We start from the raw sequence: 144179 nt of genomic DNA, 5'->3' as shown, positions 1-144179 counted from the left end.
GAATCCCACCAGTTGCTGTGGGGCGGCGTTCTTGGTTTTTGCCATATGCTCCAGTCTGTATAAGCGTGTGTGGCAGATGCCTCCAAAATCATGTCTGAGTGTGGATCATAAGGGCCTAAAGGCAGGGAGAGTGAGACCGCTTTCTGTAATTCAGACATGGCCTGCTGTTGCTCTGGCCCCCGTTCAAATGCAATTTTCTTACAAGTGGTTTTATGGATGGGAGCCAGCAATATTCCCAGATGTGGAATATGCATTCCCCAAAATCCAAGTAGACCAACCAGACATTGGGCCTCCTGGTCAGTCTTGGGGGTAGGTAGCAACAGCAACTTATTTTTGGTTGCCTGTGGGATGTTACAGGTGGTTCCTGCCCAAGTTATTACCAAGTTCACCGTTTGGGTAGAGCCCTGGAGTTTTGCTGGATTTATTATTAACCAGTGCCTCTTGGTCATGTAGGCCACCACTGTACTCAAATCAGCCCATTTTTGTTTGATATTAACATAATATCATCAATGTAATATATCATTACGCTTGCGATCTGCACTAAGTCCAACCCTCTTGTAACCAAACTATGACAGTAACCCGGTAAATTCAAGTAACTGGGTGGCAATACAGTGAAAGTAAATTGGGATCCTTCCCACTTGAAAGCAACATGTGGCTGGCTCTTCTCTGAGACTGGGATTGAGATAAAGGCACCTGCACGATCAGTCACTGAGTACTGGTTTCCTTCAGCCTGCTGTATTTTCTGCACCGTTGATACAACGTCCGGAACAGCTGAAGCCACAAGTTGCTGTTGTTGTTAGGTGCCGTCGAGTTGGTTTCGACTCACAGCAATGCTATGCACAACAGAATGAAACATTGCCCGGTCCTGCACCATCTTCACAGTTGTTGTCATGCTTGAGCCCATTGTTGCAACCATTGTGTCAGTCCATCTCATTGAAGGTCTTCCTCTTTTTCACTGACCCTCTAGTTTACCAAGCATGATGTCCTTCTCCAGGGACTGATCCCTCTTAATAACATGTCCAAAGTGTGTGAGATATACTCTTGTCATCCTTGCTTCTAAGGAGCATTCTGGTTGTACTTCCAAGACAGGGTTTTTCATTCTTTTGGCGGTTCATGGTATATTCAATATTCTTTGCCAACACCACAATTCAAAGGTGTCAATTATTCTTCTGTCTTCCTTATTTATCATCCAGCTTTCACGTGCGTATGAAACAAACAAACAAACAAAAGAAACCCTGGTGGTGTAGTGGTTAAGAGCTATGACTACTAGCCAAAGTGTCAGCAGTTCAAACCCACCAAGTGTCCTTTGGAAACTGTATGGGGCAGTTTTACTCTGTCCTATAGGGTTGCTATGCATATGTCCTATAGGGTTGCATGCATATGAGGTGATTGAAAACATATGGCTTGGGTCAGGCACACCTTAATCTTCAAGGTGACATCTTTGCTTTTTAATACCTTAAAGAGGTCTTTTGTAGCAGATTTGCCCAATGCAGTGCATCTTTGGATTTCTTTACTGCTGCCTCTATGGGTGTTAATTGTGGATCCAGGTAAAAAGAAATCCTTGACAACCTCAATCTTCTCTCCATTATCATGATGTTGCTTACTGGTCCAGTTGTGAGGATTTTTGTTTCCTTTATGTTGAGGTGTAATTCATACTGAAGGCTGTGGTCTTTGTTCTTCATCAGTAAGTGCTTCAAGTCCTCTTCACTTTCAGTAAGCAAGGTTGTGTCATCTGCATATTGCAGACTGTTAATGAGTCTTCCTCCAATCCTGATGCCATGTTCTCCACAAGTAGCACTACTTTATTTAGGCCGGATAGTCTACTGTCAGCCTCCATGATCCATCTGCCTTTTTCACGGGCCATACAGGGCTGTTATACAGGGGATTTCTTGGCATCAACACTCCAGCCTTTAGCATGTCTTTAATCAAAGCAGTACTCCCCATGAATGGATTCGGGCAATTCTAATGGTTCCCATTTAGCATGTCCAATCAATACTGGCCTAAGGGCAGACTTACAAGCCTTCGCTTTTACGATATTAGGTAGAAGGAATGTTCCCCAATCAGACATAATATCCATACCAATAATACATTCAGGTAAGGGAGATGCAACTACTTCATACAAGACCTGTTTAAATCTTCCAATTCTCATCCAAACTTTCACCTTAGTCCCATCAGGCATTACATCCTCATACCCTCCCAGTCTAAACTTAGGCCCCTTCAAGATTTCATTGACAGATTTTGTGATTATAGTATATTGGACTCCTGTGTCCAGGAGCCTCAAGAAGGTCTCTTCCCGATCCATGGGCCGTTTTACCCACACATGTGCATATGGCCTCAGGTCCCCTGCTGAGGGCTGAACTAGAAGACCCTGGCCCCCCTTATTAATCCTTTTCTTAATCAACTAGCTAAGCCTCTGCTTCAAATGGTCTCAGGTGCATTTCCCACCCTTACATTCCTCCTGACTGGGGTGAATAGAATGGACTTGTTCAAGCCTCTTTAACGTTGGGGGACAAGCAGGAGTTTCTGTTGATCTGCTCAAACCTCCAGTATTGCTGCATTATAGCCCATGTCTCAACTCCATCAATGTCTGCTATATTCATCCCATTTCTTAATAACCATCTAAAAATCTCTGACTTGCTGGGGTAAGTTCTTTCCCCGTTGCCTTTTCCCATTTTCCTATGAATCACCCTTGTGTTTCTTGCACCTGTAAGACCCATGTGGGGAAGCTGTGCCAATGGAGCCAACAAGGTTCTCGGATTGTTGCTTTGTCTTGCAGTAGCAAGGTTACATGGGGTGCCCATGTAGAAGGGGCTCCCTTGATTACCATGTCTGCCATGACCTGTGTAAGGGGCATTCCCATTAGTTGAATATCCTGATCACCATAAAGCCATTCAAGCATGGCTTGCATAAGCAGCAGATCAGCTGCTTCCTCTGGAGTGTTCCATTGGGTACTTGGTGGGGGGAGGCAGAGCCAAGATGGCAGAATAGAGGGGGAGAGGGATAGTTTCCCTTCTCAGGGTAAACAAATCTCACTGCAAATTTTATCCAGTCTACCAGGCTAGCTGTCCCCTCTGGGTTAACGTGCTGTGTAGTTGGATTTTGTATCAACATTATTCGTGACTCTTCCATAGTGAGTTATGGGTCTTGCATCAACCCCAAATACTCTTCCATTCTGCAGCATTCAAAACTAAAACACTGCCCCTAAATTAGTTGCTCTCACAATCCATTTTAATAATGGTTCCTGAGGAAATGATGATACCAGCCTACAAATTGAAGCAACTCTTTTTACACTCTAATCTCTGGTTTGAATAGTTTCTTGGTTTTGCCCATTCCCTTCCAGACTAGTTTTTTGGTGACCAGCGGTGGTGTGGGTACTTCCTGTTGTTCTGACATAATTTTTCTCCTTTCTGGGTTTGCCCTAAGACTAGCGGTCATAGCTCTGACCGGACAGGATCTGAGCTTGGTTCAGCGCTATAATCCGCCCCTACATTCTTTTTCCCTGCCATCAAGGCTATTACTGATAACAGAAACCAAGGATTTGTGTGTCTGGCCCTTTCCTTATCACTCTGTAATTACATATGCATCCAACTAGCCAATTCCTCGGGAGTTAGATCCACCGCTCTTAATTCCCATGAATAGTTTTTGCCTTGGGAAATTGATTGCAACATAACAGCTGCTTCAATCCATGGGTGTTTTTAATACTATCCAGAAACCAAAGGTTTCTCATTCTTCCCTTTTTCCCCCTTTTTCCAAAACCACATATTCCAGTGAGTCTGGGCCGTTGCAGCAAACCCCACCATTCTGATGCCAACTAAATGAATAATTTCCTTTGTAACAATCAGCACACAGCTGGTTCCTATGAGGTGAAGGTTAAAGGTATCCCAAATGAACAACTTTTCCAAACTGCTGTACCACTCCATCAGCAGTAGCAATGACTCCCCCTCCCCTCAGTACACTCCCTCCCATCTTCGGCTCCGGTGATGTGCTGTAGCTTCTCACAGAACTCAGGAACCATGCTTAACAGTTAAGTCGTTTATGAGGGAAGTAACAGGGTACAACTTGGGGTAGGGATCAACTTGGAAGTAATATAAACAACAACTCAGAGTTCAGTTCCTCAGTCAGGACAGCTTCTTCTTGTCCTCTGCTGCTGGGCCCTGCTGGGGCCTTATTGCCACTGGGCCCTGTTGGGGACCTTCTTGGGGAAGTGTTATACCACTTAGCTCTGGGTTGGCAGGCCTCACTGCAACTGTCTCAAGCCGGTCTCCTGATTCCTGTCATCTCACACTACCATCTTGGGCTGTTTTCTGTGTTACAGCTCCCCTCTCTCTCTTTGTGTCTCCCTGTAAGCCTAGCAGAATGACAAAATTGACTAATCCTCTTGTTAGAGTTTCATACACCTTATTTGCATGGCCCTACCCCACAAGAGTGTCTTGGACCTTATTTACATTATTAGCAAGCTATCCAATCCCCTTGGTGTGCCACAAGCACCTCATTTGCATAGTTCCACCCAATCATTTTGTGGAAGTTATAAAACCATGGTAAGAAAGGCCATATAAAAGTGGTCTATCACACCACAGAAAGCGAGACTCTGAGGGCCTTCTGGAAGGTTGTCTGGCCAGGCTCTGTCCAGGTTCTTTAGCACCCTCCTCCCTAGCCCAGCCCTTCCCCATCTCTACTTCCAGCTAAGAGCAACCCTTGACTCCAGGCTGACCCTGGATTCCTTCTCCTCCCTCAGCCATGACCCTGACCAGCTTGTTCCCTACACAGGCACACGGGCGCCAGTGCAGATGGGCACCAAGGGGATATGAAGGTGAGTGGGGTCTGCTCCCAGTCTTCATGGTCTAGGAGGGGCTTGTCCCTGGGCAAGGGGGGCACTTGGAACTTGCAGGGCTCAGACTCCATCTCTCTGTCTCCTTCTACCTCATCTCTACCTTCCTTATTACTGTGTCAGCACCTCAAGCTTCCAGAGGCTTCCTAGACTTAAGAAGTTGCGTAAAGGACAACCTGGTGGAACAGAACCCAAACTCTCTCAGGCTCAGCAATAAAGAGGCTTCCAGGAGGAAAAGACCCATCGCCCCATGGCTCTGACTGTGTCTGGGTCCCTCTTTCTTCTTGATTTCTCACTTGGTGATAGCTGGCACCCTTGGTCCTAGAGGTGAACTGAGCCCTCCTTGTTACTCTGACCAAGAACCAGGATTCTTCAAGGCATAGCCAAAACTGACCAGAACTTTCAAATTAGACTTTGCTACATACCAAGGGAAATTAACCAAAGAGTGTTGTTAGCTGCCATCGAGTTGACCCTTGACTCATGGTGACCCTGTACACAATGGAATGAAATGCTACCTGGTTCTGCACCACCCCCGTGATCAGCTGTGGTTCAGACTGTTGTGATCTGTAAGGTTTTCACTGACTGATTTTTGGAAGTAGAAAGGCTAGGCCTTTCTTCCTGGTCTTTCTTAGTCTAGAAGCTCCACTGAAACGTGTTTAACATCATAACAACAGGTGGTAGCTGAGCATGAGGTGCATTGGTTGGGAATCAAATTCAGATCTCCTGCATGTACATCAATGACCAAGAAAACAAACCCACTGCCATCAAGTCGATTACGACTCATTGCGACCTTATGGTCTCCTGCATGGAAGACAAAGAATTCTACCACTAAATCACCGCTGCCTCTATATTCGTTTACTATCATTTATTTTGCTGCTAATTTATCTTAGATTTAGCCAGTGGGAATCCATTCAAGCTGGCTCCTGTGTTCTTTTGACGCGTCCCTGTATTTCTTACACTTCCTTGTTTTCTGGCACAACAAGATGTCCTAGGCTCATCTGTACATTTCTTGTCCCAGGTCTGGAATTAACCATCGCTCCAAGGAGCCTGGCTCCTCTTAGTGGAAAATGGTATTTAGAACCAAGATCTGAAGATCTGTGTACTAGGGGTGCTCATCTGCTTTCAGATCCACTCAGTAGATAGATTTAGGGAGTATGTTTACATTTATATTTATTTTTGTATCTACAGATGTAAATATATATTTACCTATATCTATGTTTGAGGTCTCTAGGTGGTGCGAATTGTTTGCGTTCAACTGCTAACCTAAAGGCCAGCAGTTTGAACTCACCCAGTGATATTGCGGAAGAAAATTCATGGCGATCTGCTTCAGTAAAGATTGTTGCTTGTTACTGTTAGGTGCAGTTGAGCTGGTTCTGACTCACAGCGACCCTATGTACAACCAAAACACCAAACTCATTGCTGTTGAGTTACCTATAGGACAGAGTAGAATTGCCCCATAGGGCTTCCAAGGAGCAGTTGGTGCATTCAAACTGCTGAACTTTTGGTTAGCAGCCTAGCTCTTAACCACAGCACCACTAGCATAAAACTGCGCTATAGAGTTTCCAAGGAACAGCTGGTGGATTTGAATTGCCACCCTTTTGGTTAGCAGCTAAACACTTAACCACTGCCTCACCAGGGCTCCCTATGTACAACAGAAAAATTAAAGCCTAGAAAATCCTATGGAGCAGTTCTATTCTGTGACGTGTGAGGTCGCCGTGAGTCAGAATCGACCCAACGACAACTAACAATAACAACATATCTATATTTATTTCTATATTTATCTATATGTGATAAAACCACGGAGCTTATTCTAGTTTTCCTCCTTTTGCTTATTTGTACCTCCCTCTCCAGCAGTGGGAAACCTGGCTCCTGTTATTCTTGAAGTATGTACTTATTTCATCAATCCCTGTATGTAACCAGTCTCACATCTCTGCCACTCCCTGCCCCAGTAGAGTGGAAGCTGTCTTTCCTTCTCTTGGGCTCCAACACCCAATTTCAGCCTGCCTTCTCATGTGGTTGTTCTCATCTCTCTGGCCTTTGACACTCCACGAAGGGTATTCCTCCCATGGTGATGCCATTCTCATCCTGTTCGGGCTCTGGTACCCTGTACTGGTTGGTAAAACCAGCTATATAATTGGCAGGACCCAGTGTAAAATGATAATGAGGGGCTCTGTGTTCAAAAATTAAAAATTTCGAAACAGTGACAGCAGAGCATTACATCAAGCACAGGGACCTGTATGGCTGCATGGGTTGCAGCCCACCAGTCTGGGTGCACTGAGTGGGCTGTCGCTCAGCTCCTTCCTCACGGATGCCTTCCTTACCCTTCCCTGACTCTGACAGCCCAAGTCACATCCTCTCCTGCCCAGATGTGCTCCTCACCTCGTTCAGGCTTCCGCTTCCACTACCACATGGACACCTACTTTGTTCAACCAACCCAATGGCTTTTGGACTGAATTATTCAGGAAGGGAAAGGGAGAGAAAGAGGAGGAAGGGAAAGAGCTCTGTTATTGTCGTTAGTTGCCATTGAGTTGGCTCCAACTCACGGCGATTTTATATGCAACAGAACAAAAAGTTGCCTGATGCAACCATCTTCATGATCTTTGGTATGTTTGAGTTCATTGTTGTGACTAATGTGTCAATCTATCTCATTGAGGGTTTCCCTCATTTTTGTTGACCCTCTACTTTACCAAATATGATGTCCTTTTCTAGCAATTGGTCTTTCCTGATGACATGTCCCAAGTAGGCAAACCCATCAGCCCCTCTGCTGGAGAAAGATGTGACAGTCTGCTTGCATAAAGATTTACAGCCTTGCAAACCCTATGAGCAGTTCTACTCTGTCCGGCAGTTTTGCTATGGGTGGGAATCTACTCAACGGCAAAGGGTTTTGGGTTTTGCTTCTAAGAAGTATTCTGGTTGTAATTCTTCTAAGGCTGATTTGTTCATTCCATTAGCAGAATACAGTATATTCAACATTCTTCGCCAACACTGCAATTCAAACGCATCAACCCTTCTTCTGTCTTCCTTCTTCGTTATGCAACTTTTGCATGCATATGAGGCGGTTTTAAATCATAATATAATAATTCTGTGTGATATAATAATTATAATGGAAGCTAATTATAATTAACTAATATTTTCCTTTCTTAACAATTGTAAATATGGCATGGGGGCAGCATTTTACCTCCTCTAACTTCATGAGGGAAGAATCACTACCAGCATCAACAGCCCCAGGCTGATTTCTATGAGGCAGATGTCAGACTTGCCTCCACCCTCCAACCTTTTTACCAGTTCTGACACCAGCTGTCCCTCCCACAACACTCTCTACTTCTCTGCTGGGTTCAATGTTTCTTTGCAATGGTCACCCAGAACTCACAGACCATCATTACATTTACGGGGTTCATTGGGGAAGTAACAGGATACAACTTGGGATCGGGATTAATTTGGAAGTAATGGGGACAACAACTCAGGACGCAGTTCCTCAATCAGGACAGCTTCTTCTTGCCCTCTGCCACTGGGCCCTGCTGGGGGCCTTCTTGGACAAGTATTACACCTCTTAGCTCCGGGTCAGCAAGCCCTACTGTAGCTGTCTCAAACTGGTCTCCTGGTTCCTGTCGTCTCATGGCACTGCTGTCACAGCGTGTTACAGCTCCTCCCTGTCTCTCTCCGTGTGTCTCTTTAAGCCTGGCAGGATGGTAAAACTGACCAATCCCCTCATTAGGGTTCCATACACCTTATTTGCATGGTTCCTCCCCCACAAGTGTGCCATGAATCTATTCACATTATTAGCCGCTATCCAACCCTTTGATGGGCCACAAGTACCTCATTTGCATAGTCCCACCCAGTCACTTAGTGGGAGTTACAAAGACTATGGCTAGAAGGCTCATACTAAGTAATTCACTGCACCACAAAAGTATATCCTGGCAGTCACTCCATAGAGGTAGATAGAGAGGTTCTCTCTACCCACTTCTATGGAGTGACTTCCAGGATATATTTGGACAGGAAAGACCAATTGCTAAAAAAAAAAAGGACATCATGTTTGGTAAAATAGAGGGTCAGGGAAAACAAGGGAAGCCCTCAGTGAGATGGATTGACACATTAGTTACAACATTGGACTTTGTTTTTGTTTTTTTTTTAAAGATGCATAGTATTACATTGTGTAAATGTATTATAGTTTATTCAAGGGCTCCTTTTTTGATGGATGTTGGGTTGTTTCTAGTCTTTTGCTATTACAAATAGTTGTCAAGTATCTTTCTGACGTACCTGGAAGCAGTCAGCCTTGTTCTGTGGAAGGCTCTGGGTGCTTCTTCCAGAACAAGCCCTAGATTTCAGAGAAATGCCCCTACCAGACTGTCCATGATCAGTTATACCCAGGGTTGGTGCTTGAGCCAGGTGGTCAACCCCCTGGACTTCAGGGGCACCAGTGGCCTTTGGGGAGCTTGAAGTCAGAATGCCCCATTAGGGCTCTTTCCATACTGGAAGGGGGCAAATGACTAAGTCCAAGCCTCTCTTTTGGGAGTGAGAATTCCTTTAGCACACGTAGGGGAAGGTCAGGTGCTCCGGCTGTATCCCAAATGCCCTGAGATCTGTTCCATGAAAGGAGTCACCATCATATCCCAACTCCTGCAGGCAACCTTGGAGAGCCCACAGATAATTCTCGTCAAACATGACTTTTTCTCAGTCATGCTATTCATTTTACTCAACACATTCTTTGTTTGTTTTGCATACAGGGTGAGAAGGTGCATCTTCTCTTGCCCTTGTTATCACAAATGTCAAGCTAGGAATTAGAGATGTATCCTTGTAGGTGCTCTTGTGATGCTAGGTGGTGTGTGTTGATTTCTTATATTTGGATTTGGTTCAGACCTGGATGAATGATTTCATAAATGAGACTCATCAGGGTGACACCCTGCAACCTGAAGGGGTGGAGGCCTCCCTCTGCCTGAGAAGCAGTGAGATGCTCTTTGGGGGTCTCCCTCCCAAGAGGGGAAGGAATTGGCTGAGAATTTTAAACACAGGGGTTGTCCAGCTCCCCACAGAGGTGGATGGAGAGCAGGTAAGAGCAGGGAGGCTGGCACAGATGTTCCAGAAAGATGAGAAGCGGGATGAGGTCGATGGCTGCCCTGCCAGTCGGGCACAAATTATTCATGCGGGGGCATCCGAGTGCGGTGGCAAGAACCCTGGGCTGGTGATAAGGAGATTGGCCTTGCGACCTTGGACAAGTTCTGTTTGGCCTTGACGGAGCAGCTTCAGCATTCTGGGCCTAAGGACTGGTTACCGCTCATGCAAAGCAGGCTGTGACCTCGCCCTTGGCACCTCCCAGAATGGCGTGGGTTTCTAGGTATGGAACTGTTGCTTCGAGAAAATTTAAAAAGCACTGATGAGACCTTCAGTGCCTGAAGTCCTGTTGGCAGCTAGGCAGGGCATAAGCAGACAGACAGACACACCAATAAAACTGAAAGCATCAAGGATCCAGGGGAGGAAAGTGAGGCCCTGCCCAGGAAAGCCACGCCCAAGGATCCAGGATCACCTAGATTCTGTCTATAGGGAAAGCAAGCTGCGTTCCGTGTTGCCTGGGGTGACCGCGGTGTGCTGGGCACCCTGTCCAGGGAGGAGGCCCTGGCAGGAACGCAGGCCATTTCCCTTGCAAAAATGAAATTCAAATCTGAGAAGATATCAGTGTCCAGGAGACAGCGACACCTCCTGTGAGATGTGTCACAGGAGCTGGGCGGGGCTCTACCCAAGTCTTCCTTTCGGCTTCTCTGAGCAATGAGGCATTGGAGCTGGTGGTTGCCCACCCGGGGCACCGCTGAGACCAGGGCTGGGGTGAATGAAGGCCCCAGGCAACTCCAGACCCCCCTGCAGTCCAGCTGGGGAGGCCAGGGTGGCACTGGGTGCGGCCAGCACATGCATTAGTAACGGCCACCGATCCTGCTGGCCCTGCGCCCTGTTTCCAGAGCCAGTGAAACCAGAGCCTATGCCTGGTCCCCTATGCCCCCCACCATGGGCCATGAGCACCTCCCCTTTCTTCTCTTCCTCAGTCTTTACCTAAAAACAAAGAGAAACGCAAACAAGTGATTTCTCCGCCAGCTTTCTGAAGACTTAGTTGTTTGTGGTATCAGTCCTTCTAGAGGCTTACCTGGTATGACAGTGTAGGAAATGATTCAGGAGTCCTCCAGGGACACCTTGGCTGGGGTGCGCAGCCTTCCTGGGCTGCGCCTCAGACTCCTCAGCGGTAGTTGACAAGATCTGTTCTGAGGCCACCTCTGGCCCTGGTGTGCTGGGACCCTGGGACTGAGTCCCTCCCTTAATGGGGATTACGTGGAGGGTGGGCAGAGAAAGGCCGCAGTCAGACCATGCAGGCCAGGCTGCCTGCCAAGAGCAGCAGGTGTCCATCTGGGGACACCTGAGGGGTGGCCTGGCCAAGTTCGCCTGGGGGATGGTAAGACTCAGAGGGTCGGGGGGGAGGGCAGGGGGAACCACAACTCAGGGTAGGCACAGGATGGGGGCCACTGCTTGCAACTTAACTATCGGGCCAAGGTAGGGGAGGCTGTGGGACCCTCTACTCCCTGGGATTGGAAGAAGCCCCTCTTCTCTCCCTGGGGTAAGGGCTGTGGGCCCTGGGCCTCCCCCTGGACTGGCCTGATGGTTCCTTCACTCCACAGCAGCACTGGGGTGTCCCCTGAGGGACCTGGACTCCATCTTGGTGCCTGTGACCAGGCTTTGGCGGCTGCCTTGGGTGGGAAGGTCCAGACTGCCCCCAAATGCTTCCCCTAGGAGGTCCCGGGGTTCTTCTCAGGAGAGAGATGGCATTGTTACACGGACACTTGTTGCACTGGGGAAAAACCACCCCTGGAATTAGGCCACCATCGGGGGATGGATGGACACATCCTAGGGGAGGAGCAAGTGAGGGCCTTGGGCAGCTGGGGGGCCAAAGGCTACTAAAAGGAGTGGGGTGACCAACTCCTCATGGGAGGGTGGAGCGAGCCCAGGACTGTGGGTAACCAGCTGTGTGACCTCAGAGCGACCACTGACCCCTGGGAGGAGGACAGCTCAGCCACTCCCTGCTTGCCCACTGTGGCCCCAAGTGTGACCCAAGATGGCTCTAAACAGAACTGGCCACACCAGCGGAGGTTGGTGCTTGCACTCAGTCCACGATGGATGGGGCCTCGGGGAGGGTGACCAGAGTGCTACAGACTTTCTTGAGGCCCAACTCCAGGTCAAAGCCTGCTCGGGGACCTCCGGGGGTCAGGACTGGAACCCTGCTTCATCTGGCTGGTCTTGCCCCCCTGCCCAGCATCACCTGGCTCCATTGACCGGAACCAGGGGACCCTATGGTAGGGCTGGTTACAGAGCCGCCAGCAGACAGAGGATGGGAGCTGAGGCCCTGAACCAGGGTGAGGAAGACCCAACCCATCTCCAGAACTTGGTCCTCATTGGCCCACCAAGGGGGCCAGGACTGCCCAAGCAGAACCGGTGGCCCAGGCTTTGGGCCCTCCTGAGGTGGGCAGGAGGGAAGTGTGTTAGGGGGAGCTTGCCTTGGCTCAGCCCAGCTGAGAGGTCCGGGGTGAGAGGGGTAGCTCCCTGGCGCTCATGGGCCCCTGTCCCCTGCTCCTACCTGGCTTCCAGCCGGCAGAGCAGCCCTGAGTCCCCACCACCACCCGCCTTTTACAGTCATAGCTGAGAGGCAGCTGCTGAATAATTCAGCAGAGCTGAGGGTATCTTGACTTCTCCGGGGAGTCCAGCTGCTGGCCCTGCAGCCCTCCACCTGAACAACACAGGAGAGCCTCAGCCTCCCCCAGGATTTCTCTGCACCCAGAATGTCTCACAGTTGTCCCCCATTCACCAGATCCAACCCAGCTCCCCCCCCCACATGCTGCCACCTGTGACCCTGCAGTGCCACCTTTGTCTTCTCCCTCTTCCCTCCCCCCGCCCCCATCCCCAGATCTTTGCAGTTCTGCCTGGTAAACCCCTAAGTCCATCTGCACCACTCCCTCTGCCTGATTTTTCACAAGTAGGTCATCAGGCCTTTCTTCTGAGGCTCCTGTAAGTGGACTCGAACCTCCAACCTTTCTGTTAGCAGCCAAGAACATGAATGGTGGAGGAGACGCTAAATACTGTGTGCTCTGCCACTCGTTGGAGTTTCAGAATTCGGGTGTATTGTAGAATGGAGCGGTGAGAACAATGACATTTAGCCTCTTTCATACTCTAACTACAGGGTCGCTATGAGTCGGAATCAAAAATCAAACCACACGGGTTTGGTTTTTGTTGTTTGTACTCTGACTAGTTGTTTGTACTCTTACTAGTTGTTTATACTCTGACTAGTGTTATTGATCCATGTTTAAATTTAAGAAATTATTTTTAGGTTAGTCTCAGTATTTAAGATAGGCTACTGGGGTTTTTTTTGTTTCTGGGATTAGGAACCATGAAAACCCTGGTGGCTTAGTGGTTAAGAGCTATAGCTGCTAACCAAAAGGTTGGCAGTTTGAATCCACCAGGTGCTCCTTGGAAACTCTATGGGGTAGTTCTACTCTGCCCTCTAGGGTTGGTTGCTCTGCGTTGGAATCAATTTGATGGCGTCGGGTTTTTTTTTTTTTTTTTAATTAGGAAACTAGCGCCCTGGTGGCACAGTGGTTAAGAGCTATGGCTGCTAAACAGAAAGGTCGGCAGTTCAAATCCACCAGCTGCTCCTTAGAAACCCTATGGGGCAGTTCTACTCTGTCCTGTAGGGTCTCTATGAGTCTGAATGGACTCCACGGCAATAGTTTGGTTTTCAGTTTATTAGGAACTTGGTTGGTACAAGCGGTTTTCGATCAGCTGCTAACCCAGAGGTTGGAGGTTTGAACCTACCCAGCTACTCCGTGAAAGAAAGTCCTTGTGATCTGCTTCTGTACAGATTACAGCCGAGAAAACCCTATGGGCCACTTCCACTCTGTAACACATGGGGTCTCCATGAGTCAGGATTGACTCCGTGGGCATGGGTTTAATATTTGGATTATTGGCTGAGAAAAAAATTTCCTTAAAATAATTGAAGCAGTGTAACTTGATGACACTGACTCTTCCAAATGTAATTGCAGTGGTTTGGGGGACTACCACATTTTTTTCAGGACAGAATAGGCAAAACTCATGAATAACAATTATAGTAAAACCTGTGAAAGCCAGAACCTGTGTAAGGTGGAAACCTGTCAGAGAAGGAAAACTCGAATATTTTCCACAAATAGAGAGTGACAGAAAAGTGGTGAGACTGCACCTGTTGAAAGAGGAAACTTCGGAGACCCAGAAAATCAAGGCAGTCCCACTGAGTTCCGGGTCTTACGGGTTTTACTGTATATGTGGTTTTCTCTTTTCAGATGAAATCCATTGCTGTTGAGTCTATTCCGACTCGTAGTGACACCATAGGACAGAGTAGAACTGCCCCTAACGGAGCAGATTGCTACATCTTTCTCCCATGGAGGGACTGGTGGGTTCCAACTGCCAGGCTTTGGGTTAGCAGCCCAGTGCTTAACCACTGTACCACCAGGGCTCCTTTTTTTCAGATTAAGTGTGCTTTATTCAATAAAGCATTTAAAGATCCATGTTATCAAGTCATACCACAAAATATTATTTGAAAATAATGTTCCAATTACAATTAATTCTCATTTTATTTCATCTGATAAAATGTCTAATATTTTCTCCCTCCCATTAGCAAAAATGGTGCCCTGGTGATGCAGTGGCTAAGAGCTATGGCTGCTAACCAAAAAGATGGGAGTTTGAATCCACCAGCTGCTCCTTGGAAACCCTATGGGGCAGCTCTACTCTGTCCTATAAGGTTGCTATGAGTTGGAACCTACTCAGGGGCAATGAGTTTGATTTTTATTAGCAAAAAATAAAACTATAGGCCGGTTGTCAGATTAATTACTTCTTAGCACTCTATGTTTTCTCTTTTATTAAAATTTTCAAAAAAGTTTGATCATAGTGCCTAACAAAATTAGTGGCATTATTTCTGATGTTCTAATACAAGATTCTTGTTAATTATTCCCCAGAGCCAACCATCAGCATTTGAAATACATGCGAATACACGTTTACTGAAGGAATACTGTACCACTTTATCATAGTCCCCAAGCCATAAATAATTTATAATTTTAGTAACATGTTGTTGTGTGCCTTCCAGTCGACACCGACTCATAGTAACCCAAGATGGCAAAGAGCTGCCCCATAGGGTTTCCTAGACTGTAATCTTTACAGCAAGGAGCCTTGGTGGTGCAGTGGTTAAGGACTTGGCTGCTAACTGAAAGGTCAGTGGTAAAAAGTCACCCAGCGACTCTACCAGAGAGAAGACCTGGCGACCTGTTCCCATAGAGATCACAGCCCAGGAAACTCTACTGGGCAGTTGTACTCTGTCATATAGGCTGGTGATGAGTCAGAATAGACTCAAAGGCATACAAATACAATCGTTATGGGAGCAGGTCGCCAAGTCACTCCCCCCCACAGAGCAGCAGATGGGTTTGAACTGCTGACTTTTTGGTCAGCAACAAAGCACTTAACCATTTGCCACCATGGCTCCTTATTAACACATAAGTTGTAATAACGGGTGTAAGGAAAAAATTAACCAAAACATGGAAATAAGGCAAAAGGGTGGCTGCGTGTCCTTTACTGTCACAATGGAGTATTGTGTAATGGGAACACCTGAGAACGATTTCTTTCTCTAGGGGAGTGTATCTGTGTTTGACTGTTGATTAGGAACCAAATAAAATGAGATTAGAAACTCTCTGAAGGTCCTTGTTAAGGTGTAGATTTTTTTCAGGGAAGACGCAAACAATTTCTGTCTGGTAGAGGAGATAACCTCAAAGACTACAGTTTTAAGGCCCTATATGATATTAACTACTTTTGTTTCTAACTCATGTACATATATATTTACACACATGAGTGTGTAGAGACATTAATCCAAACAATCTAAACCCATTGCTGTGGGGTTGATTCTGACTCATGGAGACCCCATGTGTGTCAGAGTAGAACTGTACTCTATAGGGTTTTCAAGGGCTGTATGCTTAGGGAAGAAGATCACCAGGACTTTCTTCCCCGGCACTGCTGGGTGAATTTGAACAACCAACCTTTTGGTTATTAGTCGAGTGCAAATCACTTACATTTACATAAAGTGTGATAAAATAAAATCATTTTATAAAAAGTTATGTTGACAGAAAAAAAGTATACTAAAATTAACAATGTTTTGATTTCCCAAAACTTCTGAATCTATTAAGTTGAACAAGGTTCCTATAAATGAAAAACTACCAGATATAATTAACAACTATTTGGTAAGTCGTAGTAAAACTTGGTAGCCTTGATGAATGGAATGACTTTCAGGAGTAAAAAATATATTTTGCAAGTCAGGTGATTCCCAATTCTGTGCTTTCAACAAATCAGAGGAGGACTGAATTTTGCTGATTTGTCAGCAGGTAGATCACTAAAAATAATTTGTGATGATAGATCACGCTGATTTTGGCTATAATTCAGAAAGAATTCCAAGGGCTGAAATTGTTGTATCAAAATGCTTTCCATTTCTAGCTCCTTAAGTATGTGAACAAGGTTTCTGAGCACTGACATCTCTAAAAATGAAAATAGGACTGAAATTATTCCTGTCCTATGAACCATGAAAAAAATAATTGCAAAACAAAGCACCCATTCATGTAATTAAGAGAGACATTTCTAATAACATTTTTTATAGCAGCTTTATTGTGATATACTTCCCACACCATCACCACTTTCACGGTTTTTAGTATACTCACAAAGTTGTGCAGCTATCACTACTATCTAACTTCCAGAGCATTTCATCACCCTGAAAGAAATCTTTTACCCCTTAGCAGTCACTCCCATTCCCCTCTCCCCCTAGCCCTTAAACTTGTTGCTATGGAGTCCATTCTGATTCATAGAGCTGAGCTGCCCCCACAGGGCTTCCAAGGAGCTACTGGTGGGTTCAAACTGCCAACCTTTTGGTTAGCAGCCAAGATCTTAACCACGGCGCCACCAGGGCTCCCCCTAGCTCTTAAAAAAAAAAAAAAATAGCAATCACTAATTTACTTTCTGTCTGTATAGATTTGCCAACTCAGGACATTGCATATAATTGGAATTATATAACACATGGCCTTTTGTGTCTGACTCCTTTTACTTAGCGTAATATTTTCAAGGCTCATACATGTTGTAGCATACACCAGTGCTTCACTCCTTTTTACAGCTGAATAGTATTCCATTGTATGAATGTACCACGTTTTGTTTATCTGTTTATCAGGTGAAAGACATTTGGGTTCTTTCTACTTTTTGCCTATTATGAATAATGTTGCTATGAAAGTTCGTGTACAAATTTTTTTTTTTTTTTTTTTTGCTGTCAAGTAGATTTATTATGAGTAATACACCTCTGAATTTAAATAGGGAATATTTTCTTTTTTTTTGGAGATTCATGTACAGATTTTTACGTGGACTTTTTTTTTTCAATTCTCTTGGGTATGTACTTGGAGCGGAATTGCTAAATCATATGATAACTCTGTTTAAACTTTCGAAGAACTGCCAAACTGTTTCCAAAGAGGCTGCCATAAGTTAAATTCCCACCAGGAATGTATGAGTTTTCCAATTTCTCCACATCCTTGTCAACACTTGTTATTGTCCATCTTTTTTATTATAGCCATACTCATGGGTGTGAAGTGGCATTTCATTGTGGTTTCAGTTTACATTCTTCTAATGACTAACTTGGAGCCCTGGTGGCACAGTGGTTAAGAGCTGTGGCTGCTAACCAAAAGGTCAGCAGTTTGAATCCACCAGCCACTTCCTTGGAAACCATATGGAACTGTTCTACTCTGCCCTACAGGGTTACTCTGAGTTGGAATCGACTAGAAGGCAACAACAGCAATGACTAACATTGAGCATCTTCTTCTTTTTTTTTTTTTTTAAATAATTTTTATTGTGCTTTAAGTGAAAGTTTACAAATCAAGTCAGTCTGTCACATATAAGCTTATATACACCTTACTACATACTCCCATTTACTCTCCCCCTAATGAGTCAGCCCGCTCCCTTCCAGTCTCTCCTTTCATGACCCTTTTGCCAGTTTCTAATCCTCTCTACCCTCCCATCTCCCCTCCAGACAGGAGATGCCAATACAGTCTCAAGTGTCCACCTGATACAAGTAGCTCACTCTTCATCAGCATCTCTCGCCAACCCATTGTCCAGTCCCTTCCATGTCTGATGAGATGAGTAGTCTTTGGGAATGGTTCCTGTCCTGGGCCAACAGAAGGTTTGGGGACCATGACCGCCGGGATTCCTCTAGTCTCAGTCAGACCATTAAGTATGGTCTTTTTGTGAGAATTTGGGGTCTGCATCCCACTGATCTCCTGCTCCCTCAGGGGTTCTCTGTTGTGCTCCCTGTCAGGGCAGTCATCGGTTGTGGCCGGGCACCAACTAGTTCTTCTGGTCTCAGGATGATGTAGGTCTCTGGTTCATGTGGCCCTCTCTGTCTCGGGCTCATAGTTATCATGTGGCCGTGGTGTTCTTCATTCTCCTTTGATCCAGGTGGGTTGAGACAAATTGATGCATCTTAGATGGCCGCTTGTTAGCATTTAAGACCCCAGATGCCACAGTTCGAAGTGGGATGCAGAATGTTTTCATAATAGAGTTTATTATGCCAATTGACTTAGAAGTCCCCTTAAGCCATAGTCCCCAAACTCCTGCCCTTGCTCCACTGACCTTTGAAGCATTCAGTTTATCCTGGAAACTTCTTTCGTTGAGCATCTTCTTACATGCTCATTGGCATTTGTATATTGTCTTTGAAAAAAATGTCTATTCAAGCCCTTTGTCCGTTTTTAAATGGGGCTATTCGTCTTTTTACTCTTGAGTTTTAAGAGTTTTTATACATCCTTGACACTAGACCTTATCAGATATATGATTTGCAAATATTTTCTCCATTTTTTTTACTTTCTTGATGTTCTTTGAAGCACTAAAGTTTTTAATTTTGATGAAGTCCAATTTATCTATTTCTCATCTTGCTCTTTGTGCTTTTGGTTTCCTGTATAAGAATCCATTCCTAGTCTAAGATCAAGAAGATTTACGCCTATGTTTTCTTCTAAAAGTTTTATAATTTTAGCTCTTAAATTTAGTTCTTTCATCCATTCTGAGTTAGTTTTTGTATATGGTGTGAAGTATAGATCTAACATCATTCTTTTGCATGTGGCTATTCAGTTGTCCCAGCATCATCTGTTGAAAAGACTACCCTTTCCCCATAGAATGGTTTAGGTAACCTTATTCAAAATCAATTGACCACAGATGCATAGGCTGATTTCCGGACTCTCAATTCTATTGCGTTGATGTATATGTCTATGCTTATGGTGGTACCACAGTGCTTGGATTACTGTAGCTTTGCAGTAAGAAGAGTTTTATTTTTTTCAAGATTGTTTGGCTATTCTGGGTCCCTTGGAATTCTATGTGAATTATAGGATCAGCTTGTCCATTTCCACAAAAATGCAGTTGGAATTTTGATAGGGATGGTCTTGAATCTGAAGATCAATTTGGGGACTATTATCATCTTGACAATATTGTCTTCCAATCCATGAACAAGGGCTGTCTTACCTTTTATATCGGTCTTAATTTATTCCTAAGCACTTTATTATTTTTGATGCTATTGTGAATTGAATTGTTTTCTTAATTTCATGTTTGGTTTGTTTACTGCTACTATACAGAAATACACTTAGTTTTTGTGTATTAGTCTTGTGTCCTACACCTGGTGTGGACGTCTCTTTGGGAGACTCCCAATGTTAGTAATTTTGAGTCTTGTGTTGGTCTGAGTGCTCAGACAAGAATCTTTCCATTTCCTGCCTGGATGGTATAAGCCTGGTTGCCAGGCTTCCGGGAGTTGAGTGAGGATTGGAGGTTGAGGTTATAATGTTGAGTATGTTAACTTTCACGTTAACTCCCAGTTTTTAGTACGGTAACTTCCCTTTAGCTGTGCATGTATGTATCCTCCTGGTTTGCTATTTTCCTAGTGAAATCCTTTGGTCTTCTGCTGGGCTGGAAGAGGGGCAGTAGCCTGGCTGCAGAGTTTGGGAGCATATCTAGGTGGCTGATACTTACAAAGCTTTCAGCCTCTCCTGTTACAGCCCTCACTTCACCCCCATGATCGGAGGGACCTGGAACCACTAACCACTGGATCCTTCAGGGAGGTTCTGCAGATGCCTCTTGACTTCTCTCCTTTCTAGCTTAGGCATAGGGTTTTTATGAGAAAACTTTTTGTTTTGTTTTTAATCTGTTATGTCAATTACTACGTGTGTACCTGTTTTCTAGTTCCAACATTGTCTTGTTATTGTTGTTTGTTTGTTTGCTGTTGGCTACTCTCCCTTTCTTTTTGCTCCTGTGGCTTATGCCTCCTGCCCCTTTTTATAACCCTTTACTGTCATCTTAGTGTGGTTTTGGGAAGGAGTGAGGTTAACCAAGGGCCTGGGTGGTGCAAATGTTTAAGTGTACTAACTGAACGGTTGGCAGTTCAACCCACCTGGAGGACCCTCAGAAGAAAGGTCTGGCAACCTGCTTCCAAAAGGTCGTAGCCTTAAAAACTCTGTGGAATGCAACTGGTTTTACTGGGAGGTCAACCACATGGTCAATTAGTCATTTGTAACTGGAGGCCACTGTCTTCTACTTATGGTTTTGGCTTGAGCCTATTCTTCTGTCTCCACTTTTGGAAACCTTTCTTCCTGAAGCCTGGGGTATGGATGGCCTTTCCCACTTTGCCTATTATGGATTCTAAGAGGATGTGGAACCTTGGGCTTGCCCCTGCTCCTCTCCATTTCTTCACCTGAATAATGGAGGTGTGTATTATTTATTTATTGGCAGTTCTACTGTATCTGATAGGGTCACTACGGGTCAGAACTGACTACAGCAACTGGTTTGGGTTTTTTTTTTCTTTTTAAGTAATATTTTATTGCATTTTAAGTGAAAGTTTACACAGCAAATTAGGTTCCCCTTTAAGTCAGAATTGACTCAGTGGCAACGGGTTTGGTTTTTTGGTTAATAATTTTTATACAAATTGTCCCGTGCCATTGGTTACAATTTTTAGACTATGTTAGCATTCCATTATTTTTAAATTTAAAATTATAAATATAATTAATAATTATTCCATTATTATTTAAGTTCTATTTGTTCTGTTTCCATTGATCTATCTTCCCTCCCCCTTCTCATCTTTGCTTTTGGGTAACTGTTGACCTTTTGGTCTCATATAGTTAATTGTTTAAGGGAGCACATTACTCATGAGCGATATGATTTATTTTATAAGCCCGTCTATTATTTGACTGGAAGGTGACCTGCAGAAATATCTTCAGTTCCAAGTTCAAGGGGTATCTTAGAGCGACAGTCTCTATCAGTCCAGTAGGTCCAGCCATTTTTAGGAATTTGAGTTTTGTTCTACATTTTTTTCCCATTCAATCCAGGACTTCTATTGTGAACCTGGTCAGAACGGTTGGTAACGGTAGCCAGGCACCATCTAGTTCTGGTCTCAGGTTAGAAGAGGCTGTGGTTTGTACGGGCTATTAGTCCTGTGGGCTAGTTTCTTCTTCGAGTCTTTGATTTCCTTTATTCTCTTTTGCTCCATACGAGTAAAGACCAAGTTGTATCTTAGATAGCTGTTCGCAAACTTTTCAGACCCCAGATCTACTCACCAAACTAGGACATAGGACATTATCTTTATGAACTATGTTATGCCAATTGACTAAATTGTCCCCCAAGACTGCAGTTCCAAGCCTTTTAACTCAGTAAATCATGCTGTGAGTTGTTTGTATGTCTAGGACACCTCCCTAACTGTGCCCCTTGTGTGCTGTTATATTTGTGGATATATACACGGCACACACAAACATGTGTATACATATGTCTACAGGTACACCTACACACGCAAGCGCGTTTACTTGAATATGCCTTCCTATGTACGTCCATGTCCACCTACGTAACCGCACACATATTTTTTGGTTGTTTTTTTACTGTTGCTGCCAAATAGTACGTTATACAGCATTTACCAAAACTGTCTCTTCTTCTCATGTATTACTTAGTGTCTTTATTTACCTTGGTCAAGTTGTGCTGACCTCACCCATATTTGGGATTGCCTTCCCAAAAGTAACAAATGTCTACTATCTAGAAAGTGATTCCTCCTCCCTTTCCCTCCCATGCCTGGTAACCATCAAAGAAAGTTGCTTTCTGTGTGTATAACTATTCTTGATTTTTTACAAAAGTGAAACCATACAATATTTGTCCTTTTGTGATTAACTTACTTCACTCAGCATAACGCCCTCCAGATTCATTCATGTTATGTTTCATGAACTCAGCATTCTTCATAGTTGCGTAGTATCCCGTTGTGTAGGTACCATAATTTGTTTGTCCATTCATTTGTTGATGGGCCCTTAGGTTGTTTCCATCTTCTGCTGTTCTGAATAATGCTGCAATGAACATAGGTGTGCATATGTCTATTCACATCACTGTTTTTATATCTCTAGGATATATACCTAGGAGGATTGTTCAGTCATAAGTTATTTCTATGTCTTGGTCATCTAGTGCTGCTGTAACAGAAATACCACAAGTGAATGGCTTTTAACACAGAGAAATTTATTCCTTCACAGTAAAGTAGGCTAAAAGTCCAAATTTAGGTCGTCAGCTCCAGGCGAAGGCTTTCTCTCCCCATTGGCCTTCTCATCAATCTTCCCCCAGACTCGGAGCTTCTCTGCACAGGGACCCCAGGCTCAAAGGACGAGCTCTGCTCCCAGCACTGCTTTCTGGGTGGTATGAGGTCCCCAACTCTCTGCTTGCTTTCCTTGCCTTTTATCTCTTATAAGATAAAAGGTTGTGCAGGTCACACTCCAGGGAAACTTCCTTTACATTGGATCAGGAAAGTGACCCTAGTAAGGGTGTTACAATTCCACCCTAATCCCCTTTAACATAAAATGACAATCACAAAATGGAGAACCACCACACAATACTGGGAACCATGGCCCAGCCGATTGGTACACACATTCAATCCGTGACATCCTAGTTCTAGCTTTTTGAGGAAATGCCACACTGTTTTCCATAGTGGTTGTGCTGTTCTATAATCCCACCAGGAATGTATGAGTTCCAATCACCCCACAGCCTCGCCTCATTTGTTGGGTTTTTTTGATTATTGCCATTTTTGCAGGGGTGAGATGGTATTTCATTGTAGTTTTGATCTGCATCTCTTTAATGGCTAATAGGAGCCCTGGTGGTACAGTGGTTAAGTGCTTGGCTGCTAACCAAAAGATTAGAGGTTTGAATCCACCAGCCACTCCATGGTAGAAAAATGTGGCAGTCTGCTTCTGTAAAGATTTATATGCAGTTCTATTCTGTCCTATAGGATCACTATGATTCAGAACTGACTTGATGGCAATGGGTTTGGTTTGGTAATGGCTAATGACTTTAAGTATTTTTTTTTAAACTGTGCTTTAAGTGAGAGTTTACAATTCAAGCCAGTTTCTCATACAAAAATCTATACAAATACTCATTGCTCTGTGACCCTAGTTGCTCTCCCTACAATATGACAGCACACTCCCTGTCTCCACCTTGTATTTCCCATGTGCATTCAACCAGCTTCTGTCCCCCTCAGCCTTCTCATCTTACCTCCAAGCAGGAGCTGCCCACATAGTCTCATGTCTACTTGAACCAGGAAGCTCACTCCTCACCAGTATCAATTTCTGTCTTGTAGTCCAGTCCAAGCCCTGTCTGAAGAGTTGGCTTTGGGAATGGTTCCAGTCTTAGGCTAACAGAGGGTCTGGGGGCCATGACCTCTGGGGTCCCTCCAGTTTCAGACCATTAAGTCTGGTCTTTTTATGAGAATTTGAGGTCTGCATCCCACTGTTCTGCTCCATCAGGGATTCTTTGTTGTGTTGCCTGTCATGGCAGTCATTGGTGGTAGCTGGGCACCATCTAGTTCTTCCAGTCTCAGGTTGATGGAGTCTGGCTTATGTGGCCCTTTCTGTCTCTTGGGCTCATATTTATCTTGTGTCTTTGGTGTTCTTCATTCTCCTTTGCTCCAGGTGGGTTGAGACCAATTGATGAACCTCAGATGGACACTTGATAGTGTTTAAGACCCCAGATGCCACTCACCAAATTGAGCATCTTTTCATGTATTTTCTGGAGCTCCGGTGGTATGGTGGTTAAGTGTTTGGCTGCTAACCAATAGGTTGGCAGTTCAAATCTGTGAGGCGCTCATTGGAAACCCTATGGGGCAGTTCTACTCTGTCCCATAGGGTCACTAGGAGTTGGAATCGACTGGATGGCAACAGGTACGGGTTTCTAGTTTCTGAGGGTCAGCTTAGCTTCCTCCACAGTGCTTCTGGCTCAGGCTCTCTCTTGGGGGCTGTGGTCATTCACAACTTTGCTGGGTCTGGAGGGTGCGGGTCCACACTCAGTCACATGGTTGTTGGCTCCTTGCCAACTTTAACGGTTCAATTCTCTTCATAGAGCTGCTCAAAGCACATCAGCTGGCTTCCCCCAGAGCTAGTGATCCAGGACAGAAAGAGTGAGAGCACTCAAGATGAAGTTGCCTTCCTCCTCCTGTGCTCCAGCTGCCCCTGCCCCACCCACCTCCTGCAGCCTGACCAGTCGCCCTCTCCCCCCTTCTTGCAACTCACAGCCGTCTTGGTTCTGGCCCCTGATCACTTCTCTTCCTCACTTTCTCTGTATCCTAGGTTTGCAACTCTGATGCTTGATTTGGTCCCAAACCACCGTTCAACCTCATTTCTGGCTGTTGATGACCTCCACGCCAGCCAGAACTCTGCTACCCCACCCCGCCCCCAACCAAGGGCACTCCCACCGCCCTGCGGACCCCGGGCTACTCTTCTACCTGGACTGCCCTGCCCCTTTGGCAATTCCTTCCCATCTAAGAGGCCCTGACCAAACCCCATTCTCGTGGCTTGTGGGCTTTCAAGACCCACACCCAGCCTTCTCTGTCCAAAAGCGAAGCAGGGGAGGTGAGATGAGGTGGCTGAGCTCTCTCCTCACCCCTGATGTGCCGGCCCCTGCTGGCAGGGTTGTGGTTAGCACAGTGGTGTAAGCAGGTCCCCTTTGGGCTTCTGCGTTCAATTCCCTCCCTGTTTGGGTGTCCATCCCTTCTCTCAGCGTCCTCGCCCCCCAGGGCAGGGCACTTTTCAACTTTCAGCACTTGAGGCAGAGAGGAAGGCATGGTTAGGACTTCTGCCGGGTGTTGCTCCCGAGGCCAGCTCTCCAGAGCCCCACAGCTCCTCTCATTTCTAAGTCTCGTCGTCAGCCTCCTCGTGGGTCTGGGACCCCTGCCTTGACCTTGCTTAGGCAGTCCCACCCATTGCTGCCCACCAGGAGCCTGGCCGAGGGGACAGGCAGGCTGAGAGGACAGCGAGGACCCTTTGAGCCCGGGGCTGCTCCAGTCTGAGGAGCCTGAGAGATCTGCCTCCTCCGGAGACAGGAGAGGAGGGTCGCGGCCGGGGGAGCCGGGCACGGGGACGACCAGGCACCCACCCCCGAGGCCTCTGGGTGGAGCGGCCTCCCGGGCTCGGTGTGCGGGTAGCCCTGGCCCAGACCCACACGGGCTGTCCCTGGCGGCTGCGGGGCCTGCGGGGCGGCGGAGGGTCGCGTGTGGCGCGGCGCCGGCGGCCCCCCGATTCCCCCGGCCCGAGGCGGTGCCGGGCCGAGGCCCACAGCGAGGCCCGGGCGCCCCCTGGTGTCCGCGGCGGGGAGGCCGCCGGCGCCGCGCGCCAAGATGGCCGGCGGGTGGCAGGCAGCGGTGCTCCGGTCGCCTCGCCGCCTTCCCCCAGCCGGCTCTGGGCGCTTTCGTCTCCGCAGAGGAGACTTGGCCCCCAAAGAACGGACCTTTTAGTCTTAAAAGGCACGGGCGACTCTGAAATAGTGACGTTTCGGGCTCCAGTGGTACCGGCTGGGCGCCCTGGTGGGGGCGGCAGTAACCGGGCCAGGGGACGGTGCTGACCCGGTCGGAGGAGAGGGGTGCCGGGAGCAGACCCCTGGGGGCTGGGCTGCAGCTGCCTCCCTCCGCGCAGGAGTCAGTGGCATCGAGTCGGTGTCACCCCCCCATGCTAATTACCACAATATTGTAGCTAAAACACCAGAACACTTGACAAAATCAGCACTGTAAAAACACCCGCAGCGAGGGAAACAACAGCGTGCTTGCAGCCTGAACAGGAAACTGATTGGAAGCATCGGGGCAATATGACAGCTCTGGCTGAAGGGCATTAAAAACCAACCCATCGGGCGCGAGTAGATTCCGACTCATAGCAACCCTATAAGACAGAATAGAACTGTCCCACAGAGTTTCCCAGGAGTGTCTGGTGGATTCCAACTGCTGGCCTTCTGGTTAGCAGCCATAGATAGCTCTTAACCGCTAAGCCACCAGGGATTAGAAGGTTTAAAGAGTAAATTAGCATAGAGTTTTAGTCTTGTAGGTATATTAATACATGTAAGCTGGGACTACGAAAAATATTTTTGTTGTTATAACTACAGGGATATTTTTATTAAAAAAAAATTTCTGCTCAAACATTGCACAAAAAAATTTATAGACAGTCCTTTTCACCCCCTCGGACAGTGTCACCTGGTGGGGTCCACAACCCCTGCATCCCACTGTCTTGGTCTCCAGTTCCCGCCAGACTCAGGCAGGGATAGGGACAAGTGAGATACGGACTCCTGGTCCTTGGCCTGCAGGGTCCACACCCTCGGACAGAACTGGAAGAGCCTCCCTACTTCCAGACCCTGTTCTCTGGCTCAGTATTGCGCGCAGGGGCCGGGGAGGCACATGGATAGCAGACTGCAGAACATTCTCGGCAGAGTGTGACATCCAGGGTTTTTCTCCAAACCTCCACAAAAGTTGCTCTGCGATTTGCTTTCTTCTCAAAAAGTCCTGCTTCTAGGGCATTGCTATTCAATAGGTAGCTCTTGAGCACTTGAAAGGTTGCGAATGAGGAACTGAATATTTTATTTTTTGTTAAAAATTTAATTCTAGTTAAATTGTAAAATAAACTTAAATTCAAACACAAGCAGGATGAATTTTTTTTTTTCTGTTAAGCAACTTTGTTTTGGTAGGACTACATGTCACTTTAATGTTGACAGTTTAGCATCCAAATTGAGATGCGCTGTATGTGTAAAATATACACTGGATTTCAAAGACTTTGTGCAAAAATAAGCAAAAATCCCATAAATTTTTTATATGGATTACATGCTGAAATAATATTTTGGATATACTGAGTTAAATACAGCATGTTAATTTTACCTGTTTTTGCTTTTACTTTTGTAATGTGGCTCTTAGAAAAGTTTTAAGTTACCTACCTGGATTGCATTCTACATTTCTGCTCTAGGAAGGGGGCTTGGGGTACATCTGAGTTTGTTTGTTTTTTTAAAATAATATTGAGTTTTTGGTGAAAGTTTACACAGCAAATTAGGTTCCTAATTGACAATTTCCACACAAATTGTTCACTGACATTAGTTACATTCATCACAATGTCAGCATTCTCTTTAATTGTGTCCTGTTTCCTTTCCGGTACTCTAGTTTCCCTGCCCCCTTATCTTCTCATCTTTGCTTTTGAGTAATTGTTGACCTTTTGGTCTCATACTGATGATTTTTAAGTAGGGCACCAATCTTACAGGTAATAGCCTTTATCTTATATGCCTCTCTGCTATTTTGCTAAAAGGTAATCTCAGGGGATAGGCCCAGTTCTAGGTTTACATCTGCGTTTCATTTTGACTCCATTGCAGACTCCAGAGGTTGGGGACACTGATATTGGTGGAGATGGGGATGTGGTGGGGAAAGGCCTTGACCCTGCGAAAGGCAACCAGGTTGACAGGGACAAATGGAAGGCATCTTGTAGGGGCCCGAGATGGCATGAAAGGCTCACACAGACACAGGCACCCACAGCCCTAGTGGGTACTGATGGGCACAGGGTTTGGCACAGCGTGAACTCATGGAAAGACCACTAATCTATGGTGAGAAGATCCAGGTTCCAACGTTGCCTCTGCTGCTCACTAGCTGTGTGACCAAGTCACTTGGTGCCTCTCAGGCAGTTAATGTAAAATGGGACCAAGGCCTGGTCGACTCACTGGGGGGCTACAGGGCCAGTGAGGATCACAAGTGGAAGCATTTGGCCAAGAGAGAAATCCTCTTCAGCCAGTCCCTGGTGGTTATCTGGAGGAAGCATTATGCAAGACTTCCTTCCCATGCTTCTGGAAGGTGGATTTACTGCACGTATTTCTTTGGGAATCTGTAGAAATGCATCTTTTGAAAGCTTGTTCCACACTTCTAAACGCACATCGGTGCACTGGAGCAGGTACTTACTTAACTGCTCAAAGAACTGAAGAAAAGAGAACCACCAAGGCTGCCTGCAAGGTGCGGGGCCCCAGGGACGGAGGATAAGAGAGACCTAAAAGCCAAAGCCCCATCTGCTGTCTGGCAACCCCTCTGCAGGTTAATTCTCAATGATGGGGCAGCCAGAAGGGTAGACTTTTTTTTCCTTTAGGGAGTCAATGTCTGTTCCCGCCACCCCCACTGCTTGACACCAGGTCCTGGAAGCAAAATCTTGAACCCCAAAAAGCTCTGAGGACCCCCAAGCCCACAGGAGTTTGCAGCCCTTTTTTGAAAATAAACATCTTCATTGCTCACACACACGTACACGCACTCACAGTCAGAGGGGAATGCTCCTAACTCTTCAGCTCTACCATTAAATCCCAGGTCAGCCAGCTCTTCAGTTCCAAGAAGCCCTGCACGCACAATCCCTGCTGCGTGAGGTGCTGGAGGGCAGGGTTGGCAGGAGGTGGACTGTCCTAGGACGGAGTTGCCCAGTCTGTCCTGGCCTCTGCAGGTCCAGGGGATATGGGAGTCTTAAACGCCTTCTTTGGCCTGGTTTTAGGTGGGGAGCAGGGAACACCATGGCCCTGCGTCACAGGAACTCATTCATTCCCTGGGGCAGAGAGCAGGCCAGCATTCCTGGCCTTCAGAGAGGCAAGAGAATTTAAGGCAAAGAAAAGTCCCGGGGCTCTGGGCACAGGACTTACTCCCTTTTCCAGGACAATATGCCTCAGAAACATTGGGTCCCCCTTACCAGAAAAGGGGAATGCTCAAGGTGGCTGGGGAGAGCCACCTGCCACTCAGAAAGCAGCTGATATGGAGACTGAGAGGCTGAGGGTGACGCTGGTGAGATTACTGGCGGGATGAGGAAGACACAAGCCTGAGTGCACGGAGACTCCTTGTGGGGTAGCTTTTAAGGCGGCTGCCTTGGGTGAGGTCAAGACAATGGCTGTCCATGTGACCCATGTGTCTTTTTACTCCCTTTTCAGCTGCAAAATGGGTGCTCTAAATGCCCAAAGCTGTTTGGGTCTAAAAATTCAAAACATCTGATCTTGACACCTTGTGTGTCGTGGGTTAATATGGTATCCTGATAGTGTTGTCTCAGAGCCTGAGTAGAGTTCTGAGTCACCAAGTGTCAAGAGTATCCGAGCCTCCTAGTTTAGGGGCCTCATGTTACAAACAGCTCTGCAATGGTCTCAAGGTCGCACAGCTTGTCAGGAGAAGAGCTGGCTCTCAAACTCACAGCCCTGATGTTCAGTCCTCTGTTCCACCAAACCCTTGGCTGAGGGGTTACTGAAGACCACTTGAACGTTTTGAACCTAAGTACTGGAGACAGTCAAGGTAACTTGAGGGCTTCCTTGCTATGGGACTGAAGGTGGGGGGCAGGCCTTACAAAGCTGGGTCTACTGGAGAATCCATCAGTGAAAAAAAAAAAAGAGGGCTTTGGGGGGAGATGAGGAAGGAGAAGGAAACAGTGGAAGAGAGTTGGGGAAGTGAGAATATTCGTCGAAAGGAAAACTATCCCTTTCATCATCTTAAGGGCCTTCTAAAAATCAAGCACAAGTAAGCAGATTGATTTTCTATTAAACTAGTCAACATCGCCATCTGGTGGCCATTAGGGCAAACGCTTTAGAAGCAACTGAAATGCTGGTGGATGAAGCCGGTCCGACCCAGCGATCAGCTTCCGGTGCAACACCTGCGCCCCGCTCTGGGGTGAGGCTGGCACTTGGCTAAATGAACTCCAGGCCACGCGGGTCTCCTTTGCTCAGCATTAGCTGACGGGGTCTCGAAGGTTTGAGCTGGAAAGAAAAATCAGCAACAGGGAAGCCAAGGGGACTTCAGGCCCAGGCCTTGTCAAGACTCCAGTGGAGAAATCTTACAGACCCGTGTTAACAGCCCGCAGTCACCTAAGTTCCAGGTGAGGGCAAGACTCTGGGGGAGGGGCTTCTTAGGTAATGCTGCCTAAGGGAGACACTCCTTTCCCAAACTATCCAGTTATCTGCCTTCTAAGTAAGAGCTTCTTGGTCACAAAAGCCAAGGTTTGCTGCTCAGAGAAGCCAGATGAAACGGGGTGGGGGGGGGGTTTGTTTTAAAAAATAAGAGTAATCATGGGGCTATTATCTTATTGATCAAGGTCCAGCCACTTGCCAAGGTATAGACACATTTTATTTTAAAAAAGTTTACAGTTTTTATTATACACAACTATTAAGAGGTTATAGCCAGAGGAGGCATTTGTCCTGTTGACAGAAGTGCCCACTAGATCATCACAATGCAAGGAAAAAGGTGGAAGGGAGGAGAAGGGGCGAGGAGAAAAAGCAATAAAAAGCTTAGGTTTCAATGAAGGACTCGTAAATCCTTTTATCTCTTCAAGTATCGCACAATGTACCAAACACAGTTAATCACGGCCATTTCTTCCCAAGCCCACAGCCAAAAGCATTTGCTGAAGAGCCAGCCTGGCCCCTCCTCAGGTGAGTGGAGAGCCTGCATACCTGAGGGCTGTTAGCTGGCCCTTCCCCCAGGGGCGTCCACCCATCCAGGCCCTAACGAAGTCACCAAGGTGTTCGATGGCCAGAGAAAATATGAACGGATTCAGAAGACTAAAGAAATGCATTTTTCTTTGCACCCAGTCAGAAATGATTCAATTCCAGTCAACAAGGCTGTGGAAGCTGAAGATTTTTGCTAATTTTTGTGAATGTTCCTCACTTTTCTAATTGAGTCCCTAAGACACAGGAGGGTCACACACCCTTTAAAATTAAACACTACTTCCCAGAAGCATGTTGCCTGGAAGCCACTCATGGAGGCTGGTGGAAGATCCTTCATGATTCTCGGCCCACCTCCCCACCATACGAGCGTAATAAAAAGCAAGTGTCAGTCAAGAAGGCCAACTAGGGCTTCAGGGAGCCCTCTGAGGGGAGAGTCCTTTGAGAGGAGACACTCATCTGAAGCTTAGATCAGCCAGTTGGCAACTAGAACAGCTGTTGAAGTAGAAGAAAAATGTTAGGTGCTGTGGAGAAATATGGCAACTTGTGATAATCATCTCGCTAGTATAAAAGGCTCCTTGAGACTGCACAGTAACCTCAAGGACGGTGATGAGATTGAAGACAAAAGAGCCAAGACACCAGCTTCTAGGTTGGCTACCACTGAAGGCGACCCACAAGGCTCAGTGCCGGGCTTCCAGGGCAAGCCAAGAGCCCATTAAGTGCTGCTCTGCTGGGGCCATCCTGCTTGTTGGTGTTTGGGGAGAGTTTGAGCTCAGTTATTTGAAAAGGGTTGCAAAGAATGGCTTGCGCTGGTCAACCACAAGGTAGGATTTCAAAAACTATGGGTACTGAAAAGGGCTTGAAAACTGCTAGACGCAGCTCTGATGGACCACCACCTTTATATCCAGGAACGTACAGCTCTTCTGGGGAGGCTCTGGATGCTTTTTCTGAGCGTTCGAAAGGACCAACAACCCTGGAAACACCCCCTGCCCCAGGATGATGCCACCATCTATGGTTGGGTGAGAGAGTCCTCAGATTCACCAGCCAGGCCTTCCTCCAGCTGCCTCTACTATAAGCATGGTCTCCGATGCCCACCTCTCCCAGGTGCAGGGAAGGGATAGGGTTAGTCTAAGAAGGATTATGTTCCACCTGTCAAAAGTCAAGTTCCCAGTGGAGAGAAAAAGCCCCACACAGCCAAAAACATGCATGGGACCAAGGTTAGTGCCCAGGAAAGATAAATCTGCACAGAATGAGGGGGCATGTCATCTGGTAGCAACTGCAGGAGCTTCCAAGGCCCAGGAGAAGCCTAATCATGTCTTCAACACAGTCTTGGACAGCCACCGGGGGACGCACACAGACTCTCACTCACTCACACACACACACACACACAAATCTGCTTAATTCCTGCAACCTCCCCCACAAGTCTTCCTTTTGGGGACTCTGCACTGTCAGATGTCTGGTGCTGGACGGGGGCAGGCTCTGTTGCCTTAGGGATCGGGTCGTGGAGCAGGGCTGTGTCACTGCTCACGCTCATACACCTGCCCTACGTTTGGGTCTAGATCCGCCAACTAGCTTTTGACAAGATTAAAAACAGTTATTACTGGGACATCATTTTTTGAAAGGTAATTAGAACACTATTGCTTCTGCAATATTGAAAAAATACAATTTTTTATTGTTTGAACTGAAATCACCACCCCGTACTTTAAGCCTACCCTAAATAGCACCTACAATAAAGGTTATAGCACAAGCAAACTGCTCATTCAGCAGGTAAGCAGGTTAGACAGTGCCAGCAGAGCCCCTCCCTCCCCCAAAGTAATGAGAAGACAACGTGCTAGATAAGAGTTAAAGTACACCATTACATGTTAAATAGTTAATACTACCCTTCCAACAAGCCACAAATGCTAGTAACTCAGTATGTTAACTAACCACAGCCCTACGTAACTGCACTTTTAATTTTATTTTAAAGAAAACCTTTTGCTTCATGCCCGTAATTAACATAAAATAAGTAAATTATTTCTTTTATTTAGGAAAATAATCATGCCAAAAGCAAGTTGTACTTTATATAGATTTTCAAAGAAAAGACTGATTGTGCTTTTTGAATTAAAAAAAAAAAAGGATAGACTATCTTTCAACCTCATCGACTCAAACCTTGTGGAATAATAGCACTTCTAAACTGAAAACACACACCAAAAAGAAAAAGTATCCCGATGGGACATTCAAAAGTTGTCTTTAGGAGATTTGAGGATTGGCTAATTCTGCCCTGTCGGTTGTGGCAAAAAAGAACACAAAGTTACAGTCTGAAACGTCTCCAAGTTCTCCTCAGATTCAGTAGGCGACACTCAGATTTGAAAGAGGCTGTGCCGGCAACCGGGACATATGGTTAGCTGAGTACATATTTGATTAGCGGGCATTTTCAACGGTCTGATTTCCTCTTGACATACACACAGGAGAAAAAAAATTCCCTTCCTTTCAAACCTGTTCTATTACATCACATTTCTGAGTCCCTCTTTCCTAGTCAGTCATATTCTGAATAAAGCTGGGTTTGTTTTTCCCACATACAGTCACTTTGGGTCTAAGAACCTTTATTTGTTCCAATTATTATTCATTTTCAATTTAAAATGTGTTGGGTCTAAAACACCCATTTCCCACTCCCACAAGCAGATGGTGACCAGGCTGCTGCCAGGCAAGCGGCAGAAGAAGGGAAAACAGAAACAAAATGTGAACGGGAGCCCGCGGGGTCCACAGCCACAGCGGTCTTCTTCCTGGGCTGGTGGCGCACTGAGAGGCGAGTGCGAGGATGAGCCTGTCTCGTTTTACATCTGCAACCTGTCTAAGCACAGTTCACACGCACCCCCAAAACCCTCACATTTAAAGCTCTTAGTCCAAGGGAGCAGTCTCGCACTGGCCAAACAGTAGGATTAGGCTGCGACTTATGTTTTGGGTCAACGGAAGCATCTTCCTGGTCACTTTTCTCCTCCTGTCCTGTCCTCTCACAAAAGGCCTGGATTATAAGCTCTACCCTCAAGAAAAATGATCAGGTTCAGAAAACACTTTCAACAGGTTCTCCAAGGCAAAACACTTGTGGCTGCAGAGCCCGGGAGCTTGAAGGGCAGGAATCTACATATAAAAATGTACTTAAAATCCGAGTCAAAAAATGGTTTTAAGTTTCAATACTCCGATTAGCTCCCTGTGGTATACTGTTACTCCACAGAAATGGGGCCACCTAGGGTTAACAGGCAGGGGCAGCTCTGGCTCTTCCCGGGCAGGCTCTCACTGCTCCATGGACGCCTTTTTCCTCCCCAATTTGTTCCTTTCACTTGGAAAAAGTACTATTCTATCTTCACGTCCAAGAGCTGGTTGGTTTGGTTTATTCCTTTGGAACCATCAATAAGAGAAGAGGTTACTCGCGTCTACCTATCAGAGCGGCTATTTCTTTTGACGGTTCAGGAGCACACAGGCGGCCTTGGCCATGGACTTACGAATGCATGCATTCCGATTGCATATTGCTACCAAAATGGAATGTGGGAATATGCTATGCACCTCAGGTTGAGAAATGACCAATAAATCACGATCTAAAGGGTGATATATAATATATATATATCAATGCTATTATTCATAAAAACCTTGTTTAGTAATAAAAAAAATTGCTTTGTTTAAATATGAATATTATAGTCTGCTTCTCATGGTTAGGAAATAATAGTCTTTCTGAAAAGCAGGTGCCTTTTCTACTACAACTCCATATCCTGGGCCTCGTCTTCCGAAAAGTCAGACATGGAACTCTCCGACGAGCTGTCACCGGTGCCCTCCTCCTGCTCTTTCAGCGCCTCCTCCGTCGCGTATTTCTGAATATACTCTGCACAGGGCGAGGGGACAGAGAAAACACAAGGGCACGGTGAGAGGCTGCTGTGTGCTGAGGCCACCCAAACAGTGGCAGGCCCAGCCTTACCTGAAGTGCCAGGAGAGCAACAAAGATGGCAGTTCTATGGTCACGAAAGCAAGGGACAACCCCACAGGGGTACAGCTCTGGAACCGAGTTTGTGGGGATTACTGAGAGGGGCAGAGCAGCACACCTGACGTGTATGGCAGGGGCTGAAATACAGTGATCACCATCTCAGAACTCCCACAGGCCATCACCTCCTGGGGTGGACGGACGGGGCTGAAAACATGACATCAACTGTGCACAAGACAAACGAGCCCCCACCCCAGAGGCCTCAGCTGTGAGGCCCAGTAAAGCCAGCAGAGGGCCACAATGCCGCCTGCCCAGCGTCCAGCCAGGGCCCACGTCCAGTGCTTTTCTTACTGACTTCCCAATATGGTTGCATGTCTCCAAACTTGATGGACTAGGGAAATGTGAATCTCACACTTTCTACTGGCTATGTTAATAAAACCACGCACCCCCGCAGATAGAACAGAGCTACGGTATGACTCCGTAATGTATAAGGAAATTTCTCATCCTTTTTAGATTTGCAGTTATGTAATTACAGTCAGCCCAAATCTATTATTTTAAAAATAGAGCTTAGTCTAAACAGATCCTGCCCGTCAGATTTTGAAGCAGCAGCTGGTGGAAACAGTCTCAGTCTGCTCAGGAATGAGCTGCTCTACAGAGACACCAGAAGTCTCTGAGTGACCTGACTAGGTACTATTTACCTGAGGGTTTATGCTGTCAGAGCCTAGGCAGAATCTGCTGGCTGCAAAAAATGCTCAGAGCTGCTGAATAAACCATTAAACTTGTTCCTAAAAATTCTAAGTGCATACTGTTTCCAAATAAATAGCCTACACACAGCATGAAGAGACAAGACTGTTAGAAGCCTATTCAGAATGCATGTGTGAGAAAAAATATCCTCACTCCTCTGCTTTGTTTCTTTCTTCCCTGTGGAGCTGCAGCGACTGGCTGCAAAAGGAAGATAAGGGAAGTGGCCCAATGGGCCTGCCAAATTTGAGTCATTTAGGACAGGGGTCTAACTAAGAATGGCTTTTACATTTTTAAAGGTGGGGGAGGAAGAGGAAGAAGAGGAGACAGAGACCATTAAGGGGCCAAAGCTGGCCCCTTCACAGAGAGAGAAAAAAAAAAAAGGCAGGCTCTGACCTGATTTTGTTGTTAGGTGCTGTCAAGTCGGTTCCAACCCACAGCAACCCTATGCACAACACAACGAAACACTGCCCGGTCCTGCGCCATCCTCACGGTAGCTGTCATGCTTGAGCTCACTGACTCTGACTTTCAAATTCACTGTAACAAAACTTGACTCTGAGATGATCAGATTAAATAAGCCCTTAAATGGGTAGGAACTTCACCTTAATTTACCCTGTAGAGTGGGTGAAATGTTTATTAAAATCTTAGAAATTTTATTTTTACCATTTAATCTGTTGGTTATTTTGTTTCTTTCTTTGAGAAACCGCTGTTCTTTGACACTATGATATGATACATTTGCCTTTATTATATTCAAGGAGATAAATATATATTAAGTTCTTACTAAGACAAGGCCTTTCAGGGATTGAAAAATGAAGAGTAAGGTCACTAAGGAGCAAAAGAACCAGTGAAGATAGAAGCCCCAACTTACACACAGCAGAGTTACGATGAATTGTACTCATGAGTGTCTAGATTTTAGTACATCTTATTGTTAGTGATATGTACTACATACAGTGCTGCCGCACGTAATTTGCTGATGTTATTTTCAGATGTTGACTTGCGTACGTTCAATGTTATGATTTATAAAGATACTGAAACTAAAGGGCAATAATAATAATCATGATAAATAAAGTTGTCAAGGATTTCATTTTACTTGGATCCACAATCAACACCCATGGAAGCGGCAATCAAGAAACCAAACGACGCATTGCACTGGGCAAATCTGCTGCAAAAGACCTCTTTAAAGTGTTGAAAAGCAAAGATGTCACCCTGAAGATTAAGATGCACCTGACCCAAATCATGGTGTTTTCTATCACCTCATGTGCATGCTGGATGATGAATAACGACGACCAAAGAAGAACTGATGGGTTTGAATTATGGTGTTGACAAAGAATATTGAATATACCACGGACTACCGAAAGAACAAACAAATCTGTCTTGGAAGAAGTACAGACAGAATGCTCCTTAGAAGCAAGGATGGTGAGACTTCAGGAGGGATCAGTCTTGGAGAAGGACATCATGCTTGGTAAAGCAGAGGGTCAGCGAAAAAGAAAACCTCAACGAGACAAACCGACACAGTGGCTGCAATGATGGGCTGAAGCGTAACAATGATCATGAGGATGGCACAGGACCGGGCAGTGTTTTGTTCTGTTGTACAGAGTTTCTATGAGCTGGAAGTGACTCAACTGCACCTGACAACAACAACAATAATGAAAACTAAAACGAAAAGGTATTCGACTTACGTCAAAACAGACTTAAGGAGTTGTTGAAACAGAACCTCGTCACAGGTTGGGGACTACCTGTACGAGGCAGGTGCAATAAGAGCCACTGGAGGACAGCAGGAAGGTGGCCCAGTTTGCACTGGCCCTCAGAGAAGTTCCGCCAGCCACCACGTAGCAGGGGCACTGGGGGGAAAGGCACAGCGTTGTCAAAAGCTCAGGTGGGGAAGGCAGTGGTGGGAATGTTAAAACACCAAGTTAGACAGAACTATATTACTTTTTAAAAAAGTGATGCAAATAAGGTAAAATGTAAGGACTTTGCTATGGTTGGATGGTGGGTACACGGTTGTTTATTCTTTTTCTGTCAGCTAGAAACTTTTCCTGACCAACAAACGAAGGGAATATACTTGAGTATCTGAAACTCATCTAATTTGACTGTCATATTCTGATGCATTTGGAGGTGGGAAGGCAAAAGATGAAGCTTAAACACAGTACCAGAGAACCTGGGTGACAGCTAAGAGGCCACCTAGTGAAGGTTTTGGGGCAGTGAGTAACGTATCGTTAGATGGCTCCAATGGCACCCAGTTCTACAGGCATCCAATATTCTAAATACGTTTTAAATATGCAAGAGAAACCAGCACTGGCTAAATGTGAGTGCCGACTGATGTTCAGGGAGTCCCTGTGCCTGAGCTGTGGTGACTGGACATGCAAATGGACATGTGCGGGAGGCAGGCTGGGAGAGGGGCAGGCCTAGACGCGGCTTGTGGAAATCATCTCCCTGGAAGGACGACCTAAAGCTGTGAGAGGCTAATGTGCCTCCCAAAGGGTGGGGACGGAACAAGGGAGCCTAAGGCTGCAGTGTAAAGAGAACGATCACATTCAGGAAACAGAGTGAGAAAAATCTGCAGAAAGGTAGGGGTAAGATACCAAAGCTGCAGAAAGGTCCAGGAAAATAGGCCTTAGAAAGGTACCAGAAGATTTAGAAGACATGGGCAACAGATTCAGGAAAGGAGGGGAAACAAAGGAGACTTCAGGAGTTTAAGACAAGGAGCCACGGTTTTAAAGTGAAAGGAAACGATTAGCCTGGGTCCTATAGGCGCCCACCAAAAGCCTGGTGCCATTGAATCAATTCCAACTCATAGTGACCCTACAGGACAGGGGAGAACTGCCCCCTAGGGTTTCCAAGGAGCGGCTGCTGGATTCAAACTGCTGACCCTTTCGTTAGTAGTCGAGCTCGTAACCGCTGTGCCCAGAGGCGCCCACAGGGGCAGATACAGAGCACAGAGACAACCATACGGGGAGGAAGACTGAAAGTCGAGTGAGGTGGAAGTGGTAACTGGGGGAAGAAGACCAAAGGTTGGTGGGGGAGTGATTCTGAGAAATAAGGAGGGATACCTTTTATTTCCTGCCAAAGGGAACAAGGGTAGGAAGTAGGGTGAGTTCAGGTCTGATGGCCGTGATTCTCTCAGAATACTCAGAAAGATGAAATGAGAGCCGACATTCACATTTCAGAAAGCGATGGGCTTCCTACACTACAGCAGCCGTACTGGGACAAAACTGCAGGCCGGCTTCTGTAATCCTTCTGTAATGGATGCTATGAGAGACAGGTGCTCAAACAGGGTTAGTGGTGGGTGCACTGCTGAGGCAGGATGCATAGGAGAACCGCAGGAACACACTCCGCGCCCAGACATCTGTGGACTGCCAGACACTGTTCAGGGATTCCTACGCCAAAAGTTTAACGTATTTTTATAAAAGAATTTTATTTGGTTGAAACCGACTGCCTTTTCCTTGAAATAAGTGTTTCCTTAGCTATGTAGATATTCTGCTACATAAATCAGATATTAATTTGTAAAGCACTCGAAACCTAGGTCAATTAATTAGACTAGATGTATTTCTACTTTACCTCAGCAAAAGCTTCAAACAATACCCTACAGCAACCTGGGAAGAATGAGAAAACAAGCAGAAGGGAAACAACAATACTGAGTCCAAAAAGCTCCAGATGCCTCCTATACCTGGATGGTTTGTCCTATACCTGGACAGGTGAGCAGGAAAATTTACCTATTCGACCTCTGGTAAGCGACTTCTACTGCCGTCTCAGGCAAATGTTCTCATGGGACCAACACATCCTGTGGACCCCGGTGCTGTGGGCTGCTGTGCAGGGGGGCAAGTCAGTTTAAACACTGAATAGATCTGCTAAGAAGCAGAAGTCTAGTTTTCACGGACTTTGAGTTTCTTCTCTTTTTGGTGGGGCTTTATTTATCTGCATTATTTACGATGAAAGTTCCCCCAATGTATGTGGAAGTCGAAAGGACATGAGAAACACCAGTAAACCAGTGTGGCGCTTGGGATGTTGTTTCTCAACATTATTTTCATGTTCGTGAAATTCATGTTCTATTAATACGCAGACTGTTTATGATCGGGAAAACAGGGTTCCCGGTCCTAAAGTTCAAGCCGACTAGTGCTGCCACCACTGGCACATCTCTCACCGTAAGAGCATATGTGGCGTTTTAATGGGAAGCCCACACCGTACCAAGGCTAGCTCTGCGTAGTAGAGGAGTAGCAGGTGAATGCCAACTTCCCATCATGAGAAGCAAGCCAGTTAGGGGAGCAAGAAAAGAAGTTTGTTGGGCATTTTTAATTCAGTGGGTAAAATGAAACAGAAAGTCTAATGATAAATTCAGCAATTACATAATGACAAAAATTAACTGCTTTCCTGAAAGGCCAGGATGATTCTTATCTGTAAACAAATGTGAGACTATGTCTTTCAATTAATGCTTTACTCTCAAATCCAATTTCCTAGTGGTACAAGACAAGAGGAAACAAAGCAAGGTAGGGGCTCTTTTGTCTGGGTGTCCCTGGGGATTACCAGCAGGGTTACATCTATTACTATTACTGCCCAGCAGGTGAGCCTCCCCACTTCTTTATCTTTCCTTTTGCTTGTTCTCTTACTCCTTTCCTGCTTCCTTGCTTGGACCCCTGGCCTTCTCAGGACATCTCTGAGCCGTAGCCAGGACCCTTGGAACTACAGAGACTAGTGAGTTCTACTCCAGACCACACACAGTTTCTTTTTATGTCTGAAAGAAATGATTGAGGGGCTTCAGAAGGGCTTTAATGACCAAAGCCCAAGAGATTTAAGTCCTTCTGTCTCCAGGTATACATGTGCCTTCTTACCTTTAATTTTCTGCTTGTATTCTTCTGGTCGGTGGAGGTACATGGCTGCAGCATCACCATTGAGAGGGTCTATGGGGTTAGGATAGGCCAACAACTGGGGCAGGAAGGACTCAAATATATTGGTAAGATCTGAAAAAATAAACAGAAATACGTCATGTATGGAACAAGCACGTGCATCTGAAATATGTCTTTCACTTGAATTCAGCAGTGAAAACTTCTTACCTCTGAAAATTTCTAACACATATACATGAATGTTTTCCCATTAAAAGTCTGCTTCATAACATGGTACCTATATTACATATGTCTTCTCAATACCAATTTTTAAATTTTAATTTGAAGAACCAGATAAAGATGTACCTGGTATTCACACTGAATATCTAATTAATTCCATCTTCCTTTTTTAATTAAAATGTGTACCCAACATTTGAAAGCACTTTAAATTCCTAGAAATAAGCAGTCACAGTTAATTTGACATAGCTGTTTTCTAAAGCTTTCAAAATTCCCGTTCTGAAAAGTATTCAAGCCCCAAATCTTCAAAGAACTGAACACAATTTTACAGACTTGACAATTTAATCCTCATAACTTCTAATGGAGGCAAATACTCTAGATAATGAAGGTAAGGGACTATCTGGACCACTTAAAACTGTAAATAATTGTAACACAGACAAGTATCAACACACTGCATTTATTAATAAGCATTTTAATCAACATTTATTAACTGCCTTCTTGCCAGATTCAGAACAAGGTGCTTGGTACATCAGGTGACGTCCACACACACGGAGGGCAAAACCAATAAAAAGCCTGCAGTCACACCAGGTTTTATTAAGAGGCATGCCCTGAACACCTGGGTGAAAGAGAACCCCACTTTTCCCGAACCTCAGAGGTACTGTAACGTTCCTGTGCTGTCCCACAGCTGTGAGCTGTGGGACCCCGGGGCTCTGTTTCTCCATCTTCTTAGTTCCTCTGCACACACTTCATGTTTTATAGAAAACGTTCCATTCTGGAGGGGATACGGACCTACAACAGTATATAGAACTACTCTAATTTTTTGTTTGTTTTGGTTTTAGAGATCAGAGAGAAATACTTTTGTTCTAATGGTGGGTGGAGAAGGGCCATAACGCGATATGTTCTCTAGATTGACAGCTATGTACAGTGTGTATACATAAGAATGGTTTAAAACGTAAAAAAAGCCAGATTCAGAAGATGACGTGGAACCAGGGATATCATTGCTTATGTGAGATGGATCTTGGCTGAAAGCAGAGAATACCAGAAAGATGCTTACCTGTGTTTTATTGATTATGCAAAGGCATTTGACTGTAGATCATGACAAATTATGGATAACATTGTGAAGAATGGGAATTCTGGAACACTTAATTGTGTTCATGCGGGACCTGTACATAGACCAAGAGGCAGTTGTTCGGACAGAACAAGGGGATACGGTGTAGTTTAAAATCAGGAAAGGCGTGCGTCAGGGTTGTATTCTTTCACCATACCTATTTAATCTGTATGCTGAGCAAATATCTGAGAAGCTGGACTATATGAAGAAGAACGGGGCATCAGGATTGGAAAAAGACTCATTAACAACCTGTGATATACAGACAACACAATCTTCCTTGCTGACTTGAAGCACTTACCAATGAAGGGCAAAGACCACAGCCTTCAGTATGGATTACACCTCAACATCAAGAAAACAAAAACCCTCACAACTGGACCAATAAGCAACATCATGAAAAACGGAGAAAAGACTGAAGTTGTCAAGGATTTCATTTTACTTAGTCCACAACCAACACTCATGGAAGCAGCAGTCAAGAAATCAAATGACATATTGCATTGGGCAAATCTGCAGCAAAAGAACTCTTCAGAGTTAAGAAGCAAAGATGTCACCTTGAGGTCTAAGGTGCGCCTGACCCAAGCCGTGGTGTTTTCAACTGCCTTATATGCATGTGAAAGCTGGACAGTGAATAAGGAAGACCAAAGGAGAATGGAGGCATTTGAATTATGGCATTGGCAAAGAATATTGAATATACTATGGACTGTCAAAAGAATGAACAAATCTGTCGAGGAGGAAGTACAGCTGGAATGCTCCTTAGAAGCAAGAACGGAGAAATTTTGTCTCATGTGCTTTGGACACGTTATTAAGAGGGATCAGTCCCTGGAGAAGGACATCGTACTTGGTAAAGTGGAGGGTCAGTAACAAAGAGGAAAACCCTCAACAAGACAGACTGACACAGTGGCTGCAACAATGGGCTCAAACACAAGCTGTGTTTCAATCTGTTGTACATAAGGTTGCTATGAGTGGAAATGGACTCGATGGCACCTAACAACAACATGTCTTACGGGACACTGAGCTTCTGTTAAGGGTGATGGAAAAATCTGGGAATGTATAAAGGTGATGACTGAACAGCATGATGACAATAACTCAGTGTCACTGAACTGCGTATGTGCAGAATATTGTAATGGCAAATGTTTTGTTACATAAATATTTATCACAAGAAAAGCATACTTAAACATTTAAAAAGAATTACGAAAAAAGTTTACATCGTGGTAATAGGCTTGCAATGTCTACTTTGCATACCTTAAATGGCATTTTATTTTTTTCATCTTTTAAAAAAATCTTATAATTGTATCTTTTCTACTTTTGAATATGTTTGAAATATCTAGTAAAGCTGAAAAATCTGAAATTTATTATTTTTCCCCCCTTTTCCTCTCCTTATCTTTTTTGGGTTTAGGGCACTCCTTAGGGCAGTGGTAGAAAACGCCAAAAGGTAAGCAAATTAAGAAGAGGAATCAGGGGCATGGAAGTTTTACAAATTAAACATAATCCTAGAGCAGGGAAGAGTTAGTAATAGTTACATTATTTTATGACCTCAGTTATATAAAAAGACAAGAAAGGCCAAGAACTGGCAAAAGAAATTTCTTAGTGGTTACCAGGAGTGCAAGGAAGGGGGAAAGAGGGGACTTTCCTGCTTACAGAGTACTGAGTTTCAGTTTACAGTGATGGAAAAAATCACACTGATTAAGGACAGGGTTACTGATTAATGAATTGCTGTCAATAAGTCGTACATCTTTAAAAAGTTGAATTGGTAAAACAGCAGATGCTGACCGAGGCTGTTCATGTACAACCAAACAGCTCACAGGTTTTGGTTTCTTGGTTTGGAAGTTTACAGTCATGGGTTCATGGGATATCCTAGTTAATTGGCCTAATATCATGTTTAGTGCTTCTGTTCTACCTCCTAGCTCATGGAGTAGTGCCTAGGGTCTTAAAAGCTTGTAAGCTGCCATCCAAGCTACAATTGGTATCTATTCACCTGAAGCAACAGAGAAAGAAGGGAGTGAGAAACAGAAGGAAATGGAATGTGTGGCTAATGCCTCCTTTTGCCACTAGAAGAGAACTGGATGGTACCCAGCTACCATTACTGAACATTTTGATCCAAGATTCTATAGAAGAAACTTGATCAAAAGGGGAAAACTGCAGAACAGAATTTCAAATTCCCATGGAACCCAGTCTTTCTGGAGCCATGAGGCTGATAAATCCCTAAAACTACTGCCCTGAGATACTCTTTAAACCTTAAACCAAAACTAACCCCTAACGTTTTCTTAAAACTAAATAATTTAACTTGACTAGTACAGAATATCCTATAGGGTCGCTATGAGTCGGAATCGACTCGACGGCACTGGGTACTAGGTTTAGTAAAGAATGTTTGCCTTGAGCATTGTGCTCTTTTATAAGAACTGTCTACCTATATGGGAACAAACTGACAAAAGCAACTAGAAAGATTAAATATGTACCATATGGGGCAGTGAGTTTATGTTAATGTGGGAGGAACAATTCAGAAAAGGAGGGTGAGAATGGTTGCAAAATTCAGAGAATGTAATCAATGCCCCTGCATTACGTACATGTAGAAATTGTTGAACTGATATATATTCTTCTATATATATGCTCAACAACAAGAAATAACTTATAAGGTTTTTGAAAAGCTACATTAACAGTAACAACAGTAAGGGCAACAGTAACTGTTAACACACAGTGCCTACTACAAACCAGGACTCTTAAGCCCTCTCTGTATACTCTTCTCTTCACGACAGCCAATGGAGGTAGGCCCCATTACCACCTCATTTAGCATACGAGAAAACCGAGGCAAAGTGAAGGGTGAAGCAACTTGCCCAAGGGGATGGGTTTCACACTTCAGCTTAACTATTATGTTGCCTCTGTTGATGGAGAAAATGAACACTCACAACACCTTGGTAATGGTGCCCACATCTCTGCATCAGATTCTCACATGCTCACTGGGAGGACCAGGGGTCAGAGAGAGTTCCCCTTACCCCACTGAAAGTTTCCCTTATCACAAGTGCAAGGCCAGCGGGATGGTCTCCAAGCAGAGTGCGTTCAGGCATTTGCAGGGCTGAATTGTCCACTATTCCACAGATGCGTGTGCACTTGTTTTCCAGTAGCTCAACCACAGGAAGTAACACATAGTGTTCACAGATACCCAATATAGTGAACTAGGGGTTTCTCTTGCCACACTATTACGAGTGCTGTTCAAAAGGATTATTTGCACCTAAATGTTCCCATAAAAAAGACAAAATCAGCACCCTTTAAAAAATAAAGTATATCCCATGTTCATTGCAGCACTGTTTACAACAGCAAAAAGACGGAAGCAACCAAGGTTCCCATCAACGGGTGAATGGATAAATTATGCTATACTCACATAAAGGAATACTATGCAACAATTAAGAACAACGATGAATCCATGAAACATCTCATAACATGGAGGAATCTGGGAGGCATTATGCTGAGTGAAGTTGGTCAGTTGAGCAAAGGACAGATATTGTATGAGACCACTATTACAAGAACCCAAGAAAAAGTTCAAACACAGAGAAAAATATTCTTTGATGGTTAGGACCACGGAGAGGGAGGGAGAAGGATATTCACTAATTAGATAGTAGACAAGAACTATTTTAGGTGAAGAGAAAGACAACACACAATACAAGGGACGTCAGTACAACTGGACTAAACCAAAAGCTAAGAAGTTTCCTGAATAAAACCAAATGCTTCAAAGGCCAGAATAGCAGGGATAGAGGTCTGGGGACCATGGTTTCAGGGTACACCTAGGTCAGTTGGCATAACAAACTGTATTAAGAAAACATTCCTCATCCCACTTTGGTAAGTGGCGTCTGGGGTCTCAAATGCTAGCAAGCGGCCATCTAAGAGGCATCAATTGGTCTCAACCCACCTGGAGCAAAGGCGAATGAAGAACACCAAAGACACAAGGTAAATATGAGCCCAAGAGACAGAATGGGCCACATAAACCAGAGACTACATCAGCCTGAGATAAGAAGAACTAGATGGTGTCTGGCTACCTGACAGGGAACACGGGGAACCCCTGAGGGAGCAGGAGAGCAGTGGCATGCAGACATCAAATTCTCATAAAAAGACCAGACTTAATGGTCTGACTGAGACTAGAGGGACCCCAGAGGTCATGGTCCCCAGACCCTCTGTTAGCCCAAGACTGGGACCATTCCCAAAGCCAACTGTTCAAACTGGTATTGGACTAGACTGTAAGACAGAAAATGATACTGGTGAGGAGAGAGCTTCTTGGTTCAAGTAGACACATGAGACTATGTGGGCAGCTCCTGTCTGGAGGGGAGATGAGAGGGCAGAGGGGAACAGGAGCTGGCTGAATGGACACGGGAATACAGGATGGAGAGGAGTGTGCTGTCTCATTAGGGGGAGAGCAGTCAGGAGTACTTAGCAAGGTGTGTATAAGTTTTTGTATGAGAGACTGACTTGATTTGTAAGCTTTCACTTAAAGCACAATAAATAGAAGGAAAAAATTGAAGTAGAGGTTTCACTATCTTTAAGTAAAGTTCAGAAGTGTTTCAGAGCTGGAGAAACAGTGCGGATGACTTATTTCATAACTAGGTGTTTCATGTGTTCCAGGAAGAGATTTTACATCCTCGCCCACAACGCTGAGTTCCTCAAGCTCTATCTAGGTACTTGTTCCAAACAAGTGAAAGACCCCTCCATTATTGGTTCTTTCTGTGTCGCCTTTCTCCCTGTAAGAACCTACTCCGGGTCCGTTTCACAGATCTGCTAAGTCCCACCTGTAAAACAGAAGAGAGGAAAGGAAAAGTGTGTGGCCCTGAGTCAGGTGAGGATGGCAGTTTCTGAAGGCCAGCATGCTGCAGCTATGGCCATTTTGAGCAGGAAGCCCTTCCTGAAACAGAGTGGTTACCATGGAGAATCCTCTCCAAAGCAGCCTTCCCTCAAGATAAACATGCTGATAGAACAGACTTGAACTATAAATCAAGAATGAAATAGAGATAATCATCTTTGGAAAAATCCCTCATTATGAACTTTTTCTCTAGAATGGATTGCTAATAACAAGACCATATGTTAGCTCAAAGACCTTTATTTTAAGGACGCTAACCTTCAACTTACTGTAAAGGAGTGGGGTGTGACAGATTGCTTGTGTGTGGCCTTTCTCGCCATGGTCTTCTAACTCCCACCTAAGTGATTGGGCAGGACTGTACAAATAGGGTAATTGTGGCCCACCAAAGGGATTGGTCAGTTTTTCCATCCTTTGGGCTTGCTGTGAGCCATCCCAGAGGCCGGAGAGAGAGATCCCACCACAACCAAGAAGAACAGCTAGGAGCAGAGAGCATATCCTTTGGGCCTGGGATCCCTGCACTGAGAAGCTCCTGGAACCAGGAGACAGAGAGACAGGGACAAAAAAAGGCAGAGACAGACACATAGAGAGCAAAGATGAGCTTGAGAAACAGGCACAAAGGAGCGAGAAAGCTGAGTGCTTCTGGCACTTCCTGGCAGAGCTAAAAGAGCTTCGTAACACTTGCCTGAGCAGGGCAGAGGCTGAGGGCCAGAGAGGCCTGCCTGCGAGTATGGCTGGGGAAAGGCTGTCCTGATGAAAGAACTATATCCCAAGCATTCCTGAACCTGAATTGTAACCTGTCACTTCCCTAATAAGCCCCATAATTGTTGAGTATCTAGTGTGAATTCTGCTGGCCATTGCAATGAACTACCGAACCCAGCAGAGTGTCATGAGAGGGACAGTTGGTGTCAGAACTGGTAGAGATGGCGGAGAGAGGAGGCATGTCTGACCTCCGCCTCATAGGAATCAGACTTGAGCTGTTGGCCTTGATTCTCCTTCCACCTCGTGAAGTTACAGGAGGTCAGACATTGCGCCCACATCTTTTTTACAGGGAGATAGCCAGACACAGGCCATACAACCTGGAGATTACTGTCAGAGGGCTCCATTACTGGCTGCATTCATTTCTTAAGAAGCCCCAAGATTCCTAACTAAGAAATGTGGTTTATGATGAGCAAACAGAGTAAACTGGCAGTTACCAAAATGTGATCCATTAGGGCTGATTCTTCAGGTGTGCCATATCTAATCTGGTAGTATTAATGTTTACAATATTATAATAGTTATATCTCCGTTTAGGCAGATGAATGATTTATATATAATCTTTTAAAAACCACTGAAATCATACTGATTTTTCATCAAGAGTAGCATCATTTAGCTCACTTAGTCTGCAGCAATGGTTCTTGGGCAAGCGTAGGTCCTGGTTGTCTGTCTGTCCAACAGAGTTCCCTGTGGAATTTTTTCAAAACACACATGCTGAGGCCCCAGGGATTCAGACTGAGGACTGGCCAGCATCTGTATGTGTGTGTGATACGTACGTGTGTGTGTGTCCATGCGCAGCCAGGAAACATTACCCATCTGTCCTACGCTCCCCCTCTCCCCAGAGACCAGTTGGGAAGGGGACCATTAGCCCGTGGGTTTTTCGGCTCAAGGTGTTCAGGTTTCCGCAGCTGGGCTGCTGAAGCAGTGCTGGTTTAGTACCTTCTACACTTCAGCACAGATCTGTGGCCATCTTTGTTTTCTACATGCTGCTGTCACCGTCACTTCCTGCAGGTGGAGGTCTACCAACTCCATGAAGGAAAGACTGACTCTCTTTTGAGCAGAGTAAGTAGTGATGCTATCCCCTAGCACACTGGAGACAGCTGGCAGAGCACACTCCATTAGGCTGAACTGCCTCCAGCAAAAGGGAAGCTAGCTCCTTGGAGGTGAGCAACAGATGAAAAACCTGAAAGACCACAAGTCTAATCTCGGACCTGCTACTGACTTGCTCTTTGACCTTGGGCAGGTCTCTTCCTCTCTGTACCTCAATTTCTTCATCTGAAAAAAAGAGAAGTATACTAATGCTGTTCCTACAAGAAGAATTACACATTACAAAAAATGGCTATAAAATACACTTCAAATCGACCAAAGGGTGAGGCTAAAATACTGATACAAATATTAGAGCTAGCCTAAATCTCAGCTTACCTGTATCCCTTAAGGAATACATGTTAATTAAAAAGAGTCACGCCGGAGAAATATGCCTCAATTCCTAAAGTAAAGCCACCCCACTCTAAGTGATTCATGGTAAGATAGCACAGATCTTGAAAGAAAACCTGTGAAGAAGGGGGTGAATCCCGTACCTCACGCGTTATCCTTGGCTTTTAGTGAACTGGTGACCACACATTATTTCTTCTTCCACTACTTCCTTTGAACATTAAAACAGAAAGTTTTTGTAAAGGTTGCTGCTATCTTCAGGTTAAAACCCCATGGACACCCAAAGCTTCAAGTGGTTGGCCCCACCAGGAGCCACAATTAGCAAGCAGAAAGTCATCTTGGGGACTTTTACTGGCAAAATCTTCATTTTTTTTTTTACAGATTCAACAGCCAACATGCTCTAAGTCAGGAAGTGCCACCATGACATACACAGTGACAGAGGGCCATCAGAGCCATCCCTCCCCTCCTGCAAAGCCATCTGTCCCACCCCCTTTTCTAGTCTGGCCCCCTGCCCCCAGATGCTCAGTGCCCTGGGTTCCTCTTTTTAAAAACAAACAAAAAACTTGTGCGGAAAGACATCAGTCCCTGGCCCAGCAGTGAACTCTGTGGCAATTCTGTTTGAAGAACTGACTTTATGCATTCTTACTCTGGGAAGCTCATCATCTCATAATTGTAAAGAAATAAGTCTAGGCTGATAATTATCAAGAAGTCAATGGTGGTTAAGGATAGAAGATGGGTCTTCGAGAAAAGACAGCATACCGCCAGATGAAGAAAAGGCTCGAGGCTTTCCAAGCAGGGGAGGGCAGAGTGGGCTTGGGGATTTGAACACATGGGTCATATTTAATTGTCATTTATTAAAGAGCTGTTTGCCAAGAAAAAAAAAAAAAAAAAAGAGTGGCAAGAAGGCCAGACGGCAGTGTTTCGCGATCTCAGGACTGCTGACATACCGGGGAGGGTAAAGTCTTTGTTGTAGAGGGCTGTCCCCTGCATTGTAGGATGCTCAGCAGCACTCCTGGCTTTTATACATTGGATGCCAGTAGCAATACCCCAGTGTGACAACCAAAAATGTCTCCCTTTGAGGAACGCTGCTACAGAGACCAGACTGTGGGGAGTAAATGAGTGTTGATTTAATTGGGCATAAAGGACCACTAATACCATCTAGAAGGGTAGTGGTGGTGACTTATTTTCCATGCGGGAGAGCCGGGTTCGATTCTGGGACAACGTGCCTCATGCACAGCCACCACCTGTCTGTCGGTGGAGACTTGCCTGTTGCTATGAAGCTGAACAGGCTGCAGTGGGGCTTCCAGGCTAAGATGGACTGAGAAGAAAGGCCTGGTGATCTACTTCCCCAAAATCAGCCGATGAAAACCCTGTGAAATCACAGCAATGCCATCCACAACCAACTGGAGGGACGGCACAGGGCCATGCCATTGCACCTGAGGTCACCGTGACTCAGAGGCAGACTCAATGGCAACTAACAATTACATCGTTTTAAGTGACCCTTTATATTTCCAGTCTTACGTAACTCAGCACACCTAAAATTATTTTCCTGAAAACCTATTCCCTTCTCCTAATGCCTAGGCTGACTTGTTCTTAGACGCCAAAACTCTGGAAGGAGCTGATTAGGCTTTCTCCCTAGACTCTTTACTTGCTATAATGAAATGTCTCTAGTTCCTCTTTTATTTCTTCTGGCTTTTTACTACATCAAGCCCAATATACCATTCTAGCCCTGGATCAGGGCAACCATTTCCTGGCCAGCCTTCCAGGCTCCAAATTCTTGTCTTTGTAATCAGAGAAAGCGTTCTTTAAAAAATCACTCAAGGCCATTTCCCATCAACAGCAAGTTCCTCTTGCTCTCGTTCAAAATTCTTCGTACTCTGGAAGCATGCTATCCAAACGAGCTTATATTTCACTGTTCCCCTCAACATGCCCCTCAGTGGAGGCCACTAGCTTCCCAAGGTGACAATCACTGGGCTGGCCACTAGTCTCTAAGATAATTTTACCTATCCAGTAATTCAACAGGAGTGCAATGTTGGAGGGGTAGAAAGATGGGCAGAGATCACCAGGAATCCATTCTAGCAGTCTAGAACTAAGATTTGGTCTGTGACTTAAACAGATCTCCTCTTTCCCTGGAGTCACCTGGAATTTCAACCATGTTATCCATATCCCTGAAGACTAGAGAAAATTACAGGTAATCTTTCAAAATCCCATTGGTTGACTTATGCTCACCTTGTAAGAACTGTATTGAATTCATCATGAATTGCTAAGCAAGCACAAATTTATAATGTATTTAAAATATAATCGACCCTAAAATTTCATTTTGTTCATTCATTCAACAAGTTTTTGTTGTTGTGTCTACCATGTACATTTAAAAAAAAAACAAAAATGATGTAGCCAATTTTTATAGGATTGAAAGAGGGCAAATAAATAAAATTTCCACATTTCCTCTGGTTATTTAATAATTTTGGGTTAACTGTTGGATCTTTTCCTTTCCACTTTTTACCAGCTCCTATGAAGTTGCAGTATTAGTGGATTGGAGTTTTTTACTTCTTTAATTTTGTCCTGTATGTCACCTGTAAGGATTAGAAAACAGTGAAATTCTCCCAAAAAAGGAGTAGTAAAAAACCTATACATCTCATCAACTGAAGGATCAGTGCTACATACGATCAAAGCAGTTGGTAAGCAGAGGGCCCTTAAAGATTGCACACACGCCCTTCAGGAAAACTTCAGTAAAATCAATGAGGTTGAATACCCTCAGACAGGCAGCAGACATGAAACAAGAAATGGCCTTGAGGATAAATAATAACGTTCTCTAAAATCACTGAATGAACCCAACTTCAATGAAGAAGCGCCTATCTCCACAGCTGTTTTCAGGACATATATGTGGCAAGCGGAAACAGACCACCATAATGACTTCCTGTGGTGCCATGGTGTGCAAGTGACTTGCCACACAGCTTGCCACGCCGTATTAATTCACTGAATGCTAACATGCTGCCAACACAACAACATATCCCAGCACCAATCTGCTGAACAGTAAATTCAAAAACATACACAATGACTTGACTGAGAGGGTTTTAAATGTGGATAAAAAATACAAAACGTCTGAACTCATCTGATCCACATACGTTCTCATGTGAGTCCATGGGGATTTTCCAAAAAGAGACTAAAGGTCTCACTCACCTGCATAAACACACACAAAAGAAAGCAATTGCAGGTGGTAGAAATTGGTAAGAATTTTTGCAATGTACACGATAGATATATTTAATCTCACTTAGTGGTAGCATTCCAAACTGAAAACAGGTATTTCTATCATAGGTAGGAATGGGCAATGTCAAAGATGTGGGGTACTACAACCTGGAGGAACACCAAATACATTCTGCTAACTGCCAGATCACTAGGTCACCATACTTACAGAACATGGAATGCCTGAAAGCATCCCACCCAGTCATTGCCTAATTGCAGCCCGCTCCTCGCAATGTAGTTAGACCATAGAGATTTGCAGAAGAAAACGAATGCTACTACACACAGGTTGGAATGAAGAAAAGAGGCTCCTGGTTCATCAAAAACATTGTGCCCTTCATTACAAAGATAATATTTTACACCTAGTTCGTTAAGTAGCACCTGGGGCCTTAAAAGCTTGTGAGCAGCCACCTAAGACACAACAGTTGGTCTCTAAAGAAGCAAAAGAGAATGAAAGAAATCAAAGGCTCCAAGAAGAAACAAGTCCATGGGACTAAGAGCCCAGGCGAACCACAACCGCTACTAACCTAGGCCAGAAGAACTAGATGGTGCCCAGCTAGTACTACCGGCTGTTCTGACCATGGACACAATAAAAGGTCCTGGATAGAACAGGAGAAAAATGTAAACCAAAACTCAAATTCCTAAAAAAGGTCAGATCTACTGGACTGATAGAGACTAGAAGAACCTGCAAGACCACCACTCTAAAGAGTGAACTTGGAATTGAAGCTATTTCTGCAGGTCACCTTTTAGCCAAATAATAGACTGGCTTATAAAATAAACAATGTCACCTGTGAGTAATGTGCTCCCTTAAACCATTAACTATATGAGACCAAACAGTCAACATTTACGTAAAAGCAACGATGAGAAGGCAAGGAAGGGAATAGAAGCTATAACAATGGAAACAGAACAAACAGAATGGAAATAATTAGAATGCTGACACATTATAAAAACTGTAACCAATGGCATGGAACAATCTGCATAAAAATTGTTGATGGGGAACTTAATTTGTTCAACATAAAGAAAACCAAAATCCTCACAACTAGACCAATAAGCAACACCACTATAAACTGATCCACAATCAACGCCCATGGAAGCAGCAGTCAAGAAATCAAATGACATACTGCATTGGACCAATCTGCTGCAAAAGACCCCTTTAAAATGTCAAAAAAGCAAAGATGTCACCTTGAAGACTAAGGAGGGCCTTACCCAAGCCATAGTATTTTCAATTGTTTCATATGCATGCAAAAGCTGGACAACGAATAAGGAAGACCAAAGAAGAACTGATGCCTCTGAATTATAGTGTTGGCAAAAAAATACTGAATATACCATGGACGCCAGAAGAATGAACAAATCTGTTTTCGAGGAAGCACAGCCAGAATGTTCCTTAGAAACAAGGATGGAGAGACTATGTCTCTCATACTTTGGACATGTTACCGGGAGGGACCAGTCCCTGGAGAAGGACATCACACTTGGTAAAGTAGAGGGTCAGCTAAAAAAAAAAGGAAGACCCTCAATGAGATGAATTGACAGAGTGGCTGCAACAAGGGGCTCAAACATAGTAATGACTATGGAGATGGTGCAGGACCAGGCAAGTGTTTCGTTCTGTTGTACTTAGATAGGGTCTCTATGAGTCAGAATCGACTGGACAGCACCTAACAGCAATTTGCTGTGTAAACTTTCACCTAAAACACAGTAAACTATTGTTTAAAAAAAAAAAAAAATTGTTCTTCTTGCCATGTCAATCTCAAAGTGTTTCCCACCTTACTTAGGTGTTTTTTAAAGGGCATTAATCCCATTTCAAACCTGGTTTGACCCTGCCTATCTTAAGAGATTGCAAGCTTAAAACATGGCAATAGGATTTGTTATTAACTTTCCAGAAATGAGGGCAGTTAATATGTAATTAGCTAGTTGGGTATTCTTGCAGCTCATAGTAAAACTCATTATTACATTTTTAGTTACTAGGCAGTAATTTAGTTTGTCCTTAATGTCAGAAAAGAATAATGAGATTAACTTCATGTGATTACAAGCTAAGTAGCTATGTGTGGAAGAGTTTACCTATACACAGTGATCACAAGCAAAGAAAGGGAAAACAAATCAGGGTTGCTTGTCCATATAATCAAGACTGAGCCCTTAAACTACACCCCGAAGAAAGCAGAACATAAGTGAAAGCTGGCCTTTACGGTCACACCTGGCTGGCTCATGTCCCTCAACCCACAAAGCTGGAACCATTCCACGGTTCTAATGCTGACCACCAGTGAATGCAGTATTGGTGATAAATTTCCAAATTGTTCAACCCATAAAGACATCATTTTGCTATGTCTAGCTAATTAAGCTCTTGAGCCACCTACCACCACCACATCTGAAGATCTCTAAGCCGAAAGACAATGGAGGTGGGTCACAGAGCAAAGTCCTGTGGAAGCCATCAAATCCCAAACTCACCTATTGTTTCTTTATCTACTGCAGATGGTATTTCTCACATAGTACTGGAAAGAAACTGCTCTACCTGACCTCTGCCTAGGGGACTCATGACATCCAGCTGTTCCAGAGGCAGGGTGAGTTCTGTGATTCCAACATGGATGGGTCAACACTGAGTTCTCAAGCCTCTCTGAACTGTAGCTGTTGGCCAATCAATCACCCATGCAGACAGATACATGTATTTCTTGTCTGTGTAACTATGCTAAAATGCCTAGAAACATAGCATACACTCACCAATACAAAGCATTACTTTAAGATAAATTACCTTTAGCCAAAATTTGAATTGTTGGGGAAGGTTCAGAGGATACCTGGCTGAAAAGGAAGATGGGGTAACTATTTCCAACATGGGAGAGCTTTAATTCATTAGACCACAGCATAAACCAACCCAAACACATAGGACTACCGAATAAATTTGTGTTTTAAAATTTTTCTAAATGTCTGATAAAAAAAAAAAAAATTAGCATCTCTTGTCTAATCTCAAGGCCCTGAAGCATTCCTTTGGTTGTAGTCAACTTTTGTCTGTTTCTGATTCCACAGATGACTCTCTTTTGTTAGCAACCCCATGCAAAACAGAACGAAATACCGCCCAGTCCTGTGCCATCCTCACAATCATTGCTATGTTTGAGCCCCTTGTTGGAGCCACTGACTCGACCCATCTTGTTGAGGGTCTTCCTCTTTTTTGTTGACCCTCTACCAAGCATGATGTCCTTTTCCAGGCACTGGTCCCTTCTAGTAGCATGTCCAAAGTGACACGAAGTAAGCTGCCCAATTTTATAGGAAAACTATGTCTTTCACTTCACTTGCCTACAACTTAGTCCACAGAATATGGAATTTACCAAATCAGTCGAGAAATGAGTAAAACGAAAACTGGACAGAGATAAATTCCATTTGCAGGGTTTGAGTGTACATGGCCGAGAACGGTGGGAGGTAAAATCTGCATTGTAGGCAAGGGATCTGAGCCCAGGAGTCAACTGTGGATAAAATATATTTTGGACTAAAAGAGAAAATTGCAAAATAAAAAAGAAGCTTAAACAGCTACCTGTGGCTTAATGAACTTGTCATCTCTCCCCCCATCAGTCCTTAAAATTAGCCGTTTAGGAAACTGGACTCCAGGCTCCCCCAGTTACGAGCTATGATTCCTCATGCAGACCTGCTGCATTTTAAATCTTCCAAAGCTTTTATCACTGACCTGGAAAAGCAGGAAGGGATGTAAAAAAAAAAAAAAAAGGATGCTATTGTGCAGGAAGCCAAAATGAATCCACTTTGTGATGGTATCTGCTACTTTCCTCTGAATGTCAGGAGAGGAACAATAGATAACTTCATATACTCAGTAGACAGCATCCTGATGACAAGCATCTTTATAAAATTAACCACATTACCCACTATAATTAGCTCTCTTGCAAGGTTAAATAATATAAAATTTTAAATTACTGAGTGATTAAACTACAATTATACCAATTTTGAGCTTTGGGATGAAAAAAATGCATTTATACTTGGCAAAGGAAAACAGGATAAGAACAGAAGCAATAATGAGTCAAATGGGCTACCAGAAATCAATCATCTTTTGTGGGTGGCAGGGAGAATACAGGACTAAATTTCCTATTAACATGAACATTATTTAATATCAGGCTTCGATAAATGTAATTTTGAAATTTCAACTGGGCACTATTGTTATCCTACAAATATGAATATCCACTGTATGATATCTACCCTGGGGAAAAGTTAATTGCCAAAAATTTTCACAAGCAGCTCCCTGCTCCTTACCATATTATACGGTAGAGATGCTGAAACAAGCTCTGGTTGCCAGGCTATGTATTTTGCCTTACAGTTGAATATTGTGTTAACATGCCAGCGTTCTCCTGTTAGTTAAAAAACCAAAACCAAACCCAGTGCCGTCGAGTCGATTCCGACTCATAGTGACCCTATAGGACAGAGTAAAACTGCCCCATAGAATTTCCAAGGAGCGCCTGGCAGATTCGAACTGCTGACCGTGTGGTTAGCAGCCATAGCATTTAACCCCTACGCCACCAGGGTTTCCTAACAGTTATCTGGTATTAATTGTTTTGGTCCTTTAAACTAAGATTCTTTCAAGAATCACTGCAGGAAATAGAGTGATTCAGAATTCACCAACAATGAACCAACCTTCAATGCCAGAGACATTAGCAGTTTGCCAGTAAAAATTCAGCTGAGGTCCCAAGATTAGATAAGTCTAAAGGAAACCTCAAAATCATCTGAACCAACCTTTCTGCCAGTTCACTCTGACCAATGAGGTTTAATTATCGTTGCTTCTTAAATGCTTTGTAAGGTAATATAAGAATAGACTCTAACGTTTTATACACATGAAGAAATCTTAGTCAAGTTGGCCTTCTGCTTTAAAATTTGTTCTGAACTTCACACACTGCTGGTGGTGGTGGTGTTAGGTGCCATCAAGTTGGTTCAGGTTCACAGAGACCCTATGTACAGCAGAATGAAACACTGCCCGGTCCTGTGCCATTCTCACAATCGTTGCGATATTTGAGCCCATTGTTGCAGCCCCTGTGTCAACCCATTCTGTCAAGAGTCTTCCTCTTTTTCGCTGACCCTCTACTTTACCAAGGATGATGTCCTTATTCAGGGATCGGTCCCTCCTGATAACATGTCCAAAGTACATGAGATGAAGTCTCGCCATCCTTGCTTCTAAGGAGCATTATGGCTGTACTTCTTCTAAGACCAGATTTGTTTGTTCTTCTGGTGAGAATGTGAAATGCTGCCAACACTTTGGAAAAGTCTGGCAGTCCCTCAAATGGTTAAACGCTGAGCTGTCATATTAGCCAGCAATTCTACTCCTCGTGTATACCCCAGAGAAAGGAAAACATGTCCACTCAAAAACCTGTACATAAATATTTATAGCAATGTTATTCAAAATAACCAAAAGGTAGAAACAACCCAGATGTCCATCATTCGATAAACAAAATGTCGTATATCCATACAATAGAATGTTATTCTGCAATAAAAAGAAATAACTACTGATACATGCTACCGCTTAATGAACCCTGAAAACACGTTAAGTGAAAGAAGCCAGTCACAGAAGACCACATACTATACGGTTCCACTTACATGGAATGTCCAGAATAGGAACATGTATATAGAAACTAGAATAGTGATTGCCTAGGGCTGGGGGGCGGGGGGGTCGGGTCATGGTGGAAAACGGGGTGACAGGTAAAGGGTATGGGGTTTCTTTTTGAGGTGATGAAAATGTTCCCAATTTGACTGTGGTGGTGGTTGTACATTATCTGTGGATATACTAAAAACCATGAATTGGGCACTTTAAATGGGTAAATTGTACGGTACGTGAACTGCAAACTCAATAAAGCTGTTATTTAAAAAAAAAAAAATCTGTTCTGCAACCTAAGGTCCTTGAGAATTAGCACACCTCTTTCATAAATCTTTTCTGGTCAACGGTAAAAGAATCAGTGAAACTAAAATCCAATTTACTTCATTGTAATTGGAACCAGCTTGCAGTATTTTGATATGTACATTTCTAAAATGTGAATGTACTTTAAGAAAATACATCATTACATCAGATATTCCAGGCAGCCTGCCATGAGGCACTTTTACCAAAACCATTTAAAAGAAAGCCACTTAATCAACCTCAGAGTATACGTTCTCTCTTGTAGCCTCATTTCCTTTTAAGCCATTGTCTCCCTAAAATGCCCGTGCTAAATGGAATTGGGCAGGATTGATCCATTCATTAATTCAACACTATCTGAATCCTTACTGTATGTACCAGGCATTGCTCTAGGCACTGGAAATTATATACACATATACATGTATGTAAGTGTGTATGTGTATGTATCTACATATGGACAAGAATAAGACAAAGTCTCTGCTCTAAGGGAGCTTACAATCTAACAGGGTAAGATAAAAAAAACACCGATTCTAAAATTTACTTAAACAGGGTACTGTGCTGTTATTTTAGAGTGACTAGGAAGGAGCTTGTCTGAGGAACTGATGTTTGAGGTGAGGCAAGAAGGTATCAGCCACACACAGATCAGGGAGATAATTCCAGGGACAGGAAAGAATTCTTGCTTAGTAGAATCAGGAGAGAAAAAACCCAACATGATTAACCGTGCGCTGCTGGCGACTGACCTTCCTCAGGGGCTGTTACTCACCATCCTAGACCAGGGATGTCTGTGATTAGAACAAGATGTCTCACCTACCTTAAGCCATTACAAGGTCTGAGGACTCTTCAACAAGAAGCAGCTATACCTGGCAGGCCCCAGCTAAAGTGATTTTCCCTTCTTCCTCTGTACCTTTCTCAGCAACCATTACCTGTACTACTCCTTTCAACCCGCACTGGTAAGAAGCACTATGCTGGCAGTGCTGGGACTTACAGACAGATCAGACATGTACCCTGGGAGCCCTTAAGGCAGGAAAGAACCTAGCAGCACAAAAACTATGAGCATAAACAACTAACTAAGGTAGAAACGGAGCCCTGGTGGAGTAGTGGTTAAGAGTTTGGCTGCCAACCAAAAGGTCACCAGTCTGAATCCACCAGCTGCTCCTTGGAAACCCTATGGGGCAGTCCTACTGTCCTATAGGGTCACTATCAGTCGGAATTAACTCAACGGCAGCAGGTATGGCTATGGTAAGGTAGAAATAAAAGCGGGCCACCAAAGAGAGATATAAAATGCAGGGGTGTCCCAAGAACACTTTTAGCTGAGGTCTCGGGAATCTTCAGGGGGGTGAGGGCAGGACAGCAGGGAGGCTGAAGACGGGGATAAAGTAGGGGGAAGAACAAGACTTATGTCTTGTATTCCTAATTAACTTTAAATTAGCTGAAATATTTCAGCTCCCCAAGCAAGTTATAAGCTCAAGGAGAGCAGGTCTGATACTCCTTGGTACTCAGCATAGTGTTTTGCAGAGTTGGGTAAATTATTTGTTGGTTTGCTCTAAGAAATAAGATGCCAATTTTAGTACTGAAGGTAAGGCTATATTACCCTTAACTTTGTTTCTGAAGGAGGTTTTGGCCTTTAAACAGATGATTTCCCCAGACTTCTGAATTCATTTATCTGATTTCAGAGGGCCAATTCTAGGAATTTTACCAAAACTAAGAGGCATTACATATAAACACGTATACAATGTGCTTCTAAATATACACACATATAAAATGTTTGCATACATGCTTCTGTGTGTGCCTAAGTCTATCACTGTACCTTAAGTCTAGAATCTTACAAAATGACTTTAAACTTGCACTGTTAAACTGACTGTGCACTTAAAAGAAAATACTTTTTTCACTGACCAAGCTTTCCCGTTCGGGCCCTCAAAATCCCTTCCCATTCCCGACAACAAAATTGTCTTAAACCAGAGAAGAAAAGCCAAGCAACATTTTTTTAGGCAGTGTCTCAGTATCTCCCCAAAATATTCCATGGCCAAACTCACCATAGAGAGCTGTCCAAGTTTGATTAATTACATCTAGACACACAGTTCCTGACCTGAAACAGATGGAAAGAATGGCATTTTTTTAAAAATTAGAAAGTTAGTTGCATTTATCTGGCAACTAGTTTTATTTACCAAGGAAACGTACTGAATCGTAATTCTAATAGATTAAAGGAATCCCAGTTGAGGAGACGCACGATGAGGAATAGAGTGTTTACAAAGGTCTTATGTGTCTTCTTACAGACTAAAAGGGAAAACAGTCACTATACAACAGGGAAACCAGACAACACCTTAACCAGGGGATCAAAGTTAACACTAGCAACAAGGGGGACACAGACCTCATATGCCTCCGAATGCATTCCCCTGAGAGGGCGCAGTCTCACTGTCATGGCTTTCTGGCCATGAGTGCATACCTTGGATCTAGTCATAAGGAAACATAGGACAAACCCAAATTGAGGGGCATTCTATAAAACAATTGGTCTATATTCTTTCAAAATGTCAATTTCATAAATGACAAAGAAAGGCTGATGAACTGTTCTGAACTAAATAAGATTAAAGAAACATGACAACTAAATGCAACGCGTGAGCCTGGGCTGGACACTGTACTGAAAGACAAAAATGCCATGAAGTACATCACCGGAATATGGCTGTAGATTAGATAAAAGGTGGTGTATCAACATTAAATTGCTGAATCTGACACAACTGCGCTGTAGTTATATAAGAGAATATCCTTGTGGTTAGAAAATATCCACTAACGCACTGAAGGACAAAGGGGCATGATGTATGGATATGACCAATTCACACAGTATTCGGAATACCTCCTGTGTGGGTGTGTGTGTAACAGCAAAATTTAGTGTCATGACAATAAAAAAACCACAGTCCAAATGTACTACAAGTAAAAAATCAGATGCCCTGGTATCACATTTTTAAACAGTAATAAAATATTAGAATGAAAAAAGACATAATTAGTTTCCAGAACTAAAATGAAAGTAGAGTTATTCATCTTTGCCTCTCAAGAACTCTCAAGAAATACTCTAAGGGCTGAAAATAACAAGTGTGTATACTGAATGCAGATCTCTGATTGTGTCTACACAGAGACCTGAGATGTGGAATATTACCAAAATTAGCTGGATGGCAATGGAAAAAACTAAGCAACAGAATTTGAACTAACTGGTTTAGAATATCACATCCCTGGTCTGTATAGTTTAAGTGACTCTTCATATTGTCCTACTCCTAATAAAATTCAAAAAGACTAATTTTGAGGTTTTTTTTTTTTTTTTTTTTTCCAATAATGGCGAGCAGTTGCTGCTAACATTTAAACATTTTTAAATAGTTACTTACGCTTCATCAATGTTGGGATGGAAAATTTTATTCATGAATCCTGTAAAAAGAGATGTTTATTAGCAGCAAAAAGTATCCAGAGAACAGTTAAAGTTCAGCCCCTACAAACAATTTCAGTGTTGGAAAAAAGGTGATAATACCCATAAAAAATTACTTTCAGCCCTAAATCTTTTGATACTGGTAAGACTATAAAAGACTATCTTCCTCCTGACAGCTCTAATTACTTAAAATACATCAGAGTCCTATAAATCAAACGAGTGAACTTAGGGAGCAATTAAGCTTCCTATACAAAAGAATCATAAAAATAAGTTGTTTTCTGGGCTACGAACATACTTGTCAATAGAGACTTTATATTACTAAATGGCTTTATAACTAGGGTCGTGATAAAGCTGAAGAAAGCTCACTTTGACTTCACCTCCCGAGTTTTATTGTTCAATCTCTAAATGCGGAGGTTCTGCATGCAGACTTCTCCTTTTGTAGCTCATTTACCGGCACCGTTCTGATACACCATGTGCGGAACGTGAATGAAGCTGTCGAAACTCAAAGGAGTACCCCTTCCAAACCACAAAGGATTTCGTAAGAACAGAGACCAAAATATTTCCTTTAACTCTAGTCTACTCATTCCAGGAAACCTAGTTTTGATTAAAATTGGGCCAACCAAGAAATGAGTCAGAGTGAATTTTTAAAAAAATTTCTGTAAGGTAGCTATATCTGTCAGGGATCGAAGTTCTTAAATTTATTCCTAGAAAAGCAAGGAGCGACTTTAACAAATACACTGACGTTTACATTCCAAGGAGAAATTAATTTATTGTCTGAATTAAAATCAGTGATTTGTTCAGTTTACAAATACACAAACGATATTCTAAAGCAGAGATTCACTGTCAAAGCTGTCCTTTTGTCATTCTTGGTACCTCACTTCCTTTTAGGACTTCCTTATTCCATTCCACACTTTCAGTAAATTGAAGTTCTTTCCTAAGATGGTCATCACAATCACTACATCCACCCTCGACCCCTCCCACCCACCCCCCAGCACAAGTTCTCTTTCGTTCATTCAAAACATACATTGTCAACACCTACATATCAGCCATTGTGCTTGCTTGGGGTACAAGTAAGATGGTCCACTATTCTTGAGGTCACTGTGTACGGTGGGACAAGAGAGACAAAGAAATAACTGCAGTGCGTACAGAGTGTTGAGACGGCTAGAGGGAGGGGTCTCGGTGGGAAGGGGAAGAGAGGAAAGAGGTTGTGGCACTGGAGGAAGGTCTCCAGAATGAGCTGGTAAAGAGGCTGTCTCCAAAAATCTAAGAAACTTCCCTCAATGAGACAATGGGGGTAAGAGTATGAAAACCCCAGGTATATTCCAGTCCTTGCCTTCTCTAGTCATGCCAAGTGCCAATCATGTTTCTAATTTTCGCTCATATCTTTTGTTTTTTTATTGGAGAGTGGCATCTGGGGTCTTAAACGCTAGCAAATGGCCATCTAAGATGCATCAGTGGGTCTCAACCCACCTGGACCAAAGGAGAATGAAGAACACCAGAGACACAAGGTAATTATGAGCCCAAGAGACAGAAAGGGCCACATAAGCCAGAGACTACATTGGCCAGACACCAGAAGAACTAGATGGTGCCCAGCTACCACCAATGACTGCCCTGACAGGGAACACAACAGAGAATCCCTGAGGGAGCAGGAGAGCAGTGGGATGCAGACCCCAAATTCTCGTAAAAAAGACCAGACTTAATGGTCTGACTGAGCCTGGAAGGACCCCAGAGGTCATGTCCCCCAGACCTTCTGCTAGCCCACGACAGGAAACATTCCCGGGGCCAACTCTTCAGACAGGGATTGGACTGGACTATGGGATAGAAAATGATACTGGTGAAGAGTAAGCTTGGATAAAGTAGATACATGAGACTACGTTGGCATCTCCTGTCTAGAGGGGAGATGAGAAGGCAGGGGGGTCAGAAGGTGGCTGAATGGACACGAAAATAGAGTCGAGGGAAGGAGTGTGCTCTCATTATGGGGAGAGCAATTAGGAGTATACAGCAAGGTGTATATAAATTTTTGTATGAGAGACTGACTCGATTCGTAAACTTTCACTTAAAGCACAATAAAAATAAAAATAAAAATAAAAATCTTGTGTTTTTTAAGTAGCTTCATGCTTTATCTACTATTATCGGGAGTCCACGCAATGTTTGATTTATTCTGATGCAAAAAGAAAAGCCCTTTGAACAATTACTAATTTTTCATTAAGGAAATGAAAGACGGTTTGAAGCCTGGATTTAAGAGTATGTGGTTTAAAGAGAGAAAACTAAGCCAATGGAAATGTTCACGTCTTAATGTCAAGTGGAAAAAAGGCAGGATAGAAACTTTCACGTGACCCTAGAAAAATGCTAATACACGTGTGCCTGAAGAGACTCACGTGAAGATATTCATTGCAGCATTGTTCTTAAAAACCAAGGAACAAAATGGATAAACTGTGGTAAATCCATATACTGGTGGTCCTATACAGGGAAAGGTAATGAACTTGATCGACATGTATCAACTTGATGAGTAAAAAAAACCAAGTTGCAGAATGAAGTTTATAGCAGGATACCATTTAAATAAAACAAAGCAATACTACATATTCTCTATGATAACAAGTAGAGAAAATTGTACTGGACCAACATATACCAAACTTACAAAAGTAACTCTTTCAGGGAGGGTACAGGGTGAAGGTCACCGTGGGAACAGGAAATAGGACTGGGAACGGTAGTAAAAGATGACTTTTTCTATAACACCATATTCCTTTTAAAAAGAGACAATATGCTTAAGTGTTATTTGCTTTTTTTGGTTTTTTCTTCTTAATGCACACATAAGAAGCTGGAAGCAAATGTTTACAAATGGTATCAGTGTTTAATTCTTACTGGGGACACTTTCTGCTGTACTTTTCCAATCCCTACACACCCACCCCAAATCCTGCCTTCCCTATACCAAAACTAGGGTCACAGCAAGGAAAAAAGGCTAGAAGAAAGCAGACAAGTATTAACAGTAGTTATTTCTGGTGGTTCCCTCCCCCCCATTATTTCTATTTCTACTCTTCTGGCTTTTCAAAATTTCTACAATATATAGCTGTAATAGCTGGAAAAAAGTAAACTTTCAAATAAAAAATTATAAACAGTATCAAACATTCTAATGTAGACCTAATTATACATTGATTAACTAAAGCAGAATCCTTTTAAGGGAACCAAAAACAAACAAAAAAAACCTAACACACTGCTGTCAAGTCAATTCCAACTCACAGCGACCGTGAATGACAGAGTATAACTGCCCCAAAGGGTTCCCAAGGGTGTATATCTTTATGGAAGTAGACTGCCACATCTTTCTCCCGCAGACCGGCTGGTGGGTTTGAACTACCACCTTTCTGGTTTGCAGCTGAGTGCTTTATCCCCTGTGCCACCAGGGTCCCTCCTTTTAAGGGAAAGAGTCCCGAAATTGATTATTTGAAATCTCATCTTTTAAATACTCTTGTGTTATTAATATAAACTCAAAACAGAAAATCAGAAAATGCCCAAGTTATGAAGCACGTGGCCCTCAAGATTAGTTATAGAGAATAATACACCGCTATCCCAACTGCCAAGAAACTTTCCAAAGAGTGGAAAACTTTAACATTTAGCCACTACATGGTTTCCTTCCAGAGACTGGTTCTACTACGTGAAAAGCATTTCGCTTGAAGCTACAATTAAGATTTAAACTTTGCTGTTGCTGCTTAAAACCCTGCCTCTGCTAGAACTCTCCAAACAAATAGCTGGTGAAGCAACAACTACGGCAGAAGCTCCCGGTGCTGGCTGCAGATGAGAATCGCCAGGAGAGCTCTTTAGAAAACAAACGCCATGTTAGAAGGCAGCAAGTGTTATGGCGGAAAACACAGTGAAGAGGAGGAGCAGGGAAGGATGGGGTGGGGACTGCGTTTTAAATGGACGGCCATGAAGGCCTCACTAAGAAGAGGACATCAGGCTGGAAGGGGGTGGGGGCAAGCCACCCCGGCCCCTGGGTCTGGGAAGGGTGTCTGTGTAGCAGAAACAGCCAGGGGCAAAGTGCACCAGGAGCTGGCCCGATATGTCTGCAGAGCAGCAGAGCGGCTGGTGAAACTAAAGTGGCAAGTGGCGTGAACACGGGCCAGGAGCCTAGGAAAGAGATGTCAGCAAGGTGATCTGTATGCGTGGGCCCTTTAGGCATGCTGGCTTTCACTGGGTGAGACAGGAAGCCACTGAGCCTAGAGCTGGAACAGTGATAAACAGACACATCCTTCCACTTTTATTACAGTTTTTTTTTTAAGACTTGAATCTTAAAATAGTGAGGTGTTCCGGGGGAACAGCCCCATCAGGTCACGGCATCTCAGCGCTGGGGAAGGACAATGGGAATGGCAGATCTCAGGCAAAATGAATAGGGCCATCTCTCCTACAGCAGAATCATTGCTGTTAGTAGTTGCAGTCGAGTTGATTCTGATTCATGGCCACCCCATGGGTGCAGAGCAGAACTGCTCGTAGGGTTTTCAAGGCTGTGACTGTTCGGAAGCAGATCACCAGGCCTGTCTTCCAGGACACCTTCTGGGTCAGTGTGAACTGCCAACCTTTCAGTTAATAGTTGAACACTTAACCATCTGCACCAATTTGATGTTGGCTTAAAAGTATAGGTGAAGGAAACAGCTACGGTGAAAAGAGCTTTAAACATTTATCAAAACACTCTCTGAAACATTAAGGTGCTGTTCTCATTGTACAAGGTCTGGAGATTACATTTGGAATCAATATGGTCTCTACATTGTTTTTGATCAAAACTAGATTTGGCTTGCTTAAAGCCAAAGTAGTTTAATAGAGAGGGCCAAAAAGAACTTAAGTAAACATGTCCTTCAGCAATAAATGGGTGGAGCCCAGCCCCCAGTGCCCCTGCTAAGTATAAAACACCATCTGGGATACCGGTAGCTCAAAAGGCTCTAGGATAGAGAGCAGAATCAGACTGGAAAGACTCAAGGAATAAACAGGGCCTGGATTCTAGTGCCAATTCTGCTATTAACTGCAGGCCTTGGGCAAGTGACTTCACTTCTCTGGACTATAAAGAAACCTGTATCTAGTTAATTGGACTATGTAATTTCCAGAATCTTGGTTCTTCACATTCTATTTCCAAAGGTCCTATCAGTTCTAAATATCTAGGATTTACTGACAACGGCCAGCACTCTGAGAACAGAGGACTTAAGAAGAAACAGACAATGGTTGAGCCCTTGTTTTTGTTGTTCGTTGCTGCCAAGTTGATTCTGATTCACGGAGACCCCGTTTGTGCAGAGAAGAACTGCACGAGGGTTTTCAGGGCTGTGACCTTTCAGAAGCAGATCACCAGGACTGGCTTCCGAGGTCCTTCTGGGTGGGTGTGAACCACCGACCTTTCAGTTATAGTCCAACGCTTAACTCCTGCACCACCCAGGGACTCCTATATGCACCTTTTCTAGGTACAGACGTGCTCTGGAGAATACAATCCAGAACTACCAACACAAAGACTTGCTAAAATGCCACAAAATCTGCTGACTCCTCCAAAGTGGGCAGAAAGTTATAACCTGGCTTTGAAGAACAAGAACTGCCAGAACAACTTTACTAAATAAAACAAAACAAAAACTTTCTGGACTAAAATGATCCCTTCCTATAACAGACTTTTTTTTTTTTTTTTTAAACTTAAGTATCCTGGCTTTTATTAAGAAAATTACTCAACATTCTCAGTGATACACGTTAATGTAGAATTTTGTGAGTGGCCTACTGACATCCTCACAGAATCACTTTTTGTTTTTACTGCTATTCTATGATTTTAACTGAAACACCCCCTTTCGATATTTAGATTACAGGAGATTTTTAAAAAATATCCCCCCTCCAAAAAAAAAAAATTTTTTTTTAAAACCTTGCTATTTTGAAATAATTTCAGGCTTTTAGAAAAGTTACAATAGTGTATTAGTTTCGTATGTCTGCTGTAACAAATCACCACAGATTTAGTGGCTTAAAACAATGCAAACTTATGATCTTACAGTTCTGGAAGTCAGAAGACCGAAATGGATCTCACTAGGCTAAAATCGAGGTGCCAGCAGCAGACCTGAGTTCCTTCTGGAGGCTCTCAAACAGAATATGTTTCCTTGACTTTTCCAGCTTCTACAGCCAGCAGATACCAAAAAATCAAACCCATTGCCATTGAATCAACTCATTGTGACCCTACAGGACTGGGCAGAATTGCCCCATAGAGTCTGTAATCTTTATGGAAGCAGACTGCCACATCATCTTCCCGCTGAGCGGCTGATGGTTTTGAACCACCGATCTTTTGTTTAGTAGCCCGGCACTTAACCAATGAACCACAAGGGCTCCTTAACCAGCAGATAAATCCCATCCCCCCACCCCCCCCAAAAAAATCTGTTGCCGATGACATGATTGCAACTCATAGTGACACTACAGCTTCTTCAAAATCTCCCTCTGACTCTGCCTTTCCTGCCTCCCTCTTTCTTTTCGAAGGACCCGTGTGATACACTGGGCTAACCCAGATAATCTCTCCACCTCAAGGTCTTTAATTTAATCATATCTGCAAAGCTTCTTTTGCCATGTAAGGTAATGTATTTATAGGTTCCATTTATAAGGATATGACATCTTTGAGAGCCATTATTCTACACAACACAAGAAATAGAAAGAATTCTTTCATACCTTTTATCCATACTTCCCAAATGTTAACATTTTACATTTGCTCTATATTTTTTGTTCTTTACCTCTCTTTACATATACAATGTTTTTCTGAAGCTTTTCAGAGTATATTGTAGACATGATGCCCCATTACCCTAAATATTCAGTGTGTATTTATTTCTTAAACACAGGCACATTCCTATATATAATTACCAAAAAACGATCAAAATCAGAAAATTAACATTGGTACAATACCATTATCTAATTTACAGATTTTTTATTTTTCAGATTTTGCCAATTGTCACAATAATGTCCTTTACAGCAAAAGAAAATCCCAGATCATATGTTCCACTCATTGTCATATGTCTTTAAAAAAAAAAAAAAAATCTCTTTAAGGCTCCTTTAATCTGAAACAATTTTTTTTTTAATTTTTATTGTGCTTTAAGTGAAAGTTTACAAATCACGTTAGTTTCTCACACAAAAACTTATCTACACCTTGCTACATACTCCCAATTGCTCTCCCCCTAATAAGACAGCCTGCTCGCTCCCTCCCTCCACTCCCTCTGTTCATGTCCATTTCACCAGCTTCTAACCCCCTCTACCCTCTCATCTCCCCTCCAGGCAGGAGATGCCAACATAGTCTCAAGGGTCCACCTGATCCAAGAAGCTCACTCCTCACTGGCATCCCTCTCCATCCCATTGTCCAGTCCAATCCCTGTCTGAAGAGTTGGCTTTGGGAATGGTTCCTATCCCGGGCCAACAGAAGGTCTGGGGGCCATGACCACTGGGGTCCTTCTAGTCCCAGTCAGACCATTAAGTCTGGTCTTTTTATAAATTTGGGGTCTGCATCCCACTGCTCTCCTGCTCCCTCAGAGGTTCTCTGTTGTGTTCCCTGTCAGGGTAGTCATTGGTTGTACTCGGCACCATCTAGTTCTTCAGGTCTCAGGCTGATGTGGTCTCTGGTTTATGTGGCCCTGTCTCTTGGACTCATAATTACCTTGTGTCCTTGGTATTCTTCATTCACCTTTGGTCCAGATGGGTTAAGACCAATTGATGCATCTTAGATGGCCGCTTGCTAATGTTTAAGACACCAGACACCACTCCCCAAAGTGGGATGCAGAATGTTTTCTTAATAGATTTTACTATGCCAATTGACTCAGATGTTCCCTGAAACCATGGTCCCCAAACCCCTGCCCCTGCTACTCTGGCCTTCAAAGCATTCAGTTTATTCAGGAAACTTCTTTGCTTTTCCTATACAAGACTTTAAAAAAATTGTTTAAATAAATATCCAAAGTAAGTAAACAGAAAGGGACATATATCTCCTTTAAATTTGTTCTTGGACAGGCTGTGGGTAGCACTTCTGTCAAAGCCATTTACATTCTGGATAATGATTCCAACAAAGGAACTTCTGGATGATGGGGGCAGGGTGACTGAGAAAGAACAGGCCAGGAATTCAGAGGAGGATGGTTCTCAGGACCGGGCCTGTTTGCCCTGGCACGTTCTCTTTCCTTTTGGCAACGCTATCACCACACTAATGAATACGTCTGCAACAAGAGAGTTTTCCCAACACTTGTTTCCATTCAACCAGGAACTATTTTGAAGATATTTTAAAAAGAACATATTTTGAAAACAGCTTTTATGGAAACACGGTAAGTGGAAACAGCAAGTCATTTTTAATCTCAGTGATTTAAGATTTTATTCACTACCAGACATTTTCTAATATATTTCAATGGCCTGGCCAGATAGATTCAGGGTTCCTTTGTTTAATCTTTTGGACAATTATTCTCTGGCACGGCTCTAGCATTTGCAGAAAGAAGTGGATGAACAATAGAAACAAATGTTTAGTTAAAAAGCCTCTGTTCGGTGTCCTCTTTGACAGAAGTGATTTATAATTCTGGAGGAATCTAAATCATGCTTGGTTGATGTAAAATCATACATCTTGACTAAAAACACAGATTGAAATGGAAAAACACGCCACGCTTTTGCTTGTCCTGCCCCAGTACGCAACGAATATCTTGACCCACAGGCTAAGGGCAGAGAGAGAAAATAAGAAATAACACTGTGTCAAGTCAAGCTGGAAACGAACTTTTCTTTCAGCCTGTTTCTGCTCCCAGTCCTAGGAGCGGATCTGCAGGAAGTTGTACACATTTTTGTACAAACTTTTGAGTAACTGCTGATGTTGGGGTCATATGTAAATAAGAGACAAAAATTCATCTTATTTTCCACCTTTGTTTTCTTATTTGTGAGGATATTTAGCAATCAAGTTTGTGGGTAGATGAAATATAACCTGGGCCAATCACCTACCCAGAAATTCCACCCAGAATAATCTCGAAGAAATAAGAGGTCAGACAAGTGACTCAGGAAATAAGGTAAATCCACCCTTAGGTAAACAGCTAAAACGCAAAACCATTAGCTATGTCCCAGGGACAGCATAAGCCTGGGCTGCAAATGGTTAAGGCAGCTATGATTGATGCAATTTAATTATAAGCCTATGAGTTCCTGTGAGAAAAAGTGAATACATTAAGTTATCCTGATATTTTGTCTTTAAGACAAATGCTCACATAAAGTAAATTATTCAGAAAAAAGCTGATAATTTTTTTTTAAGTAGGCCAAATTGTTTGGTAACCCCGGTGGCATAGTAGTTAAGTACTACAGCTGCTAACCAAAAGGCTGGCAGTTCGAATCTGCCAGGCACTCCTCGGAAACTCTAAGGGGCAGTTCTACTCTGTCCTATAGGGTCACTGTGAGTTGGAATCGACTCGAGGGCAGTGGGTTTGGTTTGGTTGGTTTAATTGTTTAAAAGGAGCTCTGGTGGCACAGGGGTTAAAAGCTCCGCTGCTAACCAAAAGGTCAGCAGCTCAAACCCACCAGCTGCACCCTGGAAACCCTATGAGGCAGTTCTACTCTGTCCTATAGGGTCACTGTGAGCTGGATTCTACTTGACAGCAATGGGTAATCATTAAGAGATATTTATTGAAGATTGCGTCTTCTCTTGCAGTATCTCAGACTGTACATTTTTTACAAGCAGTAACTTAGGATCTTGGAGGGAAACTAGTTGAGCTACCCCAAGCTCTCCTTTCCTACCAGGTGACCAGATTTGGGGTGTTCCAGCTGAGATGACAGGTAGCGGTGCCGCCAGCTTCACTAGCAACAGCCATACTGCCAGCTTTGCATCTTACCTCAGACAGCCAGGCTCAGCCCGTGGCAGCCTGCACCCGGGCAGAAGTCTCTTCAGAGAGCTGAGCCTTTCCTACTCAGGAGAGCTGGACCTGGGCCGGTCTCTTCTTGGGTGAGGAACCAAGGAAGGAGCTCACTGTCAATGCCCTGTGTCATGGGAACTTCTGAACTGATCCTGTGTTTGCTCAGGAGATCTAAACTCAACAAGGGGTCCTCTTTTCTGTTTCTTCCTTTCTCTCTGATAATATGGAGGCTGAGGAATGGGCTGGATGGATAAGAAAAGTTCATTTATAACTAAGAAAAGGTGAAGTGTTATCCTTCAACAGCATAACCTTTCTACCAACCTTGCGGATTACCAACACCTGCAGCCTTAAACCTATTCTCCTGTAGTTTCATTTTTAGAAGACCGTAACCTCTTTCCTGCCCCCATAATTTATCTTCTCAGTCTCCTGATCTAACTGCGCTGTTTGAGTCAGCCAGTATTTATTTCCATGGTCAGAGTACAGAAGTACTGTACAAGAGTACAGTGTAGAAGGGTGCTTTTGACTTGGAATCACAAGACCCAAACAAGGTAAAGTCTCTACAACTCTTATTAAACAAAGTAGGAGTTAAAAGACCAGGTTCCAGTCAGGCTGCCTAAGTTTAAATCCTGGCTTCACTGGAGAAGCTGTGTGGCCTTGGGCAAGTTACTAAACTGCTTTGCCTGTCCCCTCACGTGTAAAACCAGGTTACCTGATGATATCTATACAACACTGGATTGCCATGTAAGGCACAAGGAAGCGCTCAATAATGTTATCATTACCTTAATGAACTAGTAATTTCATCTCACGTTCATCTGAAAAATGAAAATATCTGTCCTACATATCCATCTCTCTTAACTCCTTAGGAATTATCAAGAATATCAGAGGATATTTTGGTTATGGGATATTAGGTTTCCTATAACCCCATCACACTGGAAATGGAAAATACAGTTACTTTAATATTTATCATTAAAAAGACCATTCTGACTGCATTTCGTATAGTGGAAAAAACACTGGACTGGAAGCCAGAAGGCAGCCTCTCCAACTGGTCAGCAGTGATATAGCTCTGCCTCTCTGGGTCTCACTTTTCCCATCCTTAAAACGAAGCCAGTGGACTACATGATCTCTAACGCTCCTTCTAGCAGTACAGTTTTCACCAACACCAGGAAAAGGAGCAAATCTTAAACCGTGTGAACATGTTCTTCAAAGGCAACTAAGGCATTACTCTGATTTGTTTTTAAAAGAACTTCAGTTTAACCAAAGAAAAAGGAAGCCAAGAATACATGTTTTCATTATAATACCAAATCCTCAAGGGAAAGAAAAGAATTTAATGCCAAAAACATGTCAGAATTAAAAACCACCTCAAAACCTAAAGGTCACCTACTACACTTATAGTAGGAACTAACCTAAACAGCAAGTTAGAAGGAATTTTTATATGCAAATGGAAAGATTATATTAATTATTGCCAAAGGCAGAATTATAAATCTGGTAGAAGCAAGCATATGCAAAGGCAGGGCTACCCTGAGGGGTGGCCTGGAGGAGGGGGAGCCAACGTACTATTTCTACTCTGGCTGATACCAAGACAAAGTTCGATACCAATCAGAATGATTTAGATATTACAGACTGCTAATAGCGGGTCTTCACATTAATAGGACCACCTTGACCACTGACCGGCTGCTTTTCTCACAGAGAACTTAGGGCACCTGGCCTCTAAGGTCTCTCTCCACCCCAAAGCCTGTCCTTTGTAGTGACATTTTAAGTGACCATACACACTACGCTCCCAACACTCTGGCCTCAGTTCCTTAACCTTCTCCTCAATGACCTTTCCTCTATTCCATTTCACTCCACACTGCCCAGGACATACCTTGAACCTTGTGAACACTAGAGACAGCTCCACCTCCCAAAACCACCAATTCAGACATCCCCTCTCCAACCACAGTCTACTGTCCTTCCGCCTTGCTTCCCAAAGTATATCCCACCCATGAACAATTCTTTCATCTGTCAGCTCTAATCCACCGACTTTCCCACTGACCCGTCTTCTTACTTAATTCTGGATTTAAGAGTCAGCACCATCATCAATCTCTGGCAATCCTCTGCAAATTCCTTGCTCTCTCCCCCTCTAAAATGGCTGTTCAGCACAACTCTGGAGGAACCCAATCAGTTACATTCTCTATACTCGGACTTGAGGATGCCACTAAGTAGGCATTCATTCATGCATTCACTCAACAAATATTCACGCATGTCTTCTATGGAATAGGCAATGCATCAGGCCCTGAATACTGGGGGTGTAGGGGAAGGGGGCAGAGGTTGTTAGCAAAACAGACCTGGGACTTCCTTCATGGGGAAACCCTGGTGGCGTAGTGGTTAAGTGCTATGGCTGCTAACCAAAGGGTCGGCAGTTCGAATCCACCAGGCGCTCCTTGGAAACTCTATGGGGCAGTTCTACTCTGTCCTATAGGGTTGCTACGAGTCAGAATCGACTCGACAGCACTGGGCTTGGTTTTTTTGGATGACTTATTAAAATTGTGCTCACTAACCTTTTGTGGGCTCATCACCACCTATAGCCTTCCTCTCTCATTTCTCTAGTAGCTTGCTCCTCCAGCCTCCAATGGCTTTTACATTTTACCATTATTTTGCATACCTCCCACTCCTTTCCCTCACTTTGCTTCCCCATCCCTCTTTCCCAGTTCTCACTTGCAGTTAACAGCTTTGCCCATTTTCTTTGAGAAAATGGGAGCCAATCAGCCAGATTCCTTGTTTTCCATGACCAATTCTAAAATCTTTCCTGCATACACACTAGATTCTCCTGCCTTCACCAGCTCGCTCAAATGGTTGTGCTCCTCTTCAGCACTAGTTTTTTTTTCTCCCTGCCTTCCTTCTCAAAGGCTTTGCTCCTTCAGGCATCCTCCTGACCTCCAATATCATCAAGCTTTCCCTCTTTTCTAGACTACTCCCTACAACAAGCATATAAACATCCTTTAGAATCTCCCGTTCAAAAAATGAAAAAACCTTCCAGCCTTTTATCTTCCTTTAGGTACCATTTCTGTTTGTACGCTTTCCTTAACACAGGCAATTTTTTCAGAGCAATGGAGGTTTCTCAACCTCAGCACCCTGGGCTAACAAAAGCAACAGCTTTAGAACTAGCTTCTTTTCCTGACCCTCTCTCTTCTACCACAGCACCAAATGAAAACCAAACCCGCTGCTGTGGAGTCAATTCCGACTCATAGCGACCCTGTAGGACAGAGTTGAACTGCCCCATAGAGTTTCCAAGGAACGCCTGGCGGATTTGAACTGCCAACCTCTTGGTTAACAGCTGTAGCACTTAACCACTACGCCACCAGGGTTTCCTCCCACAGCACAGTGACCACTAAAAAAACAAATGAGATTGTTTCACCATACTGCTGGAAACCTTTCAATTATTTTTTTCCATTACATTTAAAATAAAATCCAACTCTTTAATCTGGCCTACAAAGTGTTCCAGGACCTGGTCCCTGCCCACCACTGGGACCCTCCAGCTCATACCTCTCTCACACCCAGCCTCGCCAGCCCCATTTCTCTTCTTGGAGCAAGTGAAGCTCCTTTCTGCCTAGGAGCCTCTATACTCGCCATTCTGTCTGCCCCCTTGATCATGGGGATCAGGACTGGCTTCTTTTTTTCATTAAAGTGTCAGCTTTCATTTACTTTCTCAGACAGGCCCTTCCTGAACGTCTGATCTAAAGTAGCCAATTCTATCACAGCAGTTTCCTGCATAAAGCTACAGGACATTTACAACTGTTTTATCTTCTCCCCATGAAGACTCTGAGTGCCAAGAGAACAATTTGTTCACTTCTATATCCCTGGCACCTAGAATAACACCTGCACACAGTAGGTATTCAATAAATTTGTGGAATTGATTAGAAGAAATTATGTGGGACATATCCATTGTCTGAGAAAGCAGATTCTGACATAGCTGCCAGACATAATTTTTTAAAAATCTATCCTGAAAATTTTCATTTTCAGAACACCACTGAAATCAAAGCTTCTGACAATGGCTTACACTCTCATAATGTTATACTTTTTTTTTTTTTTTTTACAAATTTTCTTACTGGAATCTTTTTTCCTCTCTACCAGAATCCAAAAGACAGAGATCATTACACATTAGAAATTATTGGACTATAGGCAGTCCCCGGGTTATAAACGTCCGATTTACAAATCACTCATACTTAAGAATGACTGCCATAAAGCCTACTATATTAAAAATTTTTGAATTAAATATGATGGTTCGTAATAACGAATGAACATACTACTGTGATGCTCGTGAAAACACTGCACGGTTTGGAAATGTTTCTTAAGTGTTTTGTATGCACAGAAAGGTAAGATGTATACTATATATACTAAAGACAAACATTTGACTATCGCTAAATGAGACCCGTATATATGTGTTCTGGCTTACCTACAAATTCAACTTAAAGACAAGAATGGATCTCATTGGTAACCCAGGAATTAAACTCAAACCCCAAGGTCACCAAAGTAGAGAAGCACAAGGTTAATCGTAATGGAATTTTGCTTCTTCGTCTAAGAATTCATTTCATTTGTAGAAACAGAGTGGTCAGCAGGCCTTTGTTAAATGACTAACTCAGAGCCCTCTCACGAATGACACACTCCTCTCTACTCCAAATCCTGGTCCACCTCTTATTAAACACTGCTGGCTTAAGTGACTCACACTAGTTTCTGAGGGAGTGGTCACAGAATTTTCCCATCTAAGAAAACACAAAATGGTAAGTATTCTAAGTTCTATAGTTTGGTCATTGAAACCCTGGTCGCATAGTGGTTCAGTGCTATGGCTGCTAACCAAAGAGTCCGCAGTTCAAATCCGCCAGGCACTCCTTGGAAACTCTAACAAGCAGTTCTACTCTGTCCTATAGGGTCGCTATGAGTTGGAATCGACTCGATGGCACTGGGTTTAGTTTGGCCATACCATACCATAAAACTCCATTCCAAAAACCAGTGTAAGGTAATTTCTAGCCATAATGGAATAAAAAATTCATAATGCCAAAAGTCTTCTAGTCTCACAATGAAAAGGGTTAAATAATTTCCTTTAATCACTGATTACAGGAGTGTCTTTAATTAAGAACCTACTACAGATGTGGAGATTTAGAAGAGACTGACAGGTTAGCTAGTATAGTTTTCTTTAGATGAGAATAACCTACACTCATCTTATTCAGATGAGTCTGACTTAATTTTAAAGGCCACTGGTATAGCTCGATATAGTATTTTAACTACCATTATTGGCCATGACTTTATCATTTTGCCTCTGTTCATTCAAATGGGTTTGCTAGCTTTTGCTATATGCTATTGACATCCAACTAAATTGCAGAATGAGCCTGTTTTTTTTTTTTTCCTTCCTGGCAATTCTATCAACATTCGACAAACCATTAAGCAGTTCCTCTGGAATCTTGTTCTCAATCACCCATTCCTCCTGCACAGTTAGCTTTGGTACCATCAAAACGCAATCCAGACATCGTGCATATAACCTGGTCCTGGCAGAAGGCCCTCCTCGTTGATGATATGAAGAGAGAGGAGACCAAGAATACAGGGAGAGTGTGCAGTGGTTTTGTGGCCAAAATATAGGATCCCCACCCTACTTACAGATAGGTGGCATTTCAAAAGTTAGTTTTTAGACATGTTAGCTGGATCTTTCAACACAGTATTTCATAAAAACAATGTATAAATCGTGACATGATTTCTAGGCTGGTCTTATGGTTAATTACAAAAAATTCTAAAATATTCCATTCTTCCATCTGGAGTGAATATAGTTTTATTAATATACTAGTCAGTAATCATTTAAAAATAAGATAAAATGAATTCTTAATCAATTTCATCTTAAATGTCAATTTTTTTTTTTTGAATGCCAGACTTTAAGTAAGGTAGGTATGATCTGATCTGATGGAAACTGCAATACATCCTGAATGGGGATTATAAGGTACTTTCAAGACCTTTACAAGCTGAAAGTCCAGAATCTAATATCTTATGTCTTCATTTTATGATTTCAAGATTCATGAGTTTCCTTTTCCTTGTAGAAGTTTATCACAAGTATTGCTATTATTATTACTACCTGTGAACAGGTGCCTTCTTTTGGTTCACGTGAAGAGAAAAATGGAGCAAAATGGGAGAGGGGAGCAAAAGTGGAAGAGTTGGACAGAAAACAGAAATAGGTGAGAACTTCCCAAGAGAAGGAAAAAGGCTGTAAAAGAAATGTGAAGGGTGATGGTATAATTTGGGATCAGGTAAGGGTGATAACTGAACAACGTGACGAACATAATTAATGTCAGTGAACTGTACATGTGAACATTGTTGAAATGGCAATGTTTTTTGTTACATATATATTTAACACAATTAAAAAAAACAGTTGGCGTAAAGGGATAATAATAGTATGAAGATGGAGTAAACTGTAAGCAAAAAGACGAAAGGAAGAAAACAGTACACACACACACACACACACACACACACACACAACCTTAAAGGAAAAAAGAAATGAAGTTGGTGGGAACTGTGTGGGTCAGGCAGGCCCTTAAGCAGGCTACCAGGTGAGAATTCTGGCCAAGGATAGTGTGGTGCCTTTCTAGAACAAAAGGTGGGGAAAGAGTGGAACCAGACAATGACATACACTGCTTTCAAAAGACAGGCATTTGCCATATCTTTAACGGTATTTACCTTTATAATAAAAGTGAATTATTTTAGGATATTTGAAAACTACATAAAAGTATGTTTTTAATCCCCTTTAGCCTAACACTCATAGGGTAATTATAGACAGTATTTGGGGTTCATACTTGGAATGTGTGTGGAAAAAAATAATGGTTACATTATATGTAAATATTTTTCTGTGTATTTTTTTAAAGATAGTGTTAAAACATGATTGATGACTGTAAAATATTTTGCCCGTTAAAATGTACTATAACGTTAACTGCTTTACTATTAATTTGGTAATTTGGGTTGTTGCCAGCTTTTAAACGTTATAAGTAACTAATGCATATATTCTGATACGTTAATCTTGGTGTACATCTTTGAGTATTTCCTTGGGATAATTTTTAATTTTTTTAAGGAGAATTAATCAAAGACAATAAAACCTTTGCCAACCAATATATACTGCTAGATCGTCTACACCATAATTATCTTTGTCAACTGAGTTTAACCCGCCACTCTGATAGCCACATGTTATCTCATTGTTTTAATCTGCATTTTTCAGATTAGACATGAAGTCATTTGATATATGTTTATTGGTTACGCTTTATTTTTATAAAAAATTGTTCTACATTACTTTCTTTTTATATGAGATCAGAGATCACTCACCTTTATTTCACCCCCAGAGCAACTGCAAGTCTGGGTTCCTCTGCCTGGTGAAAGCTTTCTCTTACTAGATCAGGGTCATGGCTGAGACCTATGAGCCTGGAGAAGTAAGGAATATGGCAATCTCCACAGCGACTTCTTTGCATAAAATAAAATCTTCATGGACTGGGGATTACTTGGGGTTTTGACTATTTCTACAGTCCTCACATGCACCTTCACATCTCTGAAACTTTGTAAAGACTATATTCTCAACACACGAAACACAATCTTGTAAAAGCCTGCCTCCTCCACACTCTTGCTTCCTAGATTAGGGTGTTGACTCATGCCTCACCTCTCCTACAACAATGAAATGCAACTGCTAAAGCAGGTGCAGTGTTTTATTTATGCTCACCCATCTCCTCTCCCAGCTAGCCTCTCTAACATCCAGCACAGAGCGCCACGTACCCTGAGGCATTCATATACTGGTCAGTGTCAAACATGCCACGTTCATTTCATTCCAATATCTCACTATACAGATGAGGAAATGGTGGTTTGGTAAGGTGGGCATCATTCTCACAGTCATGGAGAACAAGGCCAGAATCTCTTTCCTACTGTCCGGTCCATGACCAATCACTCTCTCCTGCTGTGGGTAATAACACTCAGCACCACTGCTAAGACCTCGAGAAATATTTCCGAATAAAAAAGATAAGAGTCTAAATCTTCAAATAGATCAGATTTATTTTAAAGTACTCTCTCGGGAAAACTAGACAACTATTTCAATGATGTTACAATTGACTGAAGGAGTTTTAGAATTTCTCTTTGCAAGTGTCCATAGAGCCAGTTTACAAGAAAATCACAGTCCTTAAACTTGAGTCAACTCCATAAGTATACATCGTTTTATACTCCAACTGGTATTACTCGGTTTTTCCATTCATTTTATTACCTAGGCTTAGATGGCCTTTAAAACCAAAAAAAAAAAAAAAACCCCAGGGCTGTCAAGTCGATTCCGACTCACAGCAAAAACTCGTATCCAGCTTCAAAGCATCTCGTTTGCCATCACTGATAATATTCAAAGAGGATGTAAAATTCTAAAAATGGGCTCAAAATGTTTGAAACAATAATGGCATTTTGTTAGAGTAAGTTCATAACCTCCCAAGGTGACTTCTTCCTTTTCTTTCCAAAGAGGATTCAGGGTAGCTATGTTACTATTTTGAAGAAAACGTTCATTCAGAGATGCAAACTGTCTTTAAAAAGACATTTTTAGTTACATCTTATGCAATCATATAACTACTGAAAACATGACTCTCTAAAACTATATTTAGACAGAATCCCAAAGATGAACGTGCGGGGGGGGGGGGTGCGGGGGAGGGATCTGTGTACGTCGAATTACACTGAAGAGCTCAAAGTTTAGCTCAGGAGGAGAAGGATCCCTGCCCAGATACCATACAGCCAGGATTCAAAAAAGAATGACCACTGGGTTTATCTCACCTCCTTCTCCTTATGTGTCATTTTACAACTATCTATACGATTCTAAAAAGAAATCTTGGTCATTCTAAGTGAGCTGCTACATCTCAAAATGTTTAAAGCCCGTCCTAACAGTAATTACACTGTTGACTACCTGAAAATGGGTCACCCCACACAGCTGATTAAGACTCTCTTATGCAATCTTCCTCTGGAGGAAACAAGGACAGCATGTACAAATATTTCAACTAGATCTACTTCCCTGAGAGACCAGGGTGCACATCTGTAGGCATTACCAAGTTCCAAAAGCACACAGAAAGGCAAAGGAGTAATTATGACATTAAATTAGCTTTGTCATTTGCCCCAGCCGATTTCATTCTACATCATTCATTTAAGAAAGCACACTGGCTTCCGTAGTGTCATTAGTTAATAATAAGCATGTCTAAAGCTTGGGTATTTTACTTTGAAAGTTACAGCGAAACAACCACGTTACCTGGAAAGACACGCTGAGGCAGATCTGAGCAGTAACTACATTTCCACGGGATATACAATTGCATTTTACAGGTTCACTGTTACCTTCAACAAGCTATGTTGTTTCCTTTCTAAGAATCTGGGGTAACAAAACTAGACACAGCATGCCAATTAGTCTCTAAGTAAAGAGGTATTTTTGAAATATATTTGAATGAACTGGCATCATTTGGTAATTCTGTCTGTTAAGGCTTTACATACCACTCTCAACTACGTAAAAGCTTAAAATGCCTATATAGAAAGAAACACCATAAAGTTCACAGATAAACTGAGCAGGGGGAACCCAGTATGACAGAAAAGCCCTCCCCAGCTGGATGAAACCTGCATCCCACCACCCTGGACTACAGCCAAGGCCAGGGCTGCTGCCTCAGACTATGCCGGTATTAACTCAGTACCTCACACTTCCCTTCCTATTTCACCCCCCTGACAATCTTCATATGAGCACTAAGGTTCCCCTACCTAAGAAGGAATTAGAGGCGCTCTGTAATTACTTTTAAGGCATAAGACTCTATAGTGTCCAAATGGCTACAGGTCCAGGGAGAGGCTGCTACATTTGACTGGGACTTAGTCTGCAACCATCCTAACCTTTCTGCTTTATTTACCCTAGACAGAAATGCTTTTATGGTTGGCAGTTGCCATCAAGTTGATTCTGACTCATGGCAACCCCATGTGTGCATGAGTAGAACTGCTCCATAGGGTTTTCAAGGCTATGACCTTTAGGAAGCAGGTTGGTGGGCCTGTCTTCTGAGGCGCCTCTGGGTAGGTTAGGTGCCTGGAATCAAAGCACAAGCTCAGAATGTCTTTGCTACATCTCTTTAAAACACTTTTTTTGGGGGAGGGGATGGTCTAAACTCCAAAAAAATCTATCTTTAATTCTAAAGGCAGCCCACAGCAGCAAGATGTCTGAATGTGACACTAAGTCTGACTTTGCTCAATATATTCCAATTTTTATTTTCTTGGTCTTACTCTAAATTCATCAGTATTTTATATTATAAAATTATCTGCAGAATGAAGTAGAAACGGCTGGTTTAAGTTACATGAATTACCACCATTCTACAATCCCAAAATACTTAAAGGTGCCAACCTTCAACCAGACATACCTCTATAGCAAATGTCACTAAGAGACCTAAGCTGTCATTAAGTACTTTCACGGGAATGCCAGGCTAATAACAGCACCAATTAAAGCCAAAGGAATGAGAAATTAAGGAAAAGGTACAACCCAACTGAGTTTTCTACTCTACTTTATTCTACTGTTTAGAAAGCTAAAAAGATTGGGGGTAGGGGAATAGAAAATGGTCGTCTAAGTATTGGAATGAACAAAAGCAAAGTAGGATCTAGGGAGAATTTGTCAATGACAGAATTAGAACAGATGCTACATAACATTAATTCTGACAATCTGGCATTTGAAATGAGATTTAAGATATGTTTATAATTTCATTGCTAATATAGCCTAAACCGTCAGTGGGTCTTAAAGCTCTTTTTTTAATCTGACCCTGCAATAGAGAAGAATCTAGAGTCATTACAATCATGCGAAGATTTAAATATCACTGCAGAAGTCCCCCAAAAGTCACTAATTAACCAAACCCAAAGAAAGGAAGCATTTAGTTAAGTAACCATTTCTGGAATTTATTACCTCCCACAAAACGTAGGATTGTTTTACTTTTTTCTTTTTCCCTTTGATTAAAAAAATATCTAGGAGGAGAAACTGGACAGTCGCATACCTATAGATGGAGATTTGAAAGGGTATTTATCAGGAAGATCCACTCTAACTTTCCATACTCCGCCTTCATATGGTGCTGAAATGAAAGTAACAATGTTGAGTATTAGAACCGGGTCTCCAAATGAGAAAATAAACCTGAGTGTGAATTAAACCTCAAATGCTAATCTCCTCTGAGAACCCTGCAAATGAATTCCTTCCAGGGCCAGGGACATATTACAACCAGCAGGAACCCTGTATTCAGATCTAGATTTTTAAAAGATGCAGAGTTAGAGAATAAGCAGATTCATTCTCTTCCCCAAATTTACTTGAGTCTTTAAAGTATCAAACACTATTCAATTATTTAGTAATAGTCATGTCCTTTCTCTCCCATCTCAACTAACCCCATATCCCCCAGACACATAAAAAACAAAGATAAAAACCACCACCACCAAAAACAAACAAAAAAACCACTTCATTCGAATAAAACACAGAATTCACAATTCTAATACCATCGCATAGCAATCAAAGAGAAAAGCATGTCACTACAGCAAAATTTCCTCACTGGGTCTAAAGTTCGATTAAACGTACTTTTCAAAAGCTACACACACCACCACACCGTGTCTTTCATAGTCTCATCGTCTACGAAGGAGATAGAGTAAAAGATTGTGAGAGAAGAACACAAACCAGCACAGGTACTTACTTCCTTGTGGTCCATAAAACTTCACTACAAATTCATTCAGTCCTCCCAGGATCGTAACCTCATGCTTACTCTCAATGCTAAGGTGGAAGGTAAAGGAAATTACACAGACATTATATTACCTGCAAGTTAACACTGAGGACATCCCCAAATATGTCATTTAAAGCATTACCAAAATTTGATATGAAACTGGTAAAACTAAAACAAACAAACAAACAAAAAAAACCAAACCCATCAAGTCGATTCTGACTCATAGTGACCCTACAGGACAGACCAGAACTGCCCCGTGGGGCTTCCAAGTACCAACTGGTGGATTTGAACAGCTGACCTTCTGGTTGGCAGCTGAGTTCTTAACCACTGCACCATCTCGGCTCTCGTAAATTATTATACATAATAATTCGGATGATTTAGGAGGCAATGCAAAATGAGCTGCACTGGGCAAAGCTCCTCCAAAAGACCCCTTTTATCTGTTAAAAAGCAAAGTTGTCACTTTGAGGACTAAGGTGCAGCTGACCAGAGCCCAAAGTATTTTCAGTCACCTCATATGCATGTAAAAGCTGGACAATGAATAAAGAAGACTGAAGAACTCATACCTTTGAATTACAGTATTGGTAAAGAATACTGAATATACCATGAACTGCCAGAACAACAAACAAATCTGTCTTGGAAGAAGTATAGCCAGAACGCTCCTCTTAGAAAGATGGCCAAGACTTCGTCTCACAGACTTGGGATACGTTACTAAGGGGGACCAGTCCCTGGAGAAGGACACCATGCTTGGTAGAGTAGTAGGTCAGCAAAAAAGTGGAAGATGCTCAACAAGACGAAATGACACAGTGGATGCAACAACGGACTCAAACACAGCAACGACTGTGAGGATGGCGCGGGACCAGGCAGCATTTTGTTCTGTCGTACACAGGGTCGCTAGGAGTGGGAGCTGACTCGCTGGCAACTAACAACAACAACAGAAAGCAATTTGTACTCTTGTGAAAAGTAGGTGCATGAGCTTTGGAGGCAGAGACTGGTGTCTGAATTGCAGGGCTGCCACTTTCTAGGTTAGTGAGCCTAGACAATCATTAAATCTTGAGCTTTTGCACTCTCTTTGCAAATTGAAAAAACAGCACTTTTTAAAGTCTTTCTGTGAGGATTATGTGGGTTAAATATGTAAAAGGCATAAGGCTGCATTTTGTATACATGTAAAGCAAAACAGGCAATTAATTTTAGCTTTTCTTCCCTCTATGCCCACACTCCTCTCCAACCCACAACTCAGCAGTCCCTTTAGTCAAATTCAAAATACATAGCAAAACATGGATTCTCCTAAACTCGAAATGCTACCAAAATTATGGATCTACTAAGGAAAGTCTTCCACCATTTCCTCCTTGGTTTATAGAATAATGGAAATAGTTAATGATATAGGCAATTACTGCCAAATTCAAGAGACCAGCAAAAATAAAAATAAAAAAAATGTAGTCGGTGGTATTTACACTTCCCTCTACTCATTCCCTCCCACCCAAAACTCCGTACCCCTCTAGGCTCACTTCTAGGTCCTGGTGTGCTCTGGGGCTCTTCCTCAAAAACTGACCTACACCTGGGACTCTTGCCCCTTTAAGGAACAAAGAGTCAATTATAGAAACCAAACTAATCCATATTTAGCGGAAGAGAAGGCTATTGGTCTAATATCTGTTCTATGTCTCTGCTTTGTGGTCTAACCCACTAACGCCTCTACTGGTAAGAATTTTAGGTGCGGGGGCTTTGAAGAGCTCTCAAATCCTACTGCATCTTTGGCGGAGGGGGGTGCGGGTGGTGGAGACCAATCTCGTTTTTCTCAGTAAGCAGTGAAAATCACATTTTAATTACACTATTGTAGAAGAGAGAAAATACGTTGAAGAAATTTAAAAATGATCTCTTAAAAAAAAAAAAAAAAAAGCTATCTTTTACGGCCTGGGGTTAAGTATTGGGCTTATTGGGCCTCCCAATCCGGATTGCTATGAGTCGGAATCAACTTGACGGCAGTGGGTGGGTAATCCTCTGTCCTACAGGCCACAGGACGGACTGCAAGAGGCCAGGTGTATTCAGGGCAGAGTCCATGGCTCATAAGCTTTAAAGAGTATCCACAAGACATACTCAAGTAAGATAACTTGGTCTAGGCTAACTCGATCTCATTCTTTTCTAAATGAAAACTCACTATGTTAATACCGAGCAAATTAAAATGATTCAGACAGTCTCCACATAGGAAAATTGGCTTCATTTCTCTCTTGGTCAGCGAGCGGCCACACGCATGTGTGCTCTGGTTGCTAAGTTCTTCCCGACCAACTACCAAAGGCCACTCTCTTCTACCCTACAGAATATCCCAACGTTAATGCTGCTGCAGTAAGCAATAGTGCAGCATGTTTAAATTGTTTTAAAATTTAAAAAAGAAGCATCCTTGTTGTAATGAGCAAAGTCAAAGCCAGTTACAATAAACTAAAATACAAACAGGAAAGTCCTCCAAGAAAACGAGACTTTTATTTTTTTTTAATACTCTAAACCAAAAAACCAAACCTGCTGCCACCGAGTCAATTCTGACTCATAACAAACTATAGTACAGAGTAGAACTGGCCCATAGGGTTTCCAGGGAGCAGGCGGTGGATTCAAACTGCTGACCTTTCAGTTAGAGCTGAGCTCTTAACCACTAAGCCAGCAGGGTTCCATTTAATACTCTGCAGGGTAGAGAAGGCTTTCCTAACAATGACACCAAGCCTAGAAGCCTTAAAGGAAAAGATTAGCACACACACACATTTAAAAGACATTTATACTGTAAAAGAAGACAAAGGAGAAACTAAGAAGAAAATAATGTTAACACAACAAAAACTATCCATCTTTCTACACAGAGTTATTATCAAGCAGGAACAACAACAAGAAAATAGAAACACCCCAACCAAGAAAAGGCCAATTCTAGAAAAGAAAACCGAAATGGGCAAAGAGTATATCTTAATTCATTAAAGAAGTTTAAAAATAAGATATATTTTTCACTATAAATTGATAAAAATGAAAAAGCTGGATAAAACCTAGTGTTCAGGGGTGTATGAATGAGTCCATCTGAGAAGAAATCTAGCACTATATTTCAAAACTTAAAATAAATTTACTCTTCTATTCAAATTTCACTTCTATGAAGGTATTTTTTAAAAATAACCATACATTGCCAGCGGTAGTGTGGTAAGGTTTCAACCACTTTGGAAAACTGCTGGCAGGATCTACCAACAATGCAACGTGCGTACCCTGTGCCCACTGGTGCTACCCTAGGTGTGTTGTTATTGGTAGGTACCATCAGGTCCATTTTCAACTCATACTGACCCAAAATGACAGAGTAGAACTCCCCCATTGGATTTTCTATACTATAATCTTTAAGGAAGCAGGTCGCCAGGTCTTTTCTCCCATGGAGCCACTAGGCGGGTTTGAACGACCAACCTTTCAGTTAGCACCCAAGCACTTAACCACTGTGCTACCAGGGCTCCTTCCAAGGTATATACCCAACAGATAAAAATTTCTATGTTCACCAAACACACGTTCAGGAATGTTCACACCAGTACTACTTGTAATATCCAAAAACGAGAGATGATCTAATGTCCAACAATGGAAAGGAAAAACTGTGGTATGGTCACCCAATGGAATACAGCAATTTAAAAAAGAATAAACGAATACACTTAGATGCATGGTTTTCACAGACGTAGCTGTGAAACAGTGAAAGAAACCAGACACAAAAAAGCACATACGATATGATTCCATTTACATACATTCTAAATATAGTGCTGGAGGTGCTCACTCATCTATGCCAAGAAATCTGGAAGACAACTACCCAACGAACCAACTGGAAGAGATTGATATTTGTACCCATTCCAAAGAAATGTAATCCAACAGACCGTGAAAATTATTGAACAATATCATTAATATCACACACAAGTAAAATTTTGCTGAAGGTAATTTAGAAGTGGTTGCACCAGTACATGGACAGGGAAGTGCCAGAAGATTCAGGCTGGATTCAGAAGAGGATGTGGAGTGAGGGATGTCATTGCTGATGTCAAATAGATCTTGGCTGAAAGCAGAGAATACCAGAAAGATGTTGCTATGGATTGAACTGTGTCCCCTAAAAATGTGTGTCAACTCAGCTAGTGCATGATTCCCAGTATTGTGTGACTGTCCACCATTTTGACATCTGGTATGATTTTCCTATGTGTTGTAAATACTACCTCTATGAAGTTAATGAGGTGGGATTATCAAGCAGTTATGTTAATGAGGCAGGGCTCTATCTGCAAGAAAGGTTGTATTTTAAGTCAATCTCTTTTGAGATATAAAAGAGAAGTGAGCAGAAAGGTGGGGGACCTCATACCACCAAAAAACAAGAACCAGGAGAACACCAAGTCCTTTGGATCCAGGGTCCCTGCGCTGAGGAGCTCCTTGATGGGAGAAGACTGATGACAAGGACCTTCCCCCAGAGCAGACAGAGAAAGCCTTCCCCTGGAGCTGGCACCCTGAACTCAAACTTCTAGCCTCCTAGACTGTGAGAGAATAAATTTCTCTTTGTTAGAACTATCCATTTGTGGTATTTCTGTTATAGCAGCACTAGATGACTAACACAGATCTTTACTAGGTTTTTTGACTACGCAAAAGCATTCAACTCTGTGGATCATAACAAATTATGGATAACATTGCAAAGAATGGGAATTCCAGAACACTTAATTGTGCTCACGAGGAACCTGAATAAAGACCGAGAGGTAACTCTTCGAAGAGAACAAGAGAATACTGCATGGATTAAAGTCAGAAAAGGTACGTGTTATATTCTTTCATCATACTTATTCAATCTGTATGCTGAGCAAATATTCTGAGAAGCTCAACTGTACGAAGAAGAATGCGACATCATTAACAACCTGCAATATGCAGATGCCAAAATCTTGCTTGCTGAATGTGAAGAGGACTTGGAGCACTTACTGATGAAGATCAAAACTACAGCCTTCAATATGGATTACAACTCAACATAAAGTAATCAAAAAATCCTCACAGCTGGACCAATAAGCAACAACCTGATAAAAAGATTGAAGATGTTAACGGTTTCATTTTACTTGGATCCATAACTAATGCCCATGGAAGCAGCAATCAGGAAATCAAATGAAATACTGTACTGGGCAAATCTGCTGCAAATGACTTGTTTTATGCGTTAAAAAGCAAAAATATCACTTTGAGGACTGAGGTGTGCCTGATTCAAGCCACAGTGTTTTCAATTATCTCACATGCATGTGAAAGCTGGGCAATGAATAAGGAAGACAGAAGAAGAATGGATGCCTCTGAATTACAGTGATGGTGAAAAGCACTGAACATGCCGCGGATTGCCAGAAAAGGAAGAGATCTGTCTTGGAAGAAGTACAGCTAGAATGCCCCTTAAAAGCAAGGATGGCAAGACCTCATCTCACATACTTTGGACATGTTAACAGGAGGGACCAGTCCCTGGAAAAGGACGTCATGCTTGATAAAGCAGAAGGTCAGCAAAAAAAAAAAAAAAAAAGACCCTCAACGAGATGGACTGACACAGCTGTTGCAACAACGGGCTCGAATACAGCAATGACCGTGATGACAGTGCAGGCCCCGTTGTGTTTCATTTTGGTGTACAGAGGGTCACTATGAGTTAGAACCAACTCAAAGGCACCTAACACCAACACCACCACCATCGAGTAAAGAGTTCGCATAGGCCACTTCACATGCAAAGCTAAAAGCAAAGTGAATAAAACTTCCACCAAGGTTGTGAAAGTAGAAGCTGTGCTAAATTTGTGCTGCCTTAGACTGGTCCAGGGACAAAATCAGATGGGAAAATAGGCTTCATCAAAAGAAAAACGCTGAATTAAAAATAAGTCCTTCCAATACCACTGAATGAATGACTTGCCACAAAAATACAAAATTGCCTGGCTGCTGCTGCCATGTGTATTTATGGTACAGGCCACGAGTATCTTTCTCCTTTCTGCTTCAGAGTCAAGGGCAAGGAAGGCAATGAGAGGCTGGCTAAAATGACAAAAATAATGATTTATTTCTGAGATGTGCTGGCAGACCATGAGACTAGGAGACTGGTAGCAACTAACTAGAAGGCTCCTTCATTACTTTCTGTTTTAAAGCTTAAAAATAGAAAATATTCTTCCAACGTTGTTCTGGTAAAAAAAATTGTTAATTAAGGCCATAAATCACATTTTACTCACTCCCTATCTAAGTTATTCACAAAATAGTGCCAGGAGCCCAAGTCCATGTCACTTTGACAAGGCTAGCCACCCGCCACCTTATTTTCCCTGAATGGCATTATGATTACACAATCTAATATGTAAAGGCTGATGCCAAACCATCAAGAGATAACTGACATTCTTGGCAAAATGTCTCCATCAGGACTGAAGTGACTTTTAAGTAGTTCTGAAAATTTCCATACAATCTGTTGCTGTGGATTCTGAATCACGGCAACCCTGTAGGACAGAACAGATCTGCCCCATAGGGTTTCCAAGGCTGTAATCCTTATGGAAGCAGGCTGCCATATTTTTCTCCCGCAGAACAGCTAGTGAGTTTGAACCGCCAACTTTTTGGTTAGCAGCTGAGTGCTTAATCACCGTGCCACGAGGGCTCCTTTTTCATAAAGACAGGTAAACTAAAGCTAGGGCGTGGCTTCTCCAGGCTTCATGTCCTTCTGTATCTTTCACCCAGGAGCCCTGGCAGCACCAACAGTTAGCCGTCGGCTGCTAACTGAAAGGTCGGCAGTTCAAACCCACCAGCCACTCCATGGAAGAAAAAACCTGGTGACCTGCTCCCGGTGATTACAGCCTTAGAAGCGCCCACGGGGCAGTTCTACTCTGTCATATGAAGTCACTCTGAGTTGGAACGGACTGGGCTGCACTTGACAACACCACCTTTTACCAGCAAAGTAGACTGACACAGTGGCTGCAACAATGGGCTCAAACATAGCAAGACTGCGAGGATGCTGCAGGACTGGGCAGCAGTTTGTTCTCTTGTGCCCAGTAAGGTAGCTGTGAGCTGGAACCATCTGATGGCACCTAACAACAATAACCTTTTACCAAGCAACGCTGGTGGCACAATGGTTAAGCACTTGTCTGCTGACAGGTGAGCAGTTCAAACCCACCAACGGCTCTGTGGGAGAGAGATCTGGTGATCTGCTCCTGTAAAGATTACAGCCTAGCAACCCTGTGGGGCAGTTCTACTCTGTCCCGCAGGGTTGCTATGAATTGGAATCAACTCGATGGCACACACAACAAACTTTTACCCTAGAAAGGCGCTAAAGACTAAGTCTGTGCCACTGTGTCAAGGACCTAGGACTGAAGAATTTATAAAATAAAAATAGGGTGGCCTCCCCCGAGCTGTGTCCATCGAGTGGGCCACTGGGGTGGGAAATGTGCTTCTGTGGAGAACGCAGTAGAAGCAGCCTGTACGTCCGTCCATGTTCAGACGGGTCTGTTTCCATGTCTCCTTAAGATTAATCACACTAGGACAGCTGACACCCAGCAACCACCACTACCTAGTTTTCTTGGTAAAATAAACAAGTGTCTTAATCCATATAAAAATACCACATAAAATATTTTCAAGAGTAATGTTGATAAAGAATCTTCTCTTTTAGAGATATAAATTATTTTGTAACTAAAATCTATGACATCTAGGATTTGCTTCACAATAATCCAATTGGGGTTTGGGGGTTGTGGGGTGTAGAAGAAACAGTATTAGCCTGATTTGGTTAACTACAGAACCTGAGTAAAGAGTACGTGGAGGTTCATTATATCGTCCTCTCTACTTTTGTTTATATTTGAATTTTTCCATAATAAAAGTTCTAAAGAACTAATAATGTAGTCTCAAGTGTCAATCAGCATTTAACTAGCATAATGGTTTAAAAGAACTACCATACCCCTCTCAAAAGAGGCCAACATTTTCCCGCCAGGGATATCTGGTATTGAAGAAAACCAAGACTTCATATTGAAAGAGAAAAAGGCTCTTTCAAGACGGGTGACATCCTGGGGGAATCAAATTTAAGTAGCTTCATAAAGATACCCAAGAAAAATCAACCACATTGGAAGAAGCGCATGGATTTGTGCCTTTACAACAAAGAAAGCCTATGGGCAAAATAATAATACAGATGTCCCTGTGCGTACGTTATTAGTAAAGGAAAAATGATTTGGGTCCGATACCAAAGGCGCCTGGTTAAGAAGAAAATCCTAAATTTAAAACAGAGGGAGAAAAGGTGTTAAACCAGTAAAGGTTTGTGTTCTTCATATTAGGAGGTGGGACCTTTTATTATTATTATGACTATCATTTCAACAGTAAGTTTATTAAAGCAACATTCTTTATAGTGACTATTTTGCTTCTTTGGAGTATGACTGCAACAGGGGTCCCAGCCTGAATCTCAGGAGACATGTCTGGGCAACTCATGGAACGACCACGTGAAAAACCTACTTGAATGTGGGCTGAGAAGCCTCCTGAGAGAAATGTCCCCATTAGGGAAAATGGAGGTAGGCAGTAAGAAACTTTAGACTTTGCAGGTGAAGGGCAGTTCTCTGAGTCGTGGCTGTCACTTAGATTTAACTGCACGCCCAAACTCCAAAGGAATTATATATGATCTCCACAGAAAGAGAGAAAACCCCAAAAAACACACAGCCATCCAGTCAACTCTGACTCATGGCGGCCCCATATGTTACAGAATATAAACTACTCCATAGGGTTTTCTTGGCTGTAGTCTTTTTTAAAAAAAATTTAGTGTGCTTCAGGTGAAAGTTTACAGCGCAAATTAGTTTCCCACTCAAAAATTTACACACACATTCCTTTGTGACACTGGTTGCAATCCCCATAGTATGTCAGCGCTCTTCCCCTTTTACAGGACGGGGGACCTTTTATTCTAAAGGGAAAACATAAAAATAACAAAAACTATTGAGAAAATAAGCAAAGGGAAAAGAACAAAAGGTAGTAAAGGGGGAAAACGGCTTCTAGCAGCGATGAAGTCCATACATATTTTAAAGATTTAGGGCATATTTTTATTCATTTATCTCAATCTGGGAGGCAATAATACAATGTCAAAAGCAATCTTCAACAAAAGAGAAATATCTCTCTTCTGAGTTTAAGCAGCTTTGTCTCTTGTATTCCTCAAAAATATTTTTAAACTTTTCACGTGAACTAATAGGAATGTTTTTAAAGTTGCATTTTGGTGAATACTGTGTTAAAATAACATCTAGTAAACCCACAGGAGATCAAGGAGGCTTTATTTCTAATTTACTAAATGTACTACACGCCCCACACACATACGTACCATGAGGCAAACAAAAACCACTTTTAAATAGCTCTCCTTCAAGAAGCTTAAAGTCTAGGAAGGAAACATAAGATCCATACATCCAGGAGTAAAATATATAATTCTGAGATTAGAGTCGTTTTCTTGTCTGTTTGTAGATTTATGGCTGAGTTAGTTAGCTGGAGTGGCCAAACTTAACCTCTAAGTAAGAGACGTATCGTCTACTTAAATATAGTTATTCAAAATAAATGTGCATTGTCCAGAAGCAAATCCAGCAAAAATTCGACAACTTCCTGTCAGGCACTACACATTTAAGACTCATTATCTCAGAGGTAAAAAGTAGCATAGAGATTTTTAACTTTACATAGTCAAAAATTTAGTTAAACATTTAAGAGTCAGGTTAAACAGCAAGCACTTTCATTACCAGCCAGCAGATAAGTCAGGCTAGCCTTAGGGACAAGAGATTTTCTTCCCCTGAAGTGTTATGCTTCATTTAAAACTTCCATATCGGAAACCAAAGTAAAGATTGGCAAAATCCAAGCAAATATTTTTTTAATGGAAAAACTGTCATTATTATTTAGCTTTGGATATATTACTTTACGACCCAACTTAAAAAAAAATAAAGTAAAAAATTCGAAACAAATATTGAGTCATGAATTAAGAAAAATATTTTTTTCTAATAGGTTTTTAAAAATAGGAAGTGTATCAGAAAGATATACAGGAAGTCCCACCCCACCCCCAACAAAATGTTTAAAAAAAGCAGATTTATAAAGTCAGATACTCAAACTCAGAGATGACTCAGTTGCAGAAAAAGTGACAGAGAGAGAAAGAAAAACGAACGAGGGGAAAATACTGATGCCAGCTGAGACCAAGGAAATACAAAGCAGTTCCAATTCCAGTTAAGCACTTCAAAATATTTAAAGTCAGAAGGCTATCAATAAAACGAAAGTAGCTCATTAATAAATAAACTTCACTACTTTGCAATTTTATGGCAATAATGCACTGTTTACTTGTAACTAAAACTTTACATATGTACATAAATTCACAGTATATTTTAGGCTAATTAAACAGGATATTTATTACTCTGACTAACTCATAAAAGGTTAATCATAAGCTTAGTTTTCACGATGTGGTTTCTTTATCACAGCTTGATTCAAAGGTAAAACTGACAGCATATTAAAAATAAATCTTCTTCCCAAAGAATTATATTCTTAAACTGTGACAATGGCATTCATGGTTATTTAAGAAAGATGTCCAAATGTCTTAGAGGTACTTAGAGGTACTGATGTAAGTAGGGGTCAAATGAAAATGTTTGGAATTTACCTTAAAATATTTCAGCAAGAAGAAAGAACAGAGAAAAATAGATACATGAGAAAAATACTGTTAACTACAGAATTTGAATCAGGCTATTATGGGGATTCATTACACTAATCTCTAATTTTGTGTGTTTGAAAATATTTATAATGAAAATAAATTAAAGCATTTATTTACTTTTATTTACTTTCCAATCTCTATCTTTGTTTTTTTTTAAACAGAAGACAATATATATCTGATTACTCTCTACTTTTATGGAAAGAAGCAGACTCTACTTCACTGTTAAAGAACGACCACCTAGTCAAATACCGAGGTTACAATCTGCAAACTCGGGATACACCTTTGAACTGCAGGAAAGAAAGGAAGACCTACAAGATTCTCAAGCCACTACAGACATATCAACAAGTCCACAATGAAAATCCAAACAAACGACCCAGAAAAAATGTGTTAAAACAATTTTTTGAAACATTTTAGAAGGTAGGAAGCCTGGTACTTAATTAAAACTCCCCACTCTCAGGGAGTTGGAAAATTATTTTCTTAGAGAATGGAAATGTTTCCTTCCCTCAGAAGGGAGACAAAGGTGGGAGGTTCTAGGCCTGAATCCTTGGTATAGAGGGAGACGAGACCCCGGTCCCTGAGTTAGAAGAGGGAAGGCAAGAACTCTGTTGTTCCAGGGGCAGACTCTACCTAATCAAGTAGGCTGGCGAGGAGGAAGAGAAGAAAAACACAGGAATCACAACCTTCAGGATGACAATAGCATCTAATCTTGAGAACTTCCAAGTCACAAGCAACATATAATTTCTCCAAAAATAATATAGAAACATGCAAATACGTGGGTGGCTGTCTACAAAATTCTAATAGAAACATCTATTTTAAAAATGTCCTACCTAGAGGCTGTATGCTTCTTTGCTGAGCCACCCACAGTGCCTTGTGCAAAGCTCACACAAAGGAGGTGCTCGGTGAGTATTACCTAGCTGAATTTAAGGCTTTGTAGCAGATCTATGCAGTGTATTTGGTACTCGTGTTTCCAATGTTGTTCTCTTGGGGAATCTTTGAGATCATTACTTCCTTTTTTTGTTTTAAATGCAGTAGACCAGTTATTACTCTAACACCGGGCATACAGGCTGCAATGTCACTCAATGAAGAGAGAATAAAGCTAAATGTTTAATAACCTCCTCCCACCCCCGCCGCAGACATTCTAATCACATATGTGAATTATTCACAGCAAGCAGTGATAACTTCACAAGGAAATATTTTCCTTGGCACTCTATAGTGACATACAGTATATTACATTTGCAAATCCGTGAGAATTAATACGAAGTAGTAGTACCCATTGAGCAGATGAAGATTATGACACGGTGAACAACAGTGGACCAGCCGAAAATGATCTTTTACAGAAGTCAACACGGCTCAAAGTCACGGAGCTAAATACTGAAACTCCCAGGGCCACAATCCAGGTCAAGGGCCTTCCTTCCTAGAGACCAGCTATTCCCCCACCTTAATTTTATGACTCCAGTAATCTCAAGAAGGAGAATTTCTTAAAGCAAGTTCTTTAAAATGCAAATATGTCGTGAGCTGCCATTGAGTTGGCCTGTAGCTCATGGTGACCTCATGCACACTGGAACAAAATGCTGCCTTGTCCTGCACCATCTCCATGATTGGTTGTCGATCAGACCACTGTGTTTCATTGGCTGATTTTTAGAAGTAGATTGCCAGGCCTTTCTTCCTAGTCCATCTTGGTCTGGAAGCTCCTCTGAAACATATTCAGCATCATAGCAACATACAAGCCTCAGCTGTGCATGAAGGGCACTGGCTGGGAACCAAACTCAGGCCTCCTGCATGGAAGGCAACAATTCTACCGCTGAACCACCAACTGAACCACCAATGCCTTCAAGTTAAAATATAACTGCCTGTAACCCCAGAGGAAAGGGGCAAAGATATCACACATGCACACACAAACAACTGAGTCTGCCCCTACAAATAGGTAAGAAATCATTGCTAACTCGAATCACTGTGCCTCCCTCCTCACTCCCAGGTTCTTTTCCAGAACATGAATGAGTAACCCCTGCTGTTTCCTTTACTACTCCATGTTCATTAGGCATAAAAAAAATAAAATTAGGCATAGCAGGAGTCAAATATTGAGTGGCATAATAACACTCACCCTGATTTCATAAAAATTAAGTGGGGGAAAAAGCAATACAGGCTTAGGCCTTTTAAAAGCAATACCCATGCAAAGAAGTAAGTAACAGGTTCAAGATCACTGCCAAGACTTTATGCGGGGTGGGGGGGGGGGTGCAAAACCTCACCTATGCTTACAGATGAAACCCTGGACAGAAGAAAGCTAAAGTGCCATCCACCATGTAGAGAACTCTGTGTTCCAAAACAAATGAATATGCCTTTATTCAACTGAGCCCGGTTTCTACCACCCATTTAGAAGCCTTATGAAAGGCAGCAGCAATTACCTGTTGGAAGTTTAACAAAGGTCTAGATCAACGGTGTGAAAAAGGGAGGGAGAGATTAATCTAAAGTGATAAGGAAAATAGTCATGGCTTCTTAATTGAAATTCTGCTTCAAAACTATTTAAAAAAGGTAGTTAACAGGCAAATATTCTATTTGATAATATGTTCAAGTAGCTCTTATTAACTGCCTTTTATTTATTATCTTGGTGACCAGTTAGGACCAAAGAACTAGGGTGAAAGCTTTCAACAGAAACTGAAGGGTTGCTTTTTTAAAAAGTCCATAGCGAAAACAACAGAAGAAACAAAACTTTATATCAGAGGAAAAAAAAGGTCGCTTTTAAAGAAAACACCAGGGCTTTGAACCGGTTCTTCCCGGTTTAGTCATGGCCGAAGAAGGAAAACCAGAACAAGCCTGGATTTTTTAAATTTGGGTGAATCAGGACAATAACTGGAACAGGAAAAATTACAGGTCAAAGCCCTGCTAGAAACATAATCTTTCTCTCAGAAAACAAGGGCAGCATACACATTGCATAGCAACCAATCTCTTATTTTGAGTAGAGGTGGCCTGTTCAAAGACGGTGGCTTACTAAGGAACTTTGATTGTGTCACTCTCCATGGTCCAATCTCATGCATCAGGCTCCTGAAAGAGCTCACTACATACACCTCTTCTGAGTCTACCACTGCAGGGCTTCCACCCGAAATTTTTCCCATTCTGGTTACTGTTCTGGATCACCCACATCGTAACAATCTGGGTCTCTTCCAGTTTTACTTTGTTGGCCATGACTGAACTAGTTTGAGCTGATCTGAAGCCCTGAGAAACACCCTACTGTAAGAAAATAACCCCAGTATGATTAAATAAGCAGAAAACCCTGGAAAGTACCAAGAGGCAGAGATATGAACATGTGCAATGTGATACAGCAACAAGAGTGACCAGGGCTATTTTAAGCATCATACAAGTAAACAGGTGGCAGCGTCCAGCGAGGATGCTTTCTTGCCGCACTAGAAGACTGCGAGCTCGAGACCCATAGAGATGATTACAACATGGTAAGAAATGGGTGCTCAGGTACAATTAAGACAGTGATACGGAAGTTAGCCTCATGATTTAAAGTAAGCTGAGGTGTGAGACTTAAAAATGCATAAACACTAAGAGAATAATAACGGCCATATTGTTATGAAGTATGGAAAGGGAAAAAAAATCAAGTTTCTCAGGGAGCGCTTCTTGAATAAACAGTGAAAAAAAAATCAAAGTTCTTTAGCAAAACAGGAAAAAAATAAACCTAGATACTCACAACAGCGGGTGTATATATAGTAAGAAAATTTGGCATCGAAAAGGTGACAAAACTATTGCATTTCCATCTCTTGTGTTTTGCATCACGGGGAGAAGCAGGCCCGACTGGCTCAGGTGCCACTAAGTGAGACACAAAGACTGAGGCTGCTGCAAGCAGGGGTCAGGTGCAGTTCTGAGAGTCGCCTTTGCAAGAAAGAGAGCGCCTTTCAATCCAACTAAACTCACCTCAGCGGATCAGGTGAAGAAGTGAATTGGACCTTGTTTTACTGCCTAGAGCAGCTTCCCACCCCCTAGCCTGATAGTCCACTGCCCAGATGCTACTATTGTTGACGCCCTTTACACAGACATGTTTATACACACACATTCACAGGCTCACTTACACACAGTCACAGGTGCAAACGGTTCTGTAAACACCTTTCTCCACTATGTGGAGGACGTCTTTATCACGACATAGAGAGCTAAGCTCCCCCCAACCCCGCTTTTTAATAATACCTGTACAATGCAGAAGCACCATAATTAACTAATCCTCCATTAGTGAACAGGTAGGTAGTTGTCGGTTTTTCCCTGTTACAGTGTTAACAAGTAAACATTCCAGTACAGGTCTCTTGGTATACTTTTTCAAGTGTTATTAGCTGTCATCGATTCAGACTCACGGTGACCGAGTGTGTGCAGCGTAGAACTGCTCCACAGGGTTCTCAAGGATGTGACCTCTTGGAGGCAGATCGCCAGGCCTCTTTTCTGAGGCACCTCTGGGTGGGTTCGAACTTCCCATCTTTTGGCTAGTAGCTGATCACTTAAGCATTTGTGCCATCCAGGGTCTCCGTTACTTTTTCAAGTATCTGTCTGCAATTCTTAAAAGTAAAAACTTCTGAGTCAAGCAATTTATACCTAACGTGATATATAGTATTTAAATGCCCTTCAAAAAGAGTTGCATCTAGTTACTTTCTAACCACCATCATACTGAGCTGACTGGGCTTCCTCTTCTTCTCACCAATACTGGTATTGTTTAAAGTGAAACAAAGTTCAGCTTCAAATGCTTCTCCACTTGCCATCAGTCCAGTGCACTCCCTCTCTCCTGCTGTTCAACAGGTCGACTGTAGCCCTGCTAGAGCACCCAGTGGGAAACCAGGACTTTCACAGGGATCCACCCTGCTGGACTTCTTCCTTGCCTCTCTAACAGAACACCTGCATGTGAAGGCAGCCATCAGGTTTCATTAACAAAAAGGCACCAAGACATGAAGTACCTTTCATTAACTACCTCAAAGACAAGACATGCCAATCAAATCTCATTTAACACATGGAATAGGTTAACTCCAGAACCTGGGCAGAAAAGGAATTGAAAGCAGAAACAAAAACAGATACTTGTACAACAATGTTCATTACAGCACTATTCAGAAGAGCCAAGAGGTGGAAACAACCGAAGTGTCCACCAACTGATAAACAAAATGAGACACTTCCATATAATGGAGTTATTATTCAACTATAAAAAGGAATCAAGATCTGATGCGTGTTACAGCATGTATCATTATATGATGCATGACCTTGAAAATATCATGCTACCTGAAATAAACCAGACAGGAAAACACGATGAGTCCACTTACACGAAATAGCTACAAGAGGCAAATTTGGAGAGACAGAAAGTAGCTGAGAGGCTGTCAGGGGCTGGAGGCAGGGAGAAATGGGGAGTTATTGCCTAATGGGGACAGAGTTTCTGTTTGGGCTGACGAAAAAGTTTTGGAAGTAGACAGTGGTGAAGGTTGCACAACACTGTAAATGTAGTTAATGCCACTGAATTGTCCACTTAAAAACTGCTAAAATGGCAAATTTTGTTGTATTTTACTACAAAAAAAAAAAATTAACATCACTTTTAAAGAAATGGAAAGCACTCAACTTCAGCATTATCTACCCAATAAAATCCAAAACCGAAAAGTCCTAGAACCCATTAACCTCTCTACAATCCCACTTCACAAAATTATCCAGTTTCAGACCTGCCCCTCCCTAAAAGAATAGAGATTTCACACTAAAACTGGTAGAATTCTAGCAGTTAGGAGAGTGGGCTCATTAGTGGGAATCTCAGTTTCATCATTACTTGCCACAGGTCTTGGGCAGGTCACTTAACCTCTCTGGGCCTTGGTTTCCTCACTGTAAAAGGGAATAATAGTAACTACATCACAGGATTAAGGAAAGGCTCAGTATTTGCTATTATCATAACTACTCCAAAAACAGTATCCTCAGATTCAAAGGGTACACCTGTCAGTCTAGGGGACACCAGTGGTTCAGTGGTAGAACTCTCACCTTCCAAGTGGGAGACTGGGGTTCAACTCTGGGCCAATGTACCTCATGTGCAGCCAACCACCCATCTGCCAGTAGAGGCTTGAGTGCTGCTATGATGCTGAACAGGTTTCAGTGGCGCTTCCAGACTAAGACAGACTAGGAAAGAGGGCCTGGGTAGCTACCTCCAAAAATCAGCCGGTGAAAACCCTATGGTTCACAACGGTCCAACCTACAATCAATCATGGGGGTGGCATGGGACTGGGCAGTATTTTGTCACTGTGAATTGGGGGCCAACTCAACAACAGCTAACAACTACTATCTTAGTTTCTAACCTACCAAGCTGAAATTATGTCTCTTCAATCCTGAGAAAAGTATCCTACATAAGTAACTGCTTACCTTAGTATGCTTAAGTCCTTATTATACTCATGTTAGCAACTGCTAAAGAGAGGACTGTTAGCCTGTAAATTGCCCCAAAGATGGCATGCTGGTGCAGCCCTTTCCCAATTTTTTAAACTGCTACTTCCCCTTTCAAGGCACAAATATTAACAAGAGCTCATCCTTGCCCAGCACGTCAAGGTGCTGAGAGAGCCCTCTAAGCCTTGACATGCACTGTTGTCTTCACAACAACCCAGGAGAGAAAGGATGACAAAGACAGGCTCATACAGACAGTTAGTTGTAGAGTCAGGATCTGAACCCAGGCAGTCTGGTTCAGGTATGTGCTCTAACCATCCTGGAGACCGTGGAGGCGCTGAGGAGGGGAGCCGCACACTCAGATGTGTTTGCTTTAGGAAGATGAACTCCAGACACCGCAGATCCCACACTGCACAGGGGGACTGGGTCAGGAGAGAGGCAGGCAGCGGGACTGGGGCACAAGGACAGGTAAGAATTGACAAGCAGCAACAGGCTGAGGAGGCAGCCACATCTCACTGGGATTTCTAAGATCTGAAAGAACTTGATGACTAACTGCATGTGAGGGAGAGAGAGGACTCAAAGAGCATCTGGTGATTCCGGTCTGGCAGATGAGGTAGATGATGACACGCTATTCTAACAACAACAACAAAAAAAAAAAGGGCAGGAGGACAGGTTTGGGGGGAAGATCAGAGTAATACAGGGAATATTAAGTTTAAGGTGATGAGACACCAAGTAACTGTCCAATAGACAACACTCAGTAATACCCCTTTTCATCTAGCCCTACTCCTTTAAAAGGGAGTCTCCGGGTGGTGCAAACTGTTAAATGCTTGACTACCACCCGAGAAAGGCTGGTGGTTCAAGTTTACCCAGAGGTGCCTTGGAAGACAGGCCTGGCGGATCTGCTCCCAAAAAGTCACAACCACTGAAAACCCTACAGAGCAGTTCTACTCCACACACAGTGGGTCGCCACGAGTAGGAATTGTCTTGAAAGCAACGGACAACTCCTTTTAAAGTATTTAATAAGGGAGCCAGCGCATAAAAGGTTCTGAGGAAATGCTGAATAAATGAATAAAATACAACTTCAGATTCTTACGAGTCTAATGAATTACTGAATAACTAACATACCAAAACCAAAAACCTGTTGCCATCGAGTTGATTCCGACTCATAGCAACCCTGTAAGTCAGAGTAAAACTGCCCCATAGGGTTTCCAAAGAGCAGCTGGTGGATTCGAACTGCCAACCTTTTGATTAGCAGCCGAGCTCCTCACCACTATGCCACCAAGGCTCCAACTAACATACAAGTCCCCCAATAAAACCCCTGTCCCACTCATGAGAGTTGGAAGGTTCTATTGTATAGTGGAAGGCTCTGTAGCAGAGCAAACCTGGTTTGAGGCCCAGCCCCATCACTTTCTAGGTAAGCAGCCTAGGGCCTAGTTACACAAGTGAGGACACTCAGAAATGCAGAAACTGGGCCACATTCCAGACTACCTATATCAGAATCTGCATGCTAACAAGATCGTCCGGGATTAGTACACACACGAAAGTTTAAGACCACCAGCTAGAGGAAGTAAAATGTTCTTCTTAATCCTGCTGCTACCCTCCTTCCCCCCTTTATAAAAGTGGGGACAATCATATTCGCCCCATTGGGTAGCCAAGGATTAACAGGGATCAAATATTTACCAAGCTTCTGCCAAGAGACTGACCCTACAGTGCAGGTATTTTTTACACTATAAAGATGAAGAAATTGCCAGGTTGTGATGCTTTCCAAGGTAAGACTGTTGGTGGGAAGTAGAACTACTCCTCACTGTCTGTCTACTGTGGATTCTGCTTCCAGTTAACCCTGGTGACGCATTTGCATAGTAGTAGGTGGAAGACACAAAACAGGTTTGTAGGAAGGAAGGGAGGAATCCTTGCCCTTACAAAGAATCTAAACAAGCATTTTAAATAAGTTAAAAACTTCAATCAACATTAATTAGAAAACTGTACTCATGCAAGTTTAAAAAATGTGGTTGTGCTGATCCTGAATTGGGTTTCAGATGAGAACGTGGCACTAAATGAGTAGTATTTATTCCAACAGTTGACCTAAAATAGTTAGTAGATCAACCAGCAAAAATTAACAGTGCTAAGTAAGGCTAGGTGGAAATTCTTAGTATGATACAGAAGGCTTATCTGGCTATGTTACGGGCACCCTAGAAGATAGATGTTCAAGCAAGGAAAAGCACCTCCTATAAGAGTCTGGTCAATTGCAGGATACGTTTCACCTAAGACTGAAATCCTAGGTTTTCTTTCAGTCATTATTTGTGAATATTAACATTATGCAAAATGAACATTCAGAACACAGGTTCTAACATACAACCAAGTATTAGTTGCGAACAACCTTAGCCTATGTGAACCACTGTATTAATCACTGTACTAACAGCTGTCTAATTTTACTCATTCAGACCCACAATGACTGGCACGGTATATCTCTCTACTTTTCGCAGACACACTGGTCTTCTTTCATTTCCTAAAACACAACAAGCTCTCTCCTTCTTCAGGGCCTTTGCCATAGCTATTTCTTCTGCCTAGCCCCAACTTCCCTGTTTCTACAAATAGCTTGCTGCTTCTTATCATTTACAGTGTGTCTTAAAATGTCACTTCCTTAGAGACGGGTCTGGTCACCCGAAGAACAACCGCCTCCAAGCCCCCAATTATTCTCTACCTCACCTACTGTCTATTGCTTTATAGGTCTTACTGTAAGTTCTCCCCATTCCAACAAAATTCAAGCGCCAAGAGGTCAGAAACCTTATCTGACCTGTTCTTCATTTTATTCCTGGCACTTAGCCCAGTGCCTGGCACTCCGTCAGACAGTGGGATCCAGGAAGAAGAGAGAGCCTGCCCTCAGAAGGCTCCAGGTCTGGTGGGGAAACTGACATGGAACGATTACCAAGCATGAAGAAGTGTTATGATCAGGGTTACCCAGTGGGTGCTAAGGAAGATGCTCCTTACATAGGTGGGCCAGGAAAGAAAAGGGTGCATTTAAGGAGGTGGCAGTGCCTGCTGAGCCTGAGGTATTTGTTCATACATGGCAGTTATGATGAGGTTTTCTCCAAACACATGAAATAAGATGGCCACATATAATGACCAAAAGGAGAGGGCTGCACGCCATCTGAAAGAGAAAGCTTGGTTTCCACCATGTAGCAAGATTCAAGTGTCGTCAGATTTAATGTACTCATACGTGTAAAGAAAGGGATCTGACAAAAAGGATCAGCCCTGTAAGCACACTGAAGAATTAGACCAAGGCTGGCAGGGGCCACTGAAGCAACTGGGTGGGGAGAAGAAGCCTTTGCCCACAGACCTGAGTTTTCTGGTAACAACAGACTTCTCTCTAGTATGAGAAGATGGTATCACCTGATTACATCAGGCCATTAACATTAAACACTTGGTTCATCTCATTGCTTTTGTTCTGTTTCCTTCTCACATAGCCTTCTAGCTATGGAACAGGTGCCCAGCTATGTCTGCCTGTGGGGAGAAAACACACAGGTACACACTGAAAATTATACACTGGCATTTCAATTTTACCCTTTGGACTCATAAGCTTGGTTAATCTGAGGCCAGGGAAGAAAACCTGCTTAGAGGAAGGAAAGACACTCCCTCTCCCACCAACAAAGGAAGAGGGCAGCCTGACCTCAAACAGAGAGAAGGAAAAGCATGTAAGAGAAATGTTTGAGGTGGACCCGATAGATACAGAAGGTGAGGAAAGGGGGACAAGTCAAGGATGAGTCTAAGGTTTTGGCTTGAGTTATTTATGGATGGTAACGCCATTCAGTAAGAGAGGGAAAAAGACTTAGCAACGTTCCATTTAGAATGCGTTGAAGCTGAGGTCTCGGGAGGGCCGTAAAGAGCTGTCAGGAACGCATTTGGTCATCCAAGACTGGAGCTTAAAAAAAAAGAGGTATGAAATTCAAATTTTGGAGACACTTGTATTTGGGTGATGAAAGAGTTGAAATTACACACAAAAAAGTATGTCAACTAACAAGAGATGAGGACCAACTATGGAACCCTGAGGAACAAATGTTTAAAGGTTGCAAGAAGAGGAACCTGAGAGGAAATTTGAGGAGAAACAGAGACAGGCATCTAGAATAGTTCTGGAAGTATGTGGTAGGTTACCATTCGATGTCAGCTTTCAACAACTAAATCTACATTTTTTTTTTAAACAGGGAAAATACAAATTTTAAAATGGAAAGGAAAACAATTTGCTCATAGTGAAGTTACTGAAAAAGACACAAACGTTCTTTCAGAATACCATAATATGGCTTCCTGGGACAGGAAGGAAATCAATGATACACCCTACAGACTTCTTACCAGGACTTCAAAAAAGTAAAATAACCTGGTTGAAGGGAACAAAGAATTTTCTTTTGGGACCTAATTTAAATGTTTAATCCTTGCCAAGAGTCCGAAGTCCAAGAGGCTAAACACCCCTGGATGAATGTTCAAAGCAGAGGTAAAAGCTCCAATGTGCATTTTAATGACTAACACTGGTTTTGACCAAAATTAGTGCCCATATCCACTCTGACAAACCAGCCCTTCGGGCTGAGTGGTCCACAATGCAGCACAGCACATCCTCGCCTGAAGTGTCCCTGAATTTGTGGCTCAGAGTAGGGAAAGCCACCGAAAATTGTCATCAAGAACCATTACTAAAAGTTTTTTTTTTTTTTAGCAAAGCTAAGTGCAGTACACTTTTTGCCCTATCACATGGTCAAATTTGTAGGAGAAGACCAAACAACCCCATAAAAAACCTGGGATTTCAGTACACATTGCAAAAGTGAAGTATCAAATAAGTGGTATGATAGGTCAGATGTGGGAGTAATCGCTAAAGACTAGATTATATAAGAAAATGGGGCCTGAGCCAACTTCAAAGGAAAGGCAAGCCAGTCTGGGCAAGAAGGAACTCGAGGTAAAAGCGAGTGTTGCAGCAAGGGCACAGACCCGAGTGAAGCACAGGTGCAGGGCTGGGCTGGGACCAGCAGATCCGTTGTCTTGGAATAAGAGGCTCGTGTAGCCAGGTAGTGGTAGATGGGCCAGAGAAATAGACAAGAGGCAAGATGTACAGGGCCAGGCCAGAGTTTTGTATATAATCAGTGAAAGTTTTGTGCACCGTTGGATGATGGATACAAAGCAAGACTTCGGAAAAATTAATCTGGCGACTGCACTAAAGGGGTCATGGCAATGTTCTCCATTATGACTGTGGTGGGGTACACATTTGCCAAAACTCAGCAAGTTGTACACTTAAAATTTTTGGTTTTATTGCATATAAATTATATCTCAATAAGGCCAATCTAAAACAAAGGTTAAGGTGAAGACAGGAATGAGCTAAGTATTAAAAATACAGGCTGTAAAATTCTGAACGCTTGCTCGCTGAAGTTAATGCACCGCTGTGCTGAGCCAGGTGGTGATTCGCAGCTCTTCCCAACTTCAAGCTGACTGGCAGCACACTGGTCGTCGGAGCTCAGCCATGGCGGAGTACTCACACCCTGGGAACCCTCAAGTGCAGAGAGTGGGACGCTCAACATTCACTAGCACACCACTGTGTCATTTCCACACAAGGTCTAATACAATATGGCACTAAATGAAGAGCCCCTCGGCATTTCTTCTAACTTAAAATAAGGATACAGTTCTGAAGCACCACTTCTTAATCCTGCCATCGGTGGATGGTTACCAAAAAAGTATTAAGTTTTAAGAGTCTTAATATTTTATTAGTTTTAAAAACTAAAGTGTACCTATGAATAAGGTAAAAATCTTTGTTTTCATCTCTCAGTCAAGGTTTTCTGGCCACTGCGTGTTCGCCTGAGACTAACATCAATTGATGGTGAAAGTGCACAGAAAATTCCAGCATTCATTCCATTATAGTACAGGCTAACTGTATGGGCCTATATATATATATATTTTATTTTTTAATGGAATATGCTTTCCAAGATCAAACTAGCTGCATTTCAAAAAAGAGGGCTTCCTGGAGAAACCCTACTGTGAGAAGATAAACTTCCTCTTAACAACTTCACTTTCAAAAACTATTCACTTAAAACATTCTGCATCCCACTTTGAAATGTGGCGTCTGGGGTCTTAAATGCTAACAAGCGGACATCTAAGATGCATCAATTGGTCTCAACCCACCTGGATCAAAGGAGAATGAAGAACACCAAGGTCACACGATAACTATGAGCCCAAGAGACAGAAAGGGCCACATGACCTAGAGACTTACATCATCCTGAGACCAGAAGAACTAGATGGTGCCCGGCCACAACCGATGACTGCCCTGACAGGGAGCACAACAGAGAACCCCTGAGGGAGCAGGAGATCAGTGGGATGCAGACCCCAAATTCTCATAAAAAGACCATACTTAATGGTCTGACTGAGACTAGAGGAATCCCGGCGGTCATGGTCCCCAAACCTTCTGTTGGCCCAGGACAGGAACCATTCCCAAAGACAACTCATCAGACATGGAAGGGACTGGACAGTGGGTAGGAGAGAGATGCTGATGAAGAGTGAGCTACTTGTACCTGGTGGACACTTGAGACTGTGTTGGCATCTCCTGTCTGAAGGGGAGATAGGAGGATACAGAGGGTTAGGAACTGGCAAAATTGTCACGAAAGGAGAGACTGGAAGGGCTGACTCATTAGGGGGAGAGTAAGTGGAAGTATGGAGTAAGGTGTATATAAGTTTATATGTGACAGACTGACTTGATCTGTAAACATTCACTTAAAGCTCAATAAAAATTATTAAAAAAAAAAGGAAGAAAGAAAGAAAACCACAAGGGATAGTGCAGAATCTGAGGGCTAACAATAGCAAGGGGAGCCGTTGCCAGCCCATGTCTGAAGTGACAAGGATAGAGTTGTGACCAGAACCCAGCGAAACAGAGCAGTGTGGAAAGAACTGCCTGAAGAAAGCAGTGTCTTCTTTTCAGTCATCCTTGGATGACACTGAAGGGAAGAAGCCAAAGGAATAAAGACCCCAAGAACCACATTTTCTCTTGCCAGTCTCATGTAGTTGTTCATATTGGCTGCACCCAGCCCAAACCCAGGGAGTAAGAAAATCCAGAACATAGAATGGAGAAGAGTTTGATTTGTTTCCTCAGAGACAAATGAAGACAGCCAACATGGTATCCTCTGTCCAGTCCCAAAGTGATGTTCTTATCGTTTCCTATGTCTTTAACATAGTTATTTTGGCATTAAATGTAATGATCTTTTGTAATAAATGCAAATATATTTGTCCAATTAAAAAAAAAACTATTCATTTATAGATTTCTATTTCACATCTCTGAGGCAAAATGGTTCATTTATCATATAGATTACTAAGCAGTTATGAAGAAAAAAGAGGTTTCTTTTGTATAGGTTCTAGCTAACTACCTGCATAGGTTCTGTTTCAAAATCAGCAGAGTGTACTTCTAAATATGAAGCAAGTAATTGCTTCAAACCCTTCTAATTTAGCGGCAGAGAAACACAAATTAGCACCACCTTCCCATTTGCCAACCCACCTTTCAGGGGTCGAACCCAAGGCTCCTCCAAAGAAAGACCTCCCTGTTCCTGGGTCTCTATCTGCAAGGACAAGAAACACGGGATAGGTGAGCGGTGTGGAAAGAAGCAGAGGAGGATGTTCTCAACAGCAGGTCTGACTCCATGAGTCCTTAACTAACAGACTTGAGTTTTATTCCAAAAGTTAAGTCAGAATGTAATTTCCCATTTGTACTGAGGTGCACTACCTTCACTTCAGAATATTAACCCTCACCTACACCAGTGCAAATGCACTGAGCTGTGCACTTTCATTCCTTGAACCTCAATGCAACTGGAGCCCCTCCCTCTCAGAGGAAGGGCAATAGGAAAAACGGCCAAGAAGAACTAAGCAATAGAAGGAACAAGGAGAAAATACAGGGTGGAAAATATGACTGGAAGTGGGAAGAAGAAATATATGTGTATAAGAATCACCAGGGTATTGACATCCACCGGCCCCATTAGTAACTGGGGGAGGAGGCTGGTATCCATCAGTGGATTTTCATGAGGCACCCTACGAGCTTCTGATCTATACCCCACATTAAGAGCACTGCTCTAGGGAGGGAGTTGGCAGGCTGTGAAGGGCATACAAGGGGGCAGTTCTGAGGTCCAGGCCTATCCACTAAGCATTCTTGTACCACACACCCTGGCACAAGGATATTCCTTTTCCCTGCAACTACCTTAGGCCTCTAATTCCCCTGAAGAGTAGAGATAATAACCCTCAGAGAGAGAGAGAAAAGTGTACCTGTGGTCCTACCTCTTTGCTGATATTTACCATTCTCCCTTCATTCTTCAAAATGTCCAAGTCCTAACGTACAATGTACAGTTCTAGGAGCTGGGAACAACGGGATAAAAGACACAGGATCTGTCCTCCAAGGAGCAGCTCAGCAGCGGCGAGGGCAGGAGCCACAAGAACAGCTGATTGTAAAGTGGTAGCTGCTCTCTGGGACGGAAACAAAGGGTGCCACTAGTGCATACCGCGAGACAGGAAAAGCATTGAGCCCAACATGGAGGATGGGGTGTCAAGGAAGGCTCTGAGGAAGATGCGAAGCTTGAGATGAACAGGGAAAAATGAACGGAAATTAGCCAGGAGAGAAAGGACTTAGCACAGCAGTCAGGAAGCTGACTTTAGGAAGGCCAGCGCACTGAGGGTGGGCACAGCACTACACTGGGACCTCTAGGTAGGGAGAGGCCTCAGGTCCCTCTCTAACCAAGAGAGTTTTATACCAAGACATAAAAGTCAGGCTGTAAACCACAGACGCTGAAGAACAACAGAGGGGTTTTAAGCAGGAAGTGGCATGATCAGATATACTAAAAATAGGACCACTCTGGCAGCAAAATGAAAAGCAGACTGGAAGGAGAGAGGGACTAAACTAAATGCTGAGGGCCCTGAGAGGAGAGATCATTTCCAACAGACCAGGTAAAATGCTGAGGGTCTGAAGGAAGCAGTAATGGGAAAAGCGGAGAGAGGAGGGCAGAACAAACAGGATAAGGGAGGAGTTAGGGGACACGCTGGTTTCTTACTTGGGCAACAGATGAGTGAACCAAAAACAAGGCTACAGCCTGAGTCTGGGGAATAAAGTACTGAATTCAGTACTGGACTTGTTTTAAGGGCCTGCTGGGAACGTTCTTGGAGAGATGTTTGGAGGGCAGGAGTTACCCTAAGGTGGAATTTGGGAACCAGCTCCACTGAAGACGCAAATATAGGAGTTTACAAGAAAGGATGAGCTCACCTGTGGATGTGTTATGTGAAAAGAGGGCTGAGGATGAAGCCCAAGGGAAAACCAGGCTATAATAAACAGGCAGAGGGAGATACTGGATGAGGGTAGTGCTTTCAGATGAGACAGAAATGAGAATGTTCCTTCAGTCTGTGGGCCTGCAAACTATGGTCTCCTGTCTTATTTTGTAAACCAGATTTTATCAGAAGCCTGTCCATGTACGTGCCACCTATGGCTGCTTTCCTGCTACAAGGGAAGAGTAGAGTAGGCAAAGGTGAGCAGGGGACAAAGGCCGTATAACTCACGAAGCCTAAAATATTTACTATTTGGCCCTTTACAGATAAAGTTTGTCCACCCCTCCTTTAGCCCTTGGGCAAAGCCCATCCCTACTTCCTACCTCAGTTTCTCCACCTGAGAAGCAAAAAGAAAAAGTATAAATATGTTTTAAACACAACAAAAACTTGAAAGGCTCATAAAAGCAGTTAAACACTGAAGACATTCATCAAAATTTAAGCTCAATCCTTAATACCTGTTCAACACAACCAAGTGTATTTCCAGGTAAAGTCTAGGTCTAAAAATTATATCAAAATTTACAACATACAATTTGATGGTACAGTATTTAAATCACCAGTCAATTTATTGGTTTGCAGGTGAAAACAAAATAACGGGACTCCCAAACTTGACCTTGTATCCAGTTCGGAATGTTCCACTCACAGTCTACAAAAAGCTTTGGAATAAAAGGGATGGACACACAGCAGAGTAAGTCACCACCGTCTCCATCACCTCTGTGAGCACTTATCACGTCCAGACACCATTCAGAGTACCTAAGGTACATTTGTCTCATTCAAGCCCCACAACAACCCATGGGGAAAGTCAATCCTCTCTATTTTATTATGAGGAAACTGAGCCTTCGAGGCTACAGCCTCACCTCAGCTCTCCCGGTAGATTGGGAGTGGGTGGGAGAACCAGTAAGTATGAGGCCACAATCGAAATCCAGGTGTGACCTCGGAGCCTCTGTATTTAACCACAACCCCATGCCTTATGGTCTTACCCACACCAAGTGAGACAACATCCGTAAAAGGACAAATGGAATCTAGAAATAGCTAGGGACACGTATCTGCTTCTCTTCCTCCCGTGAATTCTGAGCAGGTCTCAGAACCCAGGCTGGTGTCACAGGCTTCAGGAGACGAAGTGTATCGGGTGCACCAAAGGCTCTGTTCGGACAGCCGGAACAACAACCAGGTACAGCACTGCTGCCAGCAGAAAATGTATTCCGCACTCCAAACAACCACCTCACAAAGGAACTTTTTAAACAACCTCCTCTACAAACTGAAGGCAACCAACGCAAGAAATAAAAAAGATCTTTAAAAATCAGATATTACAGTAACATACCCTAAGAGTTAATGTGATCCACTCAGTGGAAAGAACACAGGCTTTCCCTTCAAACTGACCCAGGTTTGAATTCTGGTTTCAAGACTAGCTGTAAGACAGTAAATTATTTATCTTCTCTGATCCTGCTCCCTGGGGGAAATAAGACCATCCTCCTTGTCACACCATTCAGGGAATTATCAGTACTAATACTGCAGTGTTTAGTGATTTGGACTCAGGTAGCCTGAGTTGATCTCCCAGCTCTGCAGCTCACTTGGCATGAGATTGGGGCCTAAGCCTCAGGTTTCTCACCTGTAAAACAGGAAAAATGGCAACAGGAGTTCCTACCTCTCCAGGTCACTCTGAGGATTAATAAGCTGTGTAAAGGGCTAAAAGCACAGTGCCTGGCGACACTGTACTCAAACGTCAGCTGTCCCACTGTTCTTATTGTGTCTGGCACATAGGAAGCAACAGATTCATCACCTCAACTTCCAGTCTGAGTCACAGGCAGCAACGATTTTCCCTGAAGTTATGAAATTAACCTTTTTAACTTTTAAAGGAGTGGTGGGATGTACAGTTTCTAGAAACATACTCCTTAGAGACAAAAACTGGTAGCGTGGCTCCATTTTACTAAACGGTGGAAAGTTTCTTCATCTGCAGCCTCGAACTTTAAAATAACAAACTGTGATATGTAGATGACACAGCTTCGCTTGCTGAAAGTTAACAGGACTTGAAGCACTTATTGATGAAGATCAAAGACTACAGCATTCAGTATAGATTACACCTCAGGATAAAGAAAACAAAAATCCTCACGACTGGACCAATAAGCAATACCGTGATAAATGGAGAAATGATTGAAGTTGTCAAGGATTTCATTTTACCTGGGTCCACAATCAATGTCCACAGAAGAACGGTCTTCAATGTACTGCACTGGGCAAACCTGCTGCAAAAGACCTCTTTAAAGTGTTAAAAAGCAAAGACATCACTTTGAGGACTAAGGTGCACCTAACCCAAGCCATGGTATTTTCAACAGCCTCATATTCACATGCAAGGGCAGGACAATGAATAAGGAAGACCAAAGAAGAATGGATGCGTATCAATTACGGTGCTGGTGAAGAATACTCAACATATAGTGGGCTGCCAGAAGAATGAACAAATCTGTCTTGGAAGAAGTACTGCCAGAATGCTTCTTAGAAGCAAGGATGGTGAGACTTCATACTTTGAACACGTTATCAGGAGGGGCCAGTCCCTGGAGAAGGACATCATGCTTGGTAAGTTAAGAGGGTCAGCAAAAGAGAGAAAGACCCTCAATGAGATGGACTGACACAGTGGCTACAACAATGAGCTCAAACACAGCAACGATTGTGAGGATGGTGTAGGACCAGCCAGTGTTTCGTTCTGTTGTACACAGGGTTGCTATGAATCGGAACTGACTTAAGGGCACCTAATAACAACAACCTGGTGCTTTCAGGCAGGCAACACCCTTAACTTCTAAACAGAACAGGGCTATTTTTCCACATATGGTTTTCAGAGCTCCAGGAAGAAACACTGAAACAGAAAGGCATCTGTTTGGAAGCAGAACTTTACCTCTTTCTAAAGCAGCCTGCTGCACCTGTGCCCAACCCAGAACCAAAGCAGAAACAACACAGGCTTGGCTCACAGTAGACAAGCCCCTAAGTCCACCTGCCTTTCAAAAGAACCCTCCAACACACAGTTACCTTTAAGCACCACACCCACTTCAAAAGCCATAAAAATGTCAGGAGATGTACAGTTTTTTCCCATTGGTTATTAGTTGAGGATTTAGAGACAAACCAAAGGCAATGCAAAGACAACCTTCAGGAAAAAATGGTTTGACCTTTACCAGCCTCCTAACTCCCTCCAGCTAAAATGTGTTTTTCACACCAAGTTCAATTATTAATGATAAGTCTGAAGGAATCCCTAAAACCCTCCCACTTCCCGAGGGTTTCCTCAGATGCACTTAAATTTTCAAAAGGCTCATATTCCTGCACCTGTTAATTTTTCTTCAAATGCCTCCAGCTTTTTTTATAGGCACATAATTAGTCTAAGATCCGAAACACAAAGTTTTAATGGACAATATAACTTGCTGTAACAGAAGACTTCTGCCATCCAACATATTCCATTCATGGGTATCTAAGAAAAATCGGAAAATAGTCTTCAGATACAGTCCTAGCTTTACCCACCAGAGAAATCCGCCCACTAGAATTTAAAGCAGACTTTAACAGACTGGCTTTAAATTTCTCGGACATTTGCTACAGAACGTGCACACCAAGCAGTTAACATTCCTTGTGTTTTCTTCCTGTTTTTTTAAACCACTTATCGATGCTCAAGTTCTAACAGAATTTTTCAAAAATTCGCCAAAAATCAACTCCAGGACCAGGGCCATGCTCCCCAGCACCTTGCAGCAGTCTAATTCAGGTTTATAAGCCTTGGTTTTGTTTGAAAGCTGAAGGGAAGGGAAGCAGCCTCTCTGTTTTACACGTCACTCCTGGGCAAATGGAATGGAGGCAAGGCCTCAGGGCTACACTGCACACAGAAAACATCTTGTCCACCTGCCTAAACACATGCTTAATGGCTAAACCACCTGCAAGTCCGATTTGCTCAGTTGTACATGTTGCTTAAATTCAAGATAACGCTGTTTCATTTTGTTTAAACAGTCACCTTGTATATAACTGGTCCTGTGGGACTTCAGCTGCCAAGGTGTTAACATGTATTACATTTGCTAAAGGCAGGAAGCAAACAAAACATTTTTAGCCCCTTTGATTAAAGTAAATAAAGACACTAAGAAGTGCACAAGAAAAAGGAACAATTTCAGTAAGTGTTATAACACATACAATTTTTGCAACAAGAGTAAAAACATCCAAAAAAATATGTGCGTGGTTACGTAGGCAGACACGGCTACACGTACGCGGACGGGAGGGCATATGCGAGTGAGTGTACCTGCACACATAGGTGTATCTGTAGACATTTGTGCACACACGTGTGTGTGTGCTACATAGCTATCCAGCATAGGTGTTATCTGTAGACGTGTGCACACACATTTGTGTGTGCTATATAGCTATCCATAGACATAACAAAGCACACAGAGGGCACAGTTACGCAGGCTTCCTAGACATATACAAACAACCTGCAGGATTGGTTTACTGGGTTAAAAGGCTTGGGACCATAATCTCCAGGGAAAACTTAGTCAACTGGCAAAACTTAGTCAGAAAGATAATGTTCTACATCCTAGTTTGGTGAGTAGCATCTGGGGTCTTAAAAGCTTGCCGGCAGCCATCTAAGATACAACTATTGTCTCTACCCTTATGGAGCAAAAGAGATTGAAGGAAATCAGGCTCAAAGAAGAAACCAGTCCACATTAAATGATGCCCAGCTACCACTGCCGACCATTCTGACCAGGGATACAATAGAAGGTCCAGGATAGAGTGGGAGAAAAATGTAGAACAAAACTCAAATTCCTAAAAAAAAAAAAAAAAAAAAAGCCAGATTTACCGGACCAAAAGAGACTAGAGGAATCCCTGAGACTATTGCCCTAAAATAACCTTTAAATCCAGAACTGAAGCTATTTCTGGAAGTCACATAATAGACTGGCTTATAAAATAAACAATACCACCTGTGAGTAATGTACTTCCTTAAACAATCAATTATATGAGACCAAACAGTCAACATTTACCCAAAAGCAAAGATGGGGCAGCAAGGAGGGAAAGGAAACTAGATTAATGGAAACAGAACAAACAAAATGGAAATAAGAATGCCAACACACTGTGAAAATTGTAACCAATGGCATGAAACAACTGGTATAAAAATCATTAAGAGAATCCTAATTTGCTGTGTAAATGCAATAATTTTTTTTTTTAATTTTTTTCCTAGCCCCTAACCTGGGGTCCCTGGGAGGTCCAAATGGTTGGAGGTTCGAGTCCACCCAGAGATGCCTCAGAAAAAAGATCTGGAAATCTATAGCACAAAAACCAGCCATGGAAAACCCTATGGAGCAGTTCTATTCTGACATACATGGAGTCACCAGGAGGCAGACAACTGGTCTTAGCCTCTGCCTGAGGACGGAACCTCACGTCCCTACCCCTTCTGCAACTGTTAACTGCTTGTATGTGTGCATGTTAGAGGCCAGGTGGGTAACAGGAGACAAGCCAGAGAGAATCAACATCCCAGGGTTTTCTGAGAGGATACTGGATAATACATGCTTCTGTCTAGTTTTTTTTTAAGCTCAAGCATGGTTTTCAAACTAATAAAAAGCCTTTATTTTCAAGATACCATGGAGCAACATTTTTTTTTTTAATATCAAGTAGCTAGGAAACTCTAAGATTTAGAAAAGTTAATACACCAGTATAGGATTTTCGTAATCTAAAAATAACATTTATGCAACTATAACCCAGGGTTCAGTGTTGTCCAACATCTAATAGCATACCGCTGAACCTAACAAACACGGGGGGAGGTTCATCACCAAGAGCTAACACCAAACCTGCACACTAACAAGTGCTTCCTGTTCTGGTCTATGTGCTTAGTATTTGTTAATTCTTTAAGGCATCACAAATTTCCAAATACAACTCTCTCCAACTTGCTCTCTAAAACTGCCTTTTTTAAATTAGGTGCTGGTAGGCCTCAACTTTTCATGCCTTACAGAAGACAAAAATCTCCCATTAAAAACGACTGGGTAGCTCAGGAACACCAAGAGGAGCCAGGACCCAAAGAGATCTACTTACTGCATCATCACAACAGACAGCTGATTAACGAGAGGCACCCCGAGCTTTTTAAAGGAAGTTCTTTCAACTAGACTCCTACTACGGTGTGGCAAAGGTGAGACAGAAAGTTTTGAAATATCCTTTTAACAGATGTTCAAAAATACAAATTCTTAAAATTGCCAACTCTGTACAACAAACCTACACCTATTCTTGTCTCACGATAGGAAAAAATACCTGTGAAGACCATCTGCTGTCCTACTTAAAACCAAGAAGCGTGGATGACATCAAATGTGTTAAATGCTAGGCTACAATTACTCTATTTTAGGAAGCAAATGACCAAAGGCAGTTCAAAGGGAAAATATCTTCTATTATCTACTTCAAAAGGGCAATAATAAAAAGTGTCAAACCGATGAGTTTGAGACTAAAACAAAACAAAAACTTGATTTGCCATCATCTTCAACAAAACACTAGAATCCATTCCTAGACTTAAAAAATAATTTCCTGTTAATACCCTGCTTAAAACCTTCAGCAGTGACTTGACAGTGGCAGCAGAAAGCTCCTGAGCCCGCCTACATGGCTCCGCTTTCCCCTCTGCCCAACCCTTTGCCTCAGCAATCCTGCGACCCTGTGTACAGTCATAAACGTTCATTAAGTTCTCTGAATGATGTGGTTTTACAGCTCTATGCCTTTGTCTACTCTGTTCCTCTCCAACTGGAATGTCCTTCAACTCCACTGCTGTCTAAAAATGCCTACCCGTCGTTGAAGTCCAAGCAGGCTTCATCTCTCAAGAGCCCCATCCCCCAAGCCGGCTGCACACAACTCCCTCTGTGTCCCTTTGCCATGCGTAGGTTGACAAAGTTCACCTCTCTCTCCTAGAATGCAAGCTTGCTAGAGTGCAGAAGGCACGTCTTGCTTCTCTTGGTAGCATCTTTACTGCTTTAAAGGGTCCATGAAGAGAAGGTACTCAAATATTTGATTAGAAAATAAATTGAGAAAACACTGGAATATCATTTCACATCCATCAGATTGGCAAATATTAAAAAGCTGCTCACGTGCTGGCGTGGATGTGAATGAGGGGCAACTCTCGCATACTGCTGCTGGGGGTGTGCATCTGGTGTGACCGCTCTGAAGAGGAGTGTTTTTGTTCCTGGCAAAGCTGAAGATGTGCCCCATTGAGATGAGCAGTTCTGCTTCAGGTAATACACACACACCAAATACCATACACACTGCCATCGAGTCCATTCCGACCTATAGCGACCCTACAGGACAGAGAACTGCCCCACAGGGTTTCCAAGGAGCAGCTGGTGGATTCAAACTGCTGACCTGCTGGTTAGGACCCAAGCTCTTAACCACTGTGCGACCAGGGCTCCAGTAATATTTATTTTTCAAATATAGGTTCTGATCACCACCTTCTTTTTATTAATGAAAAAATATGTATATCAAGAGGATACCTCTCACATTGTATGAATAAATGTTTTTTCATAAAACTATAGTTGCCATAATACACACACACATGTATGTGTACAGGGTCTAAATATAAAGCATATGTCTTACTGTGGCTAGTGATCAAAAAAGCTTGGAAAACACTGCCTTAGAGAAACAATTATGTACTCAAAAAAAAAAAAAAAACAGCATTACAGCACTGTGTCTTATGGTGAAAAACTGGAAATAATCTAAATAACCATGGACAGAATGGATAAAATATGGTACATGCAAGTAATGTATTATGAGTTAAAAATGAATAGTGTAGAGCTACTTGTATCAACATCAATAAATCTCAAAAATAATACTGAACCAAAAAATAATATGGATGATACCATTTATTTAAACACACAAACAATACTGCATTATTGTTTACGGATGCATACATGTATAAGAGAGTAAAAGAAAAAAAAACCCATATGAATGGAAAATGACAATTTGAGAGACAGTTACCTCTACTTCATAGAGAGGGGAGTATGGGAATGTTTCACAGGGGGCTTCAACATAACTTTAGGTCTTATTTCTTTTAAAAACAGAATTTCCAAAACAACATAAAATGTGAAGATATGACAAACCTCTGGGTAATGGGCACCATTCCATTATCATTATCTGATTTGTTGTTGTGCTCGAAATATTTCATCATTTCAAAAAACATTTTTAAATGAGCAAATGACTAGAACACATGTCCAAAAAAAAAAAAAAAAGCAACGTTTAAAATCTGTCCTGGTGTCTATCACTCCAAATCAATACATATTCCACAGTGATGTTTACTGGGGAAAAAAAAAAAAAGGCTAAATTTGAGTGCTTATGTATCAGACACTGTGTTAACCACTATGTACACAATCTCACTTAGTTGGGGCGATGACCCTCAGGACAGGCACTATTATCACCATGTTAGGCTGACTGCATTCTGTCTCTGGCCTCTAATCTTTAGTGTCCGATTACGTCACCACTGTACATTTTAAGGGCAGAAAAACGGGCTGATTTATTTTAGAAAGACTTTAACATGGGGTCAAATCAAAAGGGTTTCTCCTTATCCAAAGAATCTACTCCAAGAACTATGGCCAATTAAAATTTTACTAAAATGTATTCTATTTCTGCAGTTAGTGTAAAATAAACTCACGTTACAATGAATGCCAATCTAGGCTCCATGTGGTTACCTTATTTTAAAAATAAATTCAATGAATATGGACACACTTCAAGTACAACCCACATAAACTGCTGAATTTTTTAAAATTTACAGCTATAGCAGCAAATTTAAACCCTACCTTTAACAGCTGGGAGCCCTGGTCGTGCAGTGGTTAAGAGCCTGGCTGCTAACCAAAAGGTCGGCAATTGGAATTCACCAGCAGCTCCTTGGAAACCCTATGGTGTAGTTCTACTCTGTCTTTTAGGGTCACTATGAGTCAGAATCGACTCGACAGCAACGTGTTTTAATAGATGAGTCTATAAATTACTAGAATCTATGAAAAATATTTCCTCCACTATGATACCATGGGTTTTAAAGCAATCTTTTTGACGTTTTCATCTTATTCTTCTAATACTGTTATTAAATTGTTCAAAGAGTAAGAACATATGCTTTTTTCTTCAGAAAATGGCTAAACTAAAAATCGCACTATATGAATATCTCATCTATGGCTATTACTTGAAAATAAATGGAATTATTCTTGTAGGAAAAGCCTTTGTTCTTCAAAGATGCATGCTGAAGTATTTAGCGTGAAGTCTTAAACGATATTTGCAACTCACTCTCAAATGGTTCAACTGAAAATATATGTGATAAAGCAGATATGGCAATAGAGTTGTTCTTGAGTCTACAGTATTCCTTCCCCTTTCATGTATCAATTAGCTTCCAGAATAAAATGAAGTTTTACCTGCATTTTTAGTTTGGTTATTATACTCATAGAAAGGCGGCAGCTGAAAGATCTACAATATGGTCAAATTAAAAACCTTTCACTACAGTTTATCCAATAAAATTGCAGTCAACCTAGAATAAGTTCTGCAATATTATAAATCATGAAGTAGCCCTCTTTGCTACTGGACAAACTGAGACAGTTTTTACGTGATTAGAAGTTATGCAGTAATTTTGAAAATCATAAAACTGATAACCAACATCCTCAATCACAACACTTCCAACTAATAAGGCAAATTTAAGTAAAAGGACCAGGACTATAATTTAATACCTTGCTCTTAGCTAGTAATTGAAATACCCCAATTACCAATTACAAACATCTAAGATGACTGATAACGGATTCAGACATATCAAGGATCATGAAGATGGCGCAGGACCAGACAACATTTCGTTCTATTTTACATGAGGTTGCTAGGAGCTGACTCAATGGTAACTAACAACAAGGTGACTGATATTACACAGGAGTGGTTCTAAAACATGGAAACATTCTGAAATCCACTGTTCCTAACACCAGGGATCAGGAAACAAAAATGACGGAGAAAAGTACTGGCTTAAAATTACAAAGTTATTTGAAAGAATTCTAACAAGGGCCTCGTCCCATCTACTCAACCATACTACTTCTTCTAGATGTACTCTATGAAAAACAAAACTAAAACAAGACACGCAAGAACCACAAGTTTCCCTCTTCTGAAACAAAAAATGAAGAGATACACTTGCAGGCCACAATCAGAAGGCATTTTTAACTTGGCTGGTCTGTATTACCAGACAGGGACAATAACATCTTGCCAGAAGTCCACCACCTGTGATAAGAGCAACAACTGCTTCACTCCTAGAGTTGGTCAAAGTTTGACTTGAACATGGTAAATAGAGCATTTGAATTCTTTTTAATTTTTATTGTGATTTAAGTGAAAGTTTACAAATCAAGTCAGTCTCTCATACAAAAATTTATGTACACCTTGCTATATACTCCTAGTTGCTCTGCCCCTGATGAGACAGCACACTCCTTTCTCTCCGCCCTCTATTTTCCTGTCCATTCAGCCAGCTTCTGACCTCCTCTTCCTTCTCATCTCCCCTCCAGACAGGAGTTCCCCAAATAGTGTCTACTTGATCCAAGAAGCTCACTCCTCACCAGTGTCATTTTCTATCCTATAGTCCAGTCCAATCCCTGTCTGAAGAGTTGACTTTAGGAATGGCCCCTGTCTTGGCCTACAGAAGGTCTGGGGACCATGACCTCCGGGGTCCTTCTAGTCTCAGCCATACCATAGAGTCTGGTCTTTTTACGAGAGTTTGAGGTCTGCATCCCACTGCTCTCCTGCTCCCTCACGGTTTCTCTGTTGTGTTCCCTGTCAGGGCGGTCATTGGTTGTAGCCGGGCACCATCTAGTTCTTCTGGTCTCAGGCTGATGTAGTCTCTGGTTTATGTGGCCCTTTCTGTCACCTGGCCTCATAATTACCTTTTGTCTGCAGTGTTCTTCATTCTCCTTTGAGACCAACTGATGCATCTCAGATGGCTGCTTGCTAGTATTTAAGACCCCAGACGCCACTCTCCAAAGTGGGATAAAGCATTTGAATTCTTAATAAAGCAGATGATGAGTTAACACTAGGAATCCTGGTGGCACAGTGGTAAAAGCACTCAACTGTTAACCAAGAGGTCAGCAGTTTGAACCCACCAGCGGCTCAGGGGGAGAAAGATGTGGCAGTCTGCTTCTGTGAAGATTACAGCCTCGGAAACCCTATGGGGCAGTTCTACTCTGACCTATAGGGTCACTATGAGTTGGAATTGATTCTATGGCAACAGGTTTTTAACGAGAGTAAACACTGGATAGCATTTTAATAATTACACTTTCATAATTCTTCACCTATTTCCAGGGATCCATTTCTACGAATGAAAGAGTAACAATGACTCTTCACGACTGGCATGAGATTGAGGCTTTTCCTGCTCATACGTAACATTAATGCAAGTGTTTAAATACGAAGCAACAATTTTACTGCCATATTTCAAAGCCAGAAATGAAGGTGTCAAGGGCTGTGTATTTTGTACTTGCAAAAATTCATACCAAGAAGGTAATAAATTGCAGAATTTATTTTTATTACCCGTATCTATCTTCAAAGATAAGTAAGATTCAAAAAGAAATTTAAAATTTACTTATAACGCTATTTTCAATTCTCTGTTCTCTAAGAGGCAACGCAAGGTATACATATTGCTGTGAAGATCTGTATTTTAAACATACACACACAGTTATATGCAAAATGTCTATAGATACCATCAGAATATTCAAGTTGGAAAAGACTTACACATCATGTAAACCAACTCCTTATTTGACAGATTAGCAAACAGACAGATACCCAAGAAGGAAGTCAAAGCACCAGGGCCTCACAGTCACTGAGCGGCAGAGCCAAGAATTTTAATTCTGCCAGTTTTCTTCATCCCTGTTCCAAGAGCTACACCTAAGACCTCCCAAGGCCTGCTTTACAACAGCGGGGGAGGGGGGGTGGGGGGGCGGAGTAACTACTCAATACTTACTGTTACGTTCCCATCACCAATCTGGTTACATACAAAAGGCTTTGCATATTTAAAATCACACACACACAAAAAAAACCTTGTATCAGTTTTATCTTTTAAAAGCCTTAAAAACCAACAATGGAATCCAGTCTTCTGGCTTGGAATAAAGATAATTGCTTTATGAATGGAATATCCAACAATGGGCCATTGTCCACTGCCTGGAGTCAGCTGTGCCAGATAAGAACAGTCAAGGCAGTATATCCTGTAGCCCAAGAACTGAACTGCTATCCAATCTGTTTCCTCCTCCTTTCCACACAAAAAAGACACTGCTCTATTTCACCAAATCTACAAAACACCATCATTTTAAGTACCACCAAGAAAGAAAAAAGCTGTTACTGTGATTTGCCACCAGTTGTAAGACATCCCAATTCCAAAGACTGTAAGATGTGGGAAAAAATGAGAGTGTCTTAGAACCTGAAAAATAAGATGTAAACCTGACATTCTTTACTAACATAAAAATACTTGTCATCTTCACACAATACCAATTTCCCTTCTTGGCTAAATGTATATTTACATGGTTTACTGTATAATTCGATTCAATCCGACTTTATTAAAGAACCTACTATTACACTAGACACTCTGCCAGGTAAAAATACAGCCTTTTCTAGAGACTTTATAACAACGTTACAACTTCTCTTCCAACCTACATTCCTTAGACTAGTGATTCTCAAACTTTTTGATCATAGCAACTCTTTACACTCTTAAAAATTAAGGGCCCCAAAGAACTTTTATTTACGTGGATTATAGCTATCAATACTTATATTAGAAATGAAAAATATTAGTTCATGTAAAAGCAGTAATTAATACATGTTAACAGAAATCATTTATGAATAATTAAAAACTTAGTAAGAATGACATTTTTAAGTGATGTTCAATCTTTAATGTCTGGCTTAATAGAAGACAGCTGAATTCTCATGTCTGCATCTGCATGCGGTTGGCTACACTGTGTTGGTTTGAATTAGCTGGAAGAGAGAGGAGTGCTGTGGACATTCTTCATTCATACTACAACAAAAACATGACAACTGGTAGTTTCCTAAAAACTAACTGCAATATGGAACCTGAAATCCTACCAACAGTTTCTACTGTTACAGAAAATCCAAGGGTCTCCCTTGCGTTTGGAATGGGTCTTTTACCCAAGCGCGATTTCCTACTATGCATTGGTAATTTGGAATATATCGGTTTGCTGACGTAGACAGCTCTTCCAAATGTTGACAATTTTCATCATACATCAAAAAAAGTCACACGTGACGCCACCACTAACCTTATCAGAAATGCCCTATGCGCTACTAGAAAAGTGTCAAGAACACGGTGGCAGATACAAGTTCTCCAAAATACTAATTTTCATTTTAAATCTCGGATTTTATCACTGGCAATGCATACTGTCAGTAATTTTCCTCAAAGAGGCATTCTCACTTTGTTCCTTTTTGAGAAAATGTCTGCCGAACACTCGCGTCTGAATAATCATAGTTTATCTTCAGTTATACTTTCAAGTACAAACGGGCATTCCGTGAAAACAGCAGCTAGTTCAGCTGGCAACTCAAAAGCACACAAACGCTTTTTCTGGAAACAACCATCACATTTCAGTATGCAGCAGAGGTGCTCTATGTGTACCACCCAGTTTATCACACAGAATCCTAAAAAGACATACACCAGAGGGTCTAACTTGGTAAATGAATTATCTTTACTCCTTTATCAAGGACATTCTTTGATGGAACTGGCCATAAATATATAAAATTCTAAGTGCAAGGTGGTGAAGAACACATTGACTTCTAATACAATTTTGGTACCACTGCCTCATTTATGCTAAGGTCCAACAGTTTTATCCTCCATTGCTTTTGCACCATTTGTACAAATGTCAATACAGCAAAAAGGCAAGTAAGAAATTACTACTATTATGAAACTAGTTTTGACCTTATAGGTGCCCTGACAGCAACTTGAGGATCCCCATGGTCTGCAGGCCACATTTTGGAACCTCTATGTTAAAGAGTTCAAATGATTAAAGAATTTGTCAATACCCTAAGGAGCAAAAACCTGTTCCTCCTTAACCAAGCACACACACAGACACAAAAAAGGCAAACTATACTTATGTGTATTCAGTTTATATAAATCAGAGGCAATATGATATAATTAGTAGAAAAAAACATCAGCTTCAGAGGCAAGAAGACTTTGTTTTGATTCCTTGTATAGCAATTAATAGTCTTATGACTTTGGGCAGGTCATTTACCCTAAGCCTCAGTTTTGTCATCTGTAAAATGAAATTTAAAATATCAGGCCATTTTTAAGTATTTTCCCTATTATTCTGAGCAACTAAAAGCAGGCCACGTATAAGTTTTTATAGAAGGTGTGAGCTGTTGTAGCATTTCTTAAATGAAATCTCTTCTCACAGATTAAGACTGAAATGTAAAAAACACAAAATAATGGTCCTCAAAGAAGTCCGGAGCAGACCAATAAGCTGATGGCTTCATATCTTAAACCAGTAAAAGCCATCTTGAGAACCACTGAATAAATAAGGTGGATCTTGAAACACTTTACAAAGTATAAAATGAAGTATTAATAAGCTCCATGACTTGGATGAGGAGTTCAAGGGCCACCTGTTTCTTTCCCTGATGCACAGTCAAGAATTTCCTTTGAAAAAATAATTTCCTTTGATCTTAAATACCAGCAAAGAATCTCAACACAGAATGGCATTTAATAAACTAAAGTACTGGCTTTGAGGACAATTTCAGAACAAAAATACGGTACATGTGAAAAAATGAACTGTATACATGAAAAGGCAAAAATGGCATCTGTGCATCAAAGAACCAAAGTTCTGGCCTCTGAGGAAGAGACTGCATGACTTCTATATTGTTCCCGTTACAGGTGCCAAAGTTAAGTCAGAAATGACACAGAGACCTGGTGAAAACTCTTTGGTATAGTATTAACCCTAATCCATTTCCCAGGTGCTTCCTGAGTACCTAGTATACATGCCAATCTACATGTGTGCTACAAGGGACAAGAGCCTAAGGAACCTCAGTGAGCTCCAGACCCCTCACCACAAGGACCTACTCTACGATCTCAGCACTTTCAGTTCATCTGTGTAGCCCACAAAAGTGGGTCCTCAACTCTCAACTCTCAAAACAGGTATGCTACAAGAATAAGTGTGAGATGTATTAGAACAAAAGACAGCACATTAGAGAGCAAGTATCAGGGAATATGAAAGGTAGAGTTAAACACAGACTAAAGCAGCAGTATAAAATTTTGCTACTTGCTACTGATTTTTTTTTTAAGTACAAAAGTGAATCTGGAAAGGCTTGATACTATTAAGGTAGTACCAGCTCTGTTCCCTAAAAATTATCCACTGGGCTGTCAGATGTAAGAGCATGAGCAAAGGAAACCTGGATCAACAGAGGTATCCAAGGAACCAGTTGAACACCTGCCCAGAAGTCACCCAGGCAGTAAGATGGATTTAAGTGTCACACTATTGACTCTTAGCACCTACATGACACCCAGGTGCTGGCGTTATTTAAAGCCAAAGGTCTAAAAATGTACCACACAGTAAATAGCAGGTTACAAACACTTCTGACCTATATACCACACAAAAACTCAGGTGTCCTCATGAACATATAAATTCAAACTGTCCTCTACAATCTCAAATTCAAGGGTTTACTACCACTATATTTATACCAGTAAGGTATTTGTCATTGACATTCAATTTCTTTCTTCTCCACTATTTTTAAGGATGTCCCTAAAAGATAAATACTTTGGTTTAACTTTTTAGCCCAGAAACCAAATGGGTTTGACCAAATTTTAATACATTTTCAGAGGTCACTTGCCCAATGTACTATAAATATATATCCTGCTCCAGAAAGCAGTGTACTATATATTTTAAGACTTCTTTCAAATGAAAATCAGTGTTTTTCCTAGGGGAAAAAGAGAAAACAGCAAAAACTTAGCTAAAATAAAAATACACCAGAAACCATCACAAGTAAACAAGTTTTCTTATTTAAAGGAGTTAAGCTTCAATTACTTAGAAAATGCTAAAGTCAAGAAAAAGTAAAGTTCTACTCAGCTAATCTCCCTACAATAATTGAATTTCTGGTAAAAACTGCCAATAAGTTATAAAGATTTTCATTGAGAACACAAGTAGAGCTGCTAAAAAGGAAAAAAAAAAAAAAAGTATCAAAATCCTGAAAGATAACACTCCTTTAAGACAGAATAAAAGGTTTTTATGGGCCCAAATAATAAGCCTTCAACTAGAACTGGCAGCTGATGAGTTAATTATATAACTGATATAAAAACAAGAAGATACACAGACTATACATATTTGCATATACGAATACCATTTTATTACCATCCCACTTCCAGGTTCTCTTCCTGTTTCTCTTAAAATTATAGAATTCCTTCAGTTATGAGATTCTGAACTAACAGCTTTGCAACTCATCCAAAGTTGGTCTTTGTTTTCACACGTGAATGTTACCCCATAGCTAAAACAGCCAAATGTGGAAAGTTGCGCTTGCCGTGCAGATTGGGAGGGAAATAAAGTGTCCACCAAATATGCATGCTCCTAGACTACACCCTGACCACCTTATTTCCAAAAAGGCAGCATCAATGTACACGTCACTCAACATGGGAATGTAACTTCTGTACAAAAGCCATTAAAACTTAAATTAACACACTAATATATTATAATTAGAAGTCAAAAACTACTCCTATTTCCAGGAGGTACAGCTTAATCCCTCACCCTTTGAGTGTGGGCTAGGCTTGGTGGCTTGCTTGCTTGCTTCCAAAGAAAAGCATATGGAAAGGGGAAAATACAGTAAAACCTGAGAAAGCTGGAACCTGTGTTAGGAGGAAATCTGTCAGAGAAGAAAAACTCAAATATTTTCCACTAATATAGAGTAACAGGGAAGAGGTAAGACTGCAGCCTGTCAAAGGCAGAAAACTTGTGAGGCCAGGAAAACACGAGGCAGTCCCACGAGTTCTGGCTCTCAGAGGTTTCACTGCAGTAGCTTTACAATGGAGAAACCTAGGAAACACTACCTTACCCAAGTGGATCAAATAATGTCACGTGGATATCATGAGAAGGACTCTTCACCTCTGTGGGACATTCCGCAAAATACCTGACCAGTACTCCTCGAAACTGTTAAGGTCATGAAGACAAGGACAGACTGAGACACCCTCACAGACACTAAGGAGACATGACAACTAAATGCAACTTAGTATCCTGGACTGGATCCTGGAACAAGAAAAGACACTCATGGAAAAACTGGTGAAATCTGAAAAAAAAAAAAAAAAAAAAAGTCTAGAGTTTCACTTACAGTAACATACCAATGTTGGTTTCTTAGTTTTGACCAATGTACCATGATAATATAAATTAAAACACCAGGGGTAACAAAATTTGGGTGAGGCACAAGACCACGTGTACTATATTTGCAACTTTTCTGTAAATCTAAAATTATTCCAAAATAAAAGCTTATTTTTTAAACAGTCAAAGCTATCAAGCAGTAAGATAAAAAACAGAAAATGAAAATAGCCACTTATATCCCAAGTCATCGTTTATAAAATCATTCCAACTTTTACAAACTGAAGCAAGCACCTAAAGTTTCTACATGCTTAGCTGTTTTAAGACTAACACCTAAGATTGCTGTAACACAAAGCAAAGCCGATCCACTAGACACTCAAGAGTTTAAACGTCAACAAAAATTTTCGCAACTAAGTGTCCAGCAAAAGGTATATTTAAAAATATCTGAAGAGTTCTGAAAGATAAAAGAGTAAAGCATTCAAATGTTAAGTACTAAACTGTTTCAAACTCAGTTTACACCCTCACTCCTTAGTTTACTTTCTAAATAACACCAAAATGTATTGTCGCTGTTAAGATGTCATCGGCTGATTTCCACTCATGGTAACCACAACATACAATTTAGGTGATATAAGATTTTGAAAGGAACAGCATGCTGCTATTCTATCCTGATAAAAGCTTCCATAAAGCAGACACTTATGGGGCTTGTTTCTTCAACTGACAGGACATACACAATTCAGACACCCCAAAAATGTTCAGATTCAATGTCATCTACTGTAGTAGAGAGATACCGGAACACTTATATTAAAACCTGTTGTGTTGCCGTGTGCCGCAGACTTGATTCCAACTCACAGCTGTCCTACAAGACGGGACAGAACAGCCCCATAGGGTTTCCAAGGCTGTAATCTTTACAGGAGCAGATCACCGGTCTTTCTCCCTCAGAGAGGCTGGTGGGTTCACACCACAAATCTTTTCGTTAACAGTCGAGCACTTAACCACTGTGCCACCAGGGCTCCTTATATTAAAACCTACTACGTCATTTTTAGTTTTCCTTTATTAATCTTTCAGTTCTAGGATTAAATTAGACATTATTAGGCTATAAAAAAACAAAAACCAAACCCATTGACAGAGTTGATATCGACTCATAGCAACCCATACCGAACCAATAGGACAGAGTAGAACTGCCCCCATAGGGTTTCCAAGGAGCAGCTGGTGGATACGAACTTTTGGTTAGCAGCTGAACGCTTAACCACTGCACCAGCAGGGCTCCTTTCAGACTACAGCTTGTTTTAATTCTATTTCTCACATAAGAAATGTGAAACTGATTTTACCAGTCTCAGGTGAAAAGCAGTCCCCTTGTTTCAGCCTTGGCCTCTTTTTTTTCTACTAATAAAAACAAAGTTGCCATAGTTTTCTCTCCTAATCTTAAGTGGTCCAGTGAACTGAAGGCCATTTTCAACACTGTCCAGAGAGAATAATTTTTTCTACTTTTTTTACATTTAATTTTTTGTGGAGAATATAATTATTAATTTCCACTTAAAGTGCTCTCATATTCAGAAAGCAACCAGTGCTTTGTAATACCAGTGTTTCCACTAGACTATGCACATGGAATACCTACTAAAATTTAACTTCAAATAATACGTCATCAGAATTTCGTCAGAGCTGACAAAACACTGTAAGAACGACATTTAAGAAATAAAACATCCAGAAACGACACATTAAAATCATTACATTTTATCCAATTCATTCAAACAATAAGCCGATTAAAAAGCACACAAGTCATATACTAATTTCTGATTCTACAAAAAACAGAATTTTTCATTCTAGTTCCCATTAAGTAAATAAAAAGATAAGGCAGGTACCTCTTACTGTCAATAAAGATGATCCAGGTCAAAGGCTTGCAGACATATATCAGAGAAGAACAACAACAACAAAAGAATAGTTACAAGTAGACATGGTACCTCATTAGTCATTCTCTGAATTAGAAGCAAAGGGGCTCAAATTCAATTCCTGAGACTAAGCTCACATGGGAGAAACGACTCTCCCAACTACCTGCCTGAAGAGCACAGGAGGATGCTTGGTGACAGAAACCTCTAGACTTCCTACCTTGAGGACTTAAAGAAAATACTGTTAGCAGCTTCTGAATCTCAGAAACACTGACCAGATTGAATAAAACTAGCTCAGAAAAACATTCTTCAGAGGCAAGGAGAGATGAGGACCTCTAAAGAACACGACACTCAGGTGCCCCGCTGGATGATTTCCCTGAACACAGTTAAGACAAACTTAAGGTGTACCCAGCTATTTCTACTTTCAGAGGACATAAAACAAAGCTGTGAGCTACTACACAGTTTTAGCATAAATCCAAGCTTGATAAATAACTGCCAAACTGCACAAAGTAAAATAGGCCAAGTATAAACAGTTTGATGTTCAAACCCTTAGAAAAAAAGGATCTACCTTTGCTACTACTTTTTAATTTAGTTTGAGCTACATCATAGAATGATTTCCTTATAGGCTCTCTTAGTTTGGACTAGTGATCTAGCCATGTACCAATTCACAGTTGTGGGAACGTAAGGCTGTAAAAGTGACCATCTGTTAATGAATGCTGGATGCTGTAAAGGGTCTGGAGATACCTTCTCTCCACAGAGGTTTATTTTTTTGTTTGTGTGTATGTGTGTTTGTGTGTGTGTGTGTGTGTGTTTAATCAATCTAAAGGTACTTTCCTGTCAGTGAGTTTAACTGTCTTGTTTGATTCCTAGAAATTCATGAAGAAGTATAAGCTAAGAACATTTATAGAAAACACACATATATGAAAACATGCGTTAATATATGGAAATAAAATTACAGTCTTCATGAGACACTAGTTTGGTCTTTGTGGTATAACATGGCTTTACATTTGAGCTACATCTCATAAAAAATGCAAGGGTAAAATCACATTAATAACTCATAGAAGGAACTTAGTTACCTATTCTAACCCAAGAGCCTGTAGAAAGAAAAGCTAAAAGCACTTAAGTGTTCACAAGAGCATGAAAGACTCAATACAGGTATACTTAAACGTATGTCTTCATTTGATAATCAAAGAGATAGCATTCAAGAGCTGCCTTTCTTTACTGCCAGAAGAAAGGGGCGGCAACCCAGAACAACAGACTAGTGAGCACACTCAAAGGTCTCCTCCCTCTCTTTCTTCCACCCATAAAAGAAATCTAACTTAAAAGAGAAATATTTTGCCTTTTTTTTTTTTTTAATCTCAAAGGGCTCAAACGAATGGAAAGACAAAATATAAGATTTTTTCTTTGTTATTGAGACGGTGGCTATGGAGAATTTAATGAATTTAGTCTGTAAAGTTAACAAATGCTAATAATGTCAACTTGTGTTGTCAAACTCTGGGCTTTTCACAGTTCACCTAATAATTCTGTTATCAAATGTGCATTATGTTCTACTAAAATTATTTAAGTACACTTAAAACCAACGTTAAGATCAGTCACCAAGTTAAGTTAAAGAGCTATAACTCCTGTCAGAAAGTACTACAAGACTTTTAAAACACAGCTGTCTGTGCTCATCCTTTTGAATGTAAATACAATTTCTAATAAAACCAAAAATATCCAAGAGCTACATCATGGAATGATTTCCTTGTAGGCTCTCCTAGTTTGGACTAGTGATCTAACCATGTACCAAGTCACGGTTGTGGGAACGTAAGGCTGTAAAAGTGACCATTTGTTAATGAAAAAAGGCAAAGCCAGCTTCTTTCCGTTGGAGTGAAATAAAAAGGGTTATGTAGTTTCAAGTTTTGTTGCCCGGGAGACTTATTTACAGATTTAGGTTCAGAGATTAGCAATGGGGTACTAAACATTCAGCAGTCCATAATGAAGACCATAAAACAATATATCAGCTATATTACACCTGGCGATTTCTTACGCACACAACTCTTAACCAAATTCACCTCCTACAGGTAAAACCCTACAATAGAAATTTTTACCCGAATTTTGAATCTCTGAATTAATCAACCTTATAGAAGCTGTCCATGCAATATAAAGTCAACCGATTGAAAAGCAAAATCCAGATAATCAAAGCTATATTAGCACCATTTGGAGAAAACTAAATTTATTTTTCACTAAGCTGAGTGGTAATCCAATTGCTTCTGAAGTAACAAGTACCAGACACACACTTTGTATCTGGTTTTCTATTTATATTACCTCAACTAAGATTTTATCATCTAAGAAACCCTGAAAAGTGTATTTGACAAAAACATGAAGTTTACAGCCTTATATTAAAAAGAGAAAGCATAATTTATAGCATTAATAACAATTTCACATGCAGGGAATTTTCTATTTTCATACATAATGCATCCCTAAAAGTGCTTTGAAAGTTAGAAACTCAGAAGTTGAACAAAAGACATAAAATTCCATTCCCAGTTAATTAAATAAATTCTGAAGTCCCTAAAATATGTTTCCCAGGCATTTTTTGGGAGCCCAGAGACAGACCCACCAGCCATACCTGCCTTCCTGAGAAGGGCAAAGTCCAACCAGGTCTCAACCTTCACAAGGGCCTCCTATTCTTTCCAACTCGTCTGCAAAGCCAGGTCAGAAGATCAGCAGCACCTAAACTTCAAATCACCTACCTAAGGCCTTAGATACCTAAAAAGCAGGTAAAGGCAAAAAAGGAGTCTTCATCTCTCATGACCATAACCATCCTATGGGATTTTCCCCTGCCTCTTGAGGATCTGGGTCCTGCTGGGCATGGACAGACACCACACGGACTCGCCTGCAAACACCCAGCCACCTTCCTCAAGCACCTGATGAGGTACAGAAAAAAAATTATAATTACGATAGAGTTGTTGCCATTGAGTTGGCCTGACTCATGGCCACCCCACGCACAACGGAACGTGGACTGTTGTGATACACAGAGTTTGTCATTGGTTGATTTTGGGGAGTAGATTACCAGAGGTCTTTCTTCCTAGTCTGTCTTGTCTGGAAGCTCTGCTGAAACTTGTTCAGCATCAAAGCCAACACGCAAGCCTCCACGGACAGACAAATGGTGGCTGCACATGAGGTCTACTGGCTGGGTGTCCAGGTCTCCCACATGGAAGGCAAGAATTCTACCACTGCCCCACCAATGCCCTCTAATAACCACAGTACCTGCCCGTAAAAATATAACAATTCTCCTCAATTGCAATATCCTAGTTGCGAACCACCAAGGCAACAACTGCACTGACTTCTGTTTTCGAAGGTTTCTACGTTGCGCTTGAGTTCTACTTTGGCGATTAGAAAATAATACATGCTCAGAAAAGGTGATAGGAAAATTTGGAAATGAATAATGGTGATGGCTGAACAACATAATGTCACTGAATCGTGCATGTAAAACATGTTAAAATGGCAAATGTTCTGTTACACATATATTTACCACAATTATAAATAAAATACATGCTCAGGAAACCATCCCTCTGACTACTGAAATATTTGTCTTTGATGGCAACCTAAATCAGGTGTAAACCAGGCTTTTTGTTTTTTTTCTTTGTTAGCTAAGCTACAAGTCTCAGCTGTCAGTTATAAAATGTTAATTTTTTAAGCAACATATATGTAAACATCTACAACAATAGAGTAAATTCAAATGTCTGTAATTTATCAGAATGAATGGGATAGTAACAACTATCACAAAACGATCTCTGATTTTTTATTATGTCAATGTCTATTATTTAATCTACCAAATAAGTCATATGAAATGCCAAGAATTAAAAGTTTTTTTTACTAAAAATGATCTTTAAAAAAGTTCTGGGAAAGCACGCTATTAAGGGATACACTAACTCTTAGGATTTGTTTCTGGTTCTGCCACTGAGTTGCTGTTTGTTGTTGGTTAAGTTGGTTCATTCTACCTGAGTTTAGTCCACTTGAAAAGTTAGCATACTATTCCAAGCTCACAGTCCTACATAAAGGTCTGTAAACTGCTGTAATCTTCACTAAGTAAAACCAAGAAACGTCAAAAAAAAAAAAAAAAAATCTTATCAATACTAAAAAAAAGAAAAGAATACCATCAACAAAAAGTATGGTTGCTCTTCAAAAAGGTATAAAAAAAAAACTTAAAAAGGTATAGCAAACACAAATATAATTATTTGTGACCATAATTCCTCAAGTGCCATTTCAAAGGATCACAAAACATAAAAATATTTTACAATAAAAATTTAACTCACTAATTTCAAATGGGAAGGAGGAAGACAGCTGTAACGCTAGCGTCAACATATTAGAAGGTTAGAAATCAGGGCTTTAGGATCATGCTATTTAGTGGGAGCGCTTTAAAATACACAAGTGATTGAAACAACTTAACGTCACAATTTGTATAACGCGCAGAGCATCAGCTGAAAAAAATTAAATTCAAGCTACCTCTTAGAAAGTTAAACCCACCTACCAGGAATCCAACCATTGTACTCCTACATGTTTACCCAAGAGAAAAGAGAGCATATGACCATACAAATGTTCACAGCTGCTTTATCTGTAACAGCCCAGAACCGGAAACACCTCGTGTCCACCAACAGGTGACTGTGTACACAAACTGGTCCGCCCATACCGTGGAATACTACTCAGCAGTAGAAAGGAATGAACTAGCACATAGTAACAGCATGGATGAATCTGAAAATAATTATGCTGAAAGAAAAAATCCACAAGAGGAGTATCTACCATGTGATTCTATTTATATAAAATTCTAGAAAATGCAAAATAATCTGTAGTGACAGAAATCAGATCAATGGCTGGGGGAGAGGGAAGCATTACAAAGGAACACAAGAAATGTCCAGGTAAGACAACTTTGTTCACTATTTTGACTGCGGTGATAGGTTTCATGGGTGATACTTATGTCAAAGCTTATCAAATGTATCACCTTAAATATGCACAGTTTACTGCATGTCATCTGTACCTCAATAAAAAAAGGAAAAAAAGTTTTCTAATTACCAAAACTACCTTTATGGCCCTGGCCAGTCAGATTCTATCTGCTCATGAATGGAATATTTAACCTACCAACTCATCACAGGCTCTTTGGGAAGTGCAAAAGTATCCCCTAATGTGACAATCAAAGAGGCCTGGGGGCACAGTGGTTAAGCAGTTAAACGACTGGCTGCTAACTGAAAGGTTGGCAGTTTGAATCCATGCAGCATCTCCACGGGAGAAAGATGTGGTAGTCTGCTTCCATAAAGATCACAGCCTTGGAAACCAGAAGGGGAAGTGCTATGCTGTCCTATAGGGTCACAATCAACTCGCTGGCAAACAGCAACTTGAGAATCACCATTATCACACACAAAAAAAAGTTTAAACAAAGAGAAAGCAGAATTCATCTTTTAATTTCTAGGCCAGGATGACTGCTTCGGTGAAGTGACACCAACTAAAACACAGCAACATGAGAGCCTACTGAGCGTAGGGGCCATAATTTTTAATCAAATCTTTTAATTCAAATGTTTATATTCTTTGGAGAATTTAAGGGAGAGCAAAATACAAGGTTGCTCGAGAGAACTTAGCAACACAAATCAGAATTCTCAAAATGTGCACACCAAGAGGGCTCCTTCAGCACAGGTCATGGTCTGTTTTGAGATCTTGGTGCTGGTTTCACACAGGTGTGTCAAGTTTGTGAAAAGTCACCAACCTGTACAATTAAAAATATGAGCACTTCCCTGTATGTATACTATGTTTCAAAAAAAAAAGGTTTTTTTAAATATGAAAAAAAAAAAAATTTACATTCTTTGACCAAGAATCGAATTTCTGGAAGATAGAAATAACCCAAAAATACAAGAAAAGCCTTACACACAAAGATGTTCACTTCCACCTTATTCACCAGAGAGAAATGACAGAGAATTCCATCCGTGGCACATTACAGGAACAGTTCATTATGTCCGATATTTTTAAGTGGAAAAATAACTGCAAAAATATTAAGCATAAAGAGCATATGTAGTATGATCAATAAGCTGAAACTAATATACCCTTGGGGGAAAAAAGACTGAGGGGAAAAAAACCACGTGAACCTTCAGGACAACAGTTCTCAAAGTGACCTGCAGCTTCAGCATCATGGAGAACCTGTTAGAAATGCAAATTCCAGGTCCCGCCCCAGACCTACTGTCTCAGAGAACTCTAGGCTGGGACCCAGTAATCTGTTTTTAAAAGCCCTTTATGCGCTTAACATTCATTTAAGAATCACTGTTTAAAGGATGGGATTATGAGAGACTGTATTCCCTTTTTTAACCCATATTTTCCTCAACTATCTTATTACTTCTATAATCCAAGTAAGTTTTCACTATTTTACCAAAATGTGCACTATATGGGTCTATAGGTAAAAAGCTTTTACACTGGAAGCACTTTCGCAGGTCTGAATTGCTTGCCTAACAGTCCAATGACCCTTGGATCCATCAAATCTGTTAAGACTGACCAAGATCCTAAATTAAAAAAAAAAAAAAAAAATTTATATATATACATACATACACGATCAGCATTCTGGGAAAATTACAATCCCTCGAAAACCAACAAATCTAGGCTGTTCTAACACACACATACAAATAGTAAGGGATTTTTATGGGTCACATCTGCAAATCATTTTTTTTTTTTCCCTAAAAGCTGAACTTTTGGGCTCGCGTGTAGTTTACTAGAACGGCACTACAGGAATCAGATGTCCTGAAGCTGTGAATGCTTACTCATGTAGGTTCCTGCTTCACCAAGATAAGTACCAGTTATATTTGTCACCAAAATCTAGGCTGAGAAGACAAATTTGGAACACTGGGAGTTGCCAAATCTTTACTTTTAGTTTGAGGACTTAAAACCATGAAATGGTTCCACCTTCCAACCCATCTCACAAAAACAGGCTTCAGGAAATAGAAGGCAAACCACAGGTTCCCAATTGACACCGGAGCTGGTGAAAGACTACAGAATTGTCTAGGGTTCAGCACACATTAAAGAGTAACGAAGACTCACTAACTTAGGGACAGAATACTGATTTATTAAAATACCAAGACAAATGGCTACACAGCTTAATGTGTTTTTGTTTCCATTTCTTAAATACCTTTTAAATATCTAGCAAGAATATAGATCCCCATACATCTCATCACTTACAATTCACTTTTTTTTTTTAAACCTTTCCTTGGAAAGTCAATTCTGGGAGTAAATACAAGTTATCCAAAAGCAAGGTGATACATGCAGTGCTGACCTGGCTTAAGCACAGTCTGTCCTTTCTGATTAAAAAGATTTTTTTTTTAACTAATTATATAAGCACCATGATCACCCACACTTAACGTTTCACTACTGAACCCCCAGCACCCAGCACCATGCCTGACATAAAGAGGGTGCTGAAAACATTTGGGGAGATGAACTTGTTACAAACATTTCTGAAACCCTAAGCCAGGTACCATAAGATTCTATAAGGTTCTATGTGTTGTTGGTGAATTTAGCACAAGACACCACCCCTTTCTGACAATTACTCTGGAAGCTTTAGTAAGAGAAGCTTAACTTTTTACCTCCGTCCTGCAATCCCTGCATATGAGCCAGTTAAATACATTTAAAGCGACATATTCTATTTTAAGTCGCTGTGCTTCCTCTGAAAAAGAATCTTTTCAAACTCTTGGTATCATTAAGATGCAAAATCTCACACCAATAACAAGTGCATTTTTGCCAAGTCCTCCTTATCATCAGACCCACGTTTCTGATTTAACCTTAGTATTCCTGAACATAAAAAAAAAAAAAAAATTCCTGAACATGCTTGTACTCCTGAACAGGTCAGGTTCTCCTTTCTACCCCTTGAAAACACACTTGATCCTGGACCACCGCTCACAAGCCTCCCCAGCCCCCCACCTCTTTTGTATATAAACACTCTCCCTTGTCACACACTCCATCAGCTGTTTGGAGGCTCCACCCCTCCTCGGTTTCCGGGTAGTAACAGAGCAGCCAATGAGCTGTGAGGAGCCGTGCCTGCGGCCTTTTGCCTGCAAACGCTTTTCCAAAACAAGCAGCTCCAGCCTTTAGCAGGGGCCACTGTTCACAGATAAAAGGATCGCCAGGGCTGTGCAACAGGGTGAGACGAGCAGCCCCCACCTACAAGGAAGCCCATGTAACCTGAGCTGTTTGTTTCTCCACCAGGGAGAATTTAAACCGATATTCCTTTAGGGCAAATCACGCTTTAAGGTCACCTAAGTCCCAGTTCTCAGACAATCTAAAGAATCAGCCGGGCTGGAGATGCAAACCTCAAAGGTTGCCAGCCTGGGAACAGCACAGTGTCACCCATCTACCTGACCCTGCAAACAGATGGCCACACTATTCAAGACCATGCTGCTGGATTTGGGTTTACTGTTTTCTGATGAGGACGCATTCCTACAGGCCCCAAAAGCATGTAAATCAGTTTCTAGGCTCCTGGGGAGGTTTGCACAACCCTCAGCAAAGGATCAGAAGAGAAACAATGAATGAGTCAGAGTTTCAGAACATAACCGCCCAGCAGATTAAGTGCATCGGTGCAAAACATTCACTCCCTGCATAACTTGGGAGTCAGCTCTCCTCCTACCAGCCCAGCACAAAAGAAATATCACCGACGCCAAACAACAACCAGAGCCGGTGTCTCCGAAGAACCTTTGGAGGTGGTGGAAGGCAATGACCAAACAGTTACCATCCTTTGGTCTCCCTACCCCCACATGGCTACTTTAGTACTAGATAGGTTCCCTGCCAGGCTGTAAATCATGATGGCATAATTACAGGAAACATCCAAAAATGGGCTGGAACAGGAGATTGCCATGAAACCAGCTCTAAGCCTCCACACCAAAGAAATCAGCAAGGGGCACTGAGGGGCAAAAGGCAAGTACATTCCTTCAGACCTTTTCTTTCTACTCCCTCTCCACCATCTTTCATTTTCAACCCCCAGGCCCTTTCACACAATATTACTCATTTTAGTAGTAGGTTGGAGATGTTTTTCCTTCATTTTTTTGCTTAATATACCTTACTCAAAAATTGTTGGCTCCATCTGGGCCTATTGGTGGGAATTCAACCGAGAAAGGAGGCAAGACTCTCTGCACCCCCACAACACACACACAAAAGGAAATCTGAAAATTTTAACTCCCAAACTCCTTTGAGACCAGAAAATAACAAACACAAAACGAAGATCACCTCTGGCTCGCAAATCCGGAGATTGCTATCCTCCTATTTCACCGATCTACGGTTTTAAAGCCTCTGCTTTCTTTTGTCAGAAAGGAGGAAGGTGGGGAGACAACAGAAAGCCAAGGCATCTCTGCCTTTCATCTTCTACTAAAAATAAGCTATGAAATAAGCCACTTAGGAAAAAAAGGAGGAAAAAAAAAAAGACACCCTGCTGTTCTTTGTCTGTTTTCCTCTCCCCTCTCCTCCCCCCACACCCCGACTCCTAAATGCAGTAATCATTCTAGATGCCACAACTACTAAATGAACAAAAGGCACTGTATGGAAAAGGCATCAGGTCAAGTTAGGCCTCACCCTTTTGCCTCAGTCTTTTAAAAATACCCGTGTACATAATTGGAGAATCTGACATTGATCAAAAACAGCTGGAATTCTCTCCCTCCACCGCCCCCCACCCCAGCCAATTAAACACTAGGTAGAAATTTGCATTAGGTGTGACAGTAACTCTCAGGGCAAGATAAAAATAACTCAGATTCTGCCACCATGCTATTTCCTTGTTCCTAAACAAAAATAAAATCTGAAACTGCTTTGTGTAAAATGTACACACACAGCCCAGAGTTCCAAGTTTTCTTTCAACCTTATGAAAAACCACCATTACTGATATCATTCACACATTTGCAAAACTCAATCACAGCCACAAACAGCTCATAAAGACTTGATTTAACTTGTGCCTCGACATGTATTTGGTACGTAGTATATACTTTATTACTTGCTCCTCTAATTCCTACTCTCACCTCCCCCCAAAATTCTAAACTCCAAACCCTAAACTTAAAAGTTTATCTACTCTTTCTAATTTCTTAGCTTTCCTGAGCAAGGAGAAAAAACACCTCCTCATGCCTTTAAAAGACAGAAAAAAAGAAAAAAAATCTCTTGCCCAGGCAATATCCCTCCCATCCCCCACTTTCAACCCAAATACAAAAACTACTTTAAAACTTCAGTTAATTCCATAACTGAAATATTTGACAATAACCACAGATCTCTCCAAAGAGGTAAAACATCCAATCAATAACAGTAACAAATCAAAGGAAGGCGGAAGGAATTCACCTGAAGAATCTAGCCAAACAACTTGAGTTATATAAACAAAACCCTGCAACAGGGGGAAATTGTGGGGGGATGGGGATGCAAGAGAAAGAGAAGCAGGAGACAGCCCTTTTTAACCATGTTTCACACAGCATCCCCCTACCCCTGCCCCCCACCCGGGGATAAATTGTTCAGGACACTGGGCTCATTTCCTCTCTCCCACCCTCTAAATTACTCCTTAGAAAATTCCTCTGTATATCAAAAGAACCTTCTCAAATTTCTCTAGTCACCAAATAAATATCAGTCCCAGATCCAACCCAAACCAGTTGGAAGGACTTATCTGCTATAGCTTTCCCAGTGCTGTCTCCAGACTGTAAAAAGTTGGGGGGAAGAGATACAAAATAAAGGGTGTCAACTGGCAAGATCAAATACTCCCCAAGAACCTTACCCTCATAGAGGGAGTTTGCTTAAGTCCATAGTCCAGGGGCTATTTTGTCCAGGAGCTCCTCTTTCTACCCACCCCCCCACAGCTGTCACAGTCACAATATGGAGGGTGGCTTGTTGGAGGGCCTGGGAGTCCTCACCACATACAACTATGGATGGGACTGGCTTTATCAGTGGAAAGGACGACAGTAGGGTTCTCCTGGGGACCAGAAAGCTTCATAGGGGTCTCTGACTCAAAACACCCAGGGCTGTTTATTAGAAGAGGGGGCACTGAGCAGACTACTCTCTTCCTAATATAGAAAAGAATTAGGGATAAAGGAGGTCACCTGAGTTACTCCAGGTCAAGAAGCATTGTGAGTGGAGGGGCGTCTCCAAAAAGGAAGAGAGACCTCACTCTCGGGAATTTCTGCCTTGAACCCCTAAATCCACAGCGAAAAAACACTGAAAACAAACCCTGAAGGTGGGCTTGGTGGTGGGAAAGAGGGTGAAGTGGCCAGTCTTGCCAAAAAAAAAAAAAAAGGCCGTCTTAGGAGTATAAACGTGGTGGACGAAAGTCACGGGCACCGGGGGTGCAGAAGAGCGAGGATCGACGCACGTTTCGGGGTGTTGCACATAAAGGGGGAGCTCAAAGGGCTCTGACTCCTGGGAGGTGCCAAGGAGTCGCCAAAGGCACTGGGGGAGGGGGGAGAGTCTCACACAGTGGCCTGGAGTGCCCCGGAACCCCTGCTTGGTTTCAGAGGTGTCCTGGGCACCCCCATACCGCCCCCCACACACTGCCCGAACCCCCCTCCACGAAGGATACAGCTTGACCACGTCCGTGTCCATCCGCCTCTTGCCCGGACTGGGGGATGACATGGTGTCGCCGCCGCCGCCGCCGCCTCCCCGTCGCCTGCGCCGCTGCCTCTCTCTCCCCTCCTCGGCCCGTCTGTCACGGGCCCCGGGCCCGGCTCTAAGGAGCCCGCGGCCGCACCGGCGCCCTGATGGAGGTGGCAACACCCCGCGGTCCTGTCGGGTCTCGTCCGCCGCCGCCGCCCCTCGCACGGGGTACGCCGGGCACTGTCCGGCCGGGTGGGGGTGGGGACCCGCGGCGCTCAGCTCCGGCTCCCCCGCTCCGGCGGTGGGTCCGCCGAGGCCTGGCCCCGGCGCCTCGCTACGCCGCGCGACGTTCCCTCCCGTCTGCTCCGGCTCGCTCGCCTGCTCGCCGCTCACCCTCTCCCGGCTCCCTAGCAGCCTCCACGACAAGCGGACGACTCCCGCTCGGTCGGCCTCTCTACCCCAGCCTCGCTGTGGGCGCCGTGACGTCACCTCTGTGACGTCATCGGCGAGGCGGGACCGCTGGGGAAAGGGGCGGGGCGCCGCCGCTGCGGCGTAGAGTCTCCCGAGTGACTCTGGGAGATGTAGTTCCTCTTTCTCCTGCCGTCTCACAGCCCTCTGCCCCATCCCCCAACTTCCCCACACACCTAATCGCTCAACTGTCAGTGTCGTTATTTTCATCATAAACGATAGTACTAAATAATGGCAACATTATTACACTCATGTGTTTTAGGGTAATGAACCTACTTTACACATACTTTGTTTTAAAAGGCTGTTTTTTGATTTGGAGGAGGCCGAGGTGACAATTGCTCAGGCAGGCACCGAAATCTGGTGGTTTTCTGCATTCTGCTCCCTCCTTGGATGGAGGAAATCCGTTTGCAGAGATTGTCGACTCTAGAAAGCTTGCTCATTACCCTCCACATATAAACAACAACGACAAAAAAAAAAAAAAATTGCTGTGGAGTAGATTCCAACTCACAGTGACCATACGAGACAGACTAGAACTGCTCTATAGGGTTTCCAAGGCTGTAATCTCTACAGAAGGGGTTGGTGGGTTCTAACAGCTGCCCGTTCAATTAGCACTGCAGACCTTTCAGTTAGCAGCACAGCGCTTAACCACTGGACCACCAAGGCTACTTCCCTCCACGTACAGCACCACTATGTTCAAAGATTAGAGTTTAGGCAGTAAAGTGACAAGGCCAGGAATAACTTAGTACTGACATCCTTAGTCTACAGATTATGAAATAATTTCACCAAGTGAAGGACTGATAGAAGCAGAAACACCCAAATATGCTGCATTTCAGGACAAAGATTGTTCTGCCCTGTAAACTCTCACACAATCTCATACACTCGTTCATTCATTCATTCAGTGTTCCTTGAGCACCTACGGGGGCTGATCACTCTACTGAACATGAGGAGACAATGGCGAGCCAAGAAACACTCTAGATTTACACTGCCTTCCCAGTGTAGTCTGTGGATCTGTGGCACCAGCATCACCTGGAAACTTGTCAAAACGCAGGCTAGAACTTCTCCTCAGACCTACTGAATTAGAATCAGTTTAACAAGGTCCCCAGGTGATTCCTATGCACACTGAAGTTGGAGCGATACTGCCCTATAAGGCATTCAAAAGGAAACGACATCAACCCAGGAGTCAGACAGGCAAAGGGCATGGGAAAGAATGTTCCAGGCATCTCTTATATTTATAACAAACTTTCACTGCCATTTCTTAAAAAAAAAAAGTATCTGTAACCTCTTTCCCATAAATACACTTGTACTTGTGAATCCATGTGCTGTGAGTTACACACACACACACACACACACAAACGGCAGCGCTTTTGGTTAAAGTTGAACATTGTTTGCTCCTACCATTACACACAGCGAATCTAACAGAAGGAGGCATGTCTGAATGAAGAGAGTTCTAGCCCCTTTACTGGGCCATCTTGTTGAAGGGAGTTAAGAACATAAGAATATAACAGACATGCCTTCTGGCTGTGTCTCCTGTCAGCTCTCAAAGCTTGTATTGCTTCTACCCCTTCTCCCAGCATGATTTGCCACTCCCCATCACCTGATTAACTACCACTCCCACACTAAGACAGTGATTCTCAAGCTTTGGTGTTATTCAGAATCACCTGGGGAGCTTGTTAAGCTCACACATGTCCAGGCCCCACCCCTGGGGATTCTGATTCGGAAGGCCTGGGTTGCAGCTCCGACATCCATGTCCTTAGCAAGCTCCCCAGATGATCCTGATGCAGGCCAAAGTTTGAGAACTGCTGCTTCAGTGTTCCAATAAGCACACCACTGTCAGAACATCTGCCTGACCAACCCCGCCCCTCCCCACCCCAGGGTAGGCCATGTGCTTCTACAAGGTCCTGTGCATGTAAGGGGAGCACCTGTCTGCCCTCTGTGTTCTCCCCACCTGAGAGCAACAGTGGAAAGCTTGGAGGACCCAAAGGTGCTGTTTCTAGGACCACAGTTTAGAGTCCAGAACAGAGAGAAAGAACTGGTCAAGAAAGAGACACTTGAGAAGGGGCATTTCCTATGGCACTTTGCTCTTCATACATGCTTCAACTGCTGTGACCCATGTACTGGGCAAAAATAATCAGAGGATTATTGTTCCCCACAGCACTGGAGAAGGTGGGCTACTCCACATAGAAATGCAAGGGAGACAGTTCCCTGAGCAGTCATTGAAAAGGGGTCACGCCTCACAAGGAATGGTTATCGTGTCTTTTGTAAGAGTCTTAGTTTTGAGTTGAAAACATGGGTACTTAGGCTAAACCTGCCCATCCCTATCTCTAATTATGCCTCAGTTTTCTCATCTGTAAACTGTGGCTCATAATGTCCTGCCCACTCCAGTGGGTTGTTATAGTAATTGAAAAAACAGGTGTGAAAGTCCCTGGCAAACTGTAACTTGCTATTTATAAAGGTAACATGAGATCTGGATTGAAAGGTGTAATATGGTATTAAACAAGTTGCCATTGGGTTGATTCTGACTCATGGTGACCCCCTGTGTTTCAGAGCAGTACTGTGCTTCTTAGGGTCTGCATGGCTGGGAGTTTTCAGAAGCAGATTACCAGGCTTTTCTTCCAAGGCTCTTCTGGGTGGGTTTGAGCCTCCAACCTTTTGGTTAGCAGCCACGTACTCGACCATTTGTGCCACCAGAGCTCCTTAATAGATTAGTGATGATATTATTATATAATTAATGTCAATGTCCCATTTCCTTCTTATACTCTGGGTATCATTTAAGGACAAGAGCTCTTTTTTTTTTTTTTTAAGATGTCAAAGCGTTAATTCTCTCTTTGTGGTGAAAATGGGTTCACATTTTCATGACACGCCTTTTCTCTCTGGGTGTTTTGCCATTTGTTCCTTCATAAACCCACCTTCCCTATTCTGGCCACTCCTCCATCCTCCACAATTCTGCTCAACTCTGTGTGCTTCCCCATCCTGACTCTCCCCTCCTGTTTCAAGAGCTATGGACAACTCCTGAACCTGTCTTTGATTAGGTCGATTCAAAAGATGCCTCCGAAGCCATCTCTTACTTCTTTTGGCTTCCGAATCTGGAGCTCTCTCTCAGCAGAGGGGAGCTGGCTCTTACCTCTTTCCCAATGTTTCAGTCATTCAGAATGTCAATAATTTACTCGAAGACAACAACACTGGGGCCTGGGAGTGTCTGTTTATATATGTGCCCAGACACGGCAGTGTGCTGGAATGAGCCACGTTCTCCCTTATCAGGAACAACCAAGGGGTGACTGTGATGGAACAGCCGTCTGACTCTGCCTGACTCACAGCGTTGCATTCTGGGAAATGTATCTGGGGCCTATTTATCTCTCCCCAGGGCAGGACCATGTTTGACAAATGGGGCCTTCCATCTCAGGAGTAGCTTCTCAAAGGCAAGAAAATAAGTTTGGAGAGAAGATAATACTTTGAGTGAGACACAAAGAGGGAGTAAGATATTTAGTAGAGTGAGTGGAAGAGCCTAACTCAGGAGTTATTCTGTCTCTGAAGTCACCTGTTAAACCCAATGGCTATAGGACTTACCACCTGATGTTGCATTATATATTTGTTTGTGTATACGTGTGTTTCTGTGTACTCTTCTATGTTGTTGTTGTTGTTGTTAGCTGCCTTCAGATCTATTCCAACCCAAGTGATACCACGTAACTTCCCCATAGAATTTTCTTGGCTGTAATCTTTACAGAAGCAGATTACCAGGTCTTTCTCCCACAGAGTCACTGAAAGAGGTAGGTTCAAACTGCCAACCTTTTGGTTAGCAGCCAAGTGCTTAACCACTCGTACCACCAGGGTTTCTTGTACTCGTCCATAGGAGCAGAGATTTGATCTCCTTGCTCACTGCTAGATCCTCAGCATCTAGAATAGTACCTGGCATAAAGCCGGTGCTCCACAAATATATGTTGAACAAAAAACCAGAACTACTGGCTGATGTTCAACCATTTCAGAAGGTAGCATATGATTAAGAACCAATGGTATAGAAGGAAGAAGTTCAAGCTGCACTGAAAGCACTGGCAAAAAATAAGGCTCAAAGAGACTGATGAAATACCAACTGAGATGTTTGAACAAACAGATGCAACGCGGTAAGCACTCACTTATCTATGCTAAGAAATTTGGAAGACAGCGACC

At 42.4% G+C, this 144179-nt stretch overlaps 1 protein-coding gene across 6 annotated transcripts; it reads right to left on the bottom strand.

Annotated features, from left to right (window-relative positions):
- Window positions 1–30290: 30290 nt before the first annotated feature.
- On the bottom strand, window positions 30291–139620 carry UBE2H (ubiquitin conjugating enzyme E2 H). 6 transcript variants are annotated; one of them, XM_049894583.1, is made up of 7 exons: window positions 139537–139620; window positions 82537–82613; window positions 81859–81933; window positions 60970–61009; window positions 59632–59684; window positions 40139–40267; window positions 30291–34475 (listed from the first exon to the last, which is right to left on the bottom strand). In XM_049894583.1, exons 1-7 carry the CDS (start codon window positions 139587–139589, stop codon window positions 34351–34353), a joined length of 552 nt encoding a protein of 183 aa, XP_049750540.1. In that variant the 5' UTR covers window positions 139590–139620; the 3' UTR covers window positions 30291–34350. The 6 variants fall into 6 exon arrangements, with proteins under 6 accessions (XP_049750540.1, XP_049750545.1, XP_049750541.1 ...); XM_049894588.1 differs by lacking the exon at window positions 139537–139620 and adding an exon at window positions 70826–71088 and having other exon boundaries at window positions 82537–82551; XM_049894584.1 differs by lacking the exons at window positions 81859–81933; window positions 82537–82613; window positions 139537–139620 and adding exons at window positions 107073–107133; window positions 109201–139513.
- Between the last annotated feature and the right edge of the window lie 4559 nt (window positions 139621–144179).

Source organism: Elephas maximus, chromosome 8 (genome assembly GCF_024166365.1).
Source record: "Elephas maximus indicus isolate mEleMax1 chromosome 8, mEleMax1 primary haplotype, whole genome shotgun sequence".
Lineage (NCBI taxonomy): Eukaryota > Metazoa > Chordata > Mammalia > Proboscidea > Elephantidae > Elephas > Elephas maximus.
This window is presented reverse-complemented; position numbering and strand designations above follow the sequence as displayed.

What these genes read in the sequence shown, in the direction of transcription:
- UBE2H (XM_049894583.1), bottom strand. Translation starts at nt 139,589, where the DNA reads ATGTCATCCCCCAGTCCGGGCAAGAGGCGGATGGACACGGACGTGGTC. An exon ending in GTTTTATGGACCACAAGGAA is followed by an intron (nt 81,934 to 82,536) that starts GTAAGTACCTGT and finishes CTTTCATTTCAG; the next exon opens with CACCATATGAAGGCGGAGTA. An exon ending in CATCCCAACATTGATGAAGC is followed by an intron (nt 59,685 to 60,969) that starts GTAAGTAACTAT and finishes CATCTGTTTCAG; the next exon opens with GTCAGGAACTGTGTGTCTAG.